The following is a 144,179-nucleotide window of genomic DNA, read 5'->3' as shown; positions in this document are numbered from 1 at the left end:
ACTGGTGTTTCCCCCCGAATATGGGGGCTCCATTTAATTGGAATGGCTAACAGCCATTGAAAGGCCCTCTATTACCTTGACTAATCCCTAAGCAAACGACTCCTGCCACATCTTGTAGTGGTGAATTACAGAAATTTATTCTGTGTTGTGCAAATAGGTTTTATCTTTCTCTGCCCTGAACCTACTACCACCCTTGCTGCATGACACTCACATCTTATCTTACAAGAAAGGAGTGTGGGATGATTTCTCTTATTTCTGCCTACTCTAAGCAGAGGTAAAGAAGCCAGAGAACTGAAGAGAAAACTGCAGTTGATCATAACGTCTATGGAGGGGGGCAGGGAGCTCAGGGACAGAGGTATATAACCTCAGTATTCCATTTGCAAAAAGACCTGGCTGGTGACAGCCTTTAAGAGTTCTTGGTATGTCAAGGAAGCTGTGGCCCTCCTGGTGCTATCTGACTCCACTTCCCATTAGCTCCAGTCAGCATGGCCAATGGCCAATGGTTAGGGGTGCTGGGAGCTATGATCCACACCATCAGCGTGGGACCACAGGTTCCCGTCCCTAATCTACAATGACTATTTGGAGGAAGAAGAGGCAAGCTTGGGAAATAGTGTACCAGTGTTAGAGGACATAGTTGGTATGTAGGTTCAATCACGGACATCTTCAGTTAAAAGGATCGGGTTTCAGGTGATGCGAAAGGCTTCTGGAAAGCTAAATACTAGCCATGTGGCATGGTGTCAAAAAACTTGGACTTGGGCATGAGAGATTCAAGTTCAAATTCCTAGATCAGCCATAAAGAGTCACTGTGTGACCACAGACAAAATCGTTCAGTTTAACCTACCTTTCAGGAGTGTTGTGAAGCTGCACCAACACACCTGAGCAAATCTGGAAACCATCAAGCTGTTTCTTTCTTCACCTTCAGTGGAGATTAAATTCTGAGGCCATTCTTAGAAGTAAGTTGAGCTTTTCTAAACTGCTTTCAAAGAAACCATCATATTATGAACTGTGGGTTAAACCACAGAGCCTAGGACTTGCCGATCAGAAGGTCGGCGGTTCGAATCCCCGCAACAGGGTGAGCTCCCGTTGCTCAGTCCCTGCTCCTGCCAACCTAGCAGTTTGAAAGCACGTCAAAGTGCAAGTAGATAAATAGGTACCACTCCAGCGGGAAGGTAAACGGCATTTCCGTGCGCTGTTCTGGTTCGCCAGAAGCGGCTTAGTCATGCTGGCCACATGACCCGGAAGCTGGACCCAGCTCCCTTGGCCAATAAAGTGAGATGAGCGTCGCAACCCCAGAGTCGATCACGACTGGACCCTTTACCTTTTTAAACTGATGCTCAATCCAAGTAAGATGGAGATAGTGTTGGTAGGTGGTTCATCTGACTGTGGGTGGGTGTTCAACCTGTTATGGATGGGGTTGCATACATTCCCTCTGAAGGATCAGGCTGAAAGTCTTCAGGTGTTGACAGATGCAGCACACTGTTAGTAACCTAAAGAAGAATGCAGCACCTTCCAACAAACACTTGAGGCTGGTGCACCAGTTGCAGCCAGTCCTGAGCAGAGAAAGTTTAGCCACAGTTATTCATGCCCTGGTGACCTCTAGCTTGGACTATTCTCAGAAATTTCCATTTGTAACCTAGCAGCTGTGTTTTATACTAAACTGGACCATCTACAACTCTCTCAAATAACAAATATTTATTTTTTATTTAAACAATCTGGCAAATTCAAAAAAGAATGAACAACAACTAGCAGTGTTCTTCTGTTTCCTCAAACTTACAGACTGTTCAGCCATCTATTCCAGGACAAGAAACAGATGCTCAATTCCATCCGGAATATATGCCCTTAAATGATCTGGGTGCAGGTGTGATCGACTTTATGCCATTACAGGTGGTGAATGGCAAGAAGGCATTCTCAGTTATGGTGCCTCACATTTAGGTTGCCAGTAGAAAAGGACTTTGGGACAGAGTTCTAAGGATCCTACAGTAAAGTTGGCTTACTACATTTTGAAGTAAGTGAAGTAAATGAACTGTACCCACTACCATGTGAAGAAGCACGCTTTGGGCCAGGCACTGCCTATTAGCCAAACGTACCTCACAGGGCTGTTGTGGGGATTAAAAGAGATGGGGGAGAACCATGTGTGTAACCTTGAGCTCCTTGGATGAAAAGGTGGGGCAGAAATGAAATCTATCTATCAATCAGATACTTCAGGTGCCCCTGCTTTGACTCATGCCACCTCATAGAGAATCTGCTTTACTGTGGACAAGCTTGGAATCTCTCCCAGGCACCCCACTTCAGTTTCAGATTCTTCCCAATCCAATGTGCACCTAACAGCTGTTTTCTGTGTTGTTTTTCCCCACCGCTGCTGAGAACAGACAGCAATAGAGCCCTGCTCAGAGTGAATTCCAAACATAATGAACTAGGAGAGCTAATAAAAACAAGAAGAAGGGACAAACAGATAGTGAAATGGCAACCGGCAGATATAAATGAGATGAGATTTTAATATAGATAGGCTTGACAAAGACAGACCTGGGGAGCCTGCATCCTGATCAGAGAAGATCACCAAGGGTGCTTCCAGACAAGAGCTTAATATTGCAAACAGGTCATTGGCAACAAATTTTTTAATGTCAGGTTTTCCGTGGGAAGGGTAAATCCAGATTAAATGGGGGGGGGATTCAGGCTGACATTTTGATCCCAAGGTTGTCGTGTGGATGCCACGAAAAACCTGCATGGCTTCAAAACACTTTTCCCATAATAAACGCCCACCTGGAAGCATTACTAGTCACGTGGGAGAAGAAAATTCTATCAAGGAATTCACTGTTTGTTACAGAAGGGGAAAAGGAGAGTAGCAGTTTCTAGAACAATGTTTTGTTTCTTTGCAGAAGCAACAATCTTCCCCCATAATATCTTTGGGTGTGTCTTGAAACCATGTGGCTGTTGAGCAGAAAGCATAAATGAGCCACTATGCAGGGCATTTTCCTCCTTCAAATATGCAATTGATTTTCTGATCTATGCATTGTGCAATTGTTCATTCATTTACTTCAGAAAGGAAAAGCAAGTAAGTGGCCAAATCCATTTGTTTCAGGCCCGGCAGCACCAAGAAGCTGCCACTGGACCCTACTCTTCTTCCCAAGCTGTAACACCACTTCCTGTAGCTGGTATTGCCATCATGCCCTCCAGTGGACTCTTAATAGGACTGAGGATGTGGGTGGGAGAGATAAATGTGGAGGCAGAGCAGGGCCAGCGAGGCCTCTGAGTCTGAATTTCCCTACCCCTGCTATAGGCAGGCAGTGGAAACCATAGCCAGGATTCCCACTACCCAATTCAGGCCCAAAGCCATCTGATATGCGGTATCCTAGGCCACCAAGACACAGTTGCCCCACAATAAAGATATAAGGAACTGTATGATTAGTAATAAGTGGGCAATCACAATGGGTTATCTTAGAGCAATGGGTTATCTTATTTATATACTTAATTTTTTAAAAAAATCATTCACACATATGACTGGCAATTGCTCCACAATTAGCAGCTTCCCCAGGTCACGAATTGGGCAGGAGAAAAGTATTTCTGTGGAGCTGATTTTGTGAGGTATCGAAGTATCCATAATGTATGTGTGGCCTGCAGCTAAGTTTCCATCCACGGTGAAGGATTTACTTTGGCATCAATTTCTTGTTGAAAATAAAACTGTACTAAGGGCAGGATGTTGCTTTTAACTAGCCTGAGATGACTAATTATTAAACTCATTTTCTAAAGGTTAGCATATACAGAAAAGCAATTATATGGAGATTAAAACAAGTTCAGAAACTTGATTCATTCTGAAAGTATGGTAAACCTAAGTCTTGTACTATTTCTGAGTTTTAATGACCTCAGGAACATTTTATTTAACTTAGATGTCAAATGCAATTTCGAAATGAGAGATGAAATATATTTCATGGGTTTTCTTTCTTTTTCTTTTTTTACATAGTACAGAGCACGAATTTCACAGGCTGGGTTTTTTTCTGAATTTCTGCAGCTTGGCACGGATGCCATACATGAAGTTTAACCCTTTAGATTTGGCACTCTCAGAAGTATGAAACTGGAACTTGGAAGCTAGATAACACAGGATTTTCTTGCTTTTGACTATACCTCAGTTAAAATAAATCAAAGCTTAAGCCCCATCAGGTTAACCTAGTAAAGAGGTATGTTCACATTTATAATCTTAGCTGGGTTGGTAAGTTAACATTCCACAGATTCAGTCTTTCCCCGCACCCAACAATAGATTTCCAATCACTTTACAAAATATTGATCAATATGTAATAAACACATTCACTCACAGTTTCAGTTGCAAGACAAAGGAAGACAAACCATGCTTTAATGTTGTATCTCTTTGCAGGGTTGGGGGAGGTTGTATGTACTGCCTCAAGCATGTCTGATTGTGTGTTCGGTTACTATGGAAGCCTTTATTGCTAGGTAGCTCCAACTTCATGACAGAACCAGATCACGTGACTGTAAGAAGTTCCATTTGTATGACAGCTAGACTACAATTCCACCGTATCCCCAAATCGTTGACTGGAGAATACAGTGTCCACAGAAAAGGCGGGACACAAAGGAGTGTGCTATTAATAGTGTGCTATTAAGCCACAATATAGACTCCATTTAAGTTCATCTCTTGGTCTGTCACACTGATGAATACCTGTAGCCCTCCAGATGTTGTTAGAACGCAGCTCCCATCATCCCTGACCGTGCTGGCTGGGGTTGATTGAAGTTCAAGAACATCTGAAAGGCCACAGGCTCCCCATTCTTGATCTATTCAGTGCCCACTTACATCTCAGCATACTCAAAAGAGACATCCAGTACAGTTAGTTAAGTGTCTAAGCCTCACAGTGGCTGAACATGTCTACCGAAAACACTGAGAAGCCACAGGATTTTGTGTGTGAGAGAGAGATGCAAATCTGCTATACCTGTTCTCATTTAACACACTGAAACACCCATTTCAAAGGGGCTTACCTGTCTCCGCCCCTGGTAACTGTGCGTGGATTGCAACCCAAGTCTTCAAGATTGCTTTCAGTATCAACATATTTATTGCTCCTCAAACAGTTGTTGCTTACAGAAGGTGGAGCTGTATGTGTATCCAAGACACTTAAGATTCCACTAAAATAATGCCAAAATGCCCATACCTTAAAGAGAAAAAATCCATTACTGGGAAGTCTTCACAGATGATGTTCACCTGCCAGGGTGGTGTTGGAGCCCAAGTGTGTTGTTGTTAAGTACTGTACAGGGGACTTTAAGCCCTCCCCACAGTGAAGCAATGGATGTAGGATTTATTAGATCTGGCCAATAAGGAAAGAATTATTTATAGTAGAAGAGGCACTCCAGGGAAGCTTGATTCCATTTGGCAGCTGATCCTAGAGATGCTTAGCAATTAGAATAACTCACTACTCTTTTTTAGCGTCCATCACCCCCTGAGTGTTTTTAATATTATGGGATGGAAGACTGAGGAACTGAGATGGACGTGCTTGAAGAGGGCATTGTTGACATTATTCTCTGCCTTGCATACTTGCAGCTTCTGAAACTTCCATATATCTTTAAACACAAACACAAGAAAACCTTTAATATTATTAAATTACAGATTTACAAGTTATGTTTTTCCCTTGTGGAAAGTAACAAAGGGGGAGCTGAGGGGGAGGCAAAATTACAAGTACTGAATTTAAATTCTTTCAGCTGAATTAATTATTTCAATTAAGATCATTAATATAAATGTCTACATTTTGAGGAACCAAATTTTAAAATCCTTTTAGAATCTCGTGGCACTTAAAATACTATTAAATCTTTGTGCAGAGATTTTCTCCCATTAGAATCTCTTAATCAAAAACATGAAGCCCAAGGCACAATAACAACGTAAAAGACTTAACCACAAATGTAGTTTCCGTTGCCTTTTGTTGAGGGCCACCAGGTCACCCCAGAGACTGTGCCTAAACCCATTGTGCCTCCAGTCTCATTTCTCCAATCAAGCCCAGCACCAAGGAGGGGTCAGGTGGGGCACTGGCTGAGGGTTTGGACCCTCTGAGAAGCCCGCCAACCTTCCCCTTCAGGACCCAAATGTATGAGACATTTTTAGTAGACTGTTGTTGCGTTTATTCCATGGCTTTTTATACACTCAAATAACATATCTTATAAGCAGTCTATTCTATAAACATGTGAAGAAGAAGAAGAAGAAGAAGAAGAAGAAGAAGAAGAAGAAGAAGAGGAGGAAGAGTTTGGATTTGATATCCCGCCTTTCACTCCCTTTAAGGAGTCTCAAAGCGGCTAACATTCTCCTTTCCCTTCCTCCCCCACAACAAACACTCTGTGAGGTGAGTGGGGCTGAGAGACTTCAAAGAAGTATGACTGGCCCAAGGTCACCCAGCAGCTGCATGTGGAGGAGCAGAGACGCGAACCCGGTTACCCAGATTACGTGACTACCGCTCTTAACCACTACACCACACTGGCTCTCTGCCTTATACCTAACCAGCCACACAGAATCCCTTTTAAAAAGACCTGGAGATGCAAGGGATTGATGCTCAGACCCAATACCTGCAAAACATGTGCCCTGCAGCTACTTTGCGGCCTCTTTCAAGGGCTTCTGAATCATTCTGGAAACTGAGTTTTATTTTGCTCTGGATGCCTTTGTCTGTAGAATATATGTTCTAATTTGCTCTATATGAGCCAAGGAGACAGAAGAAGAGACAGAAGAAATATACCAACTCCTTCCCTTTGGGCTGCCAAGTTGCGGCTAAGGTTGTCCATTCCACAGCGGTGAAAGAGGAGGCAGGTGCATCTTCTCCAACGACGCTCTTCCCATGGTCCCTTTCCACATCCTCAGCTCTCACCTCCGCTTGGATTAGGCTTGTTTTTACACCCAACACTACCCTGGAAACCAAGTTGTATCAACATTACTTAGGCTGTACTGGGGAGAAAGACCCACTGAGGATAGTAGGACTTCCTTCTGCAGAAACATGCATAAGATTTTGCTGTTAGTAGCTGTTTGGCGAAGGTATAATTTACCTTTACCTTATTTATTCATCACTGATATAAAAGATTTAAATAAAGGGGAAAGGCCATTATAGAGGACAAATTAGTGAAATAAAGGACAGGGATTCACCCTACCCGAGACAAAGTACATACTATTGATGTCTGAGTGTACATCATTAATTAGTGTATTTATTAAGATCTCTTTATTTAGGGTATGCTATGACCTCTAGTGGTTAGATAAAAGTCATTGTTGGCTTTAGTACAGGAAACTCTGTTTTGTGTGCAATTTACAAACAAACCTCCTGTAAGGATACACACCCTTTCCATCTCTGTTTGGCCCCACAAATTCATCCTGTTGCCACTGCTCTGAGATACCTTCATGCATTCAGTGATGCTGCACCATTCCAACACACATTTCAACTGGGGCACCAGTTTTGTGCCTTTTTTAATACTGAGTGGCAGATTTTTTAAAAAAAAAACACAACAACAACAAACCCAGCAGGCACATCATCTCATCAACGCATTTCCATACCAGGAAAATTGCCCTGGTGGTTTTTGTTTCTGCATATCATACACCTCATGCACAAGAGCCCTACTAAAAAAGAAGCTGGCCATGCTTTGGTTCAAAATGAACAAAAGATGTATCTTTGCAGGCAATCCTCTGCATATCTAAGGAGTTCACCTAAGGAGCCTCATCAGCAGAAGTCCTACACAGAGATTTCCACCTCCACAACAGGGCCTCTCCTCGCCCTGTACAACACCTCCCCCCCCCATTGGAAGTGGGGTAGTCAGGAAAACCCCAGAACAGCACAAGGGGTGAGGAGAAGAATTGTTCCATCTGATGAGCTGCAATGTTTGCAGACAGAACGTTTGTCATAGTGTGATGTTGAATTCCACCTGCTATCTTGAATGGGGCTCGCTCCTTTGTGAGACACGGAGCCCCCAAAGAACAAAATAAAATATCTATAATTTAAATAATTCTTGACTACATTGGGAAATTTCTACAGGAGGGAACCTAAATGGCCAATCCAGCCCCTGGAGGCAGCCTCCCCCAACCTAGTATCCTCCAGATGTTTTGGACCGCAACTCTCATCATCCCACACCACTAATGATGCAGGCTGATGAAAGTTGGGGTGCAGAAAATAGCTGGAGGATACCTGGCTTGGTCAGCTGCTCTGAGGCAATAAGATACGAAGGAGGGGAAAATGTGTCTCCTTGTCTTTGTTCAGCAGGTGGGGACCACAGTGGGGAGAAATGCTGAGGAAGGAACACAGCTGTCTCTGCCATCTTCTTGATCCCTGCATACAAAAAGATGTTGAGGGCAGCAAAAGAATGTCAGACAACCTTGATCCAGCCCCAGGCACTAGACCACATTGGACTACCATCCAATAGTCTTGGCTCATCTAAACATGAGATTAACAAGGTTCCTAGGGGATCAAGCAAATGTGGGTCTGCAATGGGGAGAACTGTGGTCTGAGCTTAAAATGGTGGTATATTATAAGCACCGAAGTGTGCTCTTAGCTCATTGGATTCTGGGAACTGACAATGATTCTGCTTAGGGAATAGTGTGTTGTACACAGGCTGATTGCTGCTTCCCTGTAATTCTTTCAGAACACATCAATGTGCAATAAGAAACAGATTCTCAGATAAACTAAAGCACATTGCTCTCTCCTCTGAAGAAAATCCTGGAATGGCTGCCCTGTACTTGCCACCTTGCAGGAAAGGGCGAGCTAAGCAAAACATTCATCTTTTTATTGTTCACTGGTTCATGAACAAAACTAGGTTATTCTGCTGTTAGCTTCTGTGTATGACAGTTCACTGGAAACACTTGAATCAGATAATTGGAATCCAACTCTCCTGTTGACAACAGTAGTATGAAAAAACGGAATTGAATATGTAGAAGGAAATGATCTGATGGCTTTCATCTGCTCTTCGTCGCTAGGGAGAGAGCTTTTCCATTTGTCTCCGTCGGAGGCAGCCCCATTCCTCATCATGGAGAGGCTCTTGCCTTCATGGAGAAACCACAGAAAAATAATGACCATGCAGAAAAGGAAATAATATTACAAGCCATCCTGTTGTCAGAGTCAATCATGGGACTGCACCAAGACAGGTCAGGATCACATCTCACTATATCTTTGAAATCTATTAAAAGCAGTTTGTGGACTTGTTTTATGGCCATAGGCAGTGATGTGTGATTTCTGCGCCAAAATAGTTGGAAACATTATACACCAAGTATACTATGTCAGCTGAGTATATTTGCTGGGCTTTGTAAGTCATTCAACATCTAGGATTTAGGGGAGGGAAAAGTGAACATTTCTTCAGGGAACTTAGGCACTGTCTCATTCTTGGAGTCCTAACCAGGTGTGTTGGGGGTGCCCTAGAGCAACAGGGCCACAGGTGTTGTGCCCTGAGTCTCATAATAATTTAAGAAAAGCCCTCCTGGATTAGGCCAGACACCCATCTAGTCCAGCTTCCTGTTTTCACAGTGGCCCAGTAGATGCCTATGGGAAGCCTGCAAGCATCTATCAATTTTGTGGAAACTGATCAGACTGGAGTGGCACAACTGTTTTTCAGATTTTTTAGATTAATCTCAAGAGCATCTTGGCTCTTCAGCAGTGGTGAAGAACCCAGAGGTAAAGCTGCCCAGATGTTGTTGGACCACAAGTCCCATCATCCCTGACCATTGACCATGCAAGCTGGGGCTGATGGAAGTTAGAGTCCAACAACTTGTTGATGATGTTGCTATATTTATAGATTTATAAAGTTCAAGGTATGCCCATAACAGCTTATTCTTGAGCAAACTGTCATGAAAATAGCATAAAAGTGTAAGTGAAGACAGGTGTAGTATTTTAAGAGCAAGGTTTGCATTCAAAAAAAAATGTACCTTTTTCTCTTCCCAGAGTAAGATCTGACACTTGGTTTAACAAGTTTTTAACAGTTATTTATGAGCCAGAAAAAATGAGCTGTGGAAGGAACCTATTGGTTTGTGTCTATGCCATCTACAACATACCTCTCACCCAACTATTGGCAACTATTTCTAAATATTTGAAATTAAAAATAAATAAGGTGAAGGACAAAGTAGATACATATAAACATGTAAGTCACTTTGAGTTTGTTTGTTTTTTTAAAGATTTATGCAGACTTGGGAGGGAGGAAGTCTGACATCCAAATCAAAATTTAACTTGCTGAAATGTGTTTGTGTAAGGCATGTTGCAAAGCTGGGATCAAACCATGGATGAAGAATCTTCTGTGTCCTCAGTTAAAATTTTGTCTCTCTCTCTGTCCCCCAAGACAAGCAGCAAAGCGGCAGACACCCTCTTGATTCTGTAAGGTCCTAAGCACTGTGATTCAGTCAATTTAAGCTCATGGTTGTCCCAGAAATTGCTGAAATACTACTCATTTTTCTAAACTAAGCTCACTAAATTGTTACCATTTCCTTTCGCAGCCCAAGAGGATAAATGAATGCACACTGATAATCATTTAATTGCCTTATAAACAACAAGCAATTAGCACTACTTAAATGCTCCAGTGGCACAAATGGCCTTCTAGGAAGACACAATAACAGGTCATTAGATTGTGGGGTTATATACTAGGGAGCCATACAATTGAGTCTGAATACGCGTCTTTTCCTCACTGTGCTACCGTGCGCCATGCAAATCGAAGCCACTAGTGTCATAGGCCCTCTAACCAAATTATGCTGGACTTAACATCACTGCTGCTGTTATAGCTTACATATTTCCAGATGGAATGCTACGAAAGAATAGGAGCCTGTAGTGGAAGATCCATCTCTGCGTCCCCCAAATTTGTATATTAAGGAAAAAGTGCATACAAAGACATGTATATCTGCACTAAATTGCTTATAAATTTTCAACAAGATTTTTTTTTTCAAAAATGGCAAACTGATGTGGAAATGTGAAGAACTGAACTTATGACTGGAAAAATAAGTAACTGATATTGACAGATATACCCTTGTGACCTCATTGCCTCAGTTTTCTGTCTGTGGTGGTAATTGCAGACAGAGGGGGAAATTGTGCCTAAATGGCTGCGTTGATTCAACCATTAGCCTTGTTTTGTGAGGCTATTATTGAATTCAGGCTACCAGTACAACCCTCAATAATCAAAACTAAGTGTACTTCTAACTGTCTTTGCATTGTAAGGAGCTCTTGTTTCTCCTGAATCTACAGCCAGCTGAAAGCACAGTGCTTTTAGCTAAAATAAGCATGCAATTCAAATTCCCCTCATCAAATATAGATGAGACACTTCAAAACCGAAAAAGCCACCCTTGCCATTGATCCACAAGAAAGACAGAGGTCCATTTTCTTCCAAAGAGTGGCTCTGCTTTTATTTTGCTGTTATCACACAAGTGTGTTTCTAAAAGCATCAAGCTGATCTCAAATAGTATGGTTACAAGACATTTTTGAAAAATGAATTGGGTAGCCCAACCTTTCTGGGCAGCTATATAGCCAATAAATAGGTCCATACAGCAGAGTTGCTATACACTTAATTACAATCCCTATAATCTTCAATCCCTGTGGTAACTTTTCTGGTGTCTCTTTGTGATCCTTTCACGTTTAGTTGTCCTGTCACTGTGAAACGGAAGCTATAAAGCACTATTTTTGGATGCTAGGCAAGAATGCCTTTTGAACTTTTGACGTCTTCTCTTTCTATCACGGTAAAGCAGAAGCAGGGCTGATCCAAGACAATTTGCTGCCTGAGGCAAAGGACATGATGACACTTCCCCTAATCCAGATACAAAAGCTGACCAGTCTGGCAGTTAAAGTTAACTTCAGCACTGGCGAAAGGGCAGCAAGCTATCGGTAGCTTAGTGGCTGCATGGCACACACAGCTCCCTGCCCCTTAGCATCCATCGCCTGAGGCAGCTACCTCATTTTCCCTATCGGTAGGGACAGCCCTAAGCAGAAGTATACAATCCAACCGGGAGCATAATTCAGACAGCATTAAACACCTTGAAATCCCATTGATTTCAGTGGGAGTGGGATACACTGATGTTTAGCTTCCCCACTGAAATATTTACAACTTATTGCACAATCCTGTATATGTCTGCTCAGAAGCAAGCTCCATTGAATTCAATGGGCCTTATTTTCAAGTACATTAGAATTTGAGAAGAGTTTGCTGGATCAGGTCAATTGCCCATCTAGCCCAGTATCCTCTTCTCACAGTGATCACCTGGATGTCTGTGGGAAACTAGCAAGCAGGACCCAGGCACAAGAGCTCTGGCACACTGTGGTTTCCAACAACTGGAATTCTGAAGCATGACTGCCTCTGAGTGTGGAGGCAAAGCATAGCCATCATGGCTAGTAATCACTGATAGTGTTATCTTCCATGAATTTGTCTAATTCTTTTTAAAGTCTTCCAAGTTGGTGGCCATCACTGCCTCCTGTAGGAGCAAGTTCCGTAGGTCAACTATGCACAATCTGAAAAAGCATTTATTTCAGTTCCTAAAATATGATAAGTTAATGTAACATTGACACCTTAAATGCTATTAACATTGGTTGGATCACGCCCTTCTTATTTATTTCTTAGGACTTGCTGATTAGAAGGTCGGCGGTTTGAATTCCCGCGACAGGGTGAGCTCCCATTGCTTGGTCCCAGCTCCTGCCAACTAGCAGTTCGAAAGCACATCAAAGTGCAAGTAGATAAATAGGTACCACTCCAGCGGGAAGGTAAACGGCATTTCCGTGCGCTGCTCTGGTTCGCCAGAAGCGGCTTAGTCATGCTGGCAACATGACCCGGAAGCTGTACGCCAGCTCCCTCAGCCAATAAAGTGAGATGAGCGCCGCAACCCCAGAGTCGTCTGCGACTGGACCTAATGGTCAGGGGTCCCTTTACCTTTATAGAGCTTAAACAAACCTTGTAGTCTTCAAACATGTGTGACTTTTGATATTATCACCAAACACATTGCCACCTCTGTATTGTTTTTCCCACATGTATCTACTCACATGTGCTACTACTACATGGAGAAATGATTTAGTCTGGATCCAGGAACCCAGGATTTAAACCCAAGCCCTAGATCTTGTCAGGGTGAAAAGGCAGGAACATTGTCCACAACCCAAGAGATTAAGCATGGCATGAAAATTTCCAGCGGTTTATGTGCAGCCCATAGCCAAACTCGTGTGTGTTTGTGTGTGTTCAAATGTGTATGTTTCTCTTGAAAAAGAACTTTGTGAATTCTAATAAGAAATTATATTAGCCCTGAAACAAAATTTGTTCCTCATCTTTAAAGAAAGATATAAAGATAAAGCGTTCATTTCCTTTACTACTGCAAATCCAACCAACCTGTTCTGTAAAAAATGAAATCACCATTAGACTATGAATGCATGTCAACTATTAGGGTCAGCAGCTCTCATTTCCTAGCTATAAACAGTTGCCACATGCACAAAGTGACTTTGCTATCTCCACTGCTTTCTGAATAGGTGCACCCAAGGTTTTCAGAGGTTCAGAGTCTACTCCACTACAACTACCACCATCTCAGAAGCAGCTGAGTAATGAGCAATTGGCAACTCCCCAAAATTGCTAAAAGTTTTCTCCCTCATGAGAGAGGGAGAAAATACTGATAAATAAATAAATACTGATTTTAACATTTAAAGCCCTATACGGCCTAGGACCCTCGTACCTACGGGACCGCCTCTCCTTACGCTCTTCAAACAAAAACATCTTGGAGGTCCCAGGCCACAGAGAGGTTAGGCTGGCCTCAACCAGAGCCAGGGCTTTTTCGGCTGTAGCTCCAAACTGGTGGAACGCTCTGTCTCAAGAGTCTAGGGCCCTGCAGGACTTGACATCTTTCCGCAGGGCCTGCAAGACAGAGCTGTTCCACTAGGCCTTTGGCCAAGGAACAGCCTAACCCCCTCCTTTGGTAATTCTTCACAGAACTCTAGCCCAATGGTTGCCATCAATTTGATTTGAACTGATTTTATAATGAATTGATTTTAGAATGCTGTATTATTGTACTGTTGTTAGCTGCTCTGAGCCCGGCTTCAGCTGGGTAGGGCGGGATATAAATAAAATTTTGTTATTATTACTAGAACTCAGTAATAATGTTGGAAGATTTGGGAAAGACAGAATGCAGTACATATACAAGTGCATAGTTAAATTACGGAGTTCACTCTCACAGGATGTATTGATGGCCACCAGTTTTGAAGGCTTTAAAGGAGGTGAAGATTACTTCAAGAAGGATGAGGGTATCAATGACTACTAGTACGGTGGCTATGCTCTACCTTCACTGACAGAGGCAGTATGATTCTGAATACCAGTTGCTGGAAAGGACAAGGAGAGAGAGCTATTGTGCTCAGGTCCTGCTTATGAGCATCTGCTTGGCCACTGTGACAGCAGGATGATGAACTAGATGGGTCACTGGCCTGATCCTGAAGGGCCCTTCTTATGTTCTTAGCCCTGCCTCTGATCCCTACTCCAATTCCAGTGGAGTGCTTCAGATAGCACAGAGCACCTTGCTGTGAAAGAGTTAGGAAAAATACAAAAGGGACAGGTTCAGAAAATTCCCTTTAAACTGTGCACTGATTAAGAGTGAACAGTTATTATTGTAGTTCATCATTAGTATCTTAGTGCTTAATTACAATGCAGTGTTCTATTCCAGATGATGCGATTTAATTAAGCTCTAAGCTGAGCAAACTAAATAAAATTTAATTAATGTGACTCCTAAAGGTCCCTTGTTATGTCTCCTAAATGTACAACATATTGCAGGTGCAAGTGCCATTTCCCTCGGGAGACCTCATTGAGCTATTTTGCTTCTTCAGTATCTCGCAGGCTAAAACACAAATGCACACACACCCCTGTTACTGGAGGGAAGGGTGTTTTCAGTATGCACATCATGGAAAAACAACAGCACTGGCTCGGTATGTACAAACTGTGTCAAAGCAGTCAAACTGACAGCTTTGTTTAGTAGCAATCCATTAATTGACAACTGGATTTACGTGGCTTCCGAAACCACTGAGGGCTCATTTGCCTTATCACTAACAAAGCAAATGTCTCCAGTCTGAACAAAATGCTCAGATGAGCCACTTTAAGCTAAACAACCTCAAATGAGCTGTGACATATTTAGGGAGAACTCATTGAACACAATTTTATAATAAGGGGGATGGCTTTCATGCGCTGCTAGATTTGTTATGCAAGCAGCCGAAAAAGCAAACAGGGAGAAGGCTGCATTTGCCAGAATGGCTCCTTATGTTGTTCTTCCTATGCTACATTTGTGAGAATCTGTGGCAATATTCACTGATGTTGTTTTGAAAACAACAACACCTTCTTCTTACTCTCAGCCTATTCCTATGGTTATAACCATTCAGAGGTTAAAAACAAAAACATCAGCCCTTTACAGTATGAGCAAGTCGGGAAACGTCTGTAGCTCAGTGGCAGAGCCTTGCTGCAGAAGGTCATAGAATCATAGAATTGTAGAGTTGGAGGGACAGCAAGGGCCATCTAGTCCAACCCCCTGCAATGCAAGAATCCCAGCTCAAGAATCCCTGGCAGATGGCCATGCAACCTTTGTTTAAAAACTTCCAATGAAGGAGCATCCACCACCTGCCATAGTCCCAGGTTCATTTCCCAGCATCTCCAGGTAGGGCTAGGAAGGGCTCCTGTTTGAAACCCTGGCCAATTGCTACCAGTCAGTTTAGACACTACTGAGCTAGATGGATCAATGGTCTGACTCTTGGGTGTCGGGGACTGGACCTCAGAGGAGGATTGATGGAGACCGCCTCCCCCTCCTCCTGAACCTTCCAGAGAAGAGGAAGACAGTTTAGCTTTGCAACAGTGGTTTGCGGGAGGTTATAGCCCAGAGGCTGAAGAGGGGGAAAGCTGGGAAATAATGGGAGAGGAGCAGGAAGAAGCAGCAGCATCAGGGGGGAGACAGCTGACAGACTCAGTGTCTTTAGAAAGCATGCCAGACACCCCCCCATAACCCCGTGGGCATTGAAAGTAGGAGAGCAGAGAGCTCAGAGGCAGAAGGCACAGATCAGCCACCATAGGGATGACGTATAACGGGAGAGATGGAGGGTGCCCGGTTTCACTTGGAGCAAAGCCATTACTCCAAGAGGCAGCTTTTCTAAGCCTCTCTTTGTGAATATTGAATAAAAGACTTCAGTAAGAACTCTCCTTGTTTATCTATTCCTGGCAGCCTACCATGGGGGGGGGGGTTGGATTTGCTGGCACCTGGCACTGGGCTTACCCACCCTTACCTTTTGCCCCACTCTTTCCAGGTACAGGTTAATTGGGAAAGAAACGGAACCAAAAGCTTCTGATCTCATTCTTGCAGCCATGGCAGAAATGGAAAGGAGAGCAGGGAGTATGTGAGCCTCAGGCTCACCTACGCACATTGCCATGATGATAAGCCATTTTATTTATTGTATTGCAATTTTACTGTTTTACTGTTTTAGTGTTTTAACACGTACGCTGCCATGAGACAGATCATAACTGGCAGTATATAAATAAGTAAATAACTTTTATTCCACAATCAGGGTGCAGCCCCAGAAAAAGTCCCATCCAAATCCCATCAGCCCCACCCAGCCAGCCTCCAGATTGTAACCCACAACATCTGGAGGAAATCACATTGGGGAAGCCTAGAGGCTTGTTTGTTTTTGTTGACTACCAGCTGCTTTTTGCTACTCCCTCCCTCTCTCCTATATGAAAGGAGTGGCATGTTTTCTGCTGGATGAGCATTGCATGGGGCCAGATACAGCAATGCCATGGCATTTAACTTGTTTTTTAAGAAAATAACAAACTATTGACCTAATACAAATCTCATCTTAGAAACTGTGGGTTGGACACACATCCCTGTATTGCAACGAGCCACTGATGTATCAGCTCAGACAGGCATTTAAGAAAACCCACTTGTACTGTTTTCACAGCAATCTTCATGTCAGAAAATCAACAATTATTTAGTAGCCCAGTGATTTTCCTAGAAGATAACATTTATTTGCTTTGGGCAGATTATTATTCTGAGCAAAACCTGTGAAACAACAGCATCCAGGAAAACGTACTATTTACAACTGTCAAAAATAAGTATAAAGGACATACCGAAACAAACAAGGTATGTTCTGATTGCCTTTAATATGACAGTCTTCCTATATAGTCAATCAAGTAATACTAGGTATTAGTAGAGTTACTGAGAGAAAAATGGAGGGTATGCTGACCTAGTGAATAAAAATTCAGAGCATATTTTATCCCTACCAATTTTAAGATTTGCTTACTAGTCTAGTGTGAGCTGGACAAGCGGATCAGCAAGGCAGCTATGGCAGTGGCTCTCCTCTCCAAAAGGGTGTGGGAGAATGTGATATTAATGTTAGAATTCCTGCTCTGTGATTGCAGTCATGGGATTTTTGTCTATCACATGATGGTGTATGTTTTGGCTTCACAGAGTGGGAAGTGACGGAGACAGGGTGTTTGTGTTACTGTGTTCCATGAAGTGGGACTATTGTCCTTTGTTCTTTTTCTCTTTGCTGTCTGATGCTAGAGAGAGCCATGTTGCTCCATGTGTGTTTATATGTAAATAAAGTAGATTAACCAAAATGCTGAGTTGCTGAGGTCTGTTACGCAAGCTGCGCAAATTCTGCAGATCCCTAAGTGTGCTGATGTCTGTTGGCATCGGTCACTGTGATGTTCAGGCTGAAGAAAGCTTTTGAAGCTCCCGAACAAATGACCAGGAGGGAGAGAACATGGCAGTTGAGCATGTGTCTCTGCCAGGGTCCTATTCGAGTGTAGGACAAGCTCCTAACAATTAATAACCAATACCAAGATGAAGGTCTACCAGTCTTGTGTGTTGAGCTTGTTATGGAAGTGAGTTGTGGGCAACTTACAACCACCAGGAGTGACGCATCAACACCTTCCACATGCAATGAGTCAGGAAGATTTTAGGCAGCACGTGGCAGGACAGAGTCTCAAAGAAAGATGTGCTCTCCCAAGCCCACATTCGCAGCATGTTCACCACTCCTGTATCAGCAACGTCTCTGCTGGATAGGTCATGTTCACAGAATGAAAGATGGTAGGATCCCCAAGGACAAGCTGGCTTCAGGCACCAGGCCTGTGGGCAGACCATCTTTGCATTACAAAGATGTCTGCAAACATGACATGAAGGTTGGCAACATCAACCCTGCCATGTGGGAATCCCTTGCAGACAACCTCAGCACTTGGAGAAAGGAATGACCACTGAGAGGAGCGCAGAGAGAAGAAACACCAGAGTGCAGCTGCAGCTGCAGCAGCAGCCGGCCCCTTCACATCTGGGCTTCTAGAGCAGGCTTCCTCAACCTCGGCCCTCCAGATGTTTTGAGACTACAATTCCCATCATTCCTGACCACTGGTCCCGCTAGCTAGGGATCATGGGAGTTGTAGGCCAAAAACATTAGGAGGGCCGAGGTTGAAGAAGCCTGTTCTAGAGGATGTACAGATCTTGCCTTTGGGTATTGTGCCAAAGAAGACCCCTGGTGAGTTCTGTTTAATTCGCAATCTCTCTTACCCAAAAGGGGGGACTGTTAATAGTGCCATCCTACAGGAGCTTTGCTCAGTGCGCTATGCATCCTTTGACCATACAGTAAGGCTGGTCAGAGACTGCCGTCATGGCACTTTCTTGGCAAAATGCAACATTGAACCAGCTTCCCACCCAGTGCACCCAGATGATCTCAACCTTTTGGGCTTCAAATTTAATAACTGCTAGTATACAGGTCATGGGTAGGCAAACTAAGGCCCCGGGGCTGGATTTGGCCCAGTCACCTTCTAAATCTGGCCCACAGATGGTCCGGGAATCAGCGTGTTTTTAAATGAGTAGAATGTGTGCTTTTATTTAAAATGCATCTCTGGGTTATTTGTGGGGTATAGGAATTCGTTCATATATTTTTTTTTTCAAAATATAGTCCGGTCCCCCACAAGGTGTGAGGGACAGTGGACTGGCCCCCTGCTGAAAATGTTTGCTGACCCCTGATATAGAAACATGGGAATTATAGCTCCGGGAGGGGAATGGGGTCTCCTAACAACTCTCAGTACCCTTAGCAAACTACAACTCCCAGAATACTTGGGGGGGAGGAGCCATGAGTGCTTATTGTGATATCATAACATTTTTAATATATAGTATGAATGTGGCCTTGTTTAGCTAGTGTGCACCTGCAACAGTAAAGTTGTTACAAACACAGGCATTTCATATTATGTTATTACTTATTTTAAACAGTTTTCAGACAAGCCCAAAAGTTTGGTACACTTTACATATAGCTTTTTGTATCTGTCTGAATTAGGAGCGGGGAACTTCTGGCCCTCCAGATGTTGCAGGACTACACCTCCCATCATTCCTGAATATTGGCCATGCAGGATAGAGATGATGGGAGCTGGAGCCCAACAATATCTGGAGGGCCAGAGGTTCCCCATCCCTAATCTTAATTATGTGGAATCTCTGCACAAAGAAAATGAACCGTGTCGTCCCTTCTTTTCATCTTGGTATTTAACAAGGTCTCATCCTCATGGGCTCTGAAGACCTTAAGCCCTGCTTGGTTACAGAAGATTACAGCTGCAACACCTATAAGAAGAAAGACTGAACATAAAGGCTAAGGAGAATGAAATCTCATTTCCATAAGTTTCACAGCTCAGGGAATTACAGCCAACATTCATGCCATGAAACAATCATAAATGCCTACACTAAAAAATAATTAAAAAATCATGCCCTGGTTTCTTACTCTTTTTTTTTTTCTTTTTTTTTTGCCTAGAACCTACTACTAAACATAAGCCACAAAAATTCATTTTTTGAGATATGAAAAATCTTCCCAGTAAGAAGCTCTTTGCATTCTTAAGTTCTGCAGTTTTCTTGAAATACTTGCAAGAGCATTTTTCAAATGTTGCCGCTAGAACAGTTGCTGAAAACAACAATTCCTTACAATAAAAGGTGGGGATCTGAAAGAAAATATTAATTTGCCCGTACTGTTATAGCTGCATATTTCAAAGAGAATCCTAGCCTTTCAGTTGTTGTTGTTGTTATCAGTTACTTTTATAGCTGACCCAGAAGGTGCTAAGGTGGCATAGGGGGTTCCCCCTCTTTTTATCCCCACAACAATCCTATGAGATAGGCGAGGTTGAAGCTGTGTAACCCATGGCCAGCCTAAAAGACAACTAGGTTCTTCTTTTTCCCCATTTGGATCATAGCTGGTAGGGACGGGGGTGCATCAGAAATGGCTCAGGACCGCAATATCTCAAGGACCATCTCTTTCCATATGATCCTAACCGGACCCTGAGATAATCTCCTGAGGCCCTTCTTCATGTGCCTCCTCCTCGAGAGGTCAGGAGGGTGGCAACACAAGAACGGGCCTTCTCTGCAGTGGCTCCCAGTCTGTGGAATGCTCTCCCCAGAGAAGTTCGCCTGGTACCTTCATTATACACCTTTAGGCACTAGGCAAAAATGTTCCTTTTTAACCAGGCCTTTGGTTGATCTGACAGACATCCTATACCCTTTTAAAATGTGTTTGGGGGGCGCTATTGGTTTTTTTTTTTTAAAAAAGTATTATGTTTTTTGTGGTTTTATATCTTGATTTAATTCTGTGAACCGCCCTGGGACCCCTAGGTATAGGATGGTATACAAATTCTAATAGTAATAATACTAATGATAATGATAATGACAATGCAGTATTTCATAGGCAACAACAGGCTAGGTATGAATTACGGCTCATGTGTCTGTACACCACTTCTCTAGTACACTGGGAGTGTACTAGATGCAGAGTAAACACAAGTGTGTGCAAGTCCAAGAGTGATTGACCAGTGAGCTTCATGGCTGAGCAAGGTCTTCCCACTTAGTCTGATCATCTAACTGTTATACTGTACCTCTCTTCATTTTAAATCAGGGGTCAGCAAACTTTTTCAGCAGGGGGCTGGTCCACTGTTCCTCAGACCTTGTGGGGGGCTGGACTATATTGGGGGGGGATGAACGAATTCCTATGCCCCACAAATAATCCAGAGATGCATTTTAAATAAAAGCACACATTCTACTCATGTAAAAACACCAGGCAGACTCCACAAAAAACCCAGAGATGCATTTTAAATAAAACGACACATTCTACGCATGTAAAAACATGCTGATTTCCAGACCGTCCACGGGCCGGATTTAGAAGGTGATTGGGCCAGATCTAGCCCCTGGGTCTTAGTTTGCCTACCCATGTTTTAAATACTCTAATTTGTTTTCTGTATGTCTGCTTTTTCTCTGTGTTGAGACTAACACTGCCTGGTTTTACAGTGCAACTGTAGGGTGCTCTGTCATTTGTTCACAAATAGCTGTGTAATGTTCTGTGCCCCCCCCCCCTTAATCTACATTGACATAATTTCCCAAACTGCATTTTTTATTTTTTTTAAAAAAAACTGTCTACCTTGGCATTTGGCTGTATTTGTTTCTCTTTCGTTACGTTAGTCAGGTGCTAAGCAAATAAAATCAATTCTGAAGTTATAAAAAGCAATTGAAAATGTCTAGTCTTTTATAGCAAAGACTCTGTTGTGGCAGCCCACAATGCTTCGAAAAAAATCAATCATCATTTCATCCTGCTACGTGTGCTACTAAAATTAAGGATTTATGTTAGGCTACTAGGGGAAATTATTTTTAGAGAACTACCTTTGCAAGATTTTTTTTTCTCTGCTCATAAAACTCCTGTTTATGGTTTCCTCCCATAACAAGCGATTGCCTCCGTTCCAGCATGAATTATAGATATTAATGGATGATCCCGATTTACATAAAGTTTCCATCTTAATGGGCACCAAAATTGCAACCAGGGCAACAAAACCACTTACGATAAATGGCACATAGTAAACAAGTCATCACTGCCTTAAAAATATCATGAGGCGAAAGGCTGATAATATAATAATTACATATTATCCTCACCACAATTCTCACTGCTCAGAGAAATTTGCACTACTTTATCAGCGGTGCATTCGTAAGAGAAGAAAGCCTGAGCTGGATAGCAAGATGGCTGAAAAAGCACTTAAATTCAATATAGCCTAAATATTTTAGTGAAGTATCATGCCCGCTGGAAAGCAGCAGATTCAGCATCCATGTTTGCATATGCTACTGCATTAAGGCCTTTGTCATGTATCATATATTTCCAGCAGGAAGCCATAGGTCATATGGCTTCTTGCTCATAATATAGGATTGCACAATAACAGGCATGATTCAGCAGAAATTATGCATTTTTAAAGCTGCACACTGACTGGGAAGTAAGACCTCGGTGAAGTCAACGGCGCTTCTTGATATATATATATATGCACAGACTCTGGCTGCACAACCCATTGATTTTGATGGCAGGGTTAAGCAAGTATAATAAATTGCTTCCAATAGAATCAGTGGGACTTCTAAAAGTTTGCAACTTTGGCCGCTTCCAGACAATCTGTTTATTAAGCATTCATCTCGTTTTGTTTGTACAAAGTTTGCAGTGAGGTTAAATAATGCCAGCTATTCCTTGAGCACTGTTCTGGATTGTTTGTGGGGAGGTTAGATCATATGGCATCAAGCAAGCGTTATCCCACACTTTCCAGCACATTTCACCATCACTTTCCTTATCTCAAAAAGTCCCACCCACCCCACTCACACATGAAAACAAAGACCACCACAGCCAACCACAAATGAACAAGCACACCCTAGGCCAACTCCAACCTCTCTCACCACCAAAAAAACACAAGCGAACAACAAAGAACCTGCACAAGCAACGCTGACACCAAACCCTACATATAGTAAAATAAGCAAAATAGTAAGTAAAATAGTAACACCTTCGCCCAACCCCAACCCCACCCATTTCCCCCCCTCCACCTCTTTCCCCCTTTTCTTCCCAATGTCTCAACAAATGAAACTGATTTGTAAAAATGTTACATGGGGGAGGGAATACGAGAGAGACATTGCAAACACTTTTGTAAAACAAGAAAATCTTTTTAATTTTAAAAAAAGTATTTTTTTTAAATTCTGGTTTTGGGTGGGGTTGAAGGAACAAGGGGGTGGGCCAGTTGTGCAAGAGCACCAAATCCATTTTAATTGTGCAACCTAAATTTTCTGGCATGTGATTTAAATCCACCCAAAGATAGGAACAGTCTGGAAGCTTCATCTGACTTTCAGTGACTCATGGCTGGTGATCCTGTTCTATAAAGGATGCTGTTGTGTCACGCCATCAGAAGTGGTCCCTTATTCAAGCAGATGATGACTCTGCATTCAATGTCAGTGTTGAGATGCTGGCTGTTCAGCTACCTGAACTGTCCTGTTACTTCAAAAGAGAATCATTATGTAAAGACCGGAAATTTCATTTGCTATAACTTTCAGTTAATGCTTTCCTGTCTCATCTGGATTACATCTAGCTCTGAGAGTAAGTGCCACGCTATGCCACGTCGATCCCCCAACAACAAGCCCACCAGCCCATTCCAGACAATATGTAGTGAAGAATATGATTACGACACAAGTGCAGTGTTGCCAACTGACCAGAAAAAACACCCTAGCCTAGCCTGCTCCTGGGTCCTTTCACAGAGGTTTAGACAAAGCTTTGAAGACATAATAAACAGGAATGTATGGATATTTGGAAGTAAACTAACCCTTCACTGCTTACTTTTCTGTTTTTTGAAAGTTTTAGTACAATAGTGTTTTCTAATTTTGTGTTTGTGTACTTATTCTCCACTATCCAGAAAGGCAGCCTATAAATATTTAAAATAATTAGATATAAATTTATTTATTTTTGCAGATGGGACTGCTGTTAAAGGGCCCAGCCAACAGCTCAAAAGTGGGTGATTCTCCCCTTGTGGCCAATATAGATGTAACTTAGCACAGTCTAAACCACTGAGCCTAGGGCTTGCTGATCAGAAGGCTGGCAGTTCGAATCCCCATGATGGGGTGAGCTCCCGTTGCTCGGTCCCTGCTCCTGCCAACCTAGCAGTTCAAAAGCACATAAAAATGCAAGTAGATAAATAGGTACCGCTCTGGCAGGAAGGTAAACAGCGTTTCCGTGCACTGCTCTGGTTCGCCAGAAGCGGCTTAGTCATGCTGACCACATGACTTGGAAGCTGTACACCGGTCCCTCAGCCAATAAAGCAAGATGAGTGCCGCAACCCCAGAGTCATCCGCGACTGGACCTAACGGTCAGGGGTCCCTTTACCTTTAGCACAGTATCTAAGGATCCAACATGAATGAAAAACAAAGGAGTTCAAATGCAAAGGAGTCCTAAACTGCCTTCAGGAAATGCATAAAGGTTGAGTGTCAGGAATAAGTTACTTCAGCTCACTCAAAGCATATTTGAACATAACATAATAAGAGGCCTGCTGAATCTGATGGATGGCCCTTCTAGTCTAGCAAGTACTCCTCAGAGTGGCCAACCAGGAGCCCACGGGAAGTCTGCTTAATTTCTTTAAGGCTCCATCATGATCCCTCACATATTCACCATTAAACAAAACCCTCAAACACTATAAATTTTTATCCTTCCTCTTTCAGAAATGCATCACCATTTTGTGAATCTTTTAAAAAAAAATCTAGTTCTTTGGAAGCTGTGTGTTTTTCTTCCCCAGTGCTGGAGTACATAGCTTTGATCCCAGTTTGCGAGAAGCAGTACCTTAGTAAAATGTGAGTGTGTCATTGATCCCAGCCCAAATTTGTGTCCCTCATGCTCCTACAAACAGGTCCCAGATGATCATTGTGCCTTTCAGAGTGGCTTTCTGAGGATGCAAGTACTTGCAGGTGTGAGGGAAGAAGTGATACATACACATGCATGCATCTATATCACACAAACAGCAGGATATGCAGATCCAATGATGTTTTCTTCTGATTACATGAAAGAGCAAATGTAAATATGACTCTCTTCAAAAGCCCAACTATTCCAGTGATTGGGATGAACTAGTTTGGTTTAATGAAGTTCCCTAAATTAGTTTTTGAAAATGTATTTAGTTCCCATAAATCCTGAGTGAACAGAACACGAATTAAGTTTGTTTTGGGCAATTTCTAGTTCGTTCTCTTACGTGTGTGTGTGTGTGTGTGTGTCTGTGTCTGTGTTTTATAACTCTTTAGACTCTTCGAGCCTTTAAGTTTAAAGGTAATAGTTGTTGGGAATAAGCTGTTCACATTCTCCCATGTCTGCATTTTGATGTTTAAGTATTTTATGTACTTCAGCACAGCAGCTTATAGCATTGTGAATACTTGTTCTTTATTTTTGATTTTGCTCAGAATCATTTGGGTAATTCCCATCTCCCTAAACCCATTTAAAGAGAGCATACTGCTGCCTTAGTAAGAGAGAAGTCCATTTTTGATCACCAGGGCAAGCCCTAAGTCTCCTAGTAAAATAAAATGAGCATGCTCTATGTTATGTATTGAAGTTCTCACCCTGGCCACCAGGGGGTATTGTGTACTGTATATAGTTTTCACTCAGGTCCACATAAGTTAATTTAGAGGGTAAACACTGGGCTGCTGTTGTTACAATGTTGACAGCCGGTTGCCTATAAAAGCAGGCCGGCTGAGCTGTTTGCTGTTCAGTTCAGTTCAGTCAGTTCCAGCTTACTTATAAAGAACTACAGTGGTACCTCGCAAGACGAATGCCTCGGAAGATGAAAAACTCGCAAGACGAAAGAGTTTTTCGTTTTTTGAGTTGCTTCGCAAGACAATTTTCCCTATGGGCTTGCTTCACAAGACGAAAACGTCTTGTGAGTTTGTTTCCTTTTTTAAAAAAAACCGCTTGAAGATGTGCAGTTGCGACTGACCGTGCTCCGCAAGACGAAAAACATCGCAAGACGAAAAGACTCGCGGAACGAATTAATTTCGTCTTGCGAGGCACCACTGTACTTGGATAACTCTCTGTGGCATCTGCTATGTCCACCCACTACTTAATACTCTATCAGTGTGTAATGTATGGGTTGTAGCTACCATCACCATAGGCATGATTTTGTGCTCTCACATGTGCTTGGTCATCTTTGCTATGAGACTTATGCTTTTGAGCCATTGTCCTGCTTGTTTCATCATCCAGAGCTCCCCAGTAAACCAGAATGCCTTTTGGACTCCACAGTGCCAGAAAGGGTCATATTGACAGCCATCTCACCATTCCATATTGAGGCCAGGGCTTCAGCAAGAGTGCCAACCTTACCAGCCATAAAGTCCCTCAAAGCATTCAGGTACAGGGGGGAGGTCATCTTAAGAAGTCCTCACCCCTGCAGGGGAGAACTGCCACCAGCAGCTTACACCTAACAAGGAAGTGGTTTGTTTATGAAAGCAAGGTTATATAGAAATTCAACCCAGTACCAGCCTAATCACAGCCAGCATGGCTAGTGGTCAGGAATGATGGGAGTTGTAGTCCATTAAGATTTGGAGGGCTACAAGTTATCTATTCCTGACAAAAAATACTAGGGTCTTGGCCTCCTGAACCTTCCTTAGTCAACAGAGCAGTACTTTCTATAGAGCCAGTGTGGTGTAGTGGTTAAGAGTGGTAGACTCATAATCTGGTGAACCGGGTTTGTGTCTCCGCTCCTCCACATGCAGCTGCTGGGTGACCTTGGGCTAGTCACACTTCTTTGAAGTCTCTCAGCCCCACTCACCTCACAGAGTGTTTGTTGTGGGGGAGGAAGGGAAAGGAGAATGTTACCCACTTTGAGACTCCTTCAGGTAGTGATAAAGCGGGATATCAAATCCAAACTCTTCTTCTTCTTTCTGCTTGCCTGTTGACATTAGGCAGGCTCCATCATTGTATTCTTTTAGACATCTGCTAAAAAAGCTTTCCGCTTGGGCAAGCCTATTCAGACATGTGGTTATATGTTTTGTTGTGTTTCATTGCATTTAGATGTTTTTCACAGTTTAAAATATGTTATTATTTTATTTTTAATTGTATTTTTATTGCAGAGATGTTTGCAACCTGGACTCTGTTGAGAGAAGGAGAGAATATACATATGATAAATCAATATAAACTTCAGGGCCCAGCCCAAACCTGGGTTCTAGTACATACGCTCCAGACTGAATTAGAATATGGCCACTGACAATCCCAGATTGGCGCTGAGAGATTCTTGATACCAAACTTTCCATATTACCAGAGACATTTTTCTCTCTCATGCAGTTCTGTACATGACTATTCAGAAATAACCCTGTTGGAGTTCAGTGGGATTTACTCCCAGGTAAGTATAAGATTACAGCTTAAAATATGTAATATGCCATATCTAATCCATTCATGGCTTGATAAAATGTTTGTTTCTATTTCCTCTTTTAAGTATCTGCTTCTGTTCTGCATCTCCTGCTCAATATATTCCCGGCTTGAAAGAAAATACCCTTTGCTTTCAAAGGTATCTGGTCTTGCTATTTGGCTTTCTAGTCACATACCTCATGTGTTTCAAAAATACTTTAGTCAACTTTTAGAATTCAATAACTGACTTTGATAGAGAAATTACTGTTCCAGTGTATGGCAAATGACAATGGTCTAGAACACTGTTAAATTTAAGTCTTGAAAATGAACTTTAATAAAATGTGCTCCAATAATGTACTGTGACAGCTTTTAGAGAAATCAGCTTCAATACTCTGATACTCCCAGGAATGCAGTGAGATATACTCAAGCAGCCTTGAGCCATGGAATAAGCAAGCAGACAGCTTTATGATAAATGGTCCTAGAAACCTAAATTACAACTGCACCAAATGAACAATATGTCCAAATTATTTGGTGGCTTTTTTTGTTGCAGAGACAGCTGGCATGAATACAGTGCGCTATCGGCGTTGTCTACAAACCTACAGTGTCACCTAGTGGGCAAACATCCCGTCAGGAAACCAGATCCTGGCTTGAAGGCTGCTGCAGGCTAAATGTCTCCCGTCTAAACAACAGAGTGGGTACATGAAAGAACGGCAAAATGTCAGGTTGCCTACCAGAAAGGGAACACTAGACTGAGCCAGTATTTGGAAAGTATATTGCATGACACACAGCAAATGGGGCTGCAGAAGATGGCAGCGCTATCACCTTCCTTCCTCTAACATGAATTTTTTCCCAGTGCTAGAAAGATGTTATTCTTACTGTTATGATTTAGTTGTATAGCACCATCAATACATCTGGTGCTTTACACAGCGACAGGGGGTAAAATAATAACCCCCTGTTCCTAGGAGCCTACAATCCATTGGAGAGATGGAGAGGCAACAGAAGGAGGGGGTGATGACAGAGACAGCAAGGACTGAGGAACAATTTGTGAATATATCTTGGTCCTGATTATACATATTTGAAGGGTGGCAATACATTTTGATAATAAATTAATCCTATCTGTGGCCCAATTCCAATATGATGCTAGGAATAAACATCATGGCGGGGGTCCAGGCAATGAGTGGCAGGTTTAATCCTGGACTAATTTACACTCATAGGTGCAGTGACATGGTTTAATTCTGATGCCAGTTGCAAGAAGCTCCACAGGGGTAAATTGCTGGGGGGTTTTTTAACCTGGCTTGTATCACATTAAGATTAAGCATTTCTGACTATCTAGCCAGCCACCAGTTTCTGGGCTTTTTATCATTTACGATATTTGCAAATAATAATCTATGTTGAATTGACTCTAAAACGTTATTTCTCCCTCTCCTTGAAATCCATAAAAAGTATTATAGCAATTTTAAATTATAATCAGTGAGGTAAATTAAGTAGCTCAGCATCATTAAAATGTAGAATTCATAGTTTGTAGTGCTGAAGGCGCCATGAAGCAAAACATTAGCAGTCAGTTGTTACTAGATCTGCCTATGTGCCCATCTATACTCACACAAGCCTGTATATTACACGCTTCATGGAAGCGTCACTTTGGGAATCTTCTCCGGAGGCCAGTGTATGCCAGAGATTATAGTGTTTGACAGAATTACATTAGAAATACCCAGTGCTTTTTTCTGGGGGTACGCAAGGGTACTCTAAACATTTTAAGTGTGGCCTCATTGGGGGGCAGTATTTCAATATGAGTAGAAAAATGAGAGTTCCCCTAAACATTTTTTTTTTTTAGAAAAAAAGCACTGGAAATACTAATGCAGCCCTGCTTATTTGGGGGACTACAACAAGAGGCCAAAGTGCCAAAACGAAACAGAAAGTATTTCTGTACACAAAATGGCAGACAATATTTAAATAGTATTGTGGATTGAAGCACCAAAATAGAAAAACAAAATGGCAAGTTGGTTAGTTGTTATAAATTACACAGGCTACCCAAATGTATACAGGAAATCCCCTTAAAAAACTGTATGCATAGTACCGTATTTTTTGCTCTATAAGACTCACTTTTTCCCTCCTAAAAAGTAAGGGGAAATGTGTGTGTGTCTTATAGAGCGAATGCAGGCTGCGCAGCTATCCCAGAAGCCAGAACAGCAAGAGGGATTGCTGCTTTCGCTGCGCAGCGATCCCTCTTGCTGTTCTGGCTTCTGAGATTCAGAATTTTTTTTTCTTGTTTTCCTCCTCCAAAAACTAGGTGCGTCTTATGGTCTGGTGCGTCTTATCAAGCGAAAAATACGTTATTTATAAGGTGATTTGTTTACTTAATTCCTTACCTGCCCTTTACCCTAAGGTCCCAATGCAGGTTACAACAATTCAATATACAATTATAAAACAAATAATTCAGCTGCAAACATAAAGCAAACCATAAAAAACCACTTTAAAACATTTCTCCGTATAAAAACAGTTAAAAGTGATTCGGGTACAGACACAGGCTGGGAAAAAGATGTCCACTTATAAGGCTTGTTGAAAGAGAAATGTATTCATTGGGTGCTGAAAAGAGAACAGAGATTATGCCTAAATGTAAGGGGAGGGAATTCCAAAGGGTAGGGGCCGCAACGCTAAAGGCCCAAGTTCTGTATTGTGCAGAACGGGAGTCTTGATAAGATAGTATCTGCAGGAGGCCTCTTCTGCAAAGCACAGTGATCAATTAGGTATTTAAGGTGTGAAACAATCTTTTAGCTATCCTGGCCCCTGCTGTATAAGCCTTTGTACAGAAGTACAAGTAAGCCCAAGAGCTGCGGGTAAAAACTGGGGGCAGGCAAGTTTTTTCTGCACAATTCCCCCAATAGTGTTGGCATCCTTCGGGGGTCAAGATGCCAGCTGGCTAGCCCCCAGCTGGATCATGCCCTTCCAGCTGTGACGATCCCCCAATCTCTGGTGCAACGTAAATCAGTGACTCAGACTTCAAAAGCCTGAGCACGCTATATTAGCACAGCATACAGCGCAAACAGAACAGGCGTGAGGCTTGTGGAAACATACTAACAGCTAAAGATTTATTAAACATAAACCAGGACAAAGAAAACATGTTGTCTCCCTTTCTTCTCCTCAGAGAGACAGAGAAAAGCAAAAGCTATACGCACAACGGAAGTTCCCAGCAAGCTGTGCTGGAATGTAAACAGACATGTGACATGTAACAATCCCATGTCTGCTCCTCAAGGTGGAATGGAAAGCAGTGCTGCACCCCCAGACCACCTGATAAAGGGATCCACCCCACAGAGGCAAGGTTTGTTGTTTTTTTCATTGTCCAGGAAGACTGACCACCTCAGGTGGGAGGCCTCTAGGAAGCCTTCCTGTTCAGCTTTCAGGCAAAGATGTTCAGCCAGACCAAACTGGGATGCAAAAGAGTACACTGAGCCAGCCTGTCTAGATGCACTGGAAGATGCCTCAGTGGAATCATTGCCAAACTGTTTTTGTCCACCAACCATGGCCAGCTTGGCAAAAATAAGGCGACAGCACCACTACAGCATGTTCTTCCCATGTCTTCTTCACAATCTATGATAGTAGTGGCATTGATGGAAAGGCAAACAGGAAAGCTGAAACCTATGATGAGTGCAGAGCAGTGGTGCCTGTTTAGAGAATTTATGGAATTTGTGGTAATGTTTATGCTTTTCTTTATAAATTATTGGATTTTATGTAATGCTCACATGTTTATAGTTCCCATTTACACTTTTCCTTAATTGTTTTATTTTTTATGAATACTGTACTTTTTAATCCTGCACTTTGAAGGAAATTTTACTGAGCTTTCCTTTTCTTTCTTTGAAACCAATTAAAAATGCTTTAAAAAGCAAATGCCGACATCCATACACACAGACAAAATCTATTCAAAACACAAATCACAAGCCTGAGAAGCAGGCAGTTGGGGAGCGTGCACACACACACATATACACATATGTGTAGTCCGTTTGGGACCAAGACAGGAAGCCAACTAGTCAAGAGGCGGAGGGGAGAAAATAATGGGCAGAGACTTGTGCTTCCTATTTTGAGGCACACGAGGGCAGCATGACCTACTCTCTCTGCTGCTCCGACTTGATTCAAAAAATTGTAAGCCTTTCGGGGAAGAGACCTGTCCTGTTATACTTTGTAAAACACCATGAATGAACAAACGCACATAGAGAAAATAGGTAATAAAACGCAATTGAAATACATGGTGAAAATAATTAATGTCAATCATGATTGAAATATACTCGGAGTTGAGAGTGGATTTCATGCCCTTTATTCAGCTCATAGTGGTGAGGAGGAATGGAGGTTCCCCCACAATATCTGCTTTATATACAATATTTGCACAATGGGCTGCACGTGATTGGCTAATTCCGGGATTCTCCTTAGGCCAATCAGGTTGTGGATTCACTTCCACCTGGAGCTGGATTGGGTGGCTCCTGCGGACCAATCATACTTCTGCATTGTTCTAGGACCAATCAGACTACTGCATTTTGGATCCTATTCAACTCAGTACATAACAATAATATTTAGAGAGGGTATGTTTAGCCTGGAAAAGACGTGGCAGAGGATATCTGATAGCCATCTTCAAATATCTAGACGGCTGTCACATGGAAGATGGAGCACGCTTCTGCTCAGGAGGATAGCACCAAACCAATGGCTTCAAGTTGCAAGAAAGGAGATTCACACTAAACATCAGGAAGAACTTTGGGACAGTCAGAGCTGTTCGACAGTGGATGGGGACTCCCACGAGAGGAGGTTTTGAAGCAGAGGTTGGATGGCCAGCTGTCAATGGATGCTTTAGCTGAGATTCCTGCATTGGACTAGATGACTCTTTGGGGGGGGGGTCTCTTCTAACTATAATTCTATGCTCCAATGATTCAACACAGGGCTATTCGGAAAGCCAGCCTTATTTCCCCCTCTCCTCTTTCTCCATCCCTTCCTTCCGCGATAGGAAGAGCACCAACCAATAGCCAGAACCGGCGCACCGCAGCGGCCTCTACCGGCCACGACGTTTAGAACACGTCCCTACTCCCTTCTGCGCAGGCGCCCTCCGAGCTCACCAACCCTTTCATCTCGCGTCATCCCTACCGCAGGAGCGGGAGAGGCAGGCGGTTCTGATTGGCGCTCGGAGGAGTGGGCGGGGCTACCGGAGTGGGCGTGACCCGGAAGGGAGGCTGCTTGATGGCCGCGGAAGCGGGGAGAGGGAGGCAAGGGTGCCCGGGTTGCCCTCGCTGCGCGCGGCTGCTAGATGCTGCTGTCGGCGCCGCCCCTGCACCGGCTGGGCTGGCTCTGGCTGTGGGTGCTGCACTCGCTAGGGCAGCCCCCTCCGGCCGCCGGGAAGGAGGTCGACGTCGCCCGCTACAGGTGAGCCCGGACCAGGATGACTGATGGAGGGAGAGCAGCTCACTGCTCCCTCGTCACCTGGGCTCCTTTGCCTTCCCTTTTCTAAAGGCTCTGTGGTGCCAGGCGGATTTTCAACAGGTGAAGCCTCCCCTTTTTCCATGGCGTGCCTCTCTGGGTGGCCACGTTGAATTTCACCTGCCATCAAGTCTCCCGCAAGGACAACGAGAGAAAAAAGGATGGTGACAGCCCTGCTCTCAGGTGGAAAACCGAGGGTGGGAGAGGGCGGAAATCCTCTAATACTAACATGCAGCTGTATTTATCAGTTTGCTTTTTTTTAAAGTGCTTGTTGTCTAATAGTGAGGATGGAACAGAAATAAAAAGTCAGGGGATGAGGATTAGACTTTAGATGGCAAGTTCTACCCTAGTAGAAAACTAAGAAACGACAGTCATTTTATTCATGTGTTAGTTTAAATATCTTAGGGATGTGGCTTCATGGAAAAGTAAACAAGATATCATAGCCATATATGTGGGCATGCTGCTCTTGACATATGCAGGTCTTTGTGGTCATGGTTAAAAGCAGCTGTGAAGAAACTTGAGGCAAAAAACCCCCCAGAAGTAGATCCTGCAAACCTGAAGTGCTTCCTTTGAGAAAGTAGGGAAAGTGCAGTAGATTTTTGGAAATTATTTATAAGGGAATCTTGAAGACATTGGTTTGGTGTGAAGACATGAACAGAGGCCCTTTTGTCTTCCCTTGCTTCTCCTGCTTTCCACTGCATTCTGTGTATATCAAGCAGGCAGCAAGAAGGTTGGAAGGAAGAGAATTGCTGAGGTGACCTACTGAGGGCCCGTGTGATCCACTCCTTTCAAAATTTTGGCAGTGCTATGCTCACCTTTGTAGAGGTCACCTTTTTTGCTGTTGTTGTTCTGTGGTGTTGTCCACTTTTCTGTAACACTGTAAGTCTGAAACGTCTTTTTTTTTCTCCCTTTAGAGAGCGAGTCAAGTCCATGTTTTATCATGCTTATGATAATTACCTGGAAAACGCCTTCCCATATGATGAACTGCGCCCTCTGACATGTGATGGGCAGGACACTTGGGGAAGGTACTGGGAAGACTGAATGTTCTTTCTCTGGTTGCTTGTGGAATTTTGAAATAACACCTTCTTAGGGTATGTCCCTGTTTACTAGAGCAGGTGTTGTCGTCCCCCACTTGCCATGCTGAGTGAAGCTGATGGGAATTGCAGTCTAACTTCTGGAGGGTCCCATGTTACAGCGTATGCTAGTTGTCCTGGAGCAGCATAGATTTACTTAACCTTTTCACTGCCTTTGGAATGGGTTTGTTTAGCCTAGTGAGGAAAGACTAAGGTGCACATGATGAAACTGTTCCGATACCTGAAGTGCTGTCACATAAAAGAGGCCAAGTTCTCTGCAGAACTTGATGTAATGGGCTCAAGTTACAGGAGGATGGATTTCAGTAGAACAGTGGGAGAAACCTCTTAATGGTAGGAGCAGTTTAGCCATGGAACTAACTATTAGAGTGGAGGTGGGCTCTCCCTCACTAGATCTTTTCCGACAGAGACTGGACAGCCATCTCTTGGTTTTTCAGAGAAGAAGCCCATTGGTTAAATGCTAGCATGTGCATCTTTCTATGTATTTTGTGGTTGATGCCACATTTGCCTCACCAGCACTGACTTCCTTTCTTTTTCAGTTTTTCTCTCACACTGATTGATGCACTGGACACTCTGCTAGTAAGTACCGTTTGTCAGTAACATCTTTCTTGGTTTTCTCAGGTCCTGCTTATTCTCAGGCATATTGGTAGAAAAAAAATTCTGTTCCTCATACTTTCAGTTTCTCCCTACTTTCAACTTCTTTACAAACAAGTAAAATGACAGCATTACTAAAACCAAGCACAAAATGGATTCCAAGCACAAAATGGATTCACAAATTTGAAAACAAAGGGTTATATCCAACACTGTTGTTTCACTTACACAACGTATGTTTCCATAAGGAATGGACCATGCTCCTCTTTCTCGCCTGCAGCTTCCCCAAATCTTCTCCAGGGGGTTGAGGGACCTTTCAGAACAGATTTGGGGGTGCACATAGAGAGAAGAGGACAGTGTGAGACCGGAACTCCATGTGTGCAGTGCAGGATACAGCCCAAATGTAGAAGTAAAATTGTCCATTGTCTCCCAACAGATAGATGCCAGCTAATTCCAGACTTGATCCATAGGAACATAGAAAGCTGCTTTATACCAACTCAGACTCACTGGTCCATCTACCTCAGTATTGTCTACACTGACTGGTAGCAGTTCTCCAGGGTTTCAGGCAGGGAGTGTCTCCCAGACCTATCCGGAGATGCTAAGGATGGGACCTGGGACCTTCTGTACACAAGGCCAACTTCTGTTGTTGATGCAATGCCAACATTCCAAGTTCTAGCACATTTTCTTCATTAGAACAACTTGAAGAAGCTTCAAGGGCAAAGCTAGATTGCCCCAGTGTAATATTATATATCTTTCCTACTGATTTCTATCCTGCCCGCCCCCAAATTTAGATGTTTGCAGTCTCATGAATTGTGTGCTTTCAGTTACATTTATTTATTCCCAGATTTTGGGGAACGTCTCTGAATTCCAGAGAGTTGTCAGCGTGTTGCAGGAGGGTGTGAATTTTGATATCGATGTAAATGCTTCTGTCTTTGAAACCAACATCAGAGGTGAGTGGAACTCAAAAAGGTCCCTGTCTTGGAAGTATTTTGCATAACAAATTAGTCTAGAGTTGCAGCACAGAGGAAAGATGAGTGTGTAATATAGTAACAGGATTCAGAAGGGTAGCCAGTTGTAGCAAAAACAACAAAGAGTCAGTTGTAGCAGCCTTTTAAGGATTGACAATTTATTATAGCTTAATCTTTCATGGAGCAGAGTCCATAAGAGGTATAAAGTGTAATCCTAAATTGGCAGGCATTATATTAAAAGCACTGGGGGTTGGAAGAATGGAAAATGGAGAGGGAAATAAAAGTTGTAGAAATACCCTGTTCAGAGGCAATACAATACCAGATTAGAACAAGGGTGGATTAACCAGATATTGCTGAAAGCCAGTTCTCATTATTCCTGACCTTTGGCCTTGCTCTCTGGGGCTGATGAGAGTTGCAGCTTCTAGAGGGTCCCCACTTCCCCACCCCTGTATTAAAGAGAGAAATCAGACAGAGAACTATGGCCTTCTATCCCCTGCCTGTAGCGGTCCTGGAAGCAGTCAGCTGGCAACTGTTAGAAATAGAGACCTGAGCTACATGGGCTTTTCATCTTATTCAGCCGGGCTGCTGTTAACATTCTTGTGATGATTCTAGTGCAAGTTTTTGCTCTGATGCTTTTCTGTATTCATTAATAAGGCGCTAAGTTGAACATTTCATGACTTACACAGTATATCCTTGCAATGATCAAGGGAAAAGATGTTGCTGGGATAAGAACAATTCATGTGTGTCTCCTGAGAAGTTTAACCAAATGGCTGGCTCCTCTGTAGCCACTGAAAAGGAAATCAGTTCTGCACACTTCACATTGGCCAATTTGCGCAATCAAATCCTGGGTTAAGAAGCCAGGATGTGAAAGTGTCATGCGTGCTCGCATGCAACTCCTTCACGTGAGCAGCATAACAGGCCAAGATTCAGCTTTTGGCCCTAGTTTCTCATTATGTGTGAACCTGAAAACTGTGGTTAATGGGCTTTCAGACAAGACTGGGATGTGAGGCCATGGTTTAAATTTGATTTCCAGTTCCTGGCTGGTTTGGAACCCACATAGCATAGCTTATGACTTTGCACATAAAACGAATCTCTGGTTAAAAGCTGAATCGTGGCTTGTTCAAAGGAACTCAGTGATACCCACAAGTAGCTCCTGCATATACTGACTCCTTAAGCCAGGAATTGATTGTCCAATTAGTTTGTTTGCTCCTCCTTTTAAATATACTGTTGTCAGCGCTGCCCAAGGTCCCAGCTCACACAAGACCAACGCTGCTTCTTCCTCAAGTAAAAAAGTCTTTATTGAAGTTCAGTTTCATTTCCAGACGCGCAGCGCGCAACGCTACGTCTATACCTTAGACCGTCGAAGTTCCATCTGAATCTCCTCCCCCCTGACACCAGTTTAAGATTCTAGCCTTACTCCACCTCTTCCTCTGTTCCTTCCTTCTCTGGGTCCTCCTGCTAGTCGGAGTCTCAGCCCTCCTAGACTCCTCTGACGCTGAGTCCCCTGACTCTTCCCCCTCCCTCCTTCGGGCTTTCGGACCTGGCTCCCAATCCGGGTTTTCTGCTGTCCCGCGCTCCTCCACATTTGAACTTGGTGCGCGCGCGCAGCCTCCCACTTTCCTTCTGACCGTTACACTTGTGTCACTGCTCCCTCTTTCGGGGAGGCTAGCTGGACCTGGCCTTCCCTCCGTTTCCCCACTTCCCGATGGGGGCGTGGTTACCCCTGACTCATCTTCTCTCCCCGCTGGAGGAGAAGCTGGTCCTGACTCATGTGACTCCTGCTTGGCAGGGGGTTGGACTCGATGGCCCTTGTGGTCTCTTCCAACTCTATGATTCTATGATTCTATGACTCTTCCCCCCCACTGTGCTCTGGTGGGGGAACTGGTCCTGATCCTCCGCTGCTCCCTTGGGAGTCCCCTCTGGTCCCTTGTTTATGGAGCGTCCCCCCTGGGACCCCCCTCGCCCTTACCATAGGCGCCCCCTTCTGGGAATCTTCTGATTCGCTGGAGAAACTCATGGAATCTCTCGGGTCACTGTCATATTCCCCTACGCTCCCCTCTGATTCCTCTCCTCCGCTCTCTATTTGCTCTCTCCCCTGCTCTTCTGCTCCTGAGCCTCTGACAACTGTGATTGCAAATAAAGGGGCTGGGCATGGTTATCAAGAGAATGGTAGCTAGTCGGCTGTAGATATGCCTTGAGGAAGTGGATTTTCTAGATCCATTCCAGTCTGGTTTCCAGCTTGGTTTTGGCTCTGAAACACCCTTGTCGCCCTGATTGACAGTCTCCATGGGGAAAGTGATGGAGGAATGCAACTCTGCTGGTTCTTCTTGATCTCTCAATGGCTTTTGACACCATTGACCATGGTGCTCTTTTGGAGTGACTCAGGGAGGTTGGAGTTAGAAGTACTGTATTACAGTGGTTCCACTCCTGCCTCCAATATCACTACCATAAAATATTACTAGGAGATTACTGCTTAGCTTTTGGGCTGTTGGGTCCCACAAGGGTTCATTCTGTCTCCTAAACTATTTAAAATATATGTGAAACTGTTGGGAGCTGTTATCTGGGGATTTGGAGCATGGTACTCGGCTCTCTCCTTCCATTTCATAGAAATCGGAGTCCGTGAAGGTGTTGGACAGGTGTTTGGAGGCAGCAGTGGACTAGATGGGGGCCAATAAATTGAGACTGTTTCCAAATAAGACAGAAGTACTGTGGATGGGTAGTTCCCATGCCCAGGAATTTGGTGTACAAGTTCTGGAAGGAGTTGCACTCCCTTCTTAAGGAAAAGGCTTGTAGCCTGGGAGTATTCCCAGATCCCAACTGGATTGTCACTGGAGTCTCATATTGCTTCTGTGGCTAGGAGTGCAGCTGTTCCAAGGTCAGAGTAGCCTGGCCTCAGTTGTCCGTTCTTGGTGGCCTTCAAAAACATTCCTGTTTACTGAGGCATTTGATGGCTGAAAGAGACTGTGAGATCACTAGCTGAGATAATGTTCTTAACTGTTTTTAGATTTTTGTTTTGTTTTATCATTGCTATGTCTGCTGCTGTGGGCTCCTTTGGGAGGAAGAGCAAGATACAAATCAAATGAATTATAACATATTCACCCTTTGCCATTGAGACAGCTTTTTTAATAAGCTTTGGGTTCCCATTTTCAGTGGTTGGCGGACTCCTGTCTGCTCACTTGTTGTCAAAGAAGGCCGGTGTTGAAGTGGAAGCAGGATGGCCCTGCTCTGGGCCCCTCTTGAGGATGGCAGAGGATGCAGCTCGAAAACTTTTGCCAGGTGAGCACTGTTGCAGACTCTGAGAATTCATTTCCTCCCTTTCTGTGTTGCTGCCTTATAGGCTAAACTAGATTATAAGTAATGGGTACCAGGAACTGCAGGGGGACAAATTCTTGCAAATTGCTAGAAGCAGAAGAGATGTAGTTGGATATATCAAGTGCGTCGAAAATAAATATTTATGCTCCAAATGTAGCCTTCCCCAACCTTGGGTCCCCAGATATTGTTGGACCCAGTTCCCATCATCCTTGACCACTAGACCTGCTAGCTAGGAATGATGGGAGTTGTAGTCCAACAACATCTGGGGACCCACGGTTGGGAAAGGCTGCCCTAATGTATACAGTGGTACCTCGGGTTAAGTACTTAATTCGTTCCGGAGGTCCGTACTTAACCTGAAACTGTTCTTAACCTGAAGCACCACTTTAGCTAATGGGGCCTCCTGCTGCTGCCACGCCGCCGGAGCACGATTTCTGTTTTCATTCTGAAGCAAAGTTCTTAACCCAAGGTAATATTTCTGGGTTAGCAGAGTCTATAACCTGAAGCATATGTAACCTGAAGCGTATGTAACCCGAGGTAACACTGTACTGGGCCGAATGTTGCTAAAATCTGAAGGAATGAAAATGGACTCAAGTATCTGCTTTTTTTATCGATGAGTATACCACAGCAGCAAAAATAGTAATATGGCTAAGTAGTAGATAATGTGGGACGCGGGTGGCGCTGTGGTCTAAACCACAGAGCTTAGGGCTTGCCAATCAGAAGGTCGGCGGTTCAAATCCCCGCGACGGGGTGAGCGCCCGTTGCTCAGTCCCTGCTCCTGCCAACCTAGCAGTTCGAAAGCATGCCAAAGTGCAAGTAGATAAATAGGTGCCACTCCGATGGGAAGGTAAACGGCGTTTCCATGCGCTGCTCTGGTTTGCCAGAAGTGGCTTAGTCATGCTGGCCACATGACCCGGAAGCTGTACGCTGGCTCCCTCGGCTAGGAAAGTGAGATGAGTGCCGCAACCCAAGTCATTCGCGACTGGACCTAACGGACAGGGGTCCCTTTACCTAGTGGATAATGTAATGGCTCTGATAAATATCTAAGATGAGAAGTAATGCAGCTAATGCAATGTTTACTTTGAGGAAGTAGAAAGGTACTTACAGTGCTGTATATGACATGTATTTGTCACTAAGCATTCATTGCACACCTGAGCTAAAACAGAACATAGTCTTTGCTGTCTATTTGAATAGCGATGATCATTTTAACTTGTGGTTACTAGGATTCGCATTTGTTCACCTGTGAATGGGTTACTGTTAAAGTGGAATATAAATCCCAATCTATACAACAGAAACCTCTTTGAGCAAAGTAGTTCTTCAGTATACAGCTGTGTTCTTGTGTTGTGTGTTTTGGAAAATCTTTAAATTATTGTCATAAACGTAGGAAATCTATTGGTTGCCAAGCCCGTTGAGCTTGATTGGACAGTGTATCAGGGTTGCTCACCAGGAGCAGGTAACAATTCCTTATGGGTAAATACCTTGCTTACCAGACCTGCTGTTCAAATTGAGCTGTGCGCTATAGGTGACGAGGCAGGCAAACCTACATGCATTGAATTCAATGCATTGAATTAGGCAATCTTCCCAGTAGTTGTCCTGACTTGTTTGCCCACTGTTTAGATTGTGCTGGGCTGTCACATGACTTGCTGTTAAAACTTGAAACACACCTGATAGGGGACTTGCAGGAGTATTTGTGGAACCAACCTTGGGAGAATCCACAGTTTGAACTGTATTACCTACACTGGGCCCCCAGTTACGCTAGTTTTGTTTTGAAGCCTTTCAGACTCCAACTGGAATGCCATATGGGACAGTGAACTTACTACACGGAGTAAACCCTGGAGAGACACCAATTACTTGTACTGCTGGAATTGGTACATTTATAGTGGAATTTGCTACATTAAGTCATCTTACAGGTGACCCAATATTTGAGGATGTTGCCAGAAAGGCTCTTAAGACCCTCTGGAAAAATCGTTCTGATATTGGCTTGGTGAGTGGAAAAACCTCATGTCACACTTTCCAACTACATAGTTTGATTTCTGTTGAAAGTATGGTTGAATTAATGCTGCCACTGAAACAATTGATTGCAAGAATATAACAGTACCAGGTCCACCATGTACCATAAATGTACACAGGCTGGTATAAGCTGAATCCTACTCCCAAACGTCTGTTGTTTGTCTACATCAAGGATGAGCATGATGATCATCACCATTTTTCAGTAGCTTGTGGTCCAGATACCTTGAGCTTTTTTGCATGAATACGATGGGCGATCATATTAGAAGACGGCTTTGTTGAAGTTACAATACTTGTAGAAACCTGCATTGCTTGCTACCAGTCACTTCCTACCTCCACATTCTTACAAATCTTTTAAAAAAAAGATTTGCTCTTACATTTTCTCAGGTATACAAATCAGTTCACGAATTTCCTCATTGGTCATTTCACATCATCATCATCATCTTAAATGAATCTCTTCTGTCATGGAACTCAAGAGAGTATACATGACCCATCCAAACACTGACCAGACTCAGACCTGCTTAAGTTCAGCAAGGTGGTGGCTTCATGTGCCTTCAGACCCTCCCACTCCCTTCCACCACCCATTAGACATTGGTCATTTTTTTCACTGAAAACTGGTATGATCCACAAAGTGTCTGTCACAGGATTTAATGTGGAAATGAAATTCACTCTTGGGGAAATCCAGTTACGTTCTAGGCTTATAGTATGTTCTTGGGCAAATCCAAGAACTTGGAACTGAAAAGCAGCTGGGATTTTAAATAAAGATCAAAACAGTTGATGCCATGATAAGCATTCTGGTTTAAAAGGCTGTGTTAATGAATCATTAATGTCACATGTTAAAGATGCCTGGTCCTGTGTTAGTTCTCCTAATCAGAGTAGACTCATTGAAGTTAATGAACATAGCTAACTTATGTCCATTAATTTCAATGGGCCTATTCTGAGTAAAAATTAGTTGACTACCACCCATAGGTTTTTATAACAAAGAATTTGTACAGTAGCACACATTGTTGGTACTAAGTACATGTTAGAAGGGCTGCAGAAATTAAGATTTTTTGTTACATCCTTGTGCTTTTTGGAAACTTGTACAGATAACAAACCAAGGATCTATTGTTTGCTGAAATGTATAGAAATGTAAACCTATGCTAATCCCAATCTATAGCTTTTAATAAATGAGGCTTTTTTTCTTTCTTCAGGTGGGTAATCATGTTGATGTGGTAACTGCCAAATGGGTAGCCCAGGATGCTGGCATTGGAGCCGGAGTAGATTCCTATTTTGAGTATCTTGTTAAAGGAGCCATCCTACTGCAGGACGAGGAGCTGATGTCAATGTTTCTAGGTGAGTTCAGAAAGGGCCATAGCTCAGTGGCAGGGCATCTTCTTTGCATGCCAAAGGTCCCTGGTTCCATCCCTGACATCTCCAGGTAGGGTCAGGAAATACCTCCACCTGACATCTCGGAGAGTCATTGCCAGCCATGGTGGACAATGCTCATTGGCTTCCTTCCTTCATCACATTAGGGAAGGGCTGTAGCTCAGGGATATAACATCTGCTTTGCATGCAAGAGATCCCAGGGTTTGGGAATCTCTCTTCTCTGCAGCCCTAGAGAGCTGCTTATAGTCAGTGTGGACAAAACTGAGCTAGATGGGCAAAGGATCTGACTCAGGCTAAGGCAGTGACATGTGATGGTCTTGTTCAGTGGTGATGAGCACAATTGGGAGAATCACACTTTAAAGCTTCTGATTATGCATCAGCAGCTCTGTCTGCCCCTGTCAGATGTGGGGCAGGTGCACATGGTTTGGGGAAACTGTCTTGCAGCCAGATTGGAACAGGTGCCAGGCCAAATTAGGATGCATGTCCAGGCCATGGCCCCGGAGGCTCCTTGCCCCTGCTTTAATGATAACTCATGTGCCATTTTTTCTCTTTCCCTCCTTGAACAGCAACTGCTCTGTAGAAGCTCATGTGCTGCGAGCAGAGTTCCTTTTTAAAATATTTTCATATTGTCATCCTTTTAACATTGTTAAGCATAAAAGGAAATTCCGATGATAAATGTGTTCTTTGAAATATATGCAAATAGAATATATGAAAGCCAGTTCATTTTCAGGTTCTCTGAAATTCTTCTTCCAATGTTTATCGTTCATTTTGACTTGTCTTTCTGTAGACTACAACAAAGCTATAAGCAACTACACAAAATTTGATGATTGGTACCTCTGGGTTCAGATGTATAAAGGAACAGTCTCAATGCCTGTTTTTCAGTCCCTTGAAGCCTACTGGCCTGGCTTGCAGGTAAGGGCTGATGAAGAACAGGTATGTTTTAACTCGGGGATCGCTAAAGAACTTTTGGCTCTTCATATGTTGTTGGACGCTATGGTCAAGCAATACTTGGTGGCCACAGTTTCCATCCCTCTTTTAATTGCTTGTGTTCTTCATAATTCCATTTGAATTATGAGAACTGAGAACCTGCACCAGAGTAGGCGTCCAATGCAGTATAACATGAATCCAGTCTTTTTGCTTGTGTTGGATAATCCTGTACTTAAATTAGAAGTGTTAAAGCAGATGAGGACAAATATCTGCACTGAGAAAACCAGCTGTGGCTTTTTCTTGCCAAGAAAACAGTTAGCAATAATCCACTTTTCGTTGTCTCTCTGATCCCGTGTGAACTGTAATTCCGCTGAGAATCTGACAAAGGCTGTTTTAGTATCCAGGAATGAAAATGAACGATTTCCTAAAACAGAGTAGCCCTATTAAACTTGAACATGTTATTTCTAGTAGATTTCTTTCCAGACTTAAAAAAAAACACCTGGTTGCCACTGAGGTGTCCGTCCTATGGTTATTTTATATCCCAAGTCTTCTTACAGACACCATTTCAGTACATAGTTGATTGTGCTATTACGGTTCTTCCCCCCCCCTTCCTTTTTTAAAAGCTGATTAAGTACTGTTTGAGGGTTCTAGTTGTACACTGTGCTTGGTTTGATTATGTCTGCTATGCTCTATTCTTTCTGTTACCTCACTGGGTTTTTTCTGGTTCTGTTCTTCCTCCCAGAGCCTCATTGGAGACATAGATAGTGCAATGCGAACATTCCTCAATTATTACACTGTTTGGAAGCAGTTTGGTGGGTTGCCCGAGTTCTACAATATTCCCCAGGGTTATACAGTGGAAAAGCGTGAAGGGTATCCACTTAGACCTGGTAAATGAGAAATAAGTATTTTGTATGTGGCATCTTTCATTTGTTGTTTACAAGGCATATAAATACTGCAGATGTATGTTTAAATAAAATAATTTATATACTGCTTAACTACAGTAATCTCCAGACAGTTTACAAGGATGAAATACTGAAAGTAAATATTGGTTAGAAGTATAAAATCAAACTCCAATTAAAATGCCTGCTGGAACAAAAACAAAAAATGTCTTCAGTAGGTGCTGGAAGTTCAGCAGGGAGGGAGGGAGTCTTCATGACATTCCTCCTAGGGATGCAGCAATAAAACTGCTAGCACATTAGCAAAACTAAGCATAGTTTCAAAGCAGATGAGGAGACTGTGTGTTAAGATTCCTGCTTTGCAGGTGGTTGGAGATGACCCTCAAGACCCCTTCCAATTCTATGATTCCATTATGTCATCTGGAAGCAAGTGCCATAAAATTGGGCCCACAATACTAAACCCAATGGCTCTTGGTGAATATGAGCCATGCATGCAAGCCACGGGGGACCACTAACAGTAACTCCCCGAAAGACCTCAGTAATTAAGAAGAGATACAAGGGATTAGGCAGGTATCCTGGACCCAAATTGTTAAGGGCCTTGTAAAGTTATATAAAAACCTTGAGCATGGCTTAGTAGTATATGGGCAGTCAGTGTAAACTTTTGAACACTGCAGTTATGTGCTGGCGGTAATCTGCCCCCATCAACAGTCTAGCCCACAGCATTTTGCATCAGCTGGAACCTCTGGACCAGCCCCACATAGAGCACACTGCAATAATAGAGTCTTGAGGTTACTAATGCATGGATCACTGTCCAGTAATGGCCATAGTCAGCATACCAGCTGTAGCTAGTAAAAGGCACTCCTCATCACAAAGGCCTCCTTAGCCTCCAGCAACAAAGATAGATACAGGAGACACCCCCCCCCAAAAAAAGTCCAAGCCTCTTCTTTCAGAGGGAGCACAACTCCACCCAGAATAGGCAACTGTCCAGTCTCCCAGACACATGAACCACCATCCCAAAGGGCTTCTGTCTTCCCACGGTTCATGCTTAGTTTACTGGTCCTCGTCCAGATCACCCCTCCACCTAGGCAATTGTTCAGATCATGCATAGCGTCCCCTGACTCAATGTTATGGAGAAGTAGAGCTGTGTGTTGATAGCCTATTGATGACCCTTAGCCCCAAATCCCCTAAAGACCGCACCCAGTGACATCATATAGATATTAAACAAGATTGTTTAAGACTTTAGCTTGTACCTTGTGGCTTCCTTTTGGATGATCTCCAAGTTGCTTTGTGGTTTGCCTTGGTTATAGATAAATCTATGGTTCATTAACATTTCAGTCTAAGTGGCTCCTGAACCTCTTTCTGTTAAAAATAGGGTTCCAAATGCATATTGTTCTCTGGTGTTGCCGAAGGCAGCAGCTTTGAACAGCAAGCTACCTCTTAATGCAGAATAAAATGAGTTCCAAACTACATAGCATGATGGGGGGAAAGTTTTAAGGAAAACTGATTCTTTTGTCCCTTATTCAATAATAGATGGCCTCTGTTTTGAACTATTGTGTGTTCTGAATCTTTGGGAAACTGTGCAGGTGTTTGCTGTGTATTGAATAAATGCATGTGTATGCAATGATGTAACTTAAGGGGTGGGATTCATCACCTCATCAGTTGAAACCCTGTGCAATGGGGCTTCCCCTCTCTCCTTCATGTGCCTCCTGAAATTGGCTCGGGGGTTGAAGAGAACCCCCCAAGTACAGCACGGGGGAGGGGAGATAATTCCGTCTGGAAAGCTGATAATCTTGTGCATACAGAATATTTGTAATAGCGCAACCTTGATTTCCACCCAAGCTTTTTCTTTTTTGTATTTTTGCAGAACTGATAGAGAGTGCAATGTACCTATACCGTGCTACCCAAGATCCCACCCTTTTGGAACTGGGCAGAGATGTTGTAGAGTCAGTAGAAAAAATCAGCAAGGTTGAGTGTGGCTTTGCAACAGTTAAGTATTTCTCCTGAACTCTCTTCCCCTGCCCCTTCCTTTTTAGTAATGGGCTAGCGTGTCCTTCTCAAGCATCCTTTTCTCACTAGCAAAAGTTAACCTAACAGAATGTGTCGTCTTGGTGGTGTGTGTGTGTTTTATTCTGTGGCACAAATATGGCACTGATTCTAAGTTCTGCTTATTTCAACCATAGACTTGAACTCCTGATTCATGCCACTGTATATTTCTCCAGAATGTTGCTGAAACAATTGTACGACAGATTCTGGCATATGCAGTGTAACCACTTTTCCCTCCCTTTATTTTAAAGATCAAAGACCTGCGAGATCACAAACTAGATAACCGCATGGAGTCCTTCTTCCTGGCTGAAACAGTGAAATATTTGTATCTACTGTTTGATCCTGACAACTTTATCCATAACAATGGGTCATCCTTTGACGTCGTACTGACACCCTATGGAGAATGTGTTCTTGGTGCTGGTGGATACATCTTCAATACTGAAGCTCATCCTATAGACCCTGCTGCACTGCACTGTTGCAGGAAACAAAAGGAAGAGCAGTGGGAGGTAGAAGATCTAGTGAGAGAGTTCTATTCTCTGAAAAGAAGCAAGAAGTTCACTTTGACAAGAACTTCCGGTGGAAGAGAAGCAGAGACGCACAAAGACTCTGCAGATACTTCTTCAGAAGGCCGCAAAGAGCAAATGAACACTAAACAGAAAGAGAAAAGGAAAATCCCACTCCTGAGCTGCCCTAGTCAACCCTTTAACTCCAAACTGGCTGTTCTAGGGCAGGTCTTCTTAGACAATACTTGATTCCTTTGCTCTGATTCAGAGTTGTTGATTTCAATAAATATGTATTTTATTTGCACTTTTCTGTTGCTGTTTCCTTAGAGGGATATCTATCCTTAGGTGCATATCTTCAAATGGGCGTAAATTGTGTTTTGGCATACATCTACTTTGGAAAGCAGAAGTATTTTGAGAACAACAAAAAGCAATTGTATGACACTTAGTAGAGCTTTAGTTCCCAGATTGTGCCAGCCCCCTGCATGCCTTGTTTGTTAATTTTTCTCTATCTCTCTATCAGAGAGCGTTCATACTCTTTAACCACAGGCAGCACGGCAAGTTTGATCTGATATTAAATAGTCATGTTGGCCTCATGCAAAAAGAAATATGGCAAGCAAGTTTTTGAACTGCATAATCTTTAGGCAAATGTGTTTAGAATACAAAAATAGGTTACATGCTCAGGTTGTGGGTGCCTGGATGCAACACCATTACCTGGGTGAGACTCGTTCAAGTAATGTACAACTTAAACAGCTGCACCTAAATAAGGTATAGTTTGAAAACTTGCCACACAGTGTGCCAATAAAATGTTGTCTTGGTCTGTAGTCAACAAGATGTTTGTTTACAGCATGGTGACAGGGTGGATCTTGCAGATACGGTGTACTGTGGTAGCTCTGTCCTGCAAAGTACCCAATTCAGATTTCACTCTTGCCAAGAGTTTGCTACATGGCCCTTAGTCAAACAGCTGTGCAATCACACTTTGCCTGCTGTCTGCAAGTTGGAGATAACATACAGTACTAACCTACAGAGTTGCCATAAAGATTGCTGAGATAATTATGCTGAGTGCTTTGAATTCTGACATCCTGTATACATGTTAAGTTGATAGCTGTGAGAATAGATGGATTCACACATTTCTATCATGGACATTAAAGAGAAGGGTGATTATTTGTAGTCTTGGGGCTTTCCAATTGGGACACGATGGTGGCTTCTGATTTGTATGTGGTTGTTCTGGCAAAGACATCTATCTTACTCTATAGCTGGGAGTACTTTTTGTATAAAGCAGGGTTTTTTTAAAGGGGATTTAAAGGTATATAATGCAGCTTCCATTTTAAGATGCATTGCTTTTCTTTGTTTAGAGAGAAGCAAACCATGAGTGTTGGCTTGCAAGTAACAAGAAGTCAACCTTTGTTCCCCAGTGTGGCAACAGCAAAACTGAAAAATAAATGAAGCAAGCAAAAAGAAGAGGGGAAGAAACCTCTTGCAGGCAGAGACTTGTGTTTCTATTTTTATATGGGGTACTTTTTATAAATAATAAATGGCGATAAGTGAGCTAGTAGGAAGGCTGTAAATCCTGGAACACGTAGAGATGGGACTGGTATAAGTTCCATGTTGGCAATTTCTAGGATTTCTGCCAGATTCTAAACAGTCAGTTTGTCTGGAAGGAGCAGAAAAGCTCCCCTTTTGTGATTATGGGTCAGCATAATTGCATAGAAGCGGCTTGCATTTACTTTTTCTTTCCACTTATATATTCTTATGTCCCATTTAAGGACAAAACCCTGTGATTTCACCTCGGCCAACCTCCCAGCTTCGTTTTACTATTTACCCTGTTGAACTTATGGAGAGGAACTTGAAAGCTTGTACGCTATGTTGTTCCACGTTGGTTGCCCTAATTATGGTATTGTGCTAGGGTAAAGGTAAAGGGACCCCTGACCATTAGGTCCAGTCGCGGACGACTCGGGTTGCAGCGCTCATCTCGCTTTACTGGCCGAGGGAGCTGGCGTTTGTCCACAAACAGCTTCCGGGTCATGTGGCCAGCATGACTAAGCTGCTTCTGGCGAACCAGAGCAGCGCACGGAAACACCATTTACCTTCCGTCGGAGTGGTACCTATTTATCTACTTGCACTTTGACGTGCTTTCGAACTGCTAGGTTGGCCTGTAATTATTACCTTATTATATATATGCATATATGTGCACATAATATGCTGATGCCGATTATAAAAAAAAGTTGTTAGTAATATTTCGTACACAACTATGGCTTAATTGAATAAAGGCTTTACATGTAGCTATGTAACAAAGCAAAATGGGGGGGGCGTTTAAAAAGAACTTCACGTGCCTTTGTGTCTTCGGGAGGCGTCGCACAAAATACCGGAAGTCCTGGCTTTGACTGAAGGGAGAAGGAGATGACAGCTTCGCCTCTCCGCTTCTTACGTGCTTCCCTCACACGCATCCCTTTCTGTGAGTAAAGCTGCTCGCAGTTTACGGCCAAAGACTACGTTTCCCATCAGCTCCTGGGGAGTAGGGGAAACGGGAAGAGGCCGGCGCGTACTCCTCTCCCCACCAATCAGGAGGCGGCTGGCTGTGCGCGCGGCCGGGCCAGCTGGGGTCGCTGCGGAGCAGCCCGGGAGACGTTCCGTTCAAAGCGCCTGAGAGGAGGGGCGCTTCCTGTTTAGCCAGAGGCAGGAGCGGCTATGGCGGCGGCGGCGGCGAAAGGAACAGGAGCGGCGCCCCCGCTCGCGGCAGCGGGCTCGGATCCCGGAGCCCCGGGGCGGACGGGAGCCTGCCGAAGGCCGGCCAACATCCTGGCCCAGCTCCGGCAGGCGCAGCTCAGTGGCCGGGGCCTGTCGCGGGGGCCGCAGGTACCGCGGGGCTGAGGCGGGCTTTGTGGGAAGGCCGAGGCTGAGGCGACGCCGACGCGCCACCTCCCTCAGAAGAGGCTCCGCTCGGGAGACGGGGCGGCGGCGGCGGCGGCGGGAGGGACGAGGCGGGGAGCGAGGCCGCGGCCGAGCCACGTCCCATTCTAGCCTTGCCTTTTGCAGCTCGCTCTGGGGTGGGAAGTGGGGGGCGGTTTTCGCCCCTGTCCCTCCCTCGCGTGTGATGCCGCCCCTTTGTCTCTCCCCACCCCCATACCCGCATCCAGGAGGCGGCCCTTCTTGGCACCCGTTAAGGCGAGCTCGGGCAATTTTATCCCAATTCCACCACCCTCGGAAATATGGCAGTCAGAGGCTTTCTGCCGCTCGTCTTTCTGGGCTCCCAGGGAATCCTGGAGTTGCTGCTGCGAGGCCTGCTTGGCTTCCTGGTCTGCAACTCTCAACGGCTTTTCTGTTAATAAGGCCATTGCCTCTGGCATTTGCTGAAGTCCGGTACCTTTCCCCCAGTAGCATGCAATCCAGTTTACTTCGTTGGAAAGGTATCGTCTTGCCTTGCTCGCTGGAGTTTTTTGCGCGCGCACGGGCGTCTTGCACAGCCCTATGGCAAGGTATGACTCGCAAGCAGGAGTCAGTTGGCAGAATATAAGAGCACCGTGTTCTCCATCGCTGAGTCAACGTGTGGCAATTTTGCTGTGTTCCGAGAGGCAATCTTAAAAGTGTGATCTTTATGTAGCAGACACAAAGTCTGGCAGTTGAATTTTTCACCTCCTTTGCTCCATAACAGCTGCCACGTTTAGGAGCATTAGGAAATAATAGTGTCCAAGGACACATATCAAATACGTTTTCTTTATTTAGTAGAACTTAAGCATTGCAGGGGGGAAAAGACATATGAAGTTAATGCCATAAAAACCTGAAGTACCAACATTGCAAATCTACAATGTTGATTATCGATACTGAGCTGTGAAACCCTAATTAAATCATAATTACCTGAATAAGCAAGGCTAAAATTGGGCATCAGGCAAAAGGTGATAGTGGCCTCTGAAATGGAAGAATGGGAGATGCTCAAAGGAATGGATATTTATACCCATTTTTGCCTTTGAGGGAGATAATTTTTTCTAACCTTTTTCATTTATTTGAAGACTACAGTCCACAAAATACCCAACTTCAATAAAGATCTATATTTTTGCTTTTATAAGTATCTTTGTTGTTGATTATGTTGTTCTCCCTCTCTTCTTTTTTCCTGTATCCCTTTATTTCTTTTAACTGAAATCACTTAAATAAAACATAAGTATTAAATTTAAAAAATGAAAGGATTCAATAAATCATGTCCTCAAAATACATTCATTTCAGCTTTGGCAGTGGTTTTGATCGAACATAATTTACTGTCATCAAAGCATAATAATTTTAGTAGCGTCTAAAACAACTACATCAAATACAAACAATTGCTATTTTAAAAAAGTATCTGGATAAGAATTACATGCACATTATTAAAACCTAATTTTTACAGGGATGTGTTTGACTCATATTGGAGTGTACTAAAATTATCAATGTTCAAAATAGCATTTGCTGTGAACACAGCTTGCTTAACCAATACATAAAGGTGGATTAATTAAGTCAGGCCAATCAAGGATTTTTTTATATAATGGGAGACATAATGGTATTGGTTCAAGATAGGGAATGGGAAATAGTGATCTACCATTCTGGTATGCAAGTCTGTCCTGTCTCTGAAGGGTGTTACAAAAATAGAAAGATGCCTTATATTCCCATTTCTGTAAGTTTAGTTGGATTGCATTGGTATAAGGAAAATCAGCCATATGGACTATTGCTGTGTCCTGGAACCAGCCAAAATGAAAATATTTGCCACAAATATATGTGAAGTTTTTTGAAGAAATATTCCTTTGTATGTGATACCTCACAATACACAATATAATTTAATGTTGCAATCCAGCACTGAGCTGGGTACACCGAAGCCTGTTGTTTTCAGTGATTTAAAGGAGTTTTAACACTGTTGGATTATGATCAAAATGCACAATGTAAATGTTAAAAATTATATTCCTTCCTTTGAGGCAAGTTTCTAGCTGCCTAAAGTGATTCTTTTCTAACTTGAAAATAGAATTTACTTACCAGGATAACCTAACTTTCTCAGTTCTTTTTTTGTTCTTCAGTGAAATATGTTGTGCCTATCCTACTTAAGTCATTTCCTTTAGTCATTTCCCCTAAATACTAGAAGAGTTCTGGTTTGATGACTAGTGGAAAAGGTGACATTGATCTTGTAAACTCCTAGTTGGGTTTCTTTGATGAGTTTTGAACCTTTGAATCTGTGGTGTTTTGCTTGTATATATTTCATGCTTGATCAGCATTCCTTTCTCTTTTGGCACAATAAACTAAATTATATGGAAATTTACATCCAGAATTTTTAAAAACTCTTCTCTGAAAATGGTGGAGCCAGAAGCTTTGTTAAGTGTGAATGCTGAATTTAAAATACTGTTTTGTTCTGCTCACAGGGACTTCTTAAAATAGAAGTCCCTGTGAGTTGGGGGGCGGGGAAGCTGCAATGGCCCAAAGTTACCTATCTCTGCTGCAACACTTTAGCGTGGAGTTGCTAGTGAAAACTTTTTGTGTAGAAGGTTCTTGTCACTGCTTTGTTGCAAGATTGGGAATGAAAAGAGAATTAGAAGCATTGATTCTTTTCCGCAGTAATGGAATCTGCATTTCAATAGCATTTTCATGGGGAGGGGAGAATTCATCACTGTGTCATGCACATTGCATTTTCTTCATGGGCATCATCACTTCTGCACATTACAATCACACACATCTTTTCTGGTGCAAGTGTTCACAGTACAGAAACTGTGGTTTTCCAGCTCAGGTATGCATAACAAAACATACTTGTAAATCTAGTTTGTTTCTTTTTCTTATAGTGAAAGTTATATCTGTGAAGAAAAATCATAATGTGAGGAGTCCTTCTATCTTAAAAAAGCTGTGGTGTTAATCCTATCTAGAACCTGACAAAACTGATGGCACACATAAGCTGCTCACTTGGCCAACATCTAAATGATGTCTGTCTGTTTGCACAATGGGATTTCTAGTTTCTCTTCTCTCCCCCTAAAATCTGCTGAATGGTCCCTGAATTCCCCCAGAGCAGATTTGGGGGTTGTGTTTTGGGGGTCCATGGGGAGGAAATGAAGGGAAAGCCCCATTGTGTAAGCAGGCACCTACTTCCCCTAAATTAGATCTCACATCTTGACAAGCAACCCTACTTAGAAAATTTATTTTAACCCCTCAGTGGTTATTGAAAATCTAGAGTATTTTTAGTGTGATAAGGCTTCCTAATTTTGATAAAATAAGGTAAGGAAGATGAGGATAACACACTTGTGGGGAACTAGAGTAAGTTATATTTTGGATATTGAAAGTGCAGGATAATTTACAAAATATTAGTTTATGAGTCTAAAGATAATGCAGAATGAAACGACAGTATCCCATCAGTGCAAGGACTGATCCTTGCACGACTGGACTTTCCTGACACACACTCTACACACTCTCCAAATCTGCTCTGTAAGGTTGAGGTAACCCTCTAGAATTGGTTTAGGGGGCATGCAGGAGGAAGGGGGGGGAACATTCTGTTGCACAAGCAGAAATTATTGCACAGATAGAATGTTCATATAGCACTATGTTGGATACAACCCTTTATTTACAGTACTATCAACATCTGTGAATTTATAATTTCTCTGTGCCAATGACAATTTAAAAAAAACTCCATTCTTTTCATTTTTATAAAGAAGATAATAATCTACGAAAGAAAAATATAGGTGGAAGATATAGGAGGGGAAGCAATCTAATTTTCTTTTTGTATTAGTATTTTTTATTAGCAACAAACTAGTCAGCAGTTGCACATTGTTAACATACCTCACCATTATCACTACTCTGGCTGATAACTTTGCTTATTTCCTTTGCAATACTCGTATGTGAGAGCTGTGGGTTTTATTAATATAATATAGTTATAACAGAAAGCAGGGAATCTCTTGATCTACAGATTTGATCTAGGTGGCCTTAAAAAAGATCACATTCAGAGCCTAGCTGTCAGTTTTCAATACTATGGAAAATATTGCTGGTGGATTATTATTTATTTTTTTAAAAGTTTTGGAAATTCAGCACTAGACATTGGCCTACTAGAGAATGGTAAGAATTTTTAGGACTGTTCTTGAATGGGAAAAGCTTTAAGCAAAAGAAATGATGGGGTGGCTTGATTTTTACTACTGTTTACAATAGCTAAACTATGTTAACCAGCTGAGGAATGAGGAAAAGCTTAACTCACGATGATATCTGAAAACAATATTTCCCATTTTCCTTAGGGTAACCTTCAAAGGGAGCCTGGGAGATTATACATCTGTCCTCCACCCCACCCCCAGCTGTAGTGGCAATGTTTGCTTCAGTTGACCAAGGTCAAAGATTTTAATGCTGATTTCAAAAATCATGTTTTAGCAGCTGTACATTGGCTTGACATGTTCATCAAGCTATCCACCACAAACTCAAGTCCTCATTCCTATTCAGTTACCACCACCACCAATTCAGACTCCTTATGTGAAATTTAGAGAGAAAAGTGCCCCAGTTTGCATCAGGTTACTTGACTACATAGTGTTACATTTGCCATTTTACTGCTCATTCACCCAGTTTAGATAGATCCTTTCAAAGCTCTTCCTCATTTTTGTTTTAACTATCCAGATCATTTTGGTACCATCAACTCTGAATAATTTATGAACAAGTTAAAAAGCACAGGTCCCAATATCAGTCGTTGGGGAATTTGCAGAAATCTGCTTTGGCAAGTGTTAGGACAATTGGAACACACACCTATAAGTTTTTCTTATAAGTAAGACGCAATGAACATATGTGGATTTAATACATTAACAAAAGTACAATTTTCAGCGAGTAAACCATACTAGTCCTGTTATGAGTATCAGAGTATTTGACTAAACATCACTGGCCCCATTCTTCAAAATGTTACAGTCTGCTTGGCACTAAAGATCTGTTGTAATTAAGGTCACACAGTGTTGCCTGTATCAGAATACAGAACCCTCTTTGTATCCAGATTTTCACGTGAATGACAACTGAATTTCCAAATCTCACTTACAATGAAAGAACTTATATTCTTGTGGAAGCATTGTTAACACCATTACCTGATATTTAGAATGCTTGCTGGAGAGATGGGGACAGTGTTTAATTTCTAAAGAAAGACATCCAGGGACTCAGACTTACCGTATATCATGAGTTTTATGAGCCCTTCTCAACAGAGTGTGGGAAGGGTGAGGAAATTTGCTTAGTGGAAAGGAAAGGACATACTGTGTGAGCTCAGGGACACTTTTAATGTATTCTAGTGGGTTAGTAGAATTAACTGTTGGCTTCCAAGTTTGAAGGCAATTTGTTGTCCCTTCTATATCAAGAAAAAGAAGTTTCTGCATGATTGGGGATGCCTGAACAGACCTAGTGTAATAGTGAATATCAGATACAGTGAGCTCACAATTTTGGTATAGTGACCAGTTTCCAAGACACAAGGTAGCATGATGTATGCTCTGGGGCAGTATAAAATATATCTGAAAAATGTGTCAGTCTCATCTTTATCTTGTCTTGTAGCTCACAGAAGCTTTGTTAAAGGAAAGAGATAAACAAGCAAAGTGGAATGGAATTCCCTTGCTCTTACAGAAGCTGTATGAGAACAGTCATCCCAACAGTGATTTATCCCAGTGCCAAGGCATCTTAAAGGTAATGTTTCTTACTGGCAGACTGATTCATGGAGCAGAATCCATTCTCAGTTTCCTCTGATATTTTAAGTCAATTCATAAGTTACGTGTTAGTCACAGATTCTTTCAGTGGCCCCTCAAATGCATGTGTTTAGCTATTTCCATCCTGTGCATAATTATATGGACTGCTATCAGAGCCCTCATTTGTTGTCTCCCCCACTCCCAGCTAAACCTCCCCAAAGCTTTAAGCTTTCTTCGTACAGAAGATTCTCCAACCCTTTTTTTTCCAGAAGAGTAAAAAGGAATTGAGTATCAAGTTCTGCTCATATAAAGTGAATTTCAACAAATGTGTTTCACATATTTACTTAGAAATCATTTCTTTTCCCAATCTTGCATGTTTGGCATTTCAGACTACATTGATAGAATAATTAAGTTTGTTCTGTTTTCTGATATCACATTTAGCTGCTGATGCAGTGAATTAATCTGTATTTGTATATTTTTTGATGAAATCGGCTATCTGGTGCTGCAAATTGATGTTTTGAAAATCTCATAAGTACCCTCAGTAACCTTCTGCAACTACTTTGAATAATATGCTTTGATATGAAGTATCTCTCAGTACTTGCAACTTTAACTTTTGTTCCCTGCCAGGAGATTTCTCCCCTCCTTTCAATGGAAGCTATGGCATTTGTCACAGAAGAGAGAAAGTCTGCTCAAGAATCCACTTTTCCAAATACATACACATTTGACTTATTTGGAGGAGTTGATGTAAGTGGTTTCTACTTTTTTAAAAAAAATGCTGTAGCATATTGTCAAATACAGTAACTAACACATTGAGTGAGACATTGGTAGTAGGAATAATTAAATACTAATACTCCTGTTCAAGACAATAGTACAGCCATAGGAAGGTTTGGTTACCCAAGAAAGCCAAATTTAAAATGTAAGGAAGGGATTCTTCATTACAGTAGGAATATTGTGTTCTTGGAGACTAAAGTAACTTGGCCTTTTGGCTTAGAAAATGAAGGCTTAAGAGAAAACACAATTTCACTCTACAAGTTGAATAAACAGTCACAGGGTGCAACTTTAACCAAGGTTAAAGTTATGTGATCTTGGTGTGTTTCTTCCATTCTTTTGGATTAGGGGGGTGTAAAGCAGCATGGATTTGCATCACTTTATTGGATGCTAGGAAGGAATCTCCCTCAATCAGATTGAGTATCACAAGGAACGGGAATATTTTCTCTCTAGCAGGAATGACTAACTAGCAGTCCATGGGGTACTTGTAGCATCAAGAGAGGTAAGGATGGAGGGCACCAATACAGAAAATCAGAAGAAACTTCTAGAGTTGAGAATCTTGGCCCTCTGGGTTTTTTCAGACTACAACCCCACAGTGTTAGAAACTGAGATATGAAAGCTAAATGGCAACTTAAACCTAGGTTATGGGTGCAACAATGGAATATCTAGGTGTGTTCTTTTTATAACAAGAATTCCGAAGCTGAAAATGAATGAACTGCAGCTAAAATATTATGTTCATTTTTTACATGGTCTAGTCCTTCACCCGCTCCCCCCATATATTCTTAAGAGGGTCTCTTCTCCAGTCTTCAGAGAGTAGCTGGAAGTGGGGAGGCAGAAATATGTCCCCCTTTCCTTCTACTCTGCAGTTTTAATCTGAAATCTTAGGTGCAGTACTGCACCCAGAGCTCAGAAATTGCTCACTCTAGTAAAATTCCCTATCACAAAATGTGCCTAGAACAGTGGGAGTTTTGAACACTGCAACTCCAACAATCCTTGATCATGCTTATAATCTGGAGGGCCACAGGTTCTGCACCCCTGCTGTAAGTGGCACTAGAAGTGTGTGACTTATATCACCCAGTATATTTTGAAGTAAGACTCTTCATCAGAGGCACTGCGTATTTTTTATGTTGCAAGGTAAATGCGTTCTATATTAGGCGTCTCATAACCTGACTGGCCAACTGTCCTTCAGCATTTCACAACGTTTATGGGGCACCCATAATTTCAGTGCTAAGAAAGTTGAGGGTTGTCATGGCTCAGAAGTGATATTCAATCTTCTTGAGAGTCATAGGATCCTGACGTATATAATTAATACTTAGCCTCTTGAATCCAGTATATTAAGTACAAAGTGTCTAGTTTCCTTTTGCATATTTCATAACCAAATCTTTAATCTTAATAAAGCTTCCATTTAGTGGGAGGCTGGCTCTGGCAATGGAACCCCTTGTCAATATATGAGTGGCCGTAATGAATGGGTCTGTGATAGAGCTAACTAAAAGTTGTCTATAAATTAAACACAAGGTCATAGTTAAAAGCTTGGAGAGCAACATGTCTGTATCTTATAGATAAATTTAGAAAAGCACGTTCTTTTATTACTACAGAATCTTAATAGCTAGCTTGAACTAATATTGAAACTAAGCTATTTCACACTAAAATATGGAGCTGCCTACTACATCAAAATCTTTTAAATCCTCTTCCAAGTTCAATGGGAAGTTACAAAAACCTTTTGTCTGTATAAGCTACAATTTTACAACTAATATGTGCAAAGACTGAGTAGTGATGCCGGTTGATATAACGTCTTGATCAGATAAGCTACAGGCAGTGCAGATTTTGCTTCTAAGTAGCCTATAGCTTTTAAAAGTGGCAACGTATTCAACTTCTATGCAGCCTTCACAAGGAGAGGCCACAGGCATATATTATAGAGTCCTGTCCTCCTTAGTGATAGAGGGGTGGTTTGTGGTCCAGTCCTGTATGTTGTGCTATACAATTGCATCCTGGGCCACTACTGAAAGAATAGACTGGATGCCAGCCCTGATTCTTGCTCTGGGAAAGCACCAGCTATTGGTGCTACTATGTCAACTGATAGGGAGGACAGGGTGGCTTCCATAAGGTGCAGGAATGTGCAGCGGCCATTTTCAAGGGCAGGAGGTGACCCATAGTCCTATAGATAGCTTTGCTACAATTGTCTGGAATGTTTTCTGCGTGACATTGTTTCATTTTACAATAGTTGCTTTTGTCTTTTTTAACCCCTTATCAGTCTTATCCCAAGTCTTTCTTTGAAATGGAAAAGAAGGGTAATATAAAAGGGTGTGTGGGGTGAATAAACGTATCCATTCTTTTTAATTCACTTTACTTATATTTATGTAAGTGTGTTACTGTATTGAGTTTTCCCAGTGTGTATATTCAGTAAATATTAGTAAGTGTATGTGTATCTTTAAAATATTAATACATGGCAGGGGGAAAGCTTGCCCTGCAAATGTAAAGATCAGTAGACTATCCATGTCCTCTGCAAATGGCATTGCCTCAGAAGGGGAGAAATGTTGTGGGAACTTTGCACCAACTTTGCAGCATGCACGAACGTACTTCTCATTCACATTAAAACTATAGTTTCTTTTAAAATGTCATTGCATTGCTCTTGAAATATGACTATTGTTTTGAAGAGAAGCATAGTAAAGTAGGACACTGGATGTTTTGTGCAGTACAATAGAGCGGAATTGTGGTTTTTTAAAGTAGTTTGCTTTAAATTTCAATATAGCCCAAAAATTAGGTGCTTTTTTAAAATTAAAATGCATCTTTATAAAGTTATTATGTATCTAATTTTCACAGCTTCTAGTAGAAATACTTATGAGACCAACTCTTATTACACAAAAGAAGAAGCAGAAAAGTAAGTCAATAATATACTTCCTTCACCAAACCTTGTTTTGTTTCCTTCTCTTCTCGTGTCCTGATAGAATAATTGGTCACTAAACCAAGTACTGGTAGCAATACTTATTTGCTAACATTGTGTGTGTGTTTTAATGATGTATGAAAATGAAGTTTTACCACACAGTTTCTTAACTTTTATGGTTGCAGAGGTGATAAATGCTGGTAAACCATGTTTGTTTATAGGATTAAATACTGCACAATAAACAAACTATATAGGCAGTGAACATAGCACATTCATAAAACAGCATTAGACTACTTAGTAACATCTGGATAGTGATGCACAATAACCAGTGTGTTAGAGGACCCGCTCCCCAAACCCTGGAGGCAAGCCCAAATCTTGTTGGGTAGCAGTAGCCAAATGACCAGAATTAAACACCAACCACTGTCATCACTCCTGTGAGTCCAACAGTTTTGGCTAGGAAAATTACAGAGCTTTACAGAACGTCACCTAAGATTTGAGAAACAAAATACTAAGAACCAGACTTTCTGTTCCAACAATACATAAGCCTCCAGGAGGTTATTCAGTAGCAGTTTGTCTGAGCAGCCAAGTCCATGGATTTAGTTCTAGAAATCTTACTCAGAAGAACGCACAGGAAATAGGTGAAGTAGATTTCTTAAAAATTAAATTAAAAATAGTTTTTTTTAAAAAAATAGACTCCAGTATCCCAGTGAAAGTATAAGAAAAAACCATTGTTAAGACTACAGTTGTGAATTACAGGATACAAAGCAACAAAAGCTAGCTTTCTTAGGCTAATACAAACAATATCAGCAAATGGACCAGTGCTGCTTACTTATAATAATAGGCACAGAGTTTCACAATCCAGACAAGCTAAATGCCCTTTCATTTAGAAGCAAGGCAAGAATCATGTGGCATATATATAGGCTCATAAGGTAATAAAAGGAAGTCAAAGTCTCACAGTTTCTTGTTTCATGTGGTGTTCAGAACAGGAATATCACATGATATCTGCAGTATTTCTGTCAGCCATATAAACTTGGTGTGAACGGATTGCCTACCTGCCCTAATAATAGTTGTCGTTCCTCTGTGTGTTCAACTTAGATCAGATCTCATTTTTATTGGATTTTAGCAGCTGAGATACCTGCTGGATTTTTTCATTTGTTCATTTGGGCTGTTAAATAGTGTGGTGACATATGTCTTAGTTTGTGGTTGATTGTTCAGGAAGCATTAATCAGTTTTTTCTATTGCAGTAAGCGATGACCTCATCAAGGATTGTTTAAGCATATTGTACAACACTTGCATATGTGTAAGTTATATTTTCTGTTCTGTCTATAATTTTTGTTTTGTGATACAGCTAGGTTTAGGGGATTCTTGGTCTGACAGAGAAAAACATTCAAAGCATTAAATTAATATTGCACGCTGCAATATTCTTGATGCTAAAATTTCTATTGCATTTCACAAATTGCAGTGTAGCAAACCTGTTGCTGCTTGCATTTTGTCTAAACATCTTTTAAATAAGGACTCATTGCTATTTATTGCTGAAGTGTTTTAAGCCTTAATGCAGTGGCTTGCTGTGGGAATCTTGGTCAGCATTCCCTGTTTAAGACTCTTTTCAGTTATGTATGCTTTTTAAATGTTATTCTGGAATTGTATGAGTCATTTTATGTTTTTGGTAGTATTTAAACTGGTTTTTAAATATATATATATATAGAAACTTTTTATCAATGTAAAATTAGTGTTGAAAACTAGAGTTGAGTTCATGACATTAAATGTTGCATGAAAACAAACCAATAATTCCTGTCGTTCACATTACATTTGTATGCATTGACAAGACTATTGGATACTTTTCTTAGCAGGTATGCACTTTTATACTCATGTCATTTGAGCAGCCTAGCTTTCCCTTTTGAGAATTTATTGCTGTTCTACTTAAAGGCAAAGAAAGCTGGAAAGGTTCAGAATCCTATGTGGAATAACAAGGAAGGCACTTTTCTCCATTCCTTTTTAATTTCCACTTTGCTGCCTCCCGGGAGAGCCCTGTTTTTATTTATTATTTTAAAATTATATGTGATGTTTGTCTTAGCAGTGTTAGCTTTTGCTCATGTGTATATGTGGTTTCTCATTATTGTAGACTGAAGGAGTCACTAAGCGATTGGCAGAAAGAAATGATTTTGTATTGTTCTTGTTTACATTGATGACAAATAAAAAGACATTCCTGCAAACAGCCACCCTTATAGAAGACATCCTGGGAGTAAAAAAGGTTTGTTGATAATCTAGCCTATACTGTCATGTTCTCATTTAATCTTGAAAACTCTTTAACAGCTTGTAAGTAGAAGTCCCTTCTCAGTTCAGTAACAGATAAAAAAAATATTGTATCCTAAATGGAAAAAGCCATATTACTTGCTCCTAGCCTGTCTTTCCTTTGCAATGTTTAAGAGTAGCTTGGCAGCACCTCTCCTAACTGTAAAATGGAATTTTGGAAAGGTATCATGTAATAGCAAGGCTGGGTACCTTTTATTGAGCCTGCTGCAGTGAGTCCCCATTATACATCTCTGCATGCACTGCTTTGATTACCCCATTCATGCCTTAGCTTTCTGATATCAAATAAAGTAATGTTGTGGGTAGCACTATGCCCGCTTCTGGATACTGGAATTTACAAAGGAAATGGTGAAGCAAGTGTGTCCAGAGAATAGTGACTAGGATGGTGTACAGGGTCTGGAGGGACAGTTGGGAAATGTGTAGGTTTGGTGTGGATAAGAAAAGGTTAAGGGGACATGTCTGCTGCCTTCAAATACCTGAAGGGCTATTGCACGCAAGAGGGAGCAGACATGTTTTCTGTTGTTTCAGAGCTAAGAGCTGTTAGACAGTGGAATGGATTGCCTTGGATGGTGGTGGGCTTGCTTTCATTGGAAATATTTAAGCAGAAGCTGGGCAACCAGTTGTCGGGGATGTTGTATTTAAGTTCTGCATTGTAGATCCTTCTTTGATTAGGAAGTTGGATTAGATGATCTCCAAGGTCTCTTCTGATTCTGAAATTCTGTGATTCATTTTTTTTTATCATGAGCTTGGAAATGCATTTATTTAGCACTTAAGTTTTATCAGCAGATTTAATTAGATCTCCCTTTTCCCAGTTAAAATAATAGCCGAGGCTTTCAAGAGAGAAAGGGGGGAGTTTTTAAAGATGAGACATTATTTCCCGACCCCCATTATGTTTGCTATTTAAACCTTGTTTGGGTTTGCATTGAGACAAATATAGCATAAATGTAAACGCTATTATTCATTTGTAGTACACAAGCTAAAAACTTTGGGTGTAATGTTTCATGAAACTTGTACCCTTTCAGGAATCTGAGGAGTTTCCTTATCTTCTCTAACTTGTGAGATTAGTTGTCAGTTGCTGTCAGTACTTTTCAGCATTGTGCCATTAAGAAAAATTGCTTCGCAAAGAGTAATTTACCTGTTATAATTTTAAAATATGTTCCCGAAGGTATAATTCATTCAAATTAAAATGAGATACAAGAAATAGAAGGAAAACCAAGAAACAGGGGACTGCAGTCAGTCTCATTTTATACTCTGCACTCTCATAAATGATGCACAGATGTCCTTAAGTCTTTCAGTTTCATTATAACTCCGCAAAATGTTTAAGCTAGAAGCATATTGCAATCATGTTCTTTTCAATATTCAGTATTATTATTTTAGCTGCTAGTGCTAAAAGAAGTAAATTCTTTTAATTTTCTAGAAGTCCAGAAAGTGGGAAGGTGGCTTCATACCCCCATCTAATTAAAGAAAAATAATAAATTATTCCTGCAGCTAATAATTTCTAGCCAATCAGCATGGAACAATATGCAGTTTTGTGGTGAAGTGCAGTATAATTTGTGGACTGTTTATTAATGTTAATAATGTATCAGAAGTAAGTGTTGATAACTCCTAAGAGGGTCTGCCTTTGCTGTTGTGCAGCATGATCTCTCAAGATTGTTGTATGGCCCAACTAATACATTACTTAGATAGAATAGGAGTCCCTGGAAAACTGTTCTCCTATGATAGGCTTCCATGTTGCCTAGGTAAAGTATTCTGTTCCCGCTCCAACTTGTCAAGGAGCAATATGATAGCAACAGCCCCACATGATCAGAACTTCTGTACTTTGCTGGGGTGACCCCTTTGTACAGACGTATACAAAACATTAGATCCATTTTAAGTACTTGCTGTACAGAATCTAATGAGCCACACAGCATGCAATATAAAAAGTAAAACGGTTACAGTAAGCCCACAACTTGCATGCAATTTACTTGTGCCCATTCACTTTTACATGCTTGGCAGAAAAAAAAAATTTCAATAGAAAAGGGGTGGGTGTCTGGGAAATCCCAGCTGCCATTGAGCTCAATGTATTTTGACTAGATGTGATTTTGGCTGTAGGCATGATCCCTGTAACATAGCCCCACATAAATTGCAGACTTACTGTAGTTATGTTAATGTTCTTCAGAGTGGTAAATTAAGAGATTCCTATCTCTATATAATGCCCTATCTAGGAGTTTGCCAAAAAGTGTTAAGTGAGGTGAGGACAGAGGTGCACACCAGCTCCTTTTCAGACCTTCAGCTGAGTGCATCTTAGGTTCCTGACTGCAAATGCACTTTGAATTGAGTATTAATGCAGTTAGACTCCTCCTTGTAAATGGGAACCCTGGTTTCCCTATCAGTATTCTAAGCACATTCAGCTGAATATGTTCAGGATTCCCCTTTGTCTTAGGGACAAAATGAAGTGCAGGTTAGCATGTTTAGGGACATTGAGATCAGTGCTGCCTTTCTCCACTTCTAGCTAGTGGTTTCAGATGGAGATCAGAATAGGCTTTTAATCTGCAAGAATCTTGGAAATAATATCTTTGCTAAAAAAAATTGAAAATCATCTATGGGTCACTAGCAGTCAGCATATCGCTTGTCATGTTTTAGGAAATGATTCAGTTGGAGGATATTCCAAACCTCTCCAGTCTAGTCTCTAGCTTTGACCAACAGCAGCTTGCAAACTTCTGCAGGATCCTTGCAGTTACAATTTCAGAACTGGACACAGGCAGCGATGACAAACATACACTTCTTGCAAAAAATGCTCAACAGAAAAAGAACATGGGTCCTTCTCGGGCGGAAATTAATCAAGGTAAAGCATCCTGTTTCTGAAATTAATATGTACTCAAATTGATATGTACTCGTTACTGTATTTTAAGATGGAAGTAAACTTGATTTCATTTGGATTTCTAATAATAGTTGTTCCATCAATTTAACATTTGTTAATCAAACCTATTTGCTTCTTGTCATAGCTGCACTCCTCAATATACCAGGCTTCATTGAACGACTGTGTAAACTAGCAACCAGAAAAGTTTCAGAAACAACAGGAACTTCAAGTTTCCTTCAAGAATTGGAGGAGTGGTACACCTGGCTAGATAATGCACTTGTACTTGATGCACTAATGCGTGTGGCAGGTGAAGAGACAGAGCAAAGCAGCACAGGTACCTGCTTTTAAATTTACTAGAACAGCCATTTAATAATCTGGTAGCTTTATCACCTGTAGATCTGCGTGTGGCCTTGTCTTGCACTGTACTCTTGCTTTGACATTTTCGTACTGGAATGGAAGCATGTGTGCAGCAGTCCCTAAAGACTGAAAAGACTTGTGCAAATACCTCAGGATGGTGTATTCAGTTTCTGCTACATTGGAGAAACTTAACATCTTCTCATTTCCTACATTTTTGTTGCATTGATAACTATTATATAACTACCTCCTTGCCCTTTTTTTTGTCTTTTAGAATCTTCAGATGAGAGTGGATTTGCCTCTACTTCACCAAGGAATCAACTTCCACAGACCATGAAGATTATGCATGAGATTATGTATAAACTGGAAGTTTTGTATGTCCTCTGTGTGCTTTTAATGGGCAGGCAAAGGAATCAGGTGAGATTCTGCATCAGAAGTGTATAGTGAATTGCAAGCAGTGGCTCTGAAAATTCAAATGGGGGTCCAGCTATTTAAAATCCTACAATCTTTTCAAACTCTAGACCACTAATAATCTTATCTTGTAGGAAATGGATGCTTGTTGATTCATGTATCTTGCACAGTGATCAGCTATAAGGTTTTTGGTTGGTGATCTAGTAAGAATTTAATTTGTATGTGCCTTTATGTATTTTTCCATTTGGCAAGTACTTTGCATTAAGATAGGCAGCAGTTAAGGCACCCTGCTTTATGCAAATACTTTGAAATGAGGCTTTTGGCTAAGGAAGTCCATGCCATGTTTTAAGCCAGTCTATTTTGGGATCAACAAACTCACACTAAAAAGTTTCATTTTAAATTTTGAAATTTGGTGCATTATTGAAAACAAGTAGATTAAAATGAAGGGTGCAGCCACTGCAGAAGCACTCTTAAAACAACATTTTCTTCATTCCTATTCATTCTTGTGGGGTGTGCAGAATAGAAATCTCTAATGGATATTGCTGGATATTGAAATACATATTTTTCAGAGTTAATTTTTGTGTGTGTGTCTGTGTGTGGATTATGATTTTTTTATATATATATAATGGGCTATATTTTGTGGAGAGGTGGGGGAGCTTAAAAGAATAAACTGGCACAGTTTATGGAAGATCTTAAAACAATATACCTGTAGTGAATATACCTGATCATTCTTCTTGCCTAGGTTCACAAGATGATTGCAGAATTCAGATTGATCCCTGGCCTTAATAATTTGTTTGATAAATTGATCTGGCGGAAGCATTCAGCATCAGCCCTTGTTCTGCATGGGCATAATCAAAACTGTGACTGTAGCCCGGTGAGTATTAGGTTTAAGCTGCTGCATAGGGTATGTTCTTTTGAAATGGCCCTTAAGAGCTCATATGTAATAGCTGTTAATAATGTTGATAGCTAGCCTCTTTAGTTGTTTTTCATACTAGTATTTTTTTTCCCTGATTGCAGTGGTAACATCATCGCTCTCTAAAGTGGCTTAAATATTTTTTAAAGCCTGGAAGTCGTGAGTTGATGTTTCTACCAGTCTGCTAGTAAGGATATTCTGTAATGTTTCTTATAAAATAAATTCTCAACTTCTTTCTTCTGTAGGATATTACATTGAAGATTCAGTTTTTGAGGCTACTTCAGAGTTTCAGTGATCACCATGAGTGAGTATAGAATATGTTTGCCATAAACTTTGTGGTGGCACTTCATGTATTGCTGAATTGATGGAACATCATGTTTGAAGTAACTCGGATAATTTAGAACCTCCTTAAAAGTAACATACAAAGAATATGTAATAGTTTTGATCATGTTTTGCTGTTACACTTCCAAGAAGTGAGTGAAAAGATATTGGGAGGTATTTGTAAAGCACATTTTGGGAGAGACTATTCAGTGGCTGCCAGCATGCAAGGGACCAAAAAATGGAATACAGCTGTTTAGACTAGTTTTGTCAGAGGACACTTTCAAAGGCACTATGCACATGAATTTTGAGATCCTAAACAGATTGCCCCAAATCTAAACTTATATTTAGGGCATTCTTTATCAAAAAGTTCAGGGGGAAAGGAATTGGAATTGTGAAACTTGGCCTTCTGCTATTTTAGGAGTTCCTTTTTCACAATTTCCTTTAATATGACAGTATTCAGCTAAATAATTACGCAAGCAGAATGATTCCTGCTTGCGCAACAGAAGTTTGCCCCCCCCTCCACACACACACCATCCCCAAATCTGTTCTAAAGTGTTGGGGGGAAACCCCAGAACAGGGGGAGATGGGGGAAGGGGAGACATTATGTTGCACAAGCGGAAGTCATTCTGCTTGTGCAAGGAACTACCTAATGCTACTTTGAATGCAACCTGTAATTTATTCTGTGGGTTCATTCTATGGATTCTCAGGGCTCAAACCCAAATTGTGAGATTATTTGTCCAATATAGAGTTAAGTTTCTGTAAAACTGAATAGAACCTTGATACCACAGAAGAACCAGCATAGTTGTGTGCATTTTTGCAAAGGGAATATAGATGATGCATTAAAGAATCAATGTTTGTAATTACTCCTTCTGTCCTGATTTTTATAATAGGAACAAGTATCTGCTTCTAAACAGCCAAGAGCTTAATGAACTGAGTGCAATATCCCTCAAAGCCAACATCCCTGAAGTAGAGGCAGTTGTCAACACAGACAGGTAGAGAGAAGTGCATGTATGTTTGTATCATTTGTTCTTTCTGAAAGTATGGCAAGTATTCTATTTTACCAGGCCTGTCTCTTGAACCCTTGCAATAAGTTGGGTTATCTCTAACTTTGTTAGTATGTTGAACTAGCAAAAACATGAATCACTCACACAATGCAATGGCATCTTCCTGAAGTGTATATTGGACATCTGGGTGGGGCCACATATGCCCTTTAGGGATTGTTTGCAGTCCTTTACAATCTGCTTCTACCCCTAAAGCCAACTCTGTCCCTTTTGAGGCAGAACTTAGGTCTGTTTATTCAGACCTGTGAACACTTAGCAGCCAATGTTGGCTGGAGAGTGTGAATGCATAAGCGATGGATTTTGAGAGTGGAGGTTGCAAATCATAGGTAATTTTGATAACTGATGGGAACATGCATGGGAAGCAGGAAAAGGATCACATAGGACTTCGTAAGGAATTTAATTAACATATTTAAAGTACGCATACACGTATACAAATGAACATATTTATTTATATAATGCCCTTTATACCTATATTTCTGCTTAAATATTTATTACATACAAATTCCAAATTGGTTCATGCTGACTTCCTGGTGAATTGCTGCACATTCTGTTTATGAATGTAGCTTGTGCAATGCTTTATGTTGCCGCATTTGAAGCATGGGACATTCTTTCCATCTAAGAGGGAACAGGTTTCATAGCTTCACCCTTTTCGTAGAAACAACAGATTGAGTTTGTGGGCAATAGCGGCATGCATTCTTTTTTTAAAAAGCAAAACAAGTAGTAGCAAGATGTGGTCCTTACTGCCCCCTTTCCAAGCTATTTGGCCTGGGAAATAATGTTGCTGTAGATGTCAGTTTGGAGGACAAAGGTGCAAGCAAATGGACGTCAACCCTCAGATTCCTCACATTTGAGGATTCATGGGACTGATTATCGTTCATTTGCCTAGCAGAGAGTTCAGTTGATATGGAATGATAAACCGGGTAAGGTGGCCTCTGTGTTTTAGCCATGGGCCAACACCATTCTGCTTTTGCTTGTTTTCATAACTTCCCTATAATTACACATTGTGTAATCTTGTACATCTAGAGACATCTGCAACATACAAGTATTTCCATATTGGCTATCAAAAAACCCTGGGTGTAAAACTTTTTTAAAAAATTGAACTAGCATCTGTTGGGTTAGAATATGCAAGTTCTGAGTTTGTACAGTTCTGAATGCTGTGTAATGGAAAAGTAACAACCTGGTCTTGTGCATGTAAGCTCAGAAATGTCCTATGATCAGTGAGGCTTAGATTTAGACTGTAGTCATGTTTTATTTTATTCATAAAAAATATACACCACTTGATTACAAAAACAAAACCTCAAAGTGGTTTACAAATAGCTAAAACAATAAAATTTGTAGTATCTGTCTGTGTGTTTTTTACAAATGCAGGTTTTTTTCTTGGGCACTTAAGATTCAATCCCATTGGAAAGGTTTTTAGAATTACAATAGAAAATTCATTCACCAGCAGGGGGTGTTAGACTATAATGTTCCATGGAGTCACAGTATGTTCAAAATACACCATCCATTTTGAAATGGTTGTAGCATTGCAAAAGCTTGGCATAGTTTACTCGGGTATTGCTGTATAGAACTGTTAGATATTTTCTTAATAGATTCCCCTTCAGCCAATTGGTTTACGCATTGTAATTTCTCCTCATGTTTTAGGAATTTAGTCTGTGATGGGAAAAGAGGCTTGCTGACCAGACTTCTTCAGGTAATGAAGAAAGAGCCAGCGGAATCATCATTCAGGTGGGCTCTGTTATTACTACATAGTGTTCTGTTGTAGGAAACCTTGATCAGAGAGAAAGTGGATCCTTGCCAACTATTAAAAAACTTCAGTTTTGATTAGTTTTGTCCTTGAATTGAAAAAATTGAGGCCAGCAGTGCTCAGGGACAGTAGACCTTCTCTCATCATGGTTTCTACCCTGCCTATGACCTTAAAGTTGCCTAGTCTCCAAAGATGTCTTAGTTGTTTAAGCTTTGAATCCTAACTAGTGATACACATGAGGAAGATCCACATATATAGCCAGTTTTGCTTTGCTTTCCCTGCAACTGTTCTCACTATCAAAACAGCATGTCACATAAAACTGTTTCCACTTTTTATTTACAATTAACCAGATGTTTCTTTCTTAATATAAGGTGTTAATTTTATTTTGTGCACCAGGTTTTGGCAAGCCAGGGCAGTTGAAAGTTTCTTGCGAGGCGCTACTTCTTATGCAGATCAGATGTTCCTGCTAAAGAGAGGGCTCCTAGAGGTATTCTAAATGTTTACTAAATACAATTGTTTGTGAAACATGCTTCTAAACCCTTAAACCCTTGATTTCGTAGAGAACATGGAGTCTTTACTAAGAGTTAATCAACTTGTTAGACATTGTCATAATCTAGGGTTCAGTCTAATCTTCTGAAGTTTGTCACTTTACTGTGCTCTGTGTCTCTGAAACACCACAGTTATAAATTATCAGGCTTAATCCCTTAGCAAGTCAAAACACCTTCCCGTAACAAGTATAGGAAGTCAAAGCCGTTTTATTTCTGCCTGCAGAAAGCAAAATGTGAAGCTTATTGTCTTTATGGTGATATTTTTCTCCTTGCCAGCATATTCTCTACTGCATTGTAGACAGTGAATGCAAGTCACGAGATGTGCTTCAGAGTTACTTTGATCTTCTGGGAGAACTGATGAAATTCAACATAGATGCATTCAAGAGGTTTAATAAATACATCAATACGGATGAAAAGGTAAACCTAAACCCCCAGAGTCCCAAATGAATCCTCAGCTTTATAATATATTGGATGCTGGCAAAGCCTAATCACTCTACTTTTTTAGTTTCAGATATTTTTGAATCAGATCAACAGCTCACTGGTTGATTCCAACATGCTGGTTCGTTGTATTACTTTGTCTCTAGATCGATTTGAGAGCCAGTCAGATATTAAAGGTAACTTTGTGGTCTGTTCTGAGACCAAGAAATTGTTTTTAAAATATGGGCAACTGTGTCTATAACCATCAGGGATGTGGTGGCTTCTGAAAATAATTCCTTTTGGAATTATTGGGTGCAATGATTGGTTCCTGGTCCATGGCGAGCAGGTACATACAGGGTCTGGCTTTTTCCCCATGCTGATTAGCAGTGGCATATTTGCTGCACAGCCAGCAACTTCAGAAAGATTTTCAGCAGCCACTAAGGCTTAGATCAGGGGTGTCAAACTCAAATTCATTGGGGGCCGCATCAGCAGTTTGATCACCCTCAAAGGGCCAGTTGTATCTGTAGGACTATGTGTCCGCTCAATATAAAAACAAGTGGAGGTTTCCTGAATGCATGTAAAGTGAAGTTTTCCTGTATAGAACTGCCGGCGCCACTAGAGGGCAGACGTTCTCTGGCTTGTAGGCTGGCGCGCATGCGCTGAAGAGGCGGCTTTCTTGTGTCAAAAAAAAAAAAGCGAGAATAAAAGGTGAAGGCTGGTGGCCGGCAGCGACTACACGGGCCACATGATGAGGTCTGGCGGGCCGGATTCGGCCCACGGGCCTTGTGTTTGACACCTGTGGCTTAGATGAATTGATGATAACAAACAGGTAAAACTCCTAGTATCTGTTCACAATAGATAAGCACCCATTGTTGCTACTGCTTCTGTTTTTGTCTGAGTTTCCTTGAAGTTAAAAAAGTGGTAATTTTAATGGGCACTTCATGTGTTTGCTTTTCTCAATTAACGAACAGTGGTTAGAAACAAATATTGGCAAAGCTGTTAGTCCTTTCAAAAATGATTCTTGGCTCAGCTCTTTCAACCTAACAAATGGCTTGTCTCCTACAGTGGCAGAAGTCCTGTCTGAGTGCCGCCTGTTATCCTACATGTCACAGATGTCCATGAGGATGTCCTTCCTTTTCCGGCTTATTAATATTATTCATGTACAGACGCTCACACAGGTAAAAAGCTGGCACTGATCTCCCATGGAGCATATGTAAATAGTTTTTGTATCCAGTGTGATGTTTTCCTTTAAGTTCCTAACCTGTTGGACTCTTGTGTTCCATAAATGAACTCTGGGAATATCTGTTAGTTTGAGCCTTTTATATTTTTTATCCTTATTTTCTTTACTATAGGAAAATGTAAGTTGTCTGAACACAAGTCTAGTTATCTTAATGCTGGCCCGAAGGAAGGACAAACTTCCCTTCTATCTTCAGACACTGCAAGAGATGGAATACACCAAGAAATACCCTGGATTTATCCTGAATAATTTTCACAGTCTTCTGCGTTTCTGGCAACAGCATTACCTCAATAAGGACAAGGACAGCACCTGCTTAGAAAATGTATGTCTGTTCCAGTTGCTTTGGAATATGCTCTTTATATTTTGTAATTGTGGCCCAGTGGGGAAAGAGTAAAAGAGATAGATGATGTAATGACAGTGCTGAGGCAGTGTAATACAACAGCAACATGAGTGTCAGGGTGTATTTTAAGAATATGCGAGAATTGAACACTCTTAGGTGGCTGTGTTGGGCTCTCAGCAAAACGAAAGCATTTTTTGGTTATTGTAAGTGTCACAGTTTCTTGGTAAGCCAGAACAGACTGTGCGCTGCCACAGAAACATTCTGCTTCCTCAAATGCAGGCTACATCTGCATTGAAAAAGTGAGAACCCATGTTTTGTTAGGTGGATCTAAACTTGACTGAATTTCTTAGCTATAGTAAAACAGTGCTTTCTATGTACCTATGCATTTGGTCCATGTTAATTTGAAGCAATAGCCCAGCATTGTCTGGTACTTTATATACACATACACCCCCACGCACACCATGATTAGCATGGAAATGCTTATGCTGTGTTCTTGGCCAGTTGTGGCATAACATTTTTCCACTGGAAGGCAGTTTTTATAACTTTCTATAGTAAAATTCATATGGAAAACATTATCATTTGGGTCTCCCTGGAGACATCTGGCTGATTACTGGGTGGGGGGTGTCCTGGTTCAGGCCAGAAAAATTGTTGTGCTACTGGGCCAAATTTAAAGTTTCACTTGTTGGCATATAAAGCCCTAAACAACTAGGGACCAGGCTGTCTGAAAGATCGCCTTTGCAGTTGTCTGTAGTGCCGTGTGTGCTGGAGGTTTGTTTCATGGTAACTCAGAAGTCCTTCGGCACGGGGGCACCTGCCTTGTGGAATACAACATCTGTCGAAATTAGGCAGGCTCCAACAATTGGTTATATGCTAAAAAAACTACTTCAGTGGGCTTTCCCAGATTTGATTCACGGGCAGTATCAGATTTTTTTTGTGGGGGGGCACTATATTTATTATACATTGCTGTGATAATTGTTCATATTCAGCAGCCTATTTATTTGGAAAATTTATAAAATTTCTAAAATCGTCATACTGATTGCAGAATTTCTGCATTCTAAGAAAATTTCCTTTCCTTTCAAAAGAACACGCTCCTGAAAGAAGACTGGGCTAAGTTGCGTGTACCGTTGCTCTGAATTCAATTTGAATTCCTAGTTTCCCTGTGTTTGATAATGGGTGGGGCAACATGAAGTTTCTGTTCTTGGTAGCAAGTTAGTTGCTAGATACAGCTGCATTTTAGTGACACTTGCTGTTGTGCTCTAGCATAAACTTTTTTTTCTACCTTCTTTACAGAGTTCATGTATTAGTTTTTCCTACTGGAAAGAGACTGTATCTATACTGCTTAGCCCAGACCGGACATCACCTTGTGCCATAGTTAGCTACATTGATGAGGCATACATGGACATGGACAGAGATTTCGCCGAGGAGTAATTCTTCAGGCTCTGGCTTCCAATGGACTGTGCTTCAGAGGGAATCTTGCAGACAATGGATTTTCAGGGATATGCTGTGTGCACAAACTTGGAACTATGGAATGTTACCATGTTAAAGTTTTCTCTCTCCATCCCCTGCTCTCAGCACTGTTTTGAAGAGCAAGACATCACCAACTTCCTAGTCAACATATTCAGGGAATGCTTGTGTTCTGTCCGAAATTGTCTGCAAAAAGCCCAGTCTTTTCTGCTCACTGTGGCTAGAATCCTTTGAGTTTGATAGATGGGATCTTTCAGATGTGCAGTTGTTAGCTGTGGCTTTTTATCCTGGCTACCAGAATTAGATGTTAAAAGTGCAGGCAATTTTTTGGGCCATCCAAACAAGCCGATTTTTATGGGCACGCCAGATGCACACCAGCCACATTTAAGCCACTTTAAAAAGTTTCTATTTTTATTGCTTTTTCCTTTGCATTGGGATATAGAACTGATTGTGTGTGTATTTTGTTTTTAAATTCTTGGAGATAATAGCTCTCTTCACTTCTTTGCAAACTACTTTGGGATTGTCTCCTACAAAACTTGTGTCCAAACCCCTTATTTTATCTTGTTGTGGTATTGCATCCAGAAGTATCTCTCTCCGTTCTGTGGAAATCTCTTGTCTTCAGCTGATTTTACAGTGTGGTCTAGAACAGGTATACATTGTGGTGATGGGGTTAGTCTTGGGAGCCTAGCTTTGACTAGGCACTAATGAATTGAAATTAACTGATTTCCCCCACTCTAAATATTGCAGCCTGACCATTTTGTCAATAAATAACCAACTCAAGTTGAAAATTTATTCTGCAGTCCTGCTTTGGCTGACCATAAAATCCGCTCTTGAACTTTTGCTATTTGGAAACCTAACACTCTAGGCTAAAATAGCAAAATTAACACCTTTTATTCCAATTGTGTATATATATTTATTTATTGTTCCTGAAGTGTAATAGTTACTGGAATTGGCTGATCTTCTCCTAATGATACATGTATTAAATGCTGCCCAGTGATTTTGGTTTGGGGACAAATTGCTCAACAATATCTGAGTTTGCTCTTGTAACTGCTGGCATTTAAACAAGTCACTTGGAATATAAGCTAATATTTGAAGTCAGAAACTTTCTGAACATTCTTTTCATTACTGTGCTAAAGCACTTTAAGAAGCTTTAGCAGCCCTTTATCTCCCTCAGTTTAAAATTACTTTGATTGTCCCTTAATGTGTAAATGTATACTTCTGGGACATACTCATATAGCACAATATACCCCTGAAAAGTCTTGTGTTAGAATGCTATGGCTATGTGGTATTTTCCTCTATGAAGGAAAACCTTGAATATCAGAAACAGTCTTGGTTCAGAAAGGTAATTTCCAGACATGGAACTTAACAGTAGCTGGGAAAGCGGAGTGCTTGACTATTCTCATCATCTTTACCCTGCACTTTTTGCTGCACCTTATTTTCAGATAACGCCATGGAAAGAACAGCTGGACTGCAGCAGGTTTGTTTACAGATACTATTTTAATATATATTTGCCTGATAAAAAAACAAAGGCACTTGCTTCCAGAATAAAAAGTATAGTACTGTTCTATCTCACAGTACTAGTTGCTCTTTGGTTTAAATCAGGCGTCCTCAAACTCGGCCCTCCAGAATTTTTTGGCCTACAACTCCCATGATCCCTGGCTAGCAGGACCCAGTGGTCAGGGATGATGGGAATTGTAGTCTCAAAACATCTGGAGGGCCATGGTTGAGGAAGCCTAGTTTAAATAATCTAATTGGTTGGGCATCTATTGAAGGAACAGCGCAGCACTTTAAGACCCAATCTGTGTTCTCCTTTGTGGTATGTTAGAAATTAAAATGGAAATATGGGAGCAAATTATGTATCTGCTGTGCAGGAGCAACCAGCACACATCCTTTTTGATTTTTTTTTTTAGGATATGTTAAAATTTTCATCCCAAGGCACTATTAAACTGGCTTTACCTGACTCCACATGCCTTTGGCAGTTATCAAATGAGTCCAAGTGTTGAGGTAACTTTTTATAGCAGACATTTGCTTCTTGGTTTTAACCTGTTCCTTCTTGAGCTCATCCTTTTTCCCCTTCCCCAAATTCTAGGTTATATTTATGCGCTGATTCTATAAATGTAGTAACCCTACACTTCAAATTAAACGCTATGTATTAAAAGGCTCAAATGAGACTGGATGCCCTCTGAGTCGTTTTAATTATTGCATCCAGTCTGCAAAGAACTTACTAATTTTCATCCAGTATATATGACATATTTCCTTGTAATTGAATGGTCAGGCTGCTTTGTTTCTTTTATGCATTTGACTCATGTGAGACTGATCCTTAGCTACTCCTGGGAGTGGCTTGGTATCACCCACCACGCTCCTCTATTTGTTTCCAGTTTATTGGTATAGGCTCAGGGGTAAGGAACTTGCAGCCCCTCAGATGTTGCTGCACTACAGCTTCAATCAGCCTCGGCCATAGTGGTTAGACCTGATGGGAGTTGGAGTCCACCAACAATTAGAAGGCCACCTGTGTTCCCTATCCCTGTTACAAGGTGATTGCAAGGAGTTGAGCTGGGGTTTTTGACTCAGGCTGCACCATTTTCCTTTTAGTTCTTACAGGGAGCTTGTATGCCTGAGAGATCTCCCGCCACAGCTTTTCTCATAGAATCTTCTTTGGAAATGTTTAGAGACTGCAATGGTAGGCTTGGATTTAAATGCAAACTGCTTCAAGGAGTGATACCGATGAGTGACACTTAAATGTGGCTGAAAAACAAAAAAGGTCACTGTTGGCTGTGTTGGCTTTGGTTTGGATTTTTAATCACTAAAGGAATGGAACTGCTGTGTGGCAAGAGGGTGGGCCTCACCAGGCCAACAAATGTTCCTGGAAAATTAAAGTATCTCAAGTGGATTAATGTTCATGCTGCCCAGATTAATGCTGATTTACTAACAGCACATAAATGTATTAAATGGAAACTATTAAAATAATTTTATTTTAAAAAAATATGCTAGTGAAGGTCTTTCCTTTTTCTGCACCAATTCTCATAGTCACAGAGCTCTTCCTATAACGAGCATGGATTGGGTATAAGCAAGTGGACTTCACAGTTGTAATGCCCAGGTGGAGGTTTGTGAGTTGATGGGTTAACAATAGACACAATGAAATTATCAACAGGTCTATTCTTTGTATGGCTGGAAGTGATTACCACCCTTTTCCAGCAAGTCTTAAGGACCCTTATGGTTGGTGCCAATTCTACTTTAGTGTAGGATCTGTTGGCATACTTGTATAATTGTGCATAATTCTGCATGCTTTGGGAACAAGTACCATTAATGTGGAAGCTTGCAATCTGAATATGCTTTGAGAAGGGATAGTTAAGGGGAACATGGCTGGCTCCTAACCACCTTCAGCCCTGGGTCAACTGTATTATTACTGTTGCATAACTATCATTAGATACCGTATGTCTAACAATTAAAAACATTAGCTTCACAATGAAGGCTGCTCTTTGTCAGGTAGAACAATACATTTCCCCTTTGTGTGGGTTCTTGAGTTATTTTTCCAAGACCTTAGAGTGTCCAAAAAACTTTGATCTATACATACTCCATGATTGAAGTTTTCACATCTGACCATGTTTCCTTACCTGCTGTACTTGAGAAAACACCTCTATCACCACTGGAAGTCAATTCTCTACCGGGCCATTCTCCGCTAAGTAGATGGGGAAAGTTGCCTACTGATGGAATTCTTAGAAAAGGACTTTGAAAGTTCTTCCTGCCATATTTCCATTTTAAATAGAGGAATTGTCATAGTGAGAACAATAGTCCACCCAATTATAAATAGGTCACAGCCTTCTCATGAATGCTAGGTTTTATTCACTACAGAGACAGTGATGGCTGTTGCAGCCATTTACATCTACACAATGACATACACGGTGAGAGAAGGGATGTTGCACTGCAGCTTCTTATTCTTCATACTGTTAATAAAAAAACAGAAAGTATGTTTCAGAGTAGCTTGCAGGAACTTCGCGGAGTCCCAACCGCTCCCTCAGTCTTTTCCTTCCAAGTTGCAACCCAAGGATGCAGCCACTGCTCTTGAGTGCTGACTTGTCCTACTTTCCTGGAGTGGTAGAGCTTGGTCATCTTCCAAATAATATTAAACCATAGCTTAGCACTATGTGTGAACCCTGCCCTGCACATTAACTATGAATTGTTTACTGCTAATAAACCATGATCCAAAGCCATGGTTGTTTGTTGGCTTATGAATCCTGGTTTGTTTTAACTGGCTTGGTAATATGTGAACCCAGTAGCTTAATGCTGGCTGGTTTGTCTACCCCTTTCCAGAAGCTCTCCAAACTACAGAGGCATAAGGAAAGAGCAGCTGGAAAATAAACTAAACCAGATAAACAAGGCATGGCTTATCATCTGGCTTAGTGGTGGGTGGGTGTGGTCCAAGCTATCTAGAAACCACTAGATTTAGCTGGCTCGGTTATTCTCTATCACTAGCATTCAAAACAAAAAGATTTGCATCCCCCTCCAGTAAGCTATCCTCACAAGCTTTGTGGTAGCTTAGCCTTTACCTTCAGAGGTACAACTTCCCTAGTGCGAATCCGCAGTTTGTTCACTTGTGTCTCTGCGATATCTGCCCGCTCTTCAGCATCATCCAGCTCGTGCTGCACCTTGCGGTATTTCACAAGGTTGGAGTTGGCTTGCTGCTCCTAAGAAGGGAAGACAGGAATGCATGTAGACAGAAGAACTGGTAGTGGCCCTGTGATTAGATACCCCTGTGGCAAGTATGGTCTGCTTAGACACATGGGGAAAGGTTTGCAGGCAGGTGTGAGTATGAATTTACCCTTGTGCCTTCAGAGTCTTCTTTAGCCCAAGGGGGGTAGCACTGCCTTATGGACATCCTTCCACAGGCCATATGCTAGTGATGGTAAAGGCTACTTTCCAGCCATGCAAAACACTTGAGGAAGGCTTGGAGCAGGATTGGTGAAGGGTGTGGCCTGCAGAGAGTTCCAAGGGCCAGATACTAAGGCCTGGGAGCCATGTTTCCCCCCTGGGCCAGAGATTCCTCATATATAAGCCCAATAAGAGCAATAAGGTGCAGGGGCAATGAAGGCTGATTTGCCCTAAGCACATGAGAATGACATGTTAAGGTGTCAGAGCTCCTGTTGTGTCACTTTTTGAATATGATTCTTGCTTTGAATTAACTGCAGCAACACATGGGGAATGTAGACACTAGGGTTCCCACAAGACCAGAGTAAAGGCAGCACGTTTTCTGCTGCCTGTAAGTCTGCCCATGCAGAGTCACACTTACTGCCTCCTCAAACTGGCGCTTGTAACTCTTGACTTTGCTCTGCAGTTTGTCAATCAGTTCCTGCATCCGTGCCAGGTTCTTCCTGTCTTCTTCAGTCTGAAAAGCAATAGCAAAGCATGGGATACCTCAGCTTTTCCTGTCAGTGATTCTCTCCCACACTATGCACAGAGATTTTCCCCTTCTGCTCCTTTGGAGCTTCACCTTCACTAGATTAAACCAGCGCTTCCTTGATCTCCACATATATCCAGTAGCATGTGGTCCTCCTTATGTTGGAACTTGCCACATTTTTCAGTCCCCCTTGATTATTGTTGGGATGAGGAAGGGGAATACATGGGGGCAGACTTTTAAAGTTCCCTCCCCGCCTCCTACTTATGGTGCAGCTCTACTGCTAATAAAACAAGGGGCTGAGAAATTGGTGTGAAGCTGCTGAGGTTTGTACCTGATAGGTCAGTTCTTTGATCCTGCGCTCATACTTGCGAATACCCTTCTGAGTCTCTGCATACTTCTTCTGTTCTACATCCAATTCACCCTCCAGTTCCCGCACCTGAAAAGAACAAATAGGGTGGCTTAGGTTCCTTTACACCTCTCTTTACTTGACTCAGAGACCTAGAATTGAAGGATACAATTGTCACACTCGGCAAGGCAGTAGGAATTCATGTGGACGTTCGTATGTCACACTAGGAAGATGTTAGAGAGGACTTGCCTATACTCCCACATTCTAGATCCCTGCAGGAACCTTGTAGCTGAGATTTTGTCAACTCTGGGCTGAGTACCCTGAGCATCTTGTCTTCCTATGGCAGGATATAACTGGAAGAGGCCAACTTGCACTATTCTCTAGGCCTATCCTTGGTGATTCCCTCTCAACTAGGACCTTCTCTCAAATAAAAACCTAGCATCTTTTAGGGATATTGGTGAACACAGTATTTCATTCGGTGTCAAGGGAATTCAAACAATGGAACCAGAACAAATCATGGCATTGGCAATTTAATTTTCTGCATGATTTTTTTATCCTACCCATGAGCAATAGAGGGGAAATGAAGGCAACAGGAAATGGTTGAGTTGGAGCCTCCTAAGTCAACACATTTCCAAGCTGTTTCCTAGAACCATGAGGGCTAGAATCCTCATATTATTGGAATGACAAATTATCCCTGCAGAAGTACATCATGAGTACAGCCCAAGTTATGATGAAGCATTCTTGGGATGCTTAGCATAGCAGGTGGTGGGGCTCAAGCTTGTATGAGTGTTAGGGATTTAGGATAAGCAGCTCTGGGTTGGGCTCAAAGGAACACTTCCACAGCATTCGGTCAGAACACCAAGAGTGGCACTGGGAAAGGATGTTGCTGGAAGGATCTATCCAGTAGCTTCAGAGTTGGCAGAGTTCAGATTTCTATTAATCCCTCCTCCTCCTTGCCTTGTGGATCATAGATGGCTGCTGCAAGAAAATGTTACATTCCCCTTGTTCTCACCCTGGCTTCCAGTTTTTGGATCTGCTTCTTGCCTCCTTTCAGGGCAATCTGCTCAGCCTCATCCAGCCGCATCTGCAGGTCCTTGATGGTCTGTTCCATATTCTTCTTCATCCGCTCCAAATGGGCACTTGTGTCTTGCTCCTTCTTCAGTTCCTCTGCCATCATGGCTGCCTGGTGGGACAAAGGGCAAAGAGTCCATGTAGCATCTGGAGGTCTGGAACAGATGCATATAACTACCCTCTCTTGCACACATTCAGGGTGAGATGGTCCAGCACACATACTAGCACAGCTTAAGCCTACCCAGACACAAGTGAAAGTGAACCTCTCTGTATTATCCATAGCTTTGTTCAGACTCCACTACCCATTCAACCAACCAGGTACTGGGTCTAATTTAGAAGTTTCACCCACTAAGTGAATGTTGCAATCATCAACCTTATAGCAAATCCCTCCTCCACAATCTGTCTCCACGCTCATCAAGTTCTTCACTTACGTTAACAGCCATTGTCTATCCCCAACTGGGAGTTCCCCCTGGTTTATCTCCTCTCCTCTACCAAAATTACCAAGGCTCAGCCCATTAGTTCCTAAAGCAGAGATAGGTAATAGAGTGCCCTCCAGATGTTGTGGGCTAAAACTCCCATCAGCCCCAGCCAGCCTGGTCATGGATGATGGGAGTTGTAGTCTACAAGACCTGGAGGACACCACTTTGGCTATCCCTGTCCAAAGGTGCTGCAGATCACTCACCTTCTCTAACCCCCAGATGTCCTGCCTCTCTTGTTCTGCTACTTCAGTAACACCTTACCACTGGCCAGGCCATGCCCTCCTCACATCATCTACTTCAGCTGCTGATTCCTAAGTGCTGTGGCAGCATCAAGAATGCCATCTACAAAAAGGGATGCTGTAGGCAACCACCTATTAACACGGAGGCATTGCCAGCTCTAGCCAGTCATTACACAGAGAGCATGGAGATGCTCTGGTGAATATGTGATAGTGAAGCTGCCAGCTCTGTAGGTAATTTCATGTAATGAGTTACTGTTAACTACAAGAGCTGAAACAAACGTTTTATTGAGTGGACAGCTGTCAAAATTTGGACATTTTAAAATGTACATTTCACAATTTAGATTGATATCCAAAAGCCAACATCTGACTTTCAGAGAATCAGCATTTAAAATTGGGCTGCTTTTTCTTTGTTTTTTTTTTTGCCTGTTCAAAGAGTGTTTCTGGCTTAATATATACTAAACAAACATTATGGTAACAGGAACAGTGCAAGAGTCCCTCTCAAGGGCTTCCAATCTCTTACATCCGTGATGGCTTTCTTGGCCTTCTCTTCCGCATTCCGGCATTCCTGCACCGCCTCCTCCACCTCAGTGCTCAACTGGGAGATGTCTGCCTCCATCTTCTTCTTTTGGTTAATCAGACCTGTGTTCTGGGAAAGAAAGGGACCGTGGAAATGAACTCGCCATGACATTAGGAACAAAGGGTGCTAACAAATACTCCATTTAACCATGGGTTGTCTGGTCTGAGCTCTCCAGACTCGAAGCAGAGAGTCTTTCCTGACCCCTGCTCCTTTTGACCCTTTTAACTGGAGATATCAGGGATTGAACCTGGAAGAGTCTGCATGCAAATTGGTTCACTTTAAGTTCCATGTTGGAAAAACAGGAGGATATAAATGGAGTAAATACAAAACGCAAATAAATAGATCTCTTTCTGGGCTTAAAAAAATAACCTAAATCAAGTTTATCTTCCCCAATTCCTTGAGATAACACCCCCTTTCTACATAAACAAGAAAATATAGGGTCTTCTAGCCATATCCTCTTCTTTCTACATGGGGCTATTCATAGGACACAGTTTCCCAAGAGCCCAAGCAACAAATTATCCCCAGGAGAGGCAGATCAAGAGCCCTGCATTTTTTCAGGGCTGATTTGAAACAGTTTACTTCAATCATCAATTCAGCATGAGTCCAGCAGCTGGTATCTCACATGGAAACTCAGCCTCTGCCTTGTTAACGGAAAAATCTGAGGGCTCCCTTGGACTAAAACAAAGACACCAACCAGGATTACTTAGAGCAAAACAGCAGCCTGTAGGCTTGGCCTTTATTGATCTGTTGCAACAGGGTGCTCCCCTCACCCGCAGGAGAGAGGAGGAACCCAGAAAAATAGTGTGCAAGGCCTTATAAAGACTTTTGAAATTGCCACCCTGTAGATCAAGGCCACCCCCAGAAACATCATACATACATCACAGAAGGGGTGTAACCCAAGACCACCCCTCAGATACATCACACCTACATCACAGAAAAGGCGGTCTTAAAACAGAAATTTGAATGTTGTTTTTTTCCTCTCGTTGTTTATCTCCTGTCTGGCAGGTTATTTGATTGGATTGCCTGGGTAGCCTGGCCAGTCTTTTGTAATGATAAATACTTAGTTCCTGGGCCATGTCACAGGCTCACACCCTATTCAAACACAGACATACCCTTAAGACAGGATTTGTGAAGGAAAAGACAATAGGGAGGCTTTTCCAGTTTGACCTTGCAGAGAAAACATTTGCTCAGTTTAAGAATCAAAATGGTTCCAGGTTGGCCTTCCTGTGCTGATCTATGTATGTGCTTGGTTGGTACACTTATGAATATTACCATATATCTAAGACCATAAAATTCCTATCACAGCCTCACCTGTGAGTGCAGCAGATTGACTCTTTCTGTGGCCTCCAGCAGCTCCTGCTCAGCCAGCTTCCTTCCACGCTCAGCTTGCTCCAGGGCTGCACGCAGCTCCTCCACCTCAGCCAGCATCAGGTTGTTGCGCCTCTCCAGGGCAGCAGCCTGCTCCTTCAGGTCATCGTTATGGCGCAAGGTGTCATCCAGTTCTATCTGCAAGTCCTGTCAGGCACAACAAGAAAAAAAGGGGTCTGATTAATATGAGAGAGAAGCAAGAGCTAGGAGTCTCCTGAGGTCTGCAGAGAACCTTTAAGGGTCTTCAAATACCAGGCCCAGACTCTCTCCTGTCAAAGACTGAGTGTGGCCTGTCTATAAGGAATGAGGAGTGGGGAACCTGTAGCCCAACAACCACATGAGGACTTTGGCCTAATTTCATGCAGGTGGCAAGATGTGGGGGTAAGCATGTAGCAGAGAGAGAGATAGATTGTGCACTGTGGCCCTATTTACCTCTGGATTTGGCCCACCTACCATCAGCAGCTTGCCCCTGCAGGGCCAATCCAATACACTTCCTGCCTAAGGCAAAGGGCAAGATGGCACCACCACCCCCCAGTTCCACATACAGAAGTCAACTAGACTCACAGTCTAATCTTACTCTAATATTGGTAATGGAGTAGCATCTTCCATGGCACTTGAGGATAACAGGCTAGTTAAGAGGACACAGGACAGGCAGCATGGCAGACACGGCTCTGTCCTTCAAGGAAATGCTGTCCATCGACAACCTGAGGGGCCTAACGGTAGAGCTGGGCTTGGGGGAATGTGATACCAGGGGTATCTGTGGAGCAGCCATGGAGAGAGGCAGAAATACAGGAGAGCTCCAGGAGGCTCAGTGAGGACATGTTTCCGACATGGCTGACCTTCATTTGGGCTTGGAGCTGCCGCACCAGTTTCTGAGACTCGGCGGCCTGGCGGTTTGCATGGCTCAGCTGTATCTCCATCTCATTCAGGTCTCCCTCCATCTTCTTGCGCAGCCTGATGGCCTCATTTCTGGCTTTGGCTTCTGCATCCAGTGAAGCCTGCATGGAGTCCATGGCTCTCTGGTGGTTGCGCCTGGGAGAGTGAAGAAAGATGCTTAAGAAAAGAGGCACTTTATACCCACAAATGCAGTACCGGTGAACCTTCGTCACAACTTTTGTTTTCTCCACGATGGCTCTCTGTGTAGATTTGCTCTGTGTTGGCTATGAAGGCTTCAGAAGGCCCAGACCCATAAAAACCTAACTAGTTTCATAGAACAGCCTGCTACACTATGTTCTGTTCCTACCTGAGGTTCTCAAATTCTTCATCCTTCTCTGCCAGTTTCCTATCTACATCAGCCTTGATCTGAGACAACTCCAGCTGGATGCGCAGAGTCTTGCTCTCCTCGTGCTCCAGGGCTCCCTAGGAGCAGAAGGAAAGATAAGTACTTCATGAAAAGACTCACCAGAGTACCGGTCCCCTCAGTCTGCTTCAGCTTATTTTTGAAAAGGTATCAGGGGTGCTGAATAGCCTGAAGCTCATTAGGATATCTAATATTTGTGAGCAACTAGGGCAGCCTTTGCCAACACTCTCTCCCTCATTAACAACTGTTATAATGAACTTAAAACACTCCTGTTTACCCAGGTGTTTGGTTGCTGTAAGATAACATTAGTTGTTTCTAGGAACCTTGAACCTTATTAGCTGTGGGGCTATGAGATTGTTCTTAAATGTTGTGTTTTTAATTTAATCGTGTTAGCATTTTAATATTTTGGTGTTTGCCACCTTGGGCTTCTCTAGGAGGGCTGAGGTAGAGATTTAATAATAAATAAAATAAAATAAACCTGGCACCATGTTGGCAAAGGCCAGAAGTGTACTTTTCTGACCACTAGATGCCACCATGGAGCCAGGTAAACGGTCAGCTTCTATGCCTCTAGTTGTTCCACCTGCTAGGATTCAACACCAAGACAAGGCCAGAAAAAAATCAAGAGCAGCAAGTGATGGATGAGAGGCAAATGTGGGAAAGAGGAAAACGACTTGTCAAAGGCCTGCATGTTAAAAGGATACTGTTTCTAAATGCCACAGTTCTAACATCTATGTGGCTCTACCTAACAGGATTCTTCCTGAACACTGTAGGACTTGGGCAATACTTCCTACATTTGTATTTTCCCATAGGAACATGCACAGACACACTGACATATTTCTCAAATTAAGCAAGGCACTCCTTTCACTGCCCCAAATCTTTGTGGCCCAGTGTCCCTTGGGTCCCTAGATGATGGATTACAACTCCCATGTGGCAAAGCTATCTGGTCAAAATTCAGAATGAGGAGCAGCACAATGAGCTAGAGCAGGGATGGGGAATCTGTGGCCCTCCAGATGTTGGTGGATTCCAGTCCCCATCAGCCACTGCTAGCACAGCCCACACTCAGGAATAAGGGCAGCAGGAGCCCAACAACTTCTGGGACTCAAGGTTGAAGAGCATTGCTGTAGCCCCCAGTTCAGTTGGGATATGGCTTGGATTTCACATAATGTGGCCTGACATTGTGCACGGCCACAACGTGAAGCTCTCCCTCTGCTCACAAGCTAGGGGCTCACCTCAGCCTCCTCCAGGGCAGCCTGGATTTCATTTTTCTCACTCTCCAGACCTTTCTTCAGCTTCTCCAGCTCATGGATGGTTTTGCCACTCATGCCAATCTGATCAGTCAAGTCAGTGATCTCCTCTGGTAAGGAAGACAGGAATTATAGGCCTGCATGTAACTGTAGTTGTTTTTAACAACAACAACAACAACAACAACAACAACAACAACAACAACAACAACAACAACAACATGTAGCTGGTATTCAAAATTCCTGGGTGGAATTCAATGCCTGTTCTACTCAGAGTAGACCCACTGGAGTTAATTGACATGACTAAGGTTCATTCATTTCAATAGGTCCACTCTAAGTAGGACTTGGTTGAATTCCACCGTCTATCTCCGAGTGACTGGGGAAAAGGGGGACCAAAATCAAACCCAGAATGGAAGACAAGACAGTTCAGAATGCCTAACCTAAAGCTCTGGACCTTTGCTGAGCTTGCCACATGGTTATGGCTTCATCAATCTGGTGCTCTCCAGATGTTTTAGCCCATCAGCCCCAGCTAACATCTGGAGAACACAAGATTGGCGAAGGCTGGCTTACGTACTTGGGCTACACACAAATACAAGAGGCTATCAACCCACCAGCACCACCCTTTGTCCAAGGTGCCCAAAACCAGCCTTGCAAATTGGTCCACAGATGAGCCCACACATTCATTAGGCTACTGGTCTTAAGTGGAAGGATAGAGACCCACAAGTAGGGCATGCTTTGACCTTATGTGGGTCACATCAATCATTATGTTCTTCCTGTTACTGAGGAGAAGGGCAAAATCATTCCCTGAACACTGGTGATCCTGCTCAGATTCTCTACCCTGCTTCCACCCCCAGGCCATCACTCCCACACTTTCAAGCATTCTCTTCCCATCGTAAGGGCTAGATGAAAACTACCTTTACAGAAGAAAAAGAATAAATGACACCAGTGCCTGCCCAGTAACAGCTCCTTGGATTGCAAAGTACACTCTTGAATTACCCACAACCCTAACAATACCTTGCAGGTTCTTGTTTTCACGTTTGAGAGTCTCTAGATTTTCCAAGGACTCCTCATAGGCGTTCTTGAGCTTGAAGAGCTCTGTGCTGAGGCTGCGGGACTCCTTCTGGGAGGACTCCAGCTCCGACTGCGTCTCCTCGTACTTCTGCTTCCACTCCGCAATGATCCTGTCGAAATTGCGCTGCTTCTTGTCCAAAGCGGCAGCGGCCGAGTTTGCTCTCTCCAGGTCGATCGAAAGGTCCTCGATCTCTGTCTGCAGACGGTGCTTGGTCTTCTCCAGAGAGGAGCACTTGGCATGGGCTGCTTCCACAGCTTCCTCTGCCTCCTGCAGCCGGATGGCCAGCTTCTTCCTGCAAATTATCATGGTTAGCTAGGGAAATAGCTGCTCCTACACGAGCCGGAGATGGAGCTCTAGAAGCAGTAGAGATATCATCCACCTGGTGCAATGCTTTCCACCTTTCTGTTGAGAAGGATCTTCAAGGGAGACGGAAGCAACAAACTGGGAAGTGAAACTTGAGGAGGAAGCTGGAGCTCATTATGGCATGCTTCCTCCCTCTTCCTGAAATATATCCCTAACATGGACTTTTCCTGCCTCCTGCTCTTGGGTGGCCATTTAAAGGTAAAGGGACCCCTGACCATTAGGTCCAGTCGTGACCGATTCTGGGGTTGCGGTGCTCATCTCGCTTTATTGGCCGAGGGAGCCGGCGTACAGCTTCCGGTTCATGTGGCCAGCATGACTAAGCCGCTTCTGGTGAACCAGAGCAGCGCACAGAAATGCTGTTTACCTTCCCGCCAGAGCGGTACCTGTTATCTACTTGCACTTTGAGGTGCTTTTGAACTGCTAGGTTGGCAGGAGCAGGGACCAAGCAACGGGAGCTCACCCTGTCGTGGGGATTTGAACCGCCGACCTTCTGATCAGCAAGTCCTAGGCTCTGTGGTTTAACCCACAGCGCCACCTGCATCCCTGGGTGGCCATTTACACACCATCAAATTTGCATAATTTATATGCATAGATGCAAATTTACAAAGAATTACTGGAGTTTATATAGAATACATCTCACCATAAAGGGAAAGACTGATCAGATGACCTGCTGTCTTCTTTCTAGGTGCCAACTGGTGATGGGCAACTTCAAGGTGCTACTTCTCCTTTACGCTTTTTAAAAATCTGGACCAGCCAGCCTTTCAGATAGAGAACACCTCCAAACAGAGAACTGTGCTCTATGAAGTTGGACACATGGCCATCCTACCTGTTGCACTTAATTGTAGAGTTGCCTTTGGGCAACACTGCAATGCCAAAGCTGCTTCATTTCTGCACAGAATTGGGACGGCACAAAATTTATTTTGCATGCATGGCCACCTCTAGGACTTACTTGGCTTCCTCTAACTCTTCTGTCCTCTGGATGGCGTCTGTCTCATATTTGGTCCTCCACTGGGCCACTTCTGCATTGGCCTTTGACAGGGACCGCTGGAGATCTCCCTTGGCTTCCACTTCCTCCTCATACTGCTCCCGCAGAAGGTCACAGTCATGGCGGGAAGCTTGCAAAGCATGAGCCAGAGCGTTCTTGGACTGGAAGGTTGGAATCGCACACATTAAAATGGAAACAAGGCCTCTCTCCATTTATCAAGGAGTAGATAGTTCTAACTCCCCAGTGTGTCAAATGAAGGCTGGGGTTCAATACATTCTGACAGATTATTCATGAATAAGTTAGGAGCAACTGTTTGTGAAGATGGTTGCCTTCTATGCAAAAAATATACACAGTATGCAGGGTGGGAGGAGCTGGGCTCTTTATGGGCACTCACCAAGGGGCCTGTGACAGCCATTGGAGCAGATACTCTTGAGAGCTCAAGGTGGATGAGTCAAGAAAGAAAACAGTCCACTGACTGGCCATGCCAATCGCCCAACATAATCACCACACCTGCCCTGTCCTGGCTGAACCAGAAGCCATGGCTTTTCTTATTTACAGTCTTTATGGAATGTAGAAGAATCAAGGCTACTGCTGTCTCCCTTTCAAAAAACATCTTTCCCATCAGAGACATTTGTTAACATACTGAAAATATTGCTGCAGCTATGGGAGTATAATTTACTGTCTTATTCACTCTCCCCATGGAAACGCAATATTATCTACATTAAAGGGTTCCCTTTATAGCATTATAGCCAAAAAGATGGGGATGGATCTCAAACATGCCCATGAAACTCCTGTTCCTGTTCCTGAATCCTAAAAATATGCAGACTGCGGTTATTCAGTGGTCTAGAAAAGCACTCTGCACATACTCAGAGGCACCTCTCCTTACTATTATTTGATATATTCCAGGATATGTTCTGGGTATTGAAAAATAGTTTCAAGGCCCAAGTGAGCCTCCCCACAGTACAAATTAAGTCCTGGTTCCCTGTTACCAGCTCTTGACTGCAGGTGTAACCCCAGATGTATAAATGGTCACCTTAGTCTCTTCTTCTAGCTGTCTCTTGAGTTCATCAATGGTTTGCGTAAAGGAAGTCTTGCCGCGACTCAGCTGGTTTATAAAGGACTCCTTCTCTTCAAGAAGCCGGCTAAGTTCTCCTAATTTTGTAAAAAGCCAGATATCCCATTGACATTTCATTAGAGAACTCATCCTTTTCCATTCCTTTGAAATCCAAAATAGCCACACTGCAGTTTTCAGAACTGATCCAACACTGAACACAACTCATTTGAAGGTTATCAGCATGGGCAGGATGCAGACATTGGGTGGTATTCAGTTTGTCAGATGGAACAATCCCCTTCCACTTCTTCGCATGCTGTTCTAGCAGTTTTCCTGACTCTCTTGAGCTGTTTTTTGGGGGGTGGGGGTGAAGGGGAAGGAAAGCCCCAGTGCACAAGTGAAAGTCCTTGTGCAGGCTTCCACTGATGGGACTCATTAGCTCATCAGATTTTATGAATCCACCCCAGTCCCCATAGGATAGATGTTATGGGATCTCAGTCTAATGTTCACCTCAAAAGACTGTAGCCACGTCAATCAAAATGGATTCAGTGCTTTCTCTTGGTGGCTCTAAAATCTAACTTGTTAGAAAGCCGAACCCAATGAATGTAATTAGCTGTGTATTTTCTGAAGCATGCATAGTGTAATTGCTACCAATTGGCATGAGCTTCATAAAGCTCTAAAATGGTTGATAATTCTAATCTCAATTATTTATCATTACAGGAGTGGCATCCTTGGGCAATTGTCAGGGCCTCAGTACCAGGCAAGGCCCTCTAATGATGCCTTCGATTAGTTTCTGGCTCAGCACTACAAGCAGGGCCAGGCAACTGCATCTAGCCAATGTTGTAATGTCCCACAATGCCCCTGACGTAGCATCAGTCACCAAGCCACTGACAGGGGAGAGTGGCCCATGAGAGGGCATTTTGCCCAGGGCCCCCGCAAGCCTGGAGCAACACTGTGAAGTATGTAGACAGACAGTGACTTTTCCAGGCACATTCAATTAGCCTCCTCATGGCCAAGTGAGAATCAAAACCCTCATGCCTCAAGTTCAAACTTAACATGCCAAGATCCTCAAGGCCAATTGTCCAGCATGGATATTCTGCAGCTCTTCGTAGGCAATTTATCAGACATAAGAATATCTTGCATCATCAAGGCTGCTTATCCAGACTGCTCTCTTTCTGGGGAGATCCAACATGCAAGCAATCAAGCCAGGTATCTAACAGAGGGAGCGACTTTGAAAGCAAAACATACCATTTTCAGTCTGCAGTCTCCCACGCTGGGTGCTGACTTCGGCTAGCTGACGCTGGAGTTCATCCAGCTTTGATTTGGTTTCGCTCAGCTGATCCTCATATGTTCGGCAGAGCTTTTCAGCATTTGCCTGCAACAGGGAAGAAAACTTTGTCTAGATGTCTGAATTGTCAGTGCATTAAACAACTGGCTTGAGGCAGAACCTAGGGCTGGATCATGGCCAGTGAAGAGCTCCAGTGCCCTCATGGTCTGCTCCCTGTGCCAGACTTGGTGCTTACATGTAGATCACTGTTCCCATTATGCACCGTATACACAGTGCTTCCTAAAAAAAAGGCAGCTACCTTCTTCCCACCCTGACCAGTCAGAAAGTCAATGACGTAAACTTGCACGGCAGTGCTGGTCCTTGTCTACTGAGCAAACCAGCAGGGGACCTGTCAAGTTGAGGAATGCTTCAGATCCAGAGAAAGGGAACTGAAATGCTGAAAAAGTGCACCTGATCCACTCCATCTGAACAACCAATCACTGTAATGGACTTCTAAGCTAAAATACACCTTAGCTGATTCATTGGGCTTATGGTGATTTTTTGAAGTCAGGAAGAAAATGAAAAATCAAGCTTCTTGAGATGTGACTTCTGCCTCAGGACCAAATTACTGCTGTATGTGATACCTTCCTCCCTCAAGCCACCTTCTGGCTTAGAGTTGCAGCACTAAACTAGCCCATTCACATTCATGCACGAAAAGCTCTACGTCTGCTTACAACATCTTCTCCTCCTTTCAAGACATTAGTGCACAAGGAAGCATCAGCAAATGGCATTCACCTTGTTCTTGGTGAGGTAGTCAATGTTGGATGACAGATCATCCACCTCCATCTTCAACTCGCTCTTCTCCTTCTCCAGCTTCTGCTTCACGCGCTGCAGGTTGTCAATCTGCTCCCCCAGTTCCGCCACAGAATCTGCGTGCTTTTTGCGCAGGGCGGCAGCGGTTGACTCGTGCTGCAACGTGGCCTCCTCCAGGTCCCTGCGCAGCTTCAAGAACTCCGCTTCGCGCTTCTTGTTCAGCTCTATCTGGCAAGCCGTGGCACCACCCGCCTCCTCTAGCCGCTCACTCAGCTCCTCCAGCTCATGCGCCACCTCTGCCCGCTGCTTCTCCACCTTGGCCCTGGCAGCTCGCTCGGCCTCAAGCTCCTCTTCTAGCTCCTCAATGCGGGCCTGCAAGTAGACAAAAGATGGCAGAAACCACCAGGTATCTCTGCCCAGAATGAAAGGGAGAGGAGAACCCAATAGCTCTGATCAGGGTCGAGGGGCTCATAACGCTTCTACCTGGGCTTCCAGGTAGAACATGTGGATCATTGTGGTACTAAGTGGCCAAGAGCATATACATTGCAGTGGACTGCAGGAAATTCCTCAAGGGCCAGACCAAATGTTTGCCCCTTTTGACTTTTGGCATAAATGGTGGGCTTGCTCCCCACTTACCCCCCAAAATGTTCAAACCCAGCCCTGCTGCTGTAAAAAAAAATTTTATTTCCCTTCCTTTTTTGTGCCTGTTAACATCCAACACTTCCTCTTAGGTTTACCTGGAGCTCTTTAATTTTCTTCTGCAGCTGAATTGCAAGGACTTGCTCATCTTCAATTCTTGAATTTAACTGGTTCATTTCAAAGTCTTTCCTATGAAAGAAAATAAGAACAAGCTGCGTTTATATCGGGCCTGAGATAGATGCAATTGTCACTGCTAGGAGACTGAGGGAAGGTTGTTTATACACTGGTGGCTTGAAAATGTAAATGGTTCTTTAAAAATCATGTTTTTTGCATTGTGGGACAAGACCACCTTGCTGAAAATATCATATAAAGGGGTGTTCACATGTTACACACAAGAGTACGCAATCTGTGTACCTGTGTAACAATAGTTGAGCTGCACACTTGCACAGTTATTCACAAGTTCAACAAGTGTTCAGTCTGTGTACAGAATTAGTTCAGCCGCACAAACCAACAAGTGTATACTCTTTGACACAAACTCTTGTTTATGTGCAGAGACAGCTTGTACTTGTGGTTCAGTGAAACACATGAATAAGCCTACAAAGCAGCTTAATTCTTTGAACCATGTAGCAATTCACTTGAGTTGATTGCTGGGGCACAGATGAAGGCAGATTCACCAGCTGCCCCTGCTTTTCTTCATTGAGGGCAGTGATCTGAAGCCATAATGAGCATCTTAGTGGGTTGCACTGTGCAACTCATGCCCTTTCTCTGTTTCTCACTCCAGTAACTGAAGCTTCCAGGAGGACATGGGAAAAAGCAGGAGGGATAAATCCTAAGTACGTGTGCTTAAGTCCCACGGACACAAATCAGACGCAAAGCCCACCATTTCTATTTCCACTTGCATCTTCAACAATCCTTCATACAGCAGAGACTCCTACTCAAATTTGCCTTTCGATACTGCGTGAAAATAGAGAACCCTTTTCAACCTGTAATTATTGTTCCAAAATTCTAGTGCAGAAACAATTCCGCATCTGTTGTGAGCTATTATCTCACATCTGTTGTTAGGCTGATATCAAGCAGCCTGCTTAACCCGGTTTGGTTTGATTGGGTGGTATTTCCATCAATTGCATGCTCACTTCTTGAGTTTCTCTTCCAGCTGCTGCTTATCATTCTCCAGATCCATCACAGATTCCTGAGTGAGCTTCAAATCGCCTTCCAGCTTGCGTTTTGCTCTTTCCAGGTCCATCCGTATCTTCTTCTCTTGTTCTAAAGCACTTTCCAGCTAGAGGGCACAAAGAATAGTGAAGGAAAATGAGAAAGTCACAGAACATGCTTTGCTCACCTGATTTACCCTTTCTCCCAAAATGGTGCCTCCGTGCAATGATGTCAGAGATAGAGAACCCATGTCCTTCCAAATGTTGCTGGACTCCAAGCCCCAACAACCCCAGCCAACACTGCCAATGGACAGGGATGGTGGCAGTTGTAGTCCAACACCCTCTGGTGGGCCATAGGTTCCCCAACATTGGATAAGAAGCTCAGCCAGCTGGAAACATTACAGAAGCACCTGCCCCAAAAAGGACATTGTTTTGGGGCTAGACATTTTGCTGTCTGAGGCCAAAGGCAAGATGGTACCCCCCCTCCCACCCCTTCTACACACAGAAGGTGACTAGACCAGCAGTTGTATCTCACTTCAACGCAGGCAATGTTACTGGCACAGTGTCCTCCAAGGCACCTGAGGGCAGCAGGCTAGTTTAAGGGGGTTAGAACTGTCCTCTAATAGTAGGGGAAGCTGTCTCTCACCACAATCATCTGTTGACACACTCTGCCTAATGGTAGGGCCAGTTCTGGACTGGAATATTTGAAAGGCAGATATTCCTGGGCAGGCATTTCAAAGAACTGGACAAGTAGATATTGTTAAGGTTTCTGAGACTGATAATTTTCCGGCAAAGCATTTATGGTTGCACAATCTAGTGACCTTTAAGCCAGATCTCTGGACAAAATGGGTTTCACAGATCCTCTATCATCCCGGAAGCCTCAATTTTTACACCACCACAGACATTTTTCATGTGCCTTGACTCACGTCATCCACTTGTTGCTCCAGCTTGACTTTAGCCTTGGTCAGAGTGTTGACTTTGTCCTCCTCAGCCTGAAGGTCATCCAGAGCTTGCTGGTGGGCCTCCTGCAATGCCTTTTTCTCCTTGGTCAGCTTAGCAATGACCTCATCCAAAGCAGCCATTTCTTCAATCAGGTTTTTCACCTACGATGGTGTGACAAAAGCTTAGAGGGTTATATGAATAATATGGAAGAGTGAAAGGATGCACAAATGTAAAACTCGGCAGGCCTTTGGTGAAGCATAACAACATTCATCACAGAAGATGGTAATTTTTAAATACCCATCAACTACAAAAGAAAAGTGGTGTAAATTCATGCTTACACCCCACCCTTTATGCCACTGCCCCAATAAACCAAATGTGTTATTTCTGCTAAAAGAGAAGACAACTTTTTTTTCTTTTTGTGCTGTTTTGAAGTCACACAACACGAATCCTGTTAAACTAGTGGCACTTTCAGGTATCACAAAACCAGCAGTAGTTTGTGCTGATTTTGTACTCTACCTGTTTTTCTTTATTCTTTTCGTGCTTCCATTACCTGTTTTTTTTTATTTGTCTCCTAATGGCGCTCACCTTGTTTTCTGTGGCATGCTTCTCCTTCTCCACCTTGGCCAGGGTGATCTCCAAGTCATCAATGTCTTTCTTCAGTTCAGCACATTCATCCTCCAGCTTTCGCTTCTTAGAGGTCAGGTCTGAGTTCATCTCCTCCTCGTCCTCCAGGCGCTCCATCAGTTCCTTCACCTTGGCTTCCAGCTGAATCTTGGTCTTGATCAAGAGGTCGCAGCGCTCCTCTGCATCAGCCAAGTTGTCCTGCTCCTGTTGAAGAATATCCAAGAGGAGGGAGCACTTTACCACACTGGGAGATGCTGCTGCTCCATTCTCAAGTGTACAGATATATGAAATGTGCATGGTGGTTAAGGTGCTGTTTTGTCAACTGTCTACAATAAGAGTCTCACTTTGACTGCCTTCAATTCTCCAGCTGAGAGAAACACTGAACCCATCAATTTGTTGAAGTTTGTCAGATCCACAGTTCTATCACATGTATAGAACCATGTAATGGGGAATCAAACATCTCAAGTATCTTATTTTTCATTTTAAAAGCCCCCGACACACCACAAGTTTCTAGTTCTCATGGTTGCATGCTAAAAAGGGAAAACTAGTGTGTGGTAATTGATGAAGGCTCAGAAACTAGAAGGCATCTGCAAAAGAATTCCAAGACTGGTTAGGCAAAGTTAACTATCTAAGCCAGACAAGGGCACTTGTGGCCACCAATGGAAAATGCAAGGCGTACCCCAAATGGCATACCTGATTCTTCAGGGGGACTATTCCCCCATGCAAACCAGGATAAATTCTTACAATATGCCATTGCCATGTTTCCATCAGCAAGACTTCAGTGCCTTGTCTCTCTGCATATTGTCTCTGTAGACTTCAGTATTCATCTTTTACCTTCTTAGTATATAGCAGTCAGGGGGCCACATGGAGGAAGGCCGAGGGCCACATGTGACCTGCAGGTTGCTCACTTGTGACATACAGAAATGTTTGAAAGGAAAATGTCAAGGCCAGATTCACCGTCAGCTTCCTAAACTACATACAACAATGCCTACCCTTCGTTTGGAAAGCTCAGCTGGACAGATTACTCACTGCTTGAAGCTGTAGTGACAGATCATTCTTCTCCTGGATGATGCTGACTTGCTTCTCTTCCAGCTCCTTCCGTTTAGCCTCCGACTTCTCCAGAGCTTCCTTCAGCTTCTGGAACTCCTCTTTGAGGGTGGCCATTTCCTTCTCAGTCTGAGCTGACTTGAGGAGAGGTTTGATCTTGAAGAAAAGCTTCATCCAGGACCAATTCTTGACTGCATTAAAAGCACGGATGTTCCACTGAATGGTGTAGAGTGCGTCCCTGTGGGGAATAAGTAACACATGTTGCGATGTGATTTGGTGGAAACTATTAGTGCCTGATCACTGCCCATTATAGAGGCAGCAGATTCTTGCTCCCTCCTCAAACTATGAGCAATAAGCTACAGATTCCTGGAGGAAGAGATGCACAGAGGAACTCAGTATACTAGGTATACACTATATCAGCTTGTGTGCAGGTCTTTGCTGAAAATCAGATATTTTCTGAAACTTAAAAATCACTGTATTAACATAGTGAGGGGAGGGGGAAAGAGACGGAGTGGGGGCAAAAATCAGAAACAAACGTATGAAGGGTTTATTGGCCATGCCCAAGCAAACAAATGCTGATATTTTAAAGAAAACAGAGAAGAACTTGTTCAAGGAAATACTTCATATACCTAAATGTTAATATCTTTGGACTGTAATATTTTATAATGTAACCCTCCCATCTGTTTTGAACAGAAGATAGGCACAAAGTGGTTGTCTCTGTGAGTGAATGTAGCAGTGGCTGATATATGTGCTGCACTGATGGAGCATTGATGGGGCGTGCCAGCACCATTCTGAAATCCTGTCTCTTTTTCTGCTCATTGAGGGCATAGCAGCCATTTTGTGTTATGCCATACCCCCATAGCAGCCATTTAGTGGCTGCCATCCACAGTGCTTTCTCAAAATAATTCCAAACATGCCCACTGGCCCAAAGTGGTCTGCCCATCTGGTCACTGAAAGTGATAGCCTGAGAACATTCCAGCGGACGACATGCAAGGAGTTGCTGCGGCCAGGCTTGCATGTTGCTATACCTTCTGCCAATGATCCACCCATACTCAATGCGCATCAGCCGTCCACGCATCCTGGCCTGCAGGAGGGTGATAATCTTGGCCAGACGTTGATCTCGCATCTCCTCCAGGAGACCCAGCAAGCCTGCTTTGAAAAACACCTGCAAACAGGGAAACAGGGAAAGTTGGAACAGAGGAAACACCAGTGTCACATCCTCTGAAGGACATTCTCCTTGTGCCAATTCCTTGCCCCCAAATTATAGAATACGTAAAAGGTGTCGTATATTTAATATATCAAATCACACAAGTCCGCTCACCTCTCTTGGTGCGGTGGCATTGCCCACCGGGATAATTGGCTCTTACCTGGTGGTTTTGCCTATCTTGTTGCAATATGTCACAACTGGTTGGGCATTGGGACAATCCTTTGTTTTGGATGGAGGGGAGGTTGTAGTCTCCGCCTGCCCCTCCAAACACTGGAGTAGGGGGAGTGGCAATGTCTGCATACCCGGGGGACCAGGGTCGAAGGCACCCCCCAGATGGCAGTCCCTGCGGGGGTCACCCTATTTGATATAAGTCTTAGGAACCCTCGCCTGGATTGACCACGCATCCCTTCCGACTGGTGGGCCAGAAGTATTTAGATTGCCCCATGCCCAAGCCAAACCTCTTTCATCTGTATTCAATAAAGTTGTGGCCTGTTTTTACCCCAAAACCCAGTCTTATTGGTCTCTTATTTATGGGTTGTGGTATGGGAAGTCCGATGCCTTGTCGTACAATACCACTTACATTCAGATCCTAAAATAATTCTATTAGGCTATCTAAGCAGGAAGTATAGCTACCACATTAACTCATAGTATACTGGAAGTTGTAAGAATATGCATTGGCACATTAACTCTTAGTTTACCAGTAGTTGTAAGAATATGTGTTGCTAAATGATAGAAAACATTTACTCCACTGACTTCAGACTGGGTTCAAGAAGTGTGGCTTTATTAAGTAGCTTTATTCATAAAAGTCATAAAAGCTTCTATAGGTTGATGCTACAGAAAGTAAGCACTGAACAAACAGGAAAGTACGCTAGTAAATCAGATGTCCTTAGCAAAACAATATGGTAGACACTGAACAAGAAGTTTGAAACAGGGAGAATAAAACGTAGTGGATTTACTACCAGCAAGGGAAGTGTATGTAAAATTACACATGCACATTCTGACCATTCTCAAGGCTTTAGTTTTATGGCACAGCAAATCACTTAATCCGCCCATTCAATTTGCACACCACGTACCTTTGTGTGTCCAAACTTATATTGGGAGTGGTCAAGGTCCAAGGAAAGAAGCAGCTTCTCTGTGGCCTTCCTGCTATCCACAAATTTGTCATCAGGAATGGCAGCAGGATTCAAGATACGGTAGCTGCAAAGATACGAGAGATCAGCACACTCAGGAAGAGATGAGGAGAATCAAGAACACTTCAACTAGGGCCTACCCACTGAGGTCATTTTGGCAGAGGGGGCTTCTCTGCACATCTTTCCCAGCATGGGACAGATGCAGAGTGTGCTCCTGACACCAAGTTTGCATTTATTGTTCTATTTTATTTTATTACTCTTTCTGAAGCAGGTGTGGGAAACTTCTGGCCTTCCAGATGTTACTGAACTGCAACTCCCAGCCACTGGCCATGCTTGCTGGGGCTGATGGGACTTATAGTTCAGCAACATCTAGAGGGCTAAAGCGCCCCCCCCCCAAGTCCTGCTCTAGAGATTAGACTGGGACATATGTTTTTATTCCTCACTGTGTGTTCATAGCATGTTGCCCAGGTCTTGCACAGCTGATAGCATCGGTGATCAGCAAAGTTGAACAGAAAACTTAATTACCGCTGCTTAAAGTCAGCATAGAGGATTCTGTTTGGAAAGCCTTTCCGACAGATGCGGATGCCTTCTAGCACACCGTTACACCGTAACTGATGCAGCACCAGGAAGGGGTCCATGACTCCTGCATGGGAAAGAAGGGAAGGACAGATCCTAACACCTTTCCTGAGCGGTGAGCGCTCATACTTTGAGAATAATAATAATAATTTACACTAGTGGCCAAAATTGTGGGAAAGTGTATTTCCGAGATTTGATGGCTCATAACACCTGACTGGCTCTCTAAACACTCATGCTCATTGGCTGCATCCAAATGAAGGAAAGCTACTGTATATCCAGAAAAGGGAAGCAAGTTATGCTTCCCTTTTCTGGTTATTTGGCTATAACTTTTGATAGAATACAGACAATTGAACAAACTTTGTTGCATTACATTCTTCATTATCTTTCCATTGATATAAAATTTTATGGTATTACTCCAAAAAAGTGGTGTTATGAGCCATCAAACCTCAGAAATACACTTTTTCAAAAAGGTGTCCACAATTTTGGCCACCGGCGTAGGCGTATTTGCATCCACGCAAGGCTAGAGAAATGAGAAAAACAACAAACACACCTGCTAGACAGCTAAACGGTAGTAGTAGCAGAATGCAAACAAGGAACAAAGCAAAGGGAACAGCCCAATTCTAAGCATATTTATTCAGAGCAAAGTCATACTATATGTTGGATCCAGACATGAACTTCCATGAATGGAAGGGCTCTTCCCATTTGCAGGAAGGGCTCCAGTCCACCCAAGGCTCCCTGTGGAGGAAGGGGGGAAGGGGAGGCTGATTCTCCCGTCCCCCAGCAGCCCCCATAACCACCTCCCATGCTGTTTCAGAAGGTCTCCCAATCCTCCACAGCAACTCCTTCAGGGCCACAGGAGGAAGGAGGAATCAGCAAAAATAACCCTCCCCACACAACCCCATTTCCTCCAGCGTGGCATCACAAGAAAACAACGCTACTCTGGATCCAAACCTAGAACTCGAGCCATAGTACTAATGTTTTTAACCTGTATGATGCTTGAGGCATTGTTTACAGCAGATAAACTGCACAGAGATGCCAAACAAATAATAATAAGAGTGTTATCTGCAGATTCCCCCTGGTCATTCTAATCCCTCACAGACAGAGCGCACTCTTTGCAGTTGTGTACCTGGGGTCTTTGTTTCATTGGGGATGATGCAACGGACAAAATGAGGCTGGGTAGCACGCAAATTGGTCATCAGTTTGTTCAGGTTTTCCTGTAAGGCAGACATACAGGGTTAAGTCACTTCACAGGCTCCCAAGTCCACATCTGAGCAAAAGTCAAAGAAGCTCGTTTTAACCTTTAAAGCCCTCTGCAGCTTAGGATGCAGATATCTGAAGGGCTGCCTCCTCTCACAGAAGCCTGTCCCATTATGATGATCTGCGTTTGAGGCCTGACTTTGGGTATCCCCATCACCCAGCTGCTTTTAAGGGCCTCAGGCACAGATTATTATTTCCTGCCCAACCCTGCTCCCTTATATCCCTTTATCTGGAGATTCTGGGAAGTGATTCTGGGGCCCTGTGTGTACAAAGCATGTAGCCTGCTACTGAGCAGCAATTAAAATCCATGCACAGGTTAAGTGGTGGGCCTGGGGAAGGTTCAACTCCCCTCTAAGGGGCTCTGAAAATTGGGCCGCTCCCTCTCCCTCCTGACCACAGCCCTCTATCCCCACCACCACAGCACTCCCACTTTTTATGTGAATGGGGCAGGTCTGCTTTAAGCAAACAGAACTGGCACATTTAGTTTGGCCATCCAATCTATTAAAAAAAATACCAACCCTCTACTGCCCTATCAATGCTGCTAAATAACATGTTGCTGCTTCTGTACTCTCCACATGCCCACTTTACCTTGCAATCTAAAACCATTCCTAACCCTCTTTGCTTTTAACCTTGTGGTTTCTGGATCATTCACTTGCAAAGCACTGTCTCTCAGTCAGATGGATGCTGCTCTGCTAAGTGGCTCAGTGTGTGGAGTGTTGTGTCCAGCTAACTCCCTCTCCCAACACGGGAAAGGCCAAGGGCCTGTTGCTCCGACCCTTGTAAGATCCACATTTCTTTTCTTCTTCCCAAGGGTTCTCCTTCCCGCAGTCAAGAGTGAGGAGGAGAGAAGTAGCACAGACTTAAAGTGATGTTCATGTAATAAATTATCTAAACATCACTGCAAGTCTTAACTGCCTCTCCCTCAGCAACGGAGAAGCAGACAGGAACCATGTAGCGCAGACATCACAGGGGTGGAAATAAGCATTACTCTACTACAAATGGAACCTGACTCCTCCGCATTCTAGCATTATTCCTATTCAAATGCTGATACGATGATCACCAAGAGCTGGCAATACAGGGATAAGGTAAAGGTAAAGGGACCCCTGACCATTAGGTCCAGTCGTGGCCGACTCTGGGGTTGCGGTGCTCATCTCGCTTTATTGGCCGAGGGAGCCGGCATACAGCTTCCGGGTCATGTGGCCAGCATGACTAAGCCGCTTCTGGCGAACCAGAGCAGCACACGGAAACGCCGTTTAGCTTCCCGCCGGAGCAGTACCTATTTATCTACTTGCACTTTGACGTGCTTTCAAACTGCTAGGTTGGCAGGAGCAGGGACCGAGCAACGGGAGCTCACCCCGTTATGGGGATTCGAACCGCCCACCCTCTGATCAGCAAGTCCTAGGCTCTGTGGTTTAATCCACAACGCCACATACAGGGATAGTTACAGCTGTTATTCCTGAGCAATAATATTCTCAAAAAGGGAGAGCGCTCTGGGCCAACTGAGGGAAGAATAGCCAAGCCCCAAAAGTCCTTAGTGTCTGGCCTGGTGTTCCAAGACTTCACGTTCAGGTTATTGCCTGAAAGAAGTGTTGTGCGTATACATAGAGAGAGCCAAGTGAAATTCTAGCCAGCGGTTCTGCTTACCATGGGGAGTGGGCACTTACTTTATGCAGCTGGGACACAGTTTGGAACGAAGCTGCCTTCTTGCGCTTCTCTTTGCCACCTGTCCTGGTTGCATCATCTGCCCAACAAAATGTCAGTTTATTGCCTTAATGGTGTTCATTTGGTTCAGGTCCTTGGTTGGTTCCCAAGCACTGTGAGACCAACCCTACTGCTCAAGTTATAGGACAATTAATTCTCCAGCTCTATTGAATACCCAGGCCCAGAGAATGGTCTGAAGTCGGACTTCCGGGTTGGCGCCTCCGGCAATGGCGGAGCTCCTCCGATCGGGAGGAACTTGCTCCGTGAAAAACAGGGTCTGACCGCCACGGCGAAGGTGGAGACCCATTGAAATCACAAGCGGGAGAAGCTTGTGAACCTGGGATTCAGCTGGCACCTTTTGCGCCTCCCCTACTCGCGGGGAAACCCTGTTTTGGGGATCCGGAGCAACGTGGGGTGAGTGGCGCAGTGCTTTGAATCGACTGCTTCTTTCACGGAGTGAAGCCGCATTGCTGTTGCTGGAGAGTGCTGACTTTTTCCTGTGGACAATTGGATTTTAAACAACTACCCGTGAGTAGAACGGAAAATTGGATCTTTAAATACTTTAATTTGGCACTGAAGCGGGAAGGTCATAAACAGGAAGTCCGCCTTCCACTTTTGTAAATAGACTGAAGCAAAGACGTTACAAGCTAAAGTCTTTGAAAGCTTTTGGCAAAGGAATAAATTTCCATCGGTTTAAAATACAAAACCCCCCTTGGAAGCAGGAGAAGAGGGGGAAAATTTTGGACCTAGTGAGCCTGCAGGAGAGAGTGAAAAATCAAATTACCACTGCTCTGAACCTGGGAACAGGCTGCCAGATGACGCTTTTCAGATAATCTTACATATTCTGTATTTAGTGCTTTGTTTGGCACATATGGGAATGCCGCTCACCTGAAGAAGAGGACACATAGTTTTCATATAAAGTAGCCAGCAGCTTATTTTGTGATTTTTGGAAGATGGTTACCACTGTCTCATTCAATGGGTCTTTATTCTTGTCTAGCCAGCCAACAATGTTATAGGGCACCTGCCAAAGAGCAAAACCAGCTGTAACAGAGGCAGAAAACGGAAAAGCAACACTAAAAACCCAGTATATGGGAGCCAGGAAACAAAGACGTACCACTCCAGCATAGTGCACCAGTTCAAAGTGGGCTTCATATTTGCGCTTCTTATCTGGCCGTGGCTTTTGGAAGTTGGGTGATTTCCCAATGTGGTTATCATACAGTTTGGCCTTGAATGACATATCAGAGGCTTTGGGGAACATGCATTCTTCTTCCAAAATGGAGAGGATTCCCATTGGCTGCAAGGAAAGGATACGGATCAACAAACTGGAGGCAATTTCACTTGGTGTTAATTTTAGTCCTATGTGAGCAATAACCACTTCCATGTGATGAATGTTATAAAAAGGCTTCTAAAGTTAGCATGCAAAGTATAAGAAAAACCATATTCAATCCATTCATAGAGTGGGGATGGGAAAAAGTGCTTCCAGGAACTGGAAAAGTCACCACAAAAGAATGCTTCCCCTCAAAATTTATATACTGTTCGTGTGAAAGCAAGCTTGTGCAGTAGGATGACAAACAACTATGCCATGGGGAAATGCTTTTGTTCTACCATATTGATAAAGTGATTTTAATTTTTCAGGCCACTGTATTATGTGCACATTGAATAGTGATTTGATCACACTTTCTTTCAGCTCAAAATGGTTGCTTGCCCCTGTCCTAGTTCTAAAGGTGTTCTATTTACCATGTTTTCAGTAGAAGAATGCAGCACCCTGGAGCTGTAGAACATAATTTTATGAGGATGGTTCCTTTTTGCCTCATGAAAAAAGCAGTATAAACATTATTTCCAACCTAATTTTACTTTATGTTGTTCTTCCCAAAGAGAACTGGGGAACAAGGAGCGATGAGAAGTTCTCAGAAGCTGAAATGTGTCAGTTGCCAGGGGGAGTTAAATGTTTAAATTGCTCCTTTGCTACTGGAAATCACTTTTTAAATTCACATTGTAGCTTGCAAGTAAGTGTCTCTTGCAGTGGGGCCATTTTCAGCATGCAGGAATCGCTAGCCAGAATGAATAGAACCAGATTTCAGTCAAAAATATGTAAAAACTGTGTTACAACAGAAAGGAAGTTAATTTTTACTTTGCTCTGTTGTGAAAGTATTGGCCCGCCAGACTCATCTGGCAAATTGGCTAGAAACAAGAGGACATTAGAACCGATGTAGCCACATTTCCATTATCATTCAACCTTTACAATGACATATATGTACATAAAGCCAGCCATATTAGTTATACAATCTTGCCTCAATCTTACCTTTTCAATCAGGTCAATACAAGCCTGCAGGTCCAGGCCAAAGTCAATGAAGACCCACTCAATTCCTTCTTTCTTGTATTCTTCTTGTTCCAGGACAAACATGTGATGGTTGAAAAACTGTTGCAGCTTCTCGTTTGTGAAGTTGATGCATAGCTGTTCAAAGCTGTTAAACTGCAGGCAGAAAGTGAACGCCTAAGAGCCTGGAGACTTCACTGCCCAACTCAAGATACTCCACTACCAGTAGCCTCGGAAGAGTCAAAACCACCCATCACTTCCCAGCTGTTGATCAGATCTGGTGACAATTGGCCAGCAAGTTTGTACCCCACACATAAATTCCTGGTTGAACAGGAATGCCATAGTTAACTGAATGAAAATGGCTACACACCACAACCAGGTTACCTGGAGCTCCAAGCATGCCAAGTGTATTGAAACTTACAAACAAACAACAGTGTTCAACTAAATAGTTTTGCTAGCACAAGGGATTAGTACTAGCACAACAGGATTTGCCCCTCTTCTCCTCCTCTCCCACATGCCCCATGCCATCCCCCAGAATAGACTTGAGTGGGGGGCACAGGGGGAGAAGAAGGGGAGAACATTCAGCTGAGCAAGGAGAAAATATTGTACTGATGGAATACTTTGCTTAGTGTTATGTTGAATAAAACCCAAGGCCTTAATGTAGCTTCTCTTATGCACCATATGCTATGATTCTGCCTGTCTAGGTAAAATACTTCCGCTTGTCCCATGCCTAGAAAGCAATGGTCTGAGTGGTCTTCTGCATCTCCTGTGCTTTCTAGGTATGGGTCTCTACAGTTTTGCCTTTGCCCTGTTGCTTTCCCCCGGAAAACCCCTTCTTTAGTGCTAAATTGGAACAAACAACAATCCACAGAAAATCCAGCTGCCTTTTGTTCCGATTCAGAGCTAAACTACAGGTTTCCCGGGGTGGTGCAGGGAGGGAAGTGGCAGGTCAAACGGAAGTGTGGATGAGCTTATAGTTCTTGAGATACTAAACCTCAGCAAAAAGTAGTCCACAGTTGTTGTTTTTAGTAATGCAGTACCATTAGGGCCCGACTGCCTGCATGATCATTAATCAGCACTCAACACCGTACAAATGAAAACTGCATATGTGAAACCACCCATAGATAGCATAGCATAGAATGAAACTAGAAAGTTGGCAGAATGTTGTTGTTTGTTATGCACAGAAATCAGCCTTTCACCCAGGGGCCACTGGAATGTTGAATAATTCTGTAAGTAGCCTCAGGAGGATGGAAAACCAAGAGGGCATTTGAGAAAGGGAATGTCCATGGGCCACTCAGGACATAACTACAGACATGAAATGGGTTTAAAGTTGTTCTTTATCCCAGAGGAACTGGTTCTCTAGGGAGATCTATTGATCTCTAACGCAGAATTCTCAACCACCTCGCCAAACTTGATCCAATTCTATAGCTCGGTTGAGTTCTGAATTTTCACAATGTCTCTTTCAACATGCCAGCAACTTTCTTTGGGCAAGGAAGTCATCAGCAGTTGGGCATGTGTATTTCATTCCCCTCCATTACATAGTGCAAAATGTGGGCCAGTTTTGAAACCCACCTCAAAGATCTCAAATCCAGCAATGTCCAGAACTCCGATGAAGAACTGCCTGGCTAGCTTAGTGTCCAAAGTTTTGTTGATACGAAAAACCAGCCACTTGAACATGCGATCATAGGTAGCTTTGGCCAAGGCTCCCACTGCATACACAACCTGCAAATAATTATGTAACGATAATTGGTCAGAATTTATATTTGTTCATTTCTGATGGTGTTACATAGCAATAATGATGATAACAACAACAACGGCGATGATGATAGTAATAATAATTTTATTTTTTATATGCCACCCAGCTGACTGTGCTTGGCGACATGGTCAAGGACAGAAAAGGGAGGGAGGCTATTTATAAAATAGAATTAGTATGTTTCAGCTGACACTGATGAAATAGTTTCTGGATAACTAAAGACACAATCCTGTGCATACGCACACTGAACTCAGTTGGGCTTTATTCTGAGGAAACATGCCAAGAATCAGGCTGCATGTGTCACTGCTGCTATTTGATAATTTAAGCACAGGCAATTTAAGTGACCACCACTCTTTTGCTTGAAATATATATTTCTCACAGTGACATGTCTTAACACAGAGATTAAGATGCACAACCTTTCTCCCAGGTGCATTGCTAAGAGGTCCTATGGGAAACTGGAGGCAGGGAGGCATAAGGCCAAGCCGTACAGTTCAAGAAACTCACCTGCTCCACATTCTGGCCTTTGGTCACATACTCATTTCCCACTTTCACCCTAGGATGGAGCAGCCCCTTGATCAGGTCACCTGAGCTGATTCCCATGAGGTAAGATGCTTTATCGGCACCTGCAGTTCAATAAAAAATCATAAATAAGAAAGTGGTCTTGATGAGAAAGAAATGTGGGTTCCTGTAATTTAGAACCCCTTGATTAAGAGCCATCACCCAGCAGGAACTGCTTATAGTTCAAGCCAATTAAAGGCAGACCAATTTGGGCTCCAGTAGTAATAATAAGATCAGAGATTTATAAATCCTAACACATGTACATTCTGGTCCATAAAAGCTGATGATGCCACAATGAATTTGTATGACTGCTTCCAGACTGACATTATACTGGTGGGGTTCAATTGCCTACTGACAGGTTCACGTTGTGCCACTGACATGGATTATACCACTCTTGTACAACCCTCCCCCAAAACGGATTGTTTGCTGTAAAGAAAGGGACAGGAAAATGCACTGGAAAGTGTGGGGTAACAATTACTTGCCCATGACATAGTTTAAGCTTCCTGCAAGCAAATAAGAAAGATTGCTCATAAACAGTGGATTTTGTAGAACTCCCCAGAAACTTTGTACAAACAAATAAGGATGAATTCTCAAAGAAACAGGTTGTCTGGAAGCGACCTTAGTCTTTTCAGAAGGTCTGAGGGAGCTAATAGCAAGGTGTTGTCCAGTGAGCACCTATGCAATTGTGCCCTCCCCACACCTGGTTCATGAGGATCCTGGGGAAGTTTATCTTGGTAGCTCCAGAGAACAGCCATTTCCTCATTCACAAATGCTCCCAAAGCTGAGTTGGCAAAAAGCTAGGTAATGGCTGCTGAGAGAAAGTAAGAGGGTTTAAAAGGGGGGAGGGCAGGATAGACATCAGCAGTCGGTCCCGAATGCCACTGGGCTTGGCAGCTGCTTGAGCTGGTCAGGTGCTTTCGCTGGCTCTGCTTCCAAGTACCACCAGACTGCTAGTTTTGCTGCAACAGACTGATCTGGCGGCCACAATGGGATTTGTAGGCAGCAATGTAGGCAAACTCCCTTACTTTCAGTGCCTTCAGCCTCTGCCTGTTCTTCGCGTTGTTTCTGCTTGAATTTCATGTTGCCAAAGTGCATGATGGCTCCTACTATCTTATAGCAGCCATATTTCTCCTCGTTGCTGAAGCCCAGGATGTCCATAGCATGCTGCAGAAGAAATCAGACAAGGTGTGATTAACAAACAGAAAAGGATGAATTCGGGATGTACTGGCCTCAGTCCAGAAGGACTGCTGCACCTTTCTGGTGATGCAAATGCTAAGCAAATGACAAATGCACTATACTGGCTTGTCTAGCTGGCATTTCTTTCACGCTGCTAAAATATACCTCATTAAACTTAAGTAATAACTCTCAACAGCCTATATATGTAGTTTTTTTGCTATTTTGCATTTTCTGTGCATCTGAGTTGAGTTCATAGTGTTTTCCATGGTGCACCCTTCAGACCCCTGCCATAAAATTTTCTAGCATGCAGATAATCTAAAACAGACAAATCCAGAAGCCCACGAACTTTTTGTTAGGAGGCTGGTTGGCAGAACCATTGTGGAGAGGGTAGAAGAGGGTGAGGAGAGAAGGGTGTGGCCGAGAGAGAGAGAGAGAGAGAGAGAGAGAGAGAGAGAGAGAGAGATCCCACAGAGAGTGCTGTGAGCCAGGCTGAGACTCTTGGGAAGACGCAGGCTCTCCGCCTCTTAAATAAGAAAAGGATGCATGATTCACACCAGTGCCATTTGAAATGGCTAGCTATGTAGCAACAAATGGGAACTGTATTTTGTTAAGGGTGCTGGGAATTCTAGTTCAGGGGGGGGGGGTAAAGTACAGTTTCCAGGATTCTTTGTGGAAAACAATTGTGCTTATTATATTTATTTTCTACCCCCTTTAAAAATAATGGGTCTCAGAAGCAGTTCATGAGGCTAGACTGTGTCCCTGCATCACAAAGAGACTTTGACACCCCAGTTGATTTCACAGTGGATTAACACATACATCTGTAGCCAAGAGTTCCTCTCCATCGTCCAGGTTGTCTACAGTTGTTACACCTTGTGAGCAGAAATGGTAGTCATAGGGGTTGGAAGACAGCAGCAGCATATCTGGGGGGAAACAGACAGAAGATGCGTTCTTTGTTTCACAGCATATTGTGGGTACATGCCCAATTTGAACTATGAACCAAGTGGCTATGAATCAAGGATCAGCTTGGAAGTTTCAGCCTCAGAGGCCACACAGTCTCCATTACATGGCTACCAGAAAGGCATGTGCATTGTATAGTTGCATCTCCCGCCAGCTATCTTAGGAACACCCTTGGGCCGCTGACTGATTTAGAAGTGGTCAGCCTTGGCCTTGTGAGCACCAGATAAGATTACTGCTCAGTAGAGCTCTCCAGACCTGCCTAATAAGGTATTGTTTGTCACTGAGCAGCAAGAGCAGCAGGCCGTAGCCCAGATTCCTTACTGCCATGACAGGACACTATGCTAAAAATCCCTGTCCGGTCGGAAAAGGGTTTCGCCCACATTTCCTATTTCACAGCATCGGGTTCCATACTGGAAAGATGCCTTGAGTGCAGATCATAGCATGACTGGGAGGGATCATTATTGGACAAGCTTGCCATCCTCTCAGAGAGAGGTCCTACACAAATATGTCTGAAGGACCTCTCTGCTCACGGTACTCTTATTTGTGTGAGGTTTGTAGGAGCAAACAGGGAGAGAAAGATTGAAAAGGAGCAAGTGCAAACCTTCTCTGTGATCCAGTTCTGGTCAAGCACAGTTCCATCAATATGTAGACAGGGATGCCCATCAAAATGGGCATCCTGTTGACAGTAATGACATGCTGATGAATGGCATTTACGTAAATGATAACTGTATTCAAATACGCATCTGAATAAACCCCTGTAGGTTCTGATCCAGAGGGTGATACATGTGTGTGAGTCTGCCCACACACATATCTATGTTTCTATGATCTATCACTTGATCTGACTCAGAGGTACAGCTTTTGAATCAATTACGGTAAACATCCGACTGATATGCAATGAAACTAACTTCCGGTGTGCTCAGAATCATGGACCCAAGAACAAAAGGTGCTTAGGACTAAACAGAATTTTGAGCAAATTAAAAAAAAATGATAAAATGTTCAAAATTCGAATTGTACTTTCAAATATGCTCAATTTTCACTTTTGAAATTGAAATTTGAGGGCTACTTAAAACATTATTAAAACTTAATTCCCGTTTGTAACTTGCCAAATTCAATATTCTATATCCAACTATGATAGTCATTGGGCAGGTTGCCTTGAGGTCCTTGGAGGGAAGGCAAGTTATAAATGTATTTACATAAATAAGTCTCAGAAACAAGGTTCACTTTAAGTGCACTGATAAGCACTAGCCTTTTCAAAGCACCGGTGCCAATGTCACAAATATTGGGTTAGCCTAAATTTCAAAAGCACTGAGCAGATATAGGGTGTGTTGACATTGGTGGCATCTAGGAGTGTTCAGCAGAAATTTGTCAGGGTCAGTTTCTTATGTTTCCAGTTTTTCCCCCAGTCTGAGATTTTTTAAAAAGAAGATCCTCGTGAAAATTCATCAGCATTTTCGTGCAAATTTCTCCTAATATACACATTTTTGTATGATTTTTGCATAACAATAGACATTTTCGCAAAGCAGTTTCCCCTAATATAATGCACTTTTGTATGTTATTTTTCCCTACTATTTGCATTTTGTGATACATTTCTTGGCTTGAACAATTCAGAGAAGTGTGAATTTCAAAGGATAGCTGTGTTTTGGGCCATCCATTGTTTTGAAAAGTGCACATTTGCTTTTAAATGTGAATGGAATGGAATTTATTCCCCATCCCTACTCAGTAGGGATATCATACTGAGCACAGCTCTTTTGTGATCATCTGCACTGTGCTTTCCAAACTTGATTGTCAAATTTCTTTGTATATTATTTTAGTGCCTCTCACCTTGGAGTTCTGGCTTCTTTCCAGAAAGGATTTGATAGTAGATGTGGTAGCTCCTCTCTCCTGGCTGCTGGAAAATCACTCTCGATTTTTCCAACAAATCTAGAAACAACAAGTAAGAAATTAGATTGTGGGGTTGCTACTTCAAGGGTTTATCAAACTGTTCAAATTAAAAACAACATGGGATGTCAAGTGACACCAGCCATTTACTCACAGATGTCAATGTCAGCGGAAGCCAGCTTCCCTGAAGGACCAAAATGGATGCGAATGAACTTGCCCTGTTTTGATATGAAGAAAAGTGGAAAATGAATAGAAGTACTCACTATGACCTGCAGGCTCTTAAAGAGGAAGCCTGCTGTATTCAAGGTAAGATTACCGTATTTTTTGCCCTATAGGACGCACTTTTTCCCCTCCAAAAATGAAGGGGAAATGTGTGTGCATCCTATGGGGTGAATGCAGGCTTTCGCTGAAGCCTGGAGAGCGAGAGGGGTCGGTGCGCACTGACCCCTCTCGCTCTCCAGGCTTCAGGAAGCTCTCTGCAAGCCTTGGGAGCTCCGCGGGAGTTCCCGTTGGGCTCCCAAGGCTTGTGGATAGCAGCCTGCATCCTGAAGCCAGGGGCGCGCTGCCCTGGGCTTAGTGCAGATATTGGGCAGCCCCACAAGCTCGGGGGACAGCGGGGAGGCACAGCGCTGCCATCCTGCTGTTCCCTGACCTGGTTTGGATTCCCCGACCTGGTTTTGGGGGGGAAATAAAGGGGAAAAAATTTCCTTTATTTCCCCCCAAAAAAACTAGGTGCGCCCTATGGGCCGGTGCGCCCTATGGGGCGAAAAATACAGTATTTGTGCATCTAGGCCAGTATTGTCTGCTCTGACAGACAACAGCCAGATAGAGGAATAAAGTGCTGTCTGATTAGTGCCTCTGAAGTTGCTATTCAAGGGGAACCCCTACTGGCACAATGGAGCTGCCCCTTGGCATGCAAATAGCAGCTTCAGATTTTTGTTGGGATTGTGACAGGTAAGGAAGAAGTTAAACTTCCTGTCCCCATCTGTCTTCACACAGCCCCAAGGCTCCTCATGCTTTCCCATACTTGCTATTTCCATAACATAAATGTGCAGCTTTAATTGCATTCACATTTTAATCATATTCTGTTTGGTCATAACTCCCCTTCCTCAGAGGCTGATTTCTCTGTTCCAAATATCAAAACGTCACTATAATCTGCTAAGATAATGAATAAGAGAATTTATAGATATGGAAATAGTTTGTTTCATACGCTTCATTATGTCATAAACATTTCTATAGGCTTACCAAAAAAAACCCCACATATGCATATTGCCTGTAATAAATGCTCTGTACTTTACTTTTGTTTTTTTAAAAAATACTTACAAATCTTGAGGAATTGTCATTTCTCAGGGTTTTGGCATTGCCAAAGGATTCCATAGCAGGGTTAGCCTCAATGATTTGATCTTCAAGGGTACCCTAGGTCACATAAACATAGAATAGTTGAAATACCCAGTGTTGCAAGCCAGATTTATCTGAATACTGATGAGAGCAAGATGAGGAACACAACGTAGAGGATGCCTTTACTTTCTTAAACTTTGGCCAATACCAGCAGTTGCCTCCTGAATCACTGGCATGTGGCCCTTGGAAGGCTGCCCAGAAGAGAAAGCAGCTCTCAGGCTGAAAAAGGTTCTCTAACCCTCAATCAAGGGTAGCCTCCAAATGTTGTCGAAGTACAAACCCCATCATCCTTGACCACTGGCCAGACTGGCTGGAGCTCAGGGGAGCTGCACTCCAAAAACATCTCTAGGGCAGTATGTTGGCTACCCATATCTAGAAGAGTCCACTCATATTTCGGAGGCAGCTTGAGCCACATACATTCTGGAATCTGGAACACTGTGTTTGAGAGATGTTCTGAGACTACAGAACATCTGTAGGGGTAAAGGTACCCCTGCCCATACAGGCCAATCGTGTCCGACTCTACCCCTGCCCGTACAGGCCAATCGTGTCCGACTCTACCCCTGCCCGTACAGGCCAATCGTGTCCGACTCTAGGGTTGTGCGCCCATCTCACTTAAGAGGCCGGGAGCCAGCGCTGTCCGGAGACACTTCCGGGTCACGTGGCCAGCGTGACGAAGCTGCTCTGGCAAGGCAGCACCAGCGCAGCACATGGAAACGCCGTTTACCTTCCCGCTATAAAGCGGTACCTATTTATCTAGTTACATTTAGGGGTGCTTTCGAACTGCTAGGTGGGCAGGAGCTGGGACCGAACGATGGGAGCTCACCCCGCCGCGGGGATTCAAACCGCCGACCATACGATCAGCAAGTCCTAGGCACTGAGGTTTTACCCACAGCGCCACCCGCGTCCCGAGACTACATATAAGCAATGCAATGAGAGAGAACAATGCTTCTTACTGGAGAAGGCAGAGAGAACATACAAAGGAAGCATCAGGGTTCTTCCAGATGGGTGTTTATTGTGGGATCAGCACTCCTCAAGTATGGAAGTTGTTTTTATTTTTTTTACAGTGTCCACATGACGTCATTGTCATCAAAATACCAGCTCATATCTCCCTGCCTTCCCTTTAATCTGGATTTGCCCTTTCCAGAGAAAATCCAATATTATTTAAACAAAAACAAAAAAACAGCAACAACTGATGCCAAAGACCCATGTGCAACATCCCAGTCTACAGTATTATGCCTCCATCTGGAAGCACCCTCAGGCTACTTATGAAGGTGTCAGTATGTCAGAAATGAACAGATGGACATAGGAGCCTGAACCACAAACATGGGGTGTAAATTCAGTCTTGGATAGTTAATCTGGGCCATTAATACAAAAGTAACAGAGGATTTGTTTGCTTCTAATTATGCTTCTTGTGTTGGCTTGGAATGCAACACCATTGAAATGATGTGTTCTGAAAAATGGAGATTTACATGTTATATTACCACCACTCATTCAAAAGGAAAGGAAAGACACCTATTCTTTTTCATGCCTTTAAAGCTTAAAAGATGAAGGGAAACTTAGAAAGCACTAAGTATGCAATCCTATACCCATTTTCCTGCGAGTAAAATCCACTACTCACTGTTAAGTAGGGTTGCCATACGTCCAGAATTTCCTGGATATATCTGGAATACTACAGCCACAAGCAGTGTCTGGGTGGAAATTGGCGAAAGGTCCAAGAGAATCCAGACATTTGGCAGCCCGTGTCAGCAGTGTCATTTTTCCTCAAAAATAACTCAAAAACGTCCAGATTTTCACTTTTTGAAATACGGCAACCCTACTGTTAAGACCATGTTCATGGAAGACAATCTAACTTGGCTACAAGTGATTGCCAAAGAAGTTGGTTAAGCTTAGACCCATTGAAACAATCAGGCCTCTGTTAGCTCCATTAATTTCAGTGGGTCTACTCTCAGTAAAACTTTATTGACTACCACCCCACAGTACTGAATTATAAGAGAAGAGCAAAAGAACTAGAATAAAATGAACAACTTCTAAATATCTAAACAACTATTGAAATGCACACACATTTTACCGTTTAGCAGATTAAAGGCAAAGAATGAAGAGTTGTTGCTTTTCTACAGATTTTTGGAAACACCCTATAATATTCCTTTAGTGAGATGCTTTGTATGTTAACAAAGTCCTATATTATATAGGATATATTTCTGGACACTAGAATGAAGCCAGAAATGCTGATTCACGCAATCATTCTGCTTGCAGTGGTCAGCTAAAATTGCCAGATGTATCAGCTCTGCATCTGGTGCCAAGTGGTCACATGCAGCCACCATAGGCACTTTTGGATGATCAGCTTATTGAATATGCATCCTGATTTGTTTGCAGGGAGGTTAGATTATGTTGAGCCAAAGCAAATGTTACCTTACACGAAACTGATCTTTTGGGGAAGCTGGTTTGTTGCACAAGACCTCCCAATCAACTATAATAAAAGTCTAGAAATACTGTCCCCTTCATGGATCACTGCCTTGTCGTGGCAAAGGGGCTTGAATAACCCCGAGAAGATATGAGCTATGATGTGCAGGGCCACCCAAGATGGACAGGTCATAGCTGAGAGTTTAGACTAAATGTGATCCACCTAGAGAAGGAACTGGCAAACAACTCCAGTATTTTGCCAAGAAAACTCCATGGACATAAAAAAGGAGAAGCTTTGAGGAGAAAGTGAGAGTTTCCAAGGCATGCTCTGGTTCATGGGGTCATGGAGAGTCGAATATGATTAAGATGACTAAACAACAGAAAGAAATACTGTGCCATGCACAAGACCAAACCTTTCCCATGCTCAAATGGTCCAAAATGGAAGTCAGTGGACAAAAGGTTTAATCATATGCACAGCTTCTGCTTCATATGGGCAACTAGCCACAGGCAAGGAGCAGGAAAGAGCTGCCATGAATCTGATGATCATGTTGCCTGCTCCTCGGGTCCCATTTTCTTGGAACTAATAAGGTATTATTTTATCTCTCTGCCTTTGAACATGAAGTCAGTTATTTCTTTTAAATACTTACCCCAGTTTTAGTGGCAGGAGCTTGCTATAACAAAAGATAAGAAAATAGCATTACAATTCCAGAAATATAAAACCAGTTTCACAGAAAGTTCCATCCAAAGAGGAGGACATTTCAGATTTGTCCAGAATAATGTTAAAAAAGTTTAACTGTTTAAATTTTAAAATCCCAACTTTTTATTATTCAAAAAACCCACTAAAATATGTTAAATAGATTAGATCAAGATCAAGAACAGCATCAAGAAGCAAGAGGGTTAAAATCAAAATCCAGGGAAGGAAAACAATGCTGGTGAATTTCTTTTGGCGTAACCCAAGTCCAAAAATAATCAAGAAGTAAGAAGGGTATTTTTAAAAAGAAAAGGAAAAGGAAAAAAGGAGTGTGAGAAGACAAAGAAGAGAGTCAGAAAACATACAAGATGAAAAAGAATCAAAGGGAACAGTATAGATAACGGAAGGAGGGGATCACAAAAAGCAAGGCTTAAAAGAAAGAGTTACAAGAATGCCTTGGGGAATTTCCCCCATTTTCAGAAAAGAAAAACTGTCGAGTGGAGGAAAAAGCCAGTGACTTAAAAATTCCGTAAAGCAGCCACCACTTGGGGTTTTTAGCAGCGCCCACTTTATGAAACCTTTTCCCTCAGAGCAATTTTTTCAAGCCTTGCTTGTTTCAAAGTAAAAGAAAAAGTCACGTCCACCACGCACGCTGCCAAACACAAAAGAAGACCAAAACAAAACAAAACAAAAATGAACAAAGAAAACAGCCAAAAAGAAAAAGGGGAAAAAAGGTTTTCAAATGAGGGCCTTACTCCTTTCTTGCCCGGAGAGTCACCCAGGGCTGCGACAATGGCAAAGTACTGAATAACCCGCTTGGTGTTTACAGTCTTACCAGCACCAGATTCTCCGCTTAGAGTAATAGAAATACACAGATCAAGAACACGAAGCAGCTACGGTCAAAGGTTATTTCACAGGCACACAGAAACAGCTAGCCAATATCCCACCCACCCAGAAATATTCAGCAGAGTTGGGGGGCATGTGGGGAGGGTTGTTTATTTGGGTATGGTGGCATCTGGCATGCAGGGGGCATTTGAATGAGAGTTGTCCAGGGTAGAAGTTCCCCCCAAAAAGCAAAGGTGATGTGACATGGGGAAAAGCTTCCTGACATTGCTTCTGAAATGGTGTGGGAAACTGATGTCCCTGCTGGATTGAAAATGTGTCCCCACCTGCAGGCGGAAAGACCTATATCAGATTTGGCACACATGGGTTCCTTGTGCTGCAAGGGCTGCCTTCAAGGGAGCAGCGAACATGTAGTTCAAGCATAAGGAAACCTGTGGCCTCAGTGGACTACAACTCCCTTCATTCCTGACCATAGGTAATGCTGGCCGATGATGATGCCAGTGGGAGAATCACAGGTTTAACCCCTTGCCCTGATGTAAATGCACCTACATTTTGCTCCTAGAGCAACAGCAAATAATAATAATAATAATAATAATAATAATAATAATAATAATAATAATAATAATAATTTATTATTTGTACCCCACCCATCTGGCTGGGTTTCCCCAGCCACTCTGGGCGGCTTCCAACAAAGATTAAAAATACATTAAAATGTCACCCATTAAAAACTTCCCTAAACAGGGCTGCAAAGGGTGCAGATTCATAGTGTATATCTTGTAAGAGCTTTTACAAGGCACACTTTAAATGGAAAAGGAAACAAGGCAGCTGAACTTGTTTTTCCAATGGGCCATTTTACTATGGGCAAAAATGAACTGGCTACAGGTGGTTAATAATCTTCCACTTTTATCTCAAGCCGAAAATGCATTTCCCACGAAGTTACTGGAAAGGAGGAGGAGATAGATTTTCCTTCCTTTTCGATACAAATCCAGAGAAAATTTAGTTCACCCATGGAATAGAAGCAGGGCCTCCAAGTATTCCTGGCCCAAGTCCAGCAGGCTGGCTGCAGGGTCCAGGCTTCTTTATCACATCAGCAGGCTAGTATCACCCTCCCTCCTGCCCCTTTCTCTGCAAAGCCCTCTGGCACTGGCCTGGCATTGATTTCATGCCTATAGTTAGCTGTTCTTCCATTGTAATCCCAGCACACAAAGAGACATGCTCGGCAGTGGGGGGAGCGAGGCCTCTGTAGGACAAAAGCCAAACATTGCACGCTATCAACCCCTGCTTTACCTAATTAGGCCATGGCCAAAGCTTCAAGCGTCAGGGGCTTCTGGCACTAGACTAGGCTTTATATAGCCTCCTCAACATGGCTGTTTGGGTTATCATGTCTTCCTCCTTCTCGCTCCTCTACAATTGGGCCTCAGCCACCCCAACATTCCTCCACAGCTGTGAGGTAGCCATTTCCTATCCTCCCCTTATCCTATCAGCTGCCTCTTTCTCTACCCCTACTTAGCTAAACCTCGTCTCCTTCCTTCAAGTCATTATCCTTCATAAGGCAACCACACCGTGTCTCTATTCTCTCTTTTAATCCCACCCCCCACTAGGGATGGAAGGATCTGTCAAATTTTTTTGTCCTAGTTTCTCATTTTTCCAATCTTGAAATCAGTTCTCCACATTTTGCAGCAATTTGTGATATATATATATATATATATTCCTCAGGAAAATCCACCAGCATTTTAGTGCAAATGTAGCCCGATAAACACATTTCTGGATGCAGTTTTGACTAATGTGCACATTTCTGCAAGCAATTTTCCCTAGTAAAATGCATTTTTTGTTCTTTTTCACATCCATTTTTGCACACTTTGCATATGTATGTATGTATGTGTGCGGGAGAGAATTTCAAAGCATAGCCATGTTTCAGTTTGCATATTGTTTTGGAAAGTGTGGATTTGAGAGATTTAGCTTCAAATGAGAACCTGAATACAATTCCTCCCCCCCCCCCATCCTTATCCACACATATGCATTGCTCTCCAATTTCTTTGGAGGGTGACTCCATGAGTTCTATGAATTAAAAGTGAAACGGTGAAAATGATATGTGTCACTCTAAGAGAGCAATATTTTGCTTGTGATCAGGTGGCCTGCACACCCTGTGACCATCCAAGCTGAATACAGCCCACCAGCCACATCAGGCAATGGAAGAAACCCATGTTTTCTTACTGTCTGATAGCAGCCACAATACCAGGTTATAGCAATGAAAACTAGGCAGGGTGACTATACATTATCTGAATACCCATTGCTGGGGAACACGAGGAGGAGAATACTATTGCACCAATGTCCTTGTGAGATTCCCAGAGGCATCAGAATGGCCACATGGGGAAACATGATGGCTGGCTTTCCAGAAGGGCTCATCTCATGTTCCAATATGATGTTCTTAGGGGAGCTGTTATGGAACACCTGGCAAGATGCAACACGCGATTGCTGAACAGTGTCATGTTCATGGGTCATGAGTTGTGCAGGCTTGCTTTAGTTTCATTCTGCCATCTTGGGATATTTGCTATGGAAATGGATTGGTTGAACAGGACCTACCCCACCCCACCCCAGTTTTGTGCCCTAGTAATAACTAGTCACATTCAAAGAAGCAGACAGGAAATACAAATAAACAACATATGAGCAGCCACACAATGAGAGGAATTTTCTGCCCTACTTTTTGTTGGCAGTGTACTCCTGGAAGGGCTATAGCAGCTGTTAGCTGACATGTAAGAGCCAGAAATTCTGCCGTGTGTGTGTGTGCTTGTGCTTAGGCAACAAACTGAAGGGAGTGTAAAGATCCTACAGCGCAGCCAAACCATTTGGCTTTCTCAAACAGGGAGACAGGGGCGTTTCCTCCACCTGCAGTTTCTTTTCATGCATAACCAATATTGTGAGACCAGGAAAGGATATCAGACCTTGCATCTTAAGGGCACTCCCAGATGACCTGTTTATTTACATTCGTCCTCATTTCTTTGCAGGGAGATTAAACGATGATGTTGCCTCAAAGGAAGGGTTATCCTACCCTTTCCACTGCATCCTGTCACTTTCTTTATAGCAAAAGGCCACAGCCTTTGAGGTTGCACAAGAGTTCACAGTCAACTATAATTGGACAACTTGCATTTGCTGGTATGTGATTGAATCCCACCACAAAATAGTTTGGAAGTGCCCTAGCTTGCAGGCAATACAAAACAGAAAACAGACTTATAAAGACAGAACTTACGTGATGAGCATAGACTGGTTCTCACGATCTGGAAGACAAGAAGCAGGACTGTTAGACTCAAACAGTTACTTTCAGGCTCTGCCACTGGTTCTTCATATTATGATTCCAGACAGGAAGCTCCTAGCACAATCTGATCACTGCTTTGCTTTTTCAGTGTTAAGCTATATGAAAAATTGCTGTTGACTGTCGACACTGTCCATGACATCATAGTTTTTGTGTATGCACATTCCACTAAGGCCACATGCACACCATACATTTAAAGCACTATGGTACCACATTTAAACAGTCATGGATTCCCTCCAAAGAACTCTGGGAGCTGTAGTTTGTTAAGTATGCTAAGAGTCGTTAGAAGAGCCCTATCCCCTACTATAGAGCCACAATTCCTAGTTAGCTGGGAAGAGAAATTGATGGTTAAACCACTCTTGAGGATTAGATCTCTGTGAGGGGAACAGAGGGTCTTCTTCTTAGCACCAACACTTCTTAGCACCCATAACAAACTACAGCTCCCATGATTCTTTGGAGGAAGCCAATACTGTTTCAAAGTGGTATCATTGTGCTTTAAATGTATGGTGTGAATCTGAACACTTCACCGTCCACCGTAATAAATCTGGCCTTAGTTCCCTCCACCTCAGTAGGCAGATCATGATGGGACTTGACTAGGATTCAACCTGACTATCCCTCCCTACATAGGAAGCCGCTTTATTCTGAGTCACACAATTAGTCCATCTAGCTAAATACTGTCAACACTGACTAGCAGCAGCTGTCCAGGATTTCAGACGAAATAATTCCCAGCCCTACCTGGAGATGACAGGGATTGAACCAATCACCGTCTGCAGGCAAAGCAGCTGTTCTGCTACTGAGCTTCAACTCTTTTCTTCCAGTCTAGTTCTTTTTTTACTGAATATGCCTGCAGCTGTAGGTGACTGTACTCAGACTGGTAGCCCCTCCCTGTTTTATCTCAGTGATTCCAGCTGAGAAGGAAATTAGGGCTAGCACTCAGCTGCAACTCAAGTTTATAGCCCTATTTCCATACTTATTCTCCTATACTCATAAGTACACCGCCCCACCCCACCTCCGTGCTACTATGGTGCCAAACTAGTTTTTGTGGCACTCCCAAGGTCCCCTAAAATTTGACCCTTTAAAAATCTAATTATTATTGTTTTCCAGTGCTCTTGTGGTCTTCAGCTTTGATTCTGTGATGCCAAAAAATGTGACACACACCCACACCCTCCTGCCCCAAAATGTCCCTTTAAAAAAAGGGCCACACACACTTTGACCACACACACTTTCACATAGGTGTTACTGTAAGTGGGTTGAACACAGGTCAGTTAGCCACCCCTGCCATATAGCAATGCCAAATAAATTCGCAACACATCAAAGAGAACGACCAATATGCAAGGCAGAAGCTCTGCTGATGCAGCGGGTTTCCAGGCATACAACAGAACTTCTTCCTCTCCCCTCCAGCCTTCTGCATCAGCCCAAGGGAGTTGCAGGACCCTCCAAGGCAGATCTTGTGAGAGCACAGGGGAAGGAAACCATACGGGCGCAGCCCTAGAATTCCAGCTTAACGTTCTTACTTATTTGAATTCCATATGCACAGAATTTCTGATGCAGGGGAACATTCAGATATGCCATCCCTCCCACATCTGCATTCTGAAGTGCTACAGTCCCTTTCTGAATGCACTTGCTTAGGAAGCTAGTAGTCTGCTAGCAGTGCAACATCCGAAGCAGGGAACACGGAAGATTACAGCAGTCTATTGGCAGTAAGAAAAACACCGCAAGATGCATTTTTCTAATCGCCAAAATTTCTGCCATCTTATCTTCTCTCTTTCCCTCTCTCTCTGTTTCTTACATTAATTCTCACACAGAGAAACAAACAGAAAGCATTTAGAAAATTAAGAGCTTCATTGCCTCTGGGACAAAAGACTGTTTTCCTCTCTGTGAGTTTGGTACGCAAGAGAAGTACGAAGGTGATCAAATAAGAGTTGGGGCAACGCTAGGGATGTTTTAATGCAATGGCTAAGACTACGCTAGCTTTGAACTTCCTTCCCACAACAATGAGACAATGGATAAGATACTTACTACGTAACATGTCGTTGTAGGCATTGTCTGCAATGGAATAAATGTGGGGCGGTGCCTCAGACCTCCGCTTGCCCTTATAGGCTGCTACCACAGGAGCAGTATAGACTGGAAGCCATTTATATGGGTTTATGGTAACACAGAACAAGCCCGAATATGTCTGAGAGGAAAGAAAAAGTAAAAATACATCACCATTTAGTCCCATTTCGGATGGGACAGAAGATGGCAGCCACCCCACCAACATATTTTGGACTTGTGTGTGATTCTTCCTCAGGAACATCTTATTTCTGGCTGTCATGAAGCCTAATATGAAATAACTATAACAAATGCAGATTAAAAATGCACCCTATTAAATCTCTTTGCTTGCAACCCTGCTACTGAAACCTGAATTGGAACCTATGCTTGGGAACAAATATTATTTACCCACTCTTCTGAGTCACGCAGTATCAACACTTGTATGTAGATATTCTCTCACACACATCACTGGACATTTTCTAAGTGAACATCTAATCAAAGGTACCAAGCAGCTACTCTCTATGTGTCTAGAACCAAAATTTGGGGAACATTTCTAATATAATGGAAGTTAAAGCAGGGGGTGGGGTGAGATTTTGTGACACAAACCTTGCTATTTGGGATAGCAAAAGGATGTGAAGTGGGAGAAATCTGTTCTGAGTCTTTTGAGTCAGACATATGACATGGTACCCTTGTCTTACTTACGTAGATCATCCACTTGGCATAACGCCGTTTCAGGTTATGCAGCACAGAGGCCTCATTGAGATGAGTTAACATAGCCATGTCTTCAATCATGTCGAATTTGGGAGGATTCACTTGTTGAATGTCATCCTCCTTTACAACGACAGTCTGCAGGGATTAAACAGAAACATTTTTATAAAGGGATTTCTTAAGAAATGTTCTCTTTTCTTAATAAGGATGTTGAACTGCAGTGGTGGAATGGTGGAATTTATTCTTACTTATTATTAAATCCAATAAAAATGTATTTTGAAAACGAGGTGCTGTTTGTGTCAGATTTTCATATTGCCATCCTTGGTTTTGTTTTCTCTGCTTTGGTCTTATCTTGTAAGTGTAATGAAAGCCTGTAATACTTACTACAAAAAGCAAAGCAAAGGAGGTGCTGTTGAAACCCATAAGCAGGAAATAAAAGTGATGGCTTTCCCCTTCATTGAACACTTTTGGTTAAGAGGTCTTTAAAAAGTTTGGTCTAAAGGCTGCACTGCCACTAGTCATCACATATAACATTTGGACATTGTGTTTCATGCAACAGATGAGCCATTTGACCCCATAGCAATATCCTCCTATGAAACTTCCTTTGTGGTATTGGCCATACACAAGGAACACTTTAGATTAATTCTCCAGCTCTTTTTCCTAGACTAGAAATATATGAAGACAGACTCTTGGTCGCAGCACTTTATTGGGCAAGGACCAGCAACCCAGCTCCACATATGGGACATGGAAGTAAATCCCATTGACTTTCAAGAGTGGAGCCTTAGGGATTTAATAGGGCTTAGTCACATCTTGTCGTGACTCCTGTAATTGCACTTCAATTGCTCCTGTGGTGCAATGCAGCGGCTGCTGTCAAGGGTTTCTATGGATAAATATAACCTAAACAAAATAATATGCCACAGGGTTTTAATCAGGAAGGTTTGAGGTTATTTAGACAAACAGCTGAAGTATACAATTCATTACTTATAATAACTGGAATTAGTTTGATCCTATAAATCTAAGAACTGGAATAACTATCATATTACACATCTGTGCCTGATGAGAATGAATTGCATTTAACAAATGTTAAAGCTCATATGAAAAAAAAAGCCTTGCCAGTATCAGCTTAATTAGGAAGACATGACTAGTGGTTAAAAACATAACAAAATAACCTGGAAGCTTGAAGAAACATAGCTAGGCATTAGTGGAAGTCTGCTGAGAAGTAGATAGCTGGTCCCAAGGACTGAAAACAATATTAGTTATATATCTATTTGGTTGGTTATTAATAATTGGATTCTAAGCCATGCTGTTCCCAGATAATGATGGTTAACAATGTATAACATATGCTAAAATATATTCTTAAAATTCCTATAAAATGTATATCTATATCAACATAAAATGACCCGGAACAAATCTTGGTTTGGGCTCATGGTTAGTGAGGAGAGAGCTAAACTATGAGCCCAGACTAAGAAAACATGCTAAGGCAAACCTTGGCTTAGCTCAGCACTGTCCAGGTCTAAAAAAAGACAAGGGGAGAGTTAAGGGGCTGCGAGCTCCCCTCCAGGACCCCACACCTTCACAGTCTCAGTAAGCCCTACTTTAACTTACTGTGTCATGTGACCCAGCCCAATAAGTCAAATAGTGTGTTCGTAGTGGTGGTGGCCAATCACAGCATGCTCTCCCCAGGGTGATATGCCTAATGCCTGTTTTAATAACTTTTAGGCACCAGTTGAAGATCCTCCACGGTTTTAATAATACTGTACTGTTTTTATCAGTTCATTGCTGGTTTGTTGCTGATGTTTTTATTGTTAGGTGTCTCTTATTGCTGTTTTCCCATCATTTTTAACGCAGCATTTGGTTTTAAGTCAATTGCTTTAATTCTTGCTACTAACAAAGGGTAAAATAGAAATATGTTAAATAAACATCATTGGCTTATTGAATTTGCCCCACAGAACAGTGGCTCTCCAGGGTCTCTGAGACAGGTCTTCCCTTGCCACAATAGGAGGTGCCAAGGAAGGAACATGGGATATTATCCATGCAAAATGTGTGTTCTACCTCTGAGCTCGTGGTTGACATCTGGTGCATTTCCATGGGGAAGAAAATTCTAGATCTGGAGAAGCGTAACCCAAATTAGTGTATTGTCCTAAAAGGTAATGGGAAGGAAGTGTAGAGCTGAATCTACAGATGCTTGGATCAACAAGATATAGGGATGTTGTTGCTGCTGTTGTTTTATTCATCTTTATGCACAGTTCATCAACCAGAGCTGCAAGGAAAATCTCAGTACTACAGCTAGGTTGAAAGGAAAAGCTACCCAAAGCCTGAAGCAGGAAGCCATTAGCCATCTTGCTGTCACTCAGAAGTTTGAAGATAAGAGTTATTAGATGTTGAATTAACATCAAGAGAAGGTTTTATGTAAACTGTGCTATTTTTACTGTTGTTGTCTGAGCCTGGCTTTGGCTGGGGAGGGCGGGATATAAATAAAAAAAAATTTATTATTATTATTATTACTTTAATTAGGACTGCAACATATAACTGATTCAGCAGTTTGATTAATGGGTTCAAATATTTTTAGTGACGATGTACCTCATCTAATTTGATGGACAGCTGATTATAATTTTTAATTCCTGTGCATAATAAACAAAAATTCAGATGGCAAACACACCATCTTAAATTAGGTATTTCTTTTTGTCTCTCACTGAGCAGGTCTATTTGGATGTTTGCCTGTTGAGGGTAAAGTGGGGTCCAATGTAGTAATCCCTGCCAGCTGTAGCCTCAGACCTTAATGTGCTGTGTGGAAGGAAGATTGTTCACACATTCAGCTGAATGTGCTTAGAATTCTCCCTATAACCAGGAACATCAATCACACGGGGTTTCCAATTGCAGCGAGGCATCTAAGTGCTCTCAGCCAATGCACTAAGAATTTCTTTTTGGGCTTTCCTTTCCTGAATAATGCGGGAAGGTTAGGGTGGTTTCCGCAGGGCCAACATGTGTGGAGAAGTTGAAGACGGGGCCAGTCCTTATAACACCTATTCTAAAAATGTCTGCTGCACCACACACAACCATCATCCTAAAAAAGGAATGATTTTTAATGCTTTTTCCTCACGTGTCAATTTAATTGGGGACTGGTTAATGGACTAACTAAATGGACTAATCATATTAATTGACTAAGATTAACTGAGAGACTGACCTAGTGGGTTTTTTAGCAGCTGCTGGGTTATTAAAAACTATCAAGCGTTCTGCCACCTTGAAGAGCAACTCAATAAAGGCAATAGAAATCAGAGTACAAACTTTATTCCCATTTAAATCAATGTAGCAACTGAGTACTGTGAATAGATATAGCACCATAGAAATCAAGTACAGATATCAACATTGTGTTGCTTGCTTATCCACTTTTCAAGCATTCAGTCTAGAGATAGTGAAGGTATAACAGAGGGCATTGCATGTCCATATGTCTGTGTATAAGATCTCTGCAGATAATTTAATGAAGATATGTGTGTTATGGGCAAAGCCTGTCACTGCAATGCCTGGTTATCTTAGACTGAATGCCTGGTAAGGGTTAATGTAAATGTAAAATTGCTTTTTAAAAGCCTAATGGGTATTTATAGCACTAGCAGCAGCAGTAGCATCAGTTCTCAATAAATGTTAAAAAATCATTTTGTACAGATATCTTGCTTGTTAAGTCAATTCCCTGAAAAAATAGTGGCTGACAATTCTACAATAAATGCATCATTTACAAAAAAAAAAAAAAAAACAATTTAGGTGATTTCTATTTCCTGCGTGTAGATTGATAGACCATAGCTTATCTGAGAAGAAAACCTAGCCTATTATTTTTCTATTATTTCCTGAACCAAGCTGGATAATCAAATCCATTGTAGCAACCAGATAAACAAAATAAGTCATTACGGCTATGGAATGTTGTCACAGCTGTCAGGTTGAGACAGTTGATTGCCTGAGGGTAAATTAGGGGACAAGGAAAGGTATTTCACTAATTCTTTCAACACTTTTCCTTAAAAGGAATCTTCTTGAAACTATATGCTTGTGCTATTTGGAAGGATTGAGTTGTAAGGAAAATTCATGTCAAAGTCATAAAATTCATCGACAACCAAACTATTTTTCATTGCTAAATTGAAATTATGTTGTTCTGCTGTTGAATTAACGTATGTGAAGTTGCTCTCATATTTAGGAAAAAAGCACTATAAAAATTAAAAGTATATTAGGAGTAGGAGTAGTACTATATGAGTAGTAGTAGCAGTACTACTATTGTGAGAGGGAGGCAGGCAGGCAAGGATAGCATCTGCTCCTATTCCAGCAAAATAATTCCAGTATAAATAATTGGAATAAATAATAATTGTTTCATTTGACTGTGTAGCAGGTGGTTCTTGCATTACAGCAGTGGTATAATTCCTGCTCCTTTGTGTCTTTGCCTCACATTATTCCAGGATTTTAGTTTATGTTTGTTTTTATTAAAAGATTTGTAAACAGCCATTCAGGACATAAAAGCCATCACAGGGCAGTGTGCAGTTCTCAGGAAAGCATAATGAGAGGGATACAACATGGCACTAAGGAAATTGTTTCATCAGTGTAAGCGTTTCCGCTTGCCTGATAGAAGAAAATCTCCTCTCCCTGTACTGTTCTGAGGAAACTTCTGGCCCTTCAAAGCAGATTGGGGTGGGGGCAGCGAGGAGATAGGAGAGAAGGGGAGGGACTTCGTTATGCTAGTGCAGGGGTCAGCAAACTTTTTCAGCAGGGGGCCAGTCCACTGTCCCTCAGACCTTGTGGGGAGCCAGACTATATTTTTTGGGGGAAATATGAATAAATTCCTGTGCCCCACAAATAACCCAGAGATGCATTTTAAATAAAAGGACACATTCTACTCATGTAAAAACACGCTGATTCCCAGACCATCCCTGGGCTGGGTTTAGAAGGCGATTGGGCTGGAACTGGCCAACCAGGCCTTAGTTTGCCTACCCATGTGCCAGTGGGTAGTTGAAAATCCATAATCAATCCTAAAGGAGATTCACCCTTTAAAATGAGGAGTGGAAATGAACCCTAGAGACAGCAGATTGAAATGTTAAAATCTTAACCCAGCTTTCAAAAAACAACATAATAATGATGAAGCCACACAAATTTCAAGCCTGGTCTTAACAGGGGAGACTACATGGGAGGGAATGATAATGAGGTTATTTCCCATGCTTGAATTTTTTTTATAAGACATCTGAAGGCAGCCCTGAATAGGGGAGTTTTTAATGTTGTTTTATTGTGTTTTATATTTTGTTGGAAGCTGCCCAGAGTGTCTGGGCAACCCAGTCAGATGGACAGCATATAAATAATAAAAAATATCATCATCATCATCAACCAAACAAGATCATTGCGCCTCTCCTGTGTTATCTGTCCCAGAAGAGTAGCATGTGATGGAGCCCTGGGAAGCTCCTGTAACATAAGAGCCACTTTTAATTCTTGATGATTGCAGAAGCGTCAGTAAGAACTGTGGCCAATGTGACATGTTTAAGCATATTTCATCTCCCTCCTTTCCTCTGCCATATGCCCTCATGCAGGCTCCCTTTCCTTTTCAATTCCTCCCTGCCACATTTCACTGTCCGCCCATCAGTATGGAATTCTTTTACCTTTTTGTCTTTTGTTTCCACAGTGACTTTGCCACCAGAGGATTCTTTGACTTCCACTTCAATATATGCTTCCTTTTCATCCGGGATCCAGGCCCTCTTCTTTCCTTTATGACCCCCGAAAGAGACAAGAGAAATGAGAGCACTCCGGAAAAGGGAGCAATAAGGGTTACAATTCTTAGTAGTTTCCATACATGCACTTATAAAATTTAGCAGTACAACTGAACACAATAGTATTCTCCTCCTTTCATTCTCCAGCCAAGCCAATGGACCTGGAAATCCTGGGTATTGCAAGCTGATGTTGTGTAATTCTCACACCCACCCACCCACCTTGTTTTAGGATTGATTTGTGTATTTTGCTGCTACCTTATACAGTATGTCGTAAATCATATGAATCAAGGGCTAGAGCAGGGATAAATGGGGCAGGGATATTTAAGCAAGCCTTCCTATCTCAAATTTGTTGCACAATACTGCATAACCATGTCTCAAACTCAAATTTGTAATACCTGTAATAGTATTCATATATATATTTGTTGAAAGCATTTTTACCCTGCCCTCCAGGTGAAAAAGGCTTCTAGAGTCACTTGCAAAGACAACAAATAAGATGTTGGATTAAGTTTTATGGCTTTTTTGCTTTGCTTTGCTTTGCTTTGCTTTGCCTTGCCTTGCCTTGCCTTGCCTTGCCTTGCCTTGCCTTGCCTTGCCTTGCCTTGCCTTGCCTTGTTTGTTTGTTTTAAATACCCTGGAAGTTATCCAGAAGTCTTAAGATTACAGTGGTACCTCGGGTTAAGTACTTAATTTGTTCCAGAGGTCCATTCTTAACCTGAAACTGTTCTTAACCTGAAGCACCACTTTGGCTAATGGGGCCTCCTGCTGCTGCCGTGCCACCGGAGCCCGATTTCTGTTCTCATCCTGAAGCAAAGTTCTTAACCCGAGGTACTATTTCTGTTTTTTTTTTATTTATTTTTTTATTAAAGGATTTTTTTTTAACAACAAAAACATAACAATACAATACAATAAACACAACAAACAAACAAATAAAAAAACAAGTATAATTTCAAATCTTATTTTCTTGTACCTTACTTCTCCGACTTCCTCATGCCTCCCTTTTCTGTATTCCAATTTCTAATCATTTATTCAGCAAATCTTCCCTTATTTTAATTTAGTTTAATCTTACTTATTCTCCTTATCTTATCCATTACTAATAGTAACCATTTATTTTCTAATCCAACATCATTTTAACTTTCATTAATTTTATAATATTTCTTTAAGTAGTCCTTAAATTTTTTCCATTCTTCTTCCGCTCCGAGGTACTATTTCTGGGTTAGAGGAGTCTGTAACCTGAAGCGTATGTAACCCGAAGTACCACTGTATAGAAGTACACCTCTGTTATATGTTATAATGGCTTATAAATCTTTTAAAATATAGATAAAAAACACCAAGTATCCCTCATAATCAGTTTTTTTTTAAAGAAAACAAACTTCCAAAGATTGGACACACATTTTGAAATCCTAGCCAAATGCACAATTATTTCAGCTCTATCAAAGGCAAAGTTGCATTTGCCAGGTAAATGTTTGTGATAAAAAAAATCCAAGGATGTGTAGAAGAGACAATGACTGCAGTTATGAGCATAGTTAGGCTGCCTATATCCCATTGACTTCAGTGGGATTTAGGTGGATTAACTATGTGCATGATTGCAGACAATGATTGGCTGCATACACACAATACCTTTAAAGTATTCTTGCCTACTGGAGTTTACCCCTCACAGAGTTACTATTCTCAGCAACTCTTAACAAACTACTGTGCCCATAATTCTTTGAAGGGGGAAATGTGCTTCAAAAAGTGCTTTAAAGACATAGGGTGTATGCAACCATTATCTTGAATGATTTCAGAAATGGACTAGGAATTTCTAGAATCAGACACATGGAAGTTTGCTCTGGGACAATCCAGAAATCCATTGTTTCATGAGATGCTGAAATATAGCAGGTCTTTCTAGATTTTTGTCCGGTGACATTTGTCCCTGTTTCTGGATTTGCCTGTTGAGTCAGATGGAAAATGTATTTTAGGACAAAGAAAGCAATATTATGTTCCTGCATTCCTTGTGCATTAGCATTGGGGTATTTATTCTGAAACCAAACAGATCACTCCTGCAAATTGTAACAATGGCAGTGAATAGCCCACATGTAATATGATAATGGCAGAGGTGGATAGAATGAGTATCCATTTCTGGATACTCCTGCAGTCAATTGTTTATCCCTAGTGTGACAGATGGCTAAGAAACAGCTTCCCAAACTAAATTCTCCACAGGTTTCTAGAAAGCAGATACTTTTGTCTCACACAGTCCTTCCAGAAGTACATTGTTCACGTGTCCAATTTACATATTACAGTAGTGGTGTAATCGTCAAGAGAAACACAATCTTACTAAAGGTTTACCTACAAATTGCAAAATGGAGCTGTATGATTAGTAGAACTTATATACAGTAGTTGTAATCAGATTTCATAAACATTTGATTCAAATACTCTGAAATTAATGGGTTTTAATCTGCAGCAACACTAGGTAAACAAATGTTCTCCTAGGAGTGGTTATAATCGCCCCAATACATATAAGCAAATGATAGCAACACTTGATAAGAAAGAGAGGGAGGGGGTCATGGATACAAGGCCCCTTGAGAACAGTAAAAGTTGCATTACCATCAAATGGTATATTGTGATATTTTAACATCTCCTCATAACTTTTCCGGAGGTACTCAGCCGCCTCCCCAAACTCAGCCATGTCCAACATAGACATCTTGCCTCAAGGAGTAGCGCTCAACAGCAGAAAACAAATAATCTGAACACTCTAGAACATTGAGAAGAGAGAACAGAAACAAAGCATTAGCCCAGTTAGCTACAAAAAAACACAGTATCCCCCCCATGCAGAAAAATGCTATCCATTCATTTTCTGTCCTACCTAAACATAGAAAAGATTCTTCCAGTGTCAAAAGAAGAATTAGAACTTTCTTCTTTCTATCTTTCTTTCCCGGTATGTCCCTATAGACTTAAGTCCATCAACTTGTACTACATCTAAACAGAATAAATACCTCACTCCAATGTATCAGCCTACTGCTTTTCTGCTGGGTGAACCAAAGCCAGCTGTCTCTTGGCCAATGCATGCCTCATACATGGCAAACAACAGTTGTTTCAATATGTTCCTGGTACACTCCATCACACCTTTATTTCAAATCACTGACATAGCAATTTGCTTAATTAATCTGGTAACACAGTGATGGGATGACTTGCTTCTTGCTGAGACGATGGCTTATTTTTACAAGATTCCTTTTGGTCCCTTTACGTGTATGTGTTTTAAATGAGAAAGCAAGAGTGCAAAAGATCTCTTAATATATATATAGTAGGTGATCATGAATATGCATCCTTGCTTAAGAATGTAAGAAGCAGCTTGTTGGATCAGACCCAGCTCCAACTTATTCAACATTCTCTACAAAAATCCCAACAATCTGTAAGCACTAGTCAGTCAACTTGAAACTGGCCGGTGGTTCACTAGTGGACTGTGAGCTATCTACTGTCTGCTCCTGCCATACACTTTTGCCAATTTACATCTCAGAGATAGTTCTTTGCAGATGGTCCCTATGCTTCTGCTCTGATTGAGCTAGTATCTGCAGACCTGTCCATGCATGAGAGGTAATGAGGATGGTTGGAAGCCCGGCTTTGCATGAACTCTCTATCAAACTAGTGAAGAAGTTTGCTTGATGCATCCATTAATTTGACCAAATAAATTCCTAAGAAGACAAGGTTCCATTTAGAATTACACCAGAGTGGCGAGTGCAGCCAGACCATTAACTCCTGCAGGACCATTCATTGTTTTATAAGTGGCTATTGTTGACAACATTCCAATATAAAGTTGCTACAGCAACAAATAGTTCTCATATTCAGGATCCATGCATGCTAAAACACAACATCAATAACACACACTGTTGCTACCGGCTTTACTAAACTCAAATCTTAATAAATGCACATTATTCTTTTATCTTTCCCTTTGAACTCACCAACCCTGCACCAGCCTCATGAGTTAGCATGATAACCACAGACATCCTGTTCCTTATTCTCTTTTCTTTTCGAAAAGCCATGCTAAGGAAGGTAAGGTAACAGCACAGAACAAACATGCAACACAGACATGCTTTTGATTACCAACCTTGGCTACGGGGCTGAGTGACTGTGTGTGTGTGTGCTGTGAAGCCCCTTTTTATTGTGTCCCTCAAGGTCAGAGTAGGGAGAGATATGTCAGAAATTCCCATGTGTCATATCAGCTCCATTGGTGCTGCTGCCCTACTGCCCATAGAGACACAAAAGGCAAACTTTTATCTCTCTGCAAATGCGGGCTGGTTATTTTTACTCCTGTATTGTCAGGCGATTACAAAGGCAGAGAGTGGGGGCTCCAGCTTTGACAGGCAGCACAACCCTCTCTCACAGCCATTCTCTTCCAGAAGAGGAACACCACAAAATGCAATCGCATAATTTGTTCTTTCAGCCCCTTCTGTTGTGACCGTTTCAACTTTCGACCGCAGCCTTTGGCCTATACTCAGAACTTTCACGACCAGGAAGGTAATTGCTGAGCAGGATTGTTAACCATCCCTTCTTCAGGGATGCCACCAGTGATCTCAAACTCCAGATTCAAAAACAGTGGCATGGGTGACTCCAACTTCATTTAACTGCAGAGTGTTTGATTCAAAATATATCAAACCTGATTTTCAGTGGGATAAAGAAATGGAAAGGAACAGGGTTCAGTTCCCCTTGTGCTTTCTCCTGCTTTTTATTGCTTTATATTAATCAATAAGACCATTTAATATGACACTTATTTAAAAGCTCATGCAAAGGGAACATAGAATGAGGTGGGGAGAGGAAGGGCATAAATAGGAAATATTTTAAAAATTCCAGCCAGACTCAATAGTAGCAGGCTGAGGCAGTCAAATCCCGAGGAACAGTGCCCTCACTGACACGCCACCTGCCCCTGCTGGAGAAGTGGGAGTGGCGACTTCTAGCAAGAACTCTTAGAACTCTTGTGAGATCTTGCTGCCGCCACCACATTTCTTACGTCTCCCATGGTGGACGGTGCCACACATGGTGAGTGTAAAGAAACATTCTTGGTGACTTCTACACTGCTGCTAAACTCTCTCCCTTTTAAAACTTGTCAAAGCCCAACATCTGAGCATTTTGTAGAAGCACTTTCTGTTGGATTCATGTGATTCTGTGCTTGCTATATCATAGGGATCAGCCACTGGAGGTCTTCCAGAGCAGTAGGAATGGGGGTGGGATTCAGTTTAGTTTGCATTTCTAGGTGAACTTACTTAATTCCAAATTAATATGCAAACTGAAAACTGCAGCCGAAGATGTGCATATCTCACTAAAATGCCGCTGAATTTTCACAGAAATGCAAAATGCAGTGGAAATAAGAATTATTATTATTATTCTGAATTTGAGAGTGGAAAAATGAGAAGTGAAGAGAAACTGAAACGGACAGATTCACGCACTCCTGGGAGGCGGCTTCATAGCAGCAGTGAACCAAACTCCCAGCCCCTGCCTATTTATGGTGCAGCCATGTGAATGACGCTGGCTGGTACATGTGCACCATGCAGGTCCGAACTCTACTTAATGCCAGTTCGCCAGCTGAGCCTCATCAACTGGAATGACAGTGCTGACAGTCTGACAACAGTGGTGGGTCCCTGACATTTGCAAGGTGCTGACACTGAGCCTAATTCATGCTAAATAATCTGAATGGATTCCAGTAGGTTTCAGGTGTGTGGTGGTTAGCTGCTTGACACAGGACAATTGATATGTCTTATGGAAGCCTAAGAGCTGCTTGCTCCTTATAAACTTCTAACACACATCTTCACAAGTGACATTTCCTGGGCCAGTGGGTAGGGGTGGGGTGGGGAACAGAAGGACTCTGATGTCTTGGGCATCACAGCTAGCTTTGCCACTGGGTTGGAACTGGTAGTAGGGGTCTTGGCTGAGATGTTTAACTTGCTTGCTTGAATTTGGCAGAAGAGTCTAAATTAATGTTATGTTTTTAAAAAATGTGTTTTGGTTGGTCGCTTTAAGAAGGGCAGGATAGAAAAGCATATAAACCAATACATGTAGCTCATATTTGGGATCTTGAGTTATCTTTGCCAGGAGTACTCCATCACTTAAGGAGCTAATAAATACGGTATCTCCTCTCAGACAGTGCAAGTTGTATACCCTTTCCCTGGGATCATCTATATATTTATGACTAGCTATTTATTGCCTAGTCAGGGCCAGACTCCTCAACCTGCTCCTCCTCTTCAGCGTTGTAATCTCTTTTTTTATAATATTTTTTATTAATTCAGCATTGTAATCTACTTGTTTGTTCACCCAGACAAAACAGGTAGCAAGGAGGAGGAATAGATGCTTCAGTGGTGCCCAGTGCCCATTAGGACTGGCAGAAAAGCAAGGAGGCAGCAGTAGATAAACTCCAAGCCAAGGGCAAGGCAGAGCCAACTAATTCTAGTCCCCATTCTCCTCCTCCCTGCTGAGACAAAGGAGGAGGCTGTTGACTGGCTGGAATGGATGCAAGTAAGAAAGCAACAAAGTGAGTATTGGCTCAGAGGTTGGTGGGGTAGTGCCCTATACACCCAAAAGGACCAGCAATAATGAGGAAGAGGAGCAGGAGCTGGTGATAATGGCAGTGAAGTGGAAGACTCATTCAGGGAGAGGTGCCCACAGAGAATGTCTTGCCTGGAGCTAACACTGTGCTTGGTAGTGTTTGAATGTGTGTTTCCAAGAGCAAGCTCCTTACAGGCAATGACTTATACATTTGTAGAAGCTGGGCCCATGAAATGCTATGGGCACCCAGGTGTAACAACCTTATTAAAGCTAAGAGAGGGTGGAAAATGAGTGGGAGCCACATGCAAGAGCAAGGTAAAGGTAAAGGGACCCCTGACCATTAGGTCCAGTCGCGGACCACTCTGGGGTTGGGGCACTCATCTCACTTTATTGGCCGAGCGAGCCGGTGTACAGCTTCCGGGTCATGTGCCCAGCATGACTAAGCTGCTTCTGGCGAGCTGGAGCAGCGCACAGAAACGCCATTTACATTCCCACCAGAGCAGTACCTATTTATCTACTTGCACTTTGATGTGCTTTCGAACTGCTAGGTTGGCAGGAGCAGGGACCAAGCAATGGGAGCTCACCCTGGCGAGAGTATTCGAATCGCCGACCTTCTGATCGGCAAGCCCTAGGCTCTGTGGTTTAACCCACAGCACCACCCACATCCTGCAAGAGCAAGGTACTATATTGTAAATCACTCCAGGAGGCCTCATGATTTAAGTCCTATTGGTTTCAATGGGAATTAAGTGCAGCTAATGCCATTATCATTTTAAAAAAGTATCTTTCTAAAGAACATCAGTGGCAAGCTCTTTCAAAGCATGCAACAAACCAGGTGGGATACCCAACCATGTACAAAGGCTTGCAAGGCTTTGGGGAATGTAGAATTCCGTCTCATGTTACACTGGCTTCTCTGAAATCCCAAGGGAGGCTGCTGTGCTATTGCTAATCACCAGAGTCCCCTCCAGAGAAATATTTCTCTGTTAAGAAGCTCTGATAAAAGGCAGGAAGTGAGACGACTGCAAGCTGTTGGGGTCTTTTGCTGATAGGTCCTACCCTCAACACATCACTCCCACCAGTTGCTGTGAGAAGCAACCAAAGCAAAGGAGCTAAATCACAGATTAGATAGGGACAATCTGCAGGGGAGCTATTTTGGGCATATTTCCATTTTGTAAGACTAGCCACTTATAGGGAAGTGTTCGGGGATATCACAGTCTTGTGCCGGTTCTTGCACCCAGGGCCACACTAGTGGCAACATCATCATTATCAACAACAACTTTGTTGAGCTTCCTATGCCCTTGAAGCATTGCACAGACATTGTATCAGTTGTGGCACATCAGAAGGTGTTTGATTTTCCTGGACAAGAGTCACTAGCTTCTACTTTTAATATTAGATATGAAAGTATGAGGCACCTACTAACTCCAAAGAAAAGGAAGATGAGGAGAACCTGAAGAGATCATTCCATTGCTTAGGGAAGCTGATAGCTGATATTGCATGTTGAAGCAGGAGGTTGAACATTTGAATAATGTATATCCGTATATTCTTGTAAGCAAGACTGAAAGGTATGGCATCGGTGCAAGAACTACCAGAGATGAGCTGCTGTGTCGGTCGTGTTTTTGCTAATAAAGAGTTGCATGGTATGAATTACTGCTGGTTCGCTCCTGACATTACAGTTACGAACATCTGCTGTTGCAATGATTAAACTAGGGACTCATCCACACTTTTTCTGAACCTGCATTTTGATAGTATTGTGTACCAATTTATTCCTCCAGGTCCAATAGCTTTTCTCGTTATTCTGCAGCTGTGCTTTGCAAAAATTCAATCTTACCCACTGAATCAGATCTTAGCTGATGAGCAGAAAATCCGGAGAGAGATTTTGCTTAACCAAACTTCAGTTCAGCAGGTAACATTGCATTTTCAATAGGCAAAGCTGTGGAACAATGAGAAAAGCTCTTGGACTCAGAGGAATTAATTGGTACACAATATACGACCAAATTACAGGGCAAGTGAAAGTGTGGAAGAGCCCTAACCATAAAAGGGGAAATAAATTATTCGAAATTAAAATTATCAAAGAATTCATTAGGTTCAAATAATACTAAAGCATGTATTTTATCAGCCTATCAGGTCTATGAAACTTTTAACATGCTGACGTTTCCTAAGATGATTTTTGAAGACACAAGTGTCTTCAAAATCCATCTGCAATATGGGAAAATAAATGGAAGTATCTGTTTCACAGCAAGATCCTGCATATGTGTCTTAGAAACTGTACACCTAATTGACATAAACAATGTCTCCTGCTTTAGTGCCTTAAAAGAAAGGTGGGGCCTATATGTAATAAATAAGTATATATAATGGTGAATACTGGTAGAATATTGGGGGGGGGGGTTGAACCTGGGTCTCCTCAATGCTAGCCAGTCACTCTAACTGTTACACCACACTAGCTCACAAGGAGATGATGATTTGGCCCATGGGCCTTAAGTTCCTCATGGCTTTTCTAGTTAATTCTTGTGACAGAGGACCCTTCCCCTTGGGTTCTCAGTAACGTCCTCCATTGTCTTGCCCGAAGAACACAGTGCAAGCAGAAACCTCAACAGATGAAAGAGAATGCTTGAAAAATCACATGGAACTGCTTTCTAGAGGGATTCTACCATTTGGGTTTCCTTTACCCATTTCATATCAGAGGACTGGGACCTGCTTCCTACATTCCCCCTGAGGATTCAATGGGCTGTGGGATTTTTTATTTTATTTTTCATTTATCCCAAACGGGTGCATGGCATTTGCTTGCATTGTGCTCCTGAACAGCTGCAGCTTTGAACTGAAGAGGTGTCTGTATTTCATGTACGAGCAAAGTAATCCCCTACATTGTGCACATATCAGCGTGGCAGCTTTAGAAAGCATTGTGGTGAAATACTGCTTCATAAATTAGATTGTGAACTACTTCTGTCCATAACGTGCTTCCAGTATGGCTCCCAAGACTGAAAAGCCATGACTGCGCTTTGTAGTAACGATGAAATAAGATGGCTTATGGGGTTGTTGTTTTTTTTTAAAAAAGGTTTATTTCGTATGTAGATTTGAAAGCAAAAATAAAAGATGCAAATAAAAAGTAAGTTTAAGGGCTCATTCACACTTACCTTTTGACCCGTAATTCTAGGCAAAGGTCCATGTCTGAGCGTGCTTTTTTTGTCCCACCACTTTCCCCAGGAAAACCCACTCTTTAATGTGGAATTGGAACAAATGGCAATTCAGGTTTTCTGCAGGTTGCGGTGTGCTCTGATTCAGCAGTAAAGAGTGGGCAAAAAAAAAAACCTGTTCGGACATGTAGCTTTAAAGTGTGCTTAGAAATGCAGCACAAAAAGAAGTCTGGATGAGCGCTAACTGAAAGATTCCCCTGCTTCTGGAATGTTTCCTAGAAATTATCCTAGAAAATATATTGGCCACAATCCATTCGAGGTAAGCTCATTTGAGTGCCATTGATTTAAATAGGATAGGAATATGCTTAAACCTCTCCAGTGGAAATCAATGGGATTTAAATGCATTTAAAAGCCAAACTAGACAAGACAACATAGATTGCTTCAAAGTTTGGCACGTAGAGGTTTGTGTACAAATTAACTATTTCATAATTGGGCAAATATAAGTTTTGGAATATTGGGGTATTGGTTTGGAAAATAATGCAGGGGGAAGGGTGAATCCTGCCCCCACTCCAATGCCATGGTCCTAGTCCAGATCATCGCTACTTGGCAAAAAATTAAAGAGAAAGGAGAGCCAATCCTGGAATGCCATTGTCTCATCTAGTTTGACCCTTAGCTTGGCCATATCATGTTCACTTCAAAGAAGCATGGTGCTTTTTGTGTTAGTTTGTATAGCCAATATAAAGGGCTGCAGATGGTTTGGATGTTGACCATTGCTACCCATTCTGGTAGGCTGGCCAGATTTCATATATAAAGCCAAAAAGCAGAATAACTCATGTAATGTTTTCATTTTTAACATCATGACAACACAGTTGGTCCAACTATCCAATCCATCAGCACACACACATAGATCAACACATGCACAACAGGGAAAGCCTGAAACTGTATTTTTGTAAATATAATGATAAAAAAGATACGATATAGAATGTAATTTCTAATAATGACTGGCATCCTGGCACAGAGAACAAGGCTAGGCAAGGGCATGGGATTGAATGTTGGGCTGTGGTGGTTGTTTCCTCTTAGGATTGAGAGGAGGGGTTACTTCTAGTTGCAGCCAGGACCATCTGTCAGATGCCTGCATTTACATGCAGCAGTGATGGGGGACTTGTGGTCCTCCAGGTGTTGCTGAACTGCAACTCCCCTCTTCCCTGATCAATGGTCATGCTGGCTAGAGCTGATGGGATTTGGAATCTAACAACATCTGGAGAGCTACTGGTTCCCCACCCCAGATTTATAGCCTCTAGTACTTAAGTGAGTAAAACCCAGCATTGATACCATTTTGTATATGGTGGATAGCTTCACTATGTTACTGAACTGAACTCAAAATTATGTAGAATCAATGTGATGGATAATTCCCCCAAGCACATCCCTAAAACAATCTGGGGCGGTCTTTATGAGAATTTCCCTTGGAAATATAGATTCTGGTACATGAATGTTCATGTTTATTTTTAAAATTGGAATTGGGACTAACGGACCATTATTTAATGTGTGTATATAGTGTCTTCTATTAAAATATGTGGTGTTTACAATAAAAAGAAAACCAATGTACAAACCACAGAACAACAGCATCAATGACAAGAGATATAGTCCAAAATAAAAGCAAACCATCAGATGTCAAAGAGCTAAAGAACTACATAACTTTTAGAAGACATCTGAAGGCAGCACTGTATCAGGAAGTTTCTAATGTTTGGTGTTTTGCTGTTTTTATATGTACTGTAAGCCACCCAGAATTGCTGGGGAAACCCAGCCAGGTGGGTGGGGTATAAATATTATTAGTAGTAGTAGTAGTAGTAGTAGTAGTAGTAGTAGTAGTAGTAGCAGCAGCAGCAGCAAACACAGATTACCCATCAGAAGCCTCAGAGAATAAAAAGGGTTAGGATGAGAGATTTTAAAACAAGATTTTACTTTCAAATTTTACTTGTTAAAGTCATAAACCTGTGCCGATTATTGCAAATCACCCAGAGATCTGTCAGTAGATCCCAATTTATATTCTGCTGACTGATGATGGAATTAATAAAAGTGTTGATTCCTCCCAAACCTGCCTGGGGCTTCCCTCTCTTCAGTTCCCACTTACATAGCCTCCAAACGGAGAGGCACCAGGGTGGGTGCATTTCTGCATAGGATGGAATTCTTAAATGTTGGACAGGTTCAAAAATAAAAGAAAATCGGGGGGGGTGGAATAGCCCCACATAAATGGATGATCCTACCCTGGAGTAAACCATGAATGGATTGTAGCTTCAAAGAGGATTAAGATAACAGAATAAAAATCCGTATGAAGCCAGCATTCATTTCTTGATCTCAAGAAATTTCTCAGAAGCAAATGAGCATCAGCCATCCCTGGCTTTTCTCCAGATTTTTGAGAAAGGCAATGCTATGTTTACTAGATGAGTTATCATCTTCACAGTGAGTGTAATTCAGACAGGCACACAGCAGGAGAAAAACTTTGAACCCGAGCTATACCCTCGGGGATCACTGGGTTCCTGTTCAGGAGGGACAAGGGCATGACGGACTTTATTTTAAGAATGTGATACAGAATGAAAGTTAGCCGCCAAAGCTTTTCACTCACTGATAGGGAGATGGCAGCTAAGCACCTTAAAGTCCTGTCTGGACAGTGTAATTAAGGCCTCTGTTGCGGCAAGGGATACTGATTGTTCTGAGGAACCGCAGTTATTCTAAGGTCTTCTTTCTCAAGAGCTATTTTGAATAGCAGCACGTGTCAGATTCCAGGAGGGCAGTCGGGTGTCGTTCATGCAAAACATACAGTTGTTGTAGATTATCATGCATGCAATGCCACACCATGACTTAATGGGACTTGAGCAGCTTCAGGCTCCAGGCAGGGTGAACCGTGATTCCTTCTACTCTTTCTGAACTCAAGCACAAATAAGCAACTTCACTGGATAGCCACTGCCCAACTTTGACTACACTTGTTTTCCAAGAGATACAGAGGATCTAGTCTTCAATGGGACAGATGAACAAACTCAAGAAAGGATCCCGATACCTCCACATCTTAAAGCCAACTCAGGCCTATAGAATTGAAGCTGAATAATAATAAAAACTCACAGTGTGATGTTCAGCCAGGTGATGGGGCATCTTTCTATAAATATTCTGTAATGTTGAACAGGAGTTCTCTTGCCTAATTGCAGATGTGAAGCAGCTGGTTGTGCTAGGCATTTGGTAAGAGAAACGCTCTCACAGGTCCTCAAAGGAACACTTTTTGTTCTATTTAGAATTTTTTTTTTTTAATACGGCTCATCTTTTAACTACATCTAGATCTCAAAGCAGCTTCCAAAAAGCATACAATATATAAAATTTAAAACATCAGAAAAGAAAGCAAAGCTGTTCTCAAAGTGCAGGCAGGTTCAACTGTTTACAAGGTATGCCTTTGTTCCGGTGCATTATTCTGTAGGAATTAAAGGTGCAGATCTTCTTTGGTCTACATACTGCACAGACTTTGGTGATTATGCTACATTTTCCCTGAAACACTTCTGAACAAATTGATCAGCATTCCGTACAGCAAACAGGGAAAGATCAATAATTAAAATAAGCCATATTTTTAGTGCCATTGTCAGTAAATCAGTAGCCGCCAAATAAATGTATAAATATTAGATTTGTGAATGGCTTGCATTAACGTAACCTTCATATTACTGTTGTTATTCTTGTTGAATTTATATCCTGCCCTACCTTCCAAAGGAGCCCAGGGCAGTAACGTAACTAAAACATGTAACAATACTACAAATCTACCCCTGTATATATTTAAAGTTTTCCAAAAGGCAGCTTGTTTGTATATCTTTGAGAGAAGAAGGGGGATATTCAAATTATTAACACTGTAAACAATAATGGTAAAAAGTGAACTCAGAAACTCTTCACATGTACGGTATGCAGTTGTTGTTTTTCACATGTATGCAGTTTACAATTCACCGCCACCCAACATGTATCTGCACACCTGCAGCTTAGCATAACACTTCATGTGTCTGATGAAGTGGACTGTAGTCCAGAAAAGCTTATGCTTTTGCTGCAAGATACTAACATGGCTTCACCTCTGGAAATTATAAGACATGTTTTTTCTTCTGTACTTCAGTTCTGAAACTGGAAAAGTCCATGTTGTGGGAACTGACACTCTTTCCTTTCTCAAAAATGATGCATATAGATGAAGCTTGGAGACAGGGAAACGATGCTGTTCCAAAATGTACTGTCTAAACTGACATCTTCATGCCCCACCATGCTAAGACCACTCTGGAATTTGGCAATGCCCACTTACTGTTGTCAGGACTGCCAAATGTGTGCAGCACAAAATAAAACCAATGACTGCCCTCAAAATTAATGAACCCAGTTTTTTAAAACCATTTTTAAAAATTGCTTATCATTTGTGTTCTTCTAAGGTGCTTCTCATTTCATTAAACATCTAAGGTATACTGTACATACACAAACCATTAATCCAAAAGGTGAATCTGTTGGCTCAAACTGTAGATGCCAGCAATTGCTTTTTTCAATCATACATGGCTCACTCCATTATTTAAATGACAAAACTGAGGTATAGAAGAGTCTCAAGTTGATAATTCAATCAAAAAGCTATTTGAGTTAAAAAAAAGCTAATAGAGTTGTTTCAAGCCATTTGCCATTCCTTGAGCCTGCCTGTGGGTGCAGAATCACTACAGCCATGAGTACACATGATGGGAAGCTGATGTATATTCTGGGCTATTAAGCCATCTCCTGCTTCAAGCAGTATGAGCGTTAAATGTTTCAAATGAATCATTCAAGGTGCAGGACAAAGATACATTCCATATAATTCACATCGATGTTCCACATTCTTGGACCAAGATAGCCATCAACTGATGGCTATTTTCTAGTCTATGCTTTCTATGCAAAAATTTTGTACCATGCAATGTGCCCATTGGAAAATATCCTGGCAGCTCTAATCCAGAGGATCAGAAAGCCTGTTTCAGTACTTCCAGGGTCTACAATCCTCAGTCCAGCTGTATATGTAGAGATAGGCATCTGGGTGGCCACTGTGAGAACAGGATGCTGGACTAGAGGGGCCTTGGTCTGATCCAGGAGGGCTCTTTTTGCATCCTTAACTGAGAGAACGTAATGCAAAAGGCTAAGAAAGTGCAGTTAGATTGTGGGGGATGGGAAAGGATGACATTAGGCATTTATAAATAACTTGCTGATCCATCCCATTGGTCCTTTCGAAGTGGTTCCAATGTCACTACTCCAGTAATGCAGACAATACTTGAGCATTGTTTTATTCTCAGTTACTAAGAAATGGACAGCAGCAGCTGCCTTTCTATTTTTAGCAAGCCAGAACACCCTTCAATTGTTGTTCCATACTTCAAACAATAGATGCATCCATTACGGGCTTTAGCTTTGCTGGCTCTACCTTAGGCATTTCAGATTGAAACAAAGCCTAGAAACAATAGAGTTTGTTTGTTTGTTTTTAAATGCCCTTCCTCAAGCTGGCAGTTATATGAAGGAGATTGTAGTTGTTTTTCTTTTGCATTTCAAACCAAATAAAGATCCGTAACACTATGGCGTAGGATTGATATGAAACCTCTTCCTCAAAAATAACACAATTGTTTTTTCTTTATTTAGCTGCTGCTAAGCATGATATCATCGTCTCAGATGATATGACCATTTTTAATGCATTTCAGAACAAAGCCCTATTAGTTACAGTCAACATTAATGGGCTGTCTACCTTAGGAGTTAAGCACAGCACAGTTTTAGAATGAAGTCATTTCAACCAGTAGCTAATCTGCAGCATTAAGTTGTGTTTGAACTTTGCATGGCCCCAGTTATACCTCATAGAAAAGTGGCTGGTGTTTTCTCTAAAACCCCAGAGACTGAAAAACAGACATTTTTATGACTCGCAGCGGAACACGTGCACCAACTCCAATGCAAACACTGATGGTTGGAAACGATACGACAGTTCAGTATGTTTGACCTTAGTCTGAGGTGGCTCATTCACACATGCACATTCACTTTAGTGCTGCAGCCATTAGGCAATGAGCATGTTGTTGTTGTCTCAAACAGGTACCTAAATGTTTTGCCCTGTGATTCAAAGAGCAGCTCAGGCAGGGACTATTCAGACTGGAAAAATGGTATGAGAAAAGAGGGTTACAGTGGTACCTCGGGTTACATACTCTTCAGGTTACATACGCTTCAGGTTACAGACTCCGCTAACCCAGAAATAGTGCTTCAGGTTAAGAAGTTTGCTTCAGGATGAGAACAGAAATCGTGCTCTGGCGGCACGGCAACAGCGGAAGGCCCCATTAGCTAAAGTGGTGCTTCAGGTTAAGAACAGTTTCAGGTTAAGAACGGACCTCCAGAACAAATTAAGTACTTCACCTGAGGTACCACTGTATCTGCTACCCTCTCCCTGTGCCATAGCACCAATACAAATCACTTTCTCATTCACTCACACACCCACACAGAGCTATATCTACCCCTTTAGAAAAACTCTAATCATGGATCTCCCATCTTGCTTAGCTGTATCCTGAGCATCATTGTTAACTGAGCTGGTTTGTCCTTGATACTTTCTTCATGTTGGCTTAAACCCTGTTCAACTAAGCTTTACTCAGAGCAGACACACTGAAATCAATGAACGTGACTAAGTTAAGCCCTTCAATTTCAGTGGGTCTGCTCTGAATAAAATTTAGTTGACTATAACCCTAATCCAGGCCTCTCTACTACAAAAGGTGATTGCATGCCAGGCAAGCAACTTTTTCAACTACAGGCAAGTTTGCATGTGTGGCTAGGTTCATTTATTTGATTTTTTTTGTTGCTGATGTAACTGTGTGTTTGTACCATTTCTGTGCATTTTGCATAATTCTGAGATTAAAATCCTATGCATGTATACTTGAATATGGAATTTGGGCCCAAGGCAGTGAGAATACAGGGTAATGCATGTGGGGAGACGATCTATGAAGACAGCAGATTAGGAATGAGGTATGGGAAGAAAATAAAACATTGTAGCCTCAAAGCTGTTTAAAAATAGGTATAGATTAGTCTAATGTAAATATGTATATCTCAATATGCACAATTCCAGATGTACTGCATCCTAAAAATACTACTTTTAATGCACTTTGGTAGAGTTTTTGAGCTAAGGACTGTATATCAAAATTCAGAGGAATGTGAAATCTGCAGGATAATTATATTTCAACACATCTGAGAGGTATAAATTAGCTTGCTTAAAAATGCAGAACAGAATTCTCTTCTGTCCCTATTGAAACATGGGATTTACCTCTACTTTGGCATTACCTAATAGGAGATGGTATGGTTCAATAGTAGGGAGAAACCTGGGAACCGGCACCATACAGGCTGGGTCACTCCCCACTGCACTGTTATTCTCTCAAAGCAGGAACCAGCAATTCAGAAGTAAAGCCCAGCATAAAATGCCTGTCAGATACAGAAAACAGCATGGTCTAGAATATTCTTTTCTCTTGTTTTTATTCCAATTCTTTCTCTCTAGACTGGGTCTACACATGTAGCCTAAAGAAATAGGAATGAGGTAGTAGAATGTTGTACTGGTGGAACAAAGAGTATCACTTGAGACTATAGGTGAGCGATGCCACTTTTGAATCCCTTCCATAAAGAGCTCCCTGAAAATAGAAATCTAGCTAGAGATAAACATTCTGGCCCATCACTTTGCCCGTTAAGTTGGTATTCTATTTGCAGGACTTCTAACATAGGGAAAACACAGAAGCATTTGTATATGGCCCATTATACCACTTTATTCTGCTGTGTGTGTGGATCAGGTTGAGGAGGGGGAGAAAAGGCTGTTTTTATTAGCTAAATATTGGGCAGATGACATTAAAGGAGAGAAATGTCTCATACTGAGTCATATCATTGGGTCCATCTAGCTCAGTACCTCCTACACTGGCTGGCAGTGACTCTCCAGGGTTTCAGACTGGTGATGTTCCCAGCCCAACCTGAAGATGTTCTGCTGCTAAAGAATGGCCATTCCTATATGTTCCCTAAGTGTTGCATGTGCATGGGACAGAGTTCATAGTATTACATTGTTCTATGGTGATTAATGCAGACTGTGCCACAACTATTTATCCCTCCCCTTTCATTGCTGACAATGTATTGAGTTTCAATTGTTTGAGCACTGGAAAGGCCTTGAAAGGGAATGCTGCACCTAATGCTATAACGCCTGACAGACACAGGAGAGGTTAACAAGCATAATACACTTTTCTTTAAACTTTGAAGGGTGCTATTTTTAGCAAACAAAGATAATGTCACAGTTGCTCTTGTTCATCTCTTGTAGTGTACACGTGCCAAATGCTTACCATGTCTGCCATTAAAAAAAACAACCCACCCCTATATAACCTTTACTGAGCTGCATCTTAACCTATCATGGTGTCAGAGATGAGAATGGGAATAATTAATGAACCCTTCCAACGGGATTATAATATAAAAGAACTCCACATTAAGT

The 144,179-nt window shown here is 42.3% G+C and overlaps 3 protein-coding genes across 5 annotated transcripts; 2 read left to right on the top strand and 1 right to left on the bottom strand.

Annotated features, from left to right (window-relative positions):
* The first annotated feature begins 32,265 nt into the window (after positions 1-32,265).
* On the top strand, positions 32,266-46,544 carry EDEM2 (ER degradation enhancing alpha-mannosidase like protein 2). The gene is made up of 11 exons (XM_053393910.1): positions 32,266-32,483; positions 33,452-33,562; positions 34,168-34,207; positions 35,064-35,169; positions 38,338-38,463; positions 40,269-40,480; positions 41,697-41,838; positions 42,659-42,783; positions 43,541-43,685; positions 45,559-45,680; positions 45,989-46,544. The coding sequence occupies exons 1-11, from the start codon at positions 32,368-32,370 to the stop codon at positions 46,487-46,489; spliced, it is 1,746 nt and encodes a 581-aa protein (XP_053249885.1). The 5' UTR covers positions 32,266-32,367; the 3' UTR covers positions 46,490-46,544.
* Positions 46,545-48,861: 2,317 nt separating this feature from the next.
* TRPC4AP (transient receptor potential cation channel subfamily C member 4 associated protein) lies at positions 48,862-74,637 on the top strand. Its single transcript, XM_053393909.1, has 19 exons — positions 48,862-49,093; positions 54,731-54,859; positions 55,486-55,602; positions 58,447-58,504; positions 59,752-59,807; positions 60,630-60,758; positions 63,440-63,641; positions 63,802-63,990; positions 64,285-64,427; positions 65,164-65,295; positions 65,580-65,638; positions 66,546-66,647; positions 68,358-68,441; positions 68,857-68,947; positions 69,285-69,425; positions 69,514-69,622; positions 70,491-70,603; positions 70,778-70,984; positions 72,293-74,637. Exons 1-19 carry the CDS (start codon positions 48,926-48,928, stop codon positions 72,428-72,430), a joined length of 2,367 nt encoding a protein of 788 aa, XP_053249884.1. The 5' UTR covers positions 48,862-48,925; the 3' UTR covers positions 72,431-74,637.
* Positions 74,638-76,286: 1,649 nt separating this feature from the next.
* MYH7B (myosin heavy chain 7B) lies at positions 76,287-130,242 on the bottom strand. 3 transcript variants are annotated; one of them, XM_053393906.1, is made up of 43 exons: positions 130,135-130,242; positions 128,637-128,784; positions 125,949-126,052; positions 120,322-120,465; positions 119,608-119,764; positions 117,526-117,553; positions 114,191-114,287; positions 113,392-113,415; positions 110,270-110,362; positions 109,101-109,164; positions 108,890-108,988; positions 106,928-107,031; positions 105,961-106,099; positions 104,882-105,000; positions 104,197-104,346; positions 102,610-102,780; positions 101,422-101,601; positions 101,196-101,328; positions 100,271-100,347; positions 98,476-98,563; positions 97,299-97,416; positions 96,717-96,840; positions 95,465-95,601; positions 94,419-94,674; positions 93,351-93,593; positions 92,750-92,926; positions 91,806-91,951; positions 90,771-90,861; positions 90,016-90,405; positions 89,202-89,328; positions 87,936-88,054; positions 86,867-87,063; positions 85,497-85,846; positions 84,471-84,595; positions 83,185-83,300; positions 82,781-82,973; positions 81,885-82,088; positions 80,517-80,642; positions 79,220-79,390; positions 78,193-78,297; positions 77,754-77,849; positions 77,014-77,151; positions 76,287-76,410 (listed from the first exon to the last, which is right to left on the bottom strand). In XM_053393906.1, exons 2-43 carry the CDS (start codon positions 128,731-128,733, stop codon positions 76,399-76,401), a joined length of 5,829 nt encoding a protein of 1,942 aa, XP_053249881.1. In that variant the 5' UTR covers positions 128,734-128,784; positions 130,135-130,242; the 3' UTR covers positions 76,287-76,398. The 3 variants fall into 3 exon arrangements, with proteins under 3 accessions (XP_053249881.1, XP_053249883.1, XP_053249882.1); XM_053393908.1 differs by lacking the exons at positions 114,191-114,287; positions 119,608-119,764; positions 120,322-120,465; ... (1 more) ...; positions 128,637-128,784; positions 130,135-130,242; XM_053393907.1 differs by lacking the exons at positions 114,191-114,287; positions 117,526-117,553; positions 119,608-119,764; ... (2 more) ...; positions 128,637-128,784; positions 130,135-130,242 and adding an exon at positions 115,566-115,900.
* Positions 130,243-144,179: the final 13,937 nt, after the last annotated feature.

The sequence above is a fragment of the Podarcis raffonei genome, chromosome 6 (genome assembly GCF_027172205.1).
Source record: "Podarcis raffonei isolate rPodRaf1 chromosome 6, rPodRaf1.pri, whole genome shotgun sequence".
NCBI classification, from domain to species: Eukaryota; Metazoa; Chordata; class Lepidosauria; order Squamata; family Lacertidae; genus Podarcis; species Podarcis raffonei.
This window is presented reverse-complemented; position numbering and strand designations above follow the sequence as displayed.

Excerpts from the sequence above, each read along its gene's own strand:
- EDEM2 (XM_053393910.1), top strand. The coding sequence starts at position 32,368 with ATGCTGCTGTCGGCGCCGCCCCTGCACCGGCTGGGCTGGCTCTGGCTG. Across the intron at positions 38,464-40,268 it reads AGCTCGAAAACTTTTGCCAG|CCTTTCAGACTCCAACTGGA; the intron begins GTGAGCACTGTT and ends TTTGTTTTGAAG. Across the intron at positions 45,681-45,988 it reads TTGAGTGTGGCTTTGCAACA|ATCAAAGACCTGCGAGATCA; the intron begins GTTAAGTATTTC and ends TTTATTTTAAAG.
- MYH7B (XM_053393906.1), bottom strand. The coding sequence starts at position 128,733 with ATGTCTATGTTGGACATGGCTGAGTTTGGGGAGGCGGCTGAGTACCTC. Across the intron at positions 113,416-114,190 it reads ACTCTCCGGGCAAGAAAGGA|CAAGCTCCTGCCACTAAAAC; the intron begins GTAAGGCCCTCA and ends CTTTTGTTATAG. Across the intron at positions 83,301-84,470 it reads CTGCCCTGGAGGAGGCTGAG|GGAGCCCTGGAGCACGAGGA; the intron begins GTGAGCCCCTAG and ends TTCTGCTCCTAG.
- TRPC4AP (XM_053393909.1), top strand. The coding sequence starts at position 48,926 with ATGGCGGCGGCGGCGGCGAAAGGAACAGGAGCGGCGCCCCCGCTCGCG. Across the intron at positions 59,808-60,629 it reads TGTACAACACTTGCATATGT|ACTGAAGGAGTCACTAAGCG; the intron begins GTAAGTTATATT and ends TCATTATTGTAG. Across the intron at positions 70,604-70,777 it reads ATGTACAGACGCTCACACAG|GAAAATGTAAGTTGTCTGAA; the intron begins GTAAAAAGCTGG and ends TCTTTACTATAG.